The sequence below is a fragment of the Engystomops pustulosus genome, chromosome 6 (assembly GCF_040894005.1).
Source record: "Engystomops pustulosus chromosome 6, aEngPut4.maternal, whole genome shotgun sequence".
Classification (NCBI taxonomy): Eukaryota; Metazoa; Chordata; class Amphibia; order Anura; family Leptodactylidae; genus Engystomops; species Engystomops pustulosus.
Window position 1 is genome coordinate 123371495 of NC_092416.1, and position 121896 is coordinate 123493390.

Sequence of the window (121896 nt, forward strand, 5' to 3'; positions counted from 1 at the left end):
GCTTACATCACAAAAGGATCTGGACAGCAAACAGTCGAACAATTGTAATTTATATGATTTAAAAATAAAATATGCAAAGGGAATAATTTTTGGAAGAATCTGCAGACGTGCGAAACGTATGTCATAACCTTATGAACTTCATTACTCCAGGGCGACTGGCTCATGACAATGACAGATCAAGAGATATGGCAGGGGGCAGGGGGAAGGGGGGGAGTCAGAAGAGGATTGTGAGATGAAGTGACAAATGAAACGTACATAAAATAGATTTGTTTGCTGTTTTTTTTGTTGTATTTTTCAGGAGCTGGCATGGAAGTCTACAGCATCGGTGGCTTCTATCCAGACATCTCCTCCCGCTGCTCCTTGTTCCTACGGACCTCTGCTGCATGAAGCTCCTGAAAGTGAACAAGAGGTGATTATTATACAATGGGACAAGATTCCTTGGACTTGGGGTGTTATTTATTAGATGTTTATTCATATTGAGCAGTTGTTTTGTAGTGGTTGGGGTAGAACAAAGGTACACTAGTAATATGGACCTGTATCAATATGCCCCTGTATTATAGGGGGCTGAAGGAACAGGAGCGATTAATTTTTACATGCTGAATGATGAGTGGGCTTGTGCGTTCAAGGGAAATGAGGATTATCTATAGGAGTTTAAAGGGGCTCATGGAGTTATGCATTTTAAGTGGGAAAGTTTGGAGTCTAAAGATAGATGAGAATTCCCTGTTACATATGATGTTAATTGGTTTAAGGGAGGGTAGTATCTATTTTTACTGTATTTTCAATTGACTGTATGTCAGTATTAGATTTTTTGTTAGTTATTTTTTCACAAAGGTCTTGAAGGAGGCCCACATGCTTTACCATACTCTCGAAATTTACATGGACACACATAAATGTACACAATCTTACCACATACACACATGCACCCAAACATACACATTCTCAATCGTTAAAGGGAACCTGTCATCAGAAATTAGCCTAATAAACTATTACCAGCATGTCATTTAGCACCTTTACATCAAATCATGTTTTTTTCATGGCTCAGCATGGTTTCATTATCCAGAAAATCAACTTTGAAGTGAGATATAAATTAGTTGTATAAAGTCAAGGAGGCGGAAAGTCAAGCTTTCCTCACTTCTGAATGCCTCCTCCTGTGATTGACGTTGTGCACTGGATTCTGGAGATAGCCTTAGGGATATATCTGGATGCAGGATTAACAATTACAGTGAAGGGGGCATTCTGAGACAAAGAGAGCTTGAATTCAGTGTAATACTCTCTGCCTCCATGGCTTTATGCAGCCAATTCTCATCTCACTTCAAAAATGATTTTCTGGATTATGCCAATGCATGTTTTTGCAAGCCTAAAAATATAAGGCCTCCCCTGAAAATAAGACCTAGCAGCAGTCATTGCTACAGCTCCCCAAATGTCACAATTCTTCAAGAGGTTGTGACATGGGTGAAGAATGCATGGGATAAAATCACTAACTGTTCAGTTGCAAATGCATTACGGATAGCTACCCGGGTATTGCTAAACATGAGAGATTGGGGCAAATGATACTAATAGAAATGGAGTCAAAAGAAATTCAGTGTATAGAGAGTTATAGGGATGTTAGAGAAGTTGTTGACACGATGGTCTTTAAAGGACGTCTACCACCACATTACTGTTGGTAGACTGTCCTAATTAGACTGCTTGTTTAGTGTCTAGGGGACGGGGGGACCGTTTAGCAGGTTTACAGGCACCTTTATTAATGAATTATGAACTTTGTAAAGCAACCGGAGGCGCTCAGGCTGACAGCGCCCAAGAGGCTTTCGGCTTTTAATTTATTCACGCCCCGTGGTGAAAGCCGCCTCCATCTGCCATTTGGGGAATTACAATCGGATGTAAAGCGGATGACGTCAGAGGGCTGGGGCGAGGAGAGAGCGGGGCATGTGTGCTTTCCTAGTTCCCGGCTGGCAGACTGAACTAACAGTCTAATTAGTAATCTGGTTGTGCTATGACTAAGAGCCATGTGAAGGTTTGAAACACGTTAGTACAATGCACTTATTTGTATGAAAAAGATTTTAACATTTGAAGAATAAAGTTTGGAAACTTTTAACGCAGTGCTGAATGATTAGAAATCAATGTACTTTGATGTGTAAAGCAAAATGAATTGTTTTTGCATAGCAAAATAAACCAATACCTTTTCATGGAGACGCTCCCTGAGAGCTGCCAAGTGGGCATCACGTATCTCCTTGCTCAATTCCATCTTGTAATTGAGTTTTTCCTCAGCCATTCGGCTAAAGTTGTTGTTGTCTTCTATTGCCCTATGAAGAACATCCCTCTCGTGTTCCCTCTTCTCAGCAAGCTGTCTAAGCACCTGGGCTTCCTGAGTCTATGCAGAAAAAAAGACAAGTCAAAGGGTATAAATTGTTCTTCTGCTAAACTTACAGTCTAAAGATGTCTAGATTTAATTGGCATGATCTCTATCACGATACACAAAAGAAAGCAAAAGTTGTATCACCTCAGCTGTACATTTACAATGAAATACATAAGATTCTAAGGTTATGCAACACAGTACATACTGTCACATAAAAGAAGATGTATCACTTATACCAGCTGTACATAGATACAATTTTCCAGCAGATTCCCTTGGTTATAACAGCATAGTTGGTATAGCCCATATCATTACAAATAAGGCCCATGTTGCTATAAAGAAGAAGATGTATAATCTTTACATACAAGCTGTACATACAGGAATTGGTAGTCACAGGGACTTCAGCTGAGGCCACTGATTGTCTAAAGTGGGTCCCGTGGCCACAAACACGTATGGCCCAGATGGGGGTGTCGCTAACCAATGCTTGCTATGACACTATATCTAGAGTTAATCAAGCCCCTTGAGATTCTTGGAAAACCATTTTAAGTGTGGCATTACTGTTTCCATAGGAGTTGTTCAGCAGGTTTGATGGAAGTCCTGCAGACATAATGTAATCACAGCACTGTGTATGAGTTAGTAGCATAAGGACTCCAAATTCACTAAGCTATATCTAGGCAAACAAGAACAGTGGGGCACATTTACTAAGAACAGTGCAGTCAGTTTGCCTGTGTAGTGTGCAGGGGGCGCCAGATTCATGATTTATGTCTCACATTCTTTATGAATCTGATGCCCCCTGCAATGCTACATTTTTTTCTGGTGCACCTTTAACCTATGTGTGCGACACATTTCTGTCGAACTTTGTATGTTAAATGTGGTGCAAGGTCCGACTGAGCACTGGAATGCCCCCTGCAGTGCAGATATTTGTGTTGCATGAAGAGTAGTGCAGCGTTAAATACCTGTAGAAACAGTTTGCACTGAAAAGAATATGCAAAGTCTGAAAGAAAACTGGTGCACAGCCTCTAGTAAATGTGGGCCAATGTCTTTTTAAGATGGAGGTTTTTGGCCATACTTGACAGTGTCATCAGCACAGCATATAAGCATAAAACACCTCATTCCTACAGTCTAACACAATGCTAGAGTGTTAATGATTTGAGCCTCTTTTTGACATATATTGATAAAAAATAATAAAAATGGTAGAATCTGTTGTTAATCTGAGAGGGAGGGAAGGCTTTCTTTTTGTCATGACTGTATATGATTGTATACCAAAGACATTTAGCTTATACTGGCATGGTCCAATTCAATGTATACAAGATAACGTATAATGCATACTAGTTGTATGTGTATACCAGATGATGACAATACTGCAGTACGGCTTGGATCCCTACATCGAATCCCAGAAACAAATTAAGTGTATCCCATCCACAAATTACCTTCCTCCTCTCCTCAGCAGCCTCCAGCCTCTTTTGCAGATCTTCCAAGGAAACCTCCCTCTTCCTGGGAGAGAGGGCCAGTGGAGGACCATCTGGGGACAAGTCTGAAGGAGATTTCAAGATGACCTCAAAGCTTTGTCCTGATGCCCTCTTATTGAGCTGCTTTACCTCCATGTCTGCAGACAGATAAGACCATTATGATTATTATGTTACTGACTCAAAGTTTCTAAAAAAAGAAACAAAATAATTTTTCTGACCTTCATACTCATAGATTGTCTTGGGATGAGGCTGCGTATAAAAGCAGGAGCAGATCAAGGACAACATAGACAGCTCCTTCATCTTCTCTTTGTAGGCTGCAAGAGATAATGGTAATGGAAAAATCCCTTTTAAAATAAGTCATTGCTGAGTGATAATAATGCACATTTAAAGAGAGTAATAATTCTCTATCAATGCCATATATTATCGTAAGCAAATAAGAATGGCAGATCTAGTCCAAGGAGTGGTGTGTCCACTATATGCAGTTTGCCTATGGAGTGTGCAGAGGGCGCCAGATTCAAGATTTGTGGTGCTCCCTGCACTGCTCTGACAAAGTGCACCCACATGTTTTGATCCACCTTTAACAGGGGGCATGTAACATAATTTTGTTGAACTTTGCATGATAAATGTGTCACACGGTCCGACCAAGCATCAAAATGCCCATTTCAGTGCAGAAAATTGTGTCGTATGAAAATAGGTAGTGTGAAATGGGTAGTGTGCAACACATGTGGTGCGGGCACTTCTTAAATACGCGTGTAAAGTCTGTGGGCCGCAGTGTTATTCATTAATAAATAATGACATACCAAAAATTATAAAGAATGACATATTATAATTTGCTACTGAACATAGTCTCTGGGCTACATAAAAGATAAGTTCTTTAGGTTTGTTCTTAAGTTGGATCTGTTTGCAAGTTGAAACAGATATATTCTGTTCCGGACAAAGTATTCTTTGTTTCCTGTGACAATTTGATTTAGAAATTTTTGGGTTGACATTGGGAACAAGGATTAACAATAAAGCTTCAGTTCATTAGTTGCAGCCTGGGGAAAAAATTTCAGTAAATTAACAGCCTCCAGAGAGCATCACCAGAGGTCACAGTGGACAGCCCATTCTAACTACGGGTCGTCTGTTAGTCGGGTGTCCTTAAAGGGGTATTCCCACGAAGACAAGTTTCTTATATGTACTCAGGATAACAAAATAACACATTCTCTGATTCACTGTTATTAACAAAAATGCAGCATTTCAGAGATACAGGCGGTCCCCTACTTAAGGACACCCGACTTACAGACAACCCATAGTTACAGACGGACCCCTCTGCCCACTGTGACCACTGATGAAGCTCTCTGGATGCTTTACTATAGTCCCAGACTGCAATGATCAGCTGTAATCTGTCTGTAATGAAGCTTTATTGATAATCCTTGGGCCAACTACAGCAAAAATTTTGAAACTCCAATTGTCACTGGGACAAAAGAAAAAAAAATTGTCTAGAACTTCAATTATAAAATATACAGTTTCGACTTCCATACAAATTCAACTTAAGAACAAACCTCCAGACCCTATCTTGTATGTAACCCGGGGACTGCCTGTATAAGTCCAACCTGTCTCTATCAGTCCTGGTGTACACAATTTCAGTTGCCCCTAGACACAACCCTGTAACTTCTGACTTCGGGTCGGGTTACCGCCATCTTTGATTTCTGTGTGAGATCGTGCAGATGAGATTTCAGTCTCTCTCTGCTGTGTGCCTTTATGGTTTGTGGCTTAAAGGACACCTGTCATCAGGTCTGTGTCACTTGTCCTGTCACTACTACCTGTTGGAGCAGCTCACAAGGATCCCATCCCAGCCTTTATCTAGTTATTTCCAACATTAATCATTATAAAATCATCTTTTCTTTATTATGTAAATGAGGTAGGTCACATGGTCATAGGCAGTGATATCACTCCTGTTCCCCCTCCCCTTTCCTCCCCTGCTCATGTCTGTGTGTAATGTATAGTAAAGCATTGCTAGTGTGGGTGCTTCATCTGCTGACATGCTGCATCCTCCTAATACACAGAGACACAGACATCAGCTACACATGTACCTGACATGTTCTGCTATAACGTGATATACACAGACATCAGCTACACAAGTACCTGACATGTTCTGCTATAACATGGCTGCCTGGAGCTGTTGTATCTTTCACATACACACACACAAGCACATGGATCAGCCATTACATGGAGCAGCTGTCAGTCAAGCACTGGGGGTGTGGCTGTGCCTCCCACTCATGAATAAGCCGGACAGCTTGAATATGCTAATGACTCATTGGACATTTCACAGGTCATTTGCATACAGCTCTAGAACCTCATTGCTTACGTTTACAGGCATGTAGAGGGACAATGAAGGGATGGAGGCAATGCTCTCTCATGGTAGTTTATGAAAATATATTTAGTTTAGGGGCGTTATTTTGCCTCTCTTTAATAACCAATTGCTTGTTTTCCATAGAAATGCTATTTCAATGTGCTCCTGGAATGAGTAATAATACAACTTGAGATACCACTGTTGAATGAAGCTAGGAGAAAAGCAGGTGCAAGCAAGATGACAGCACTAAGCCCCAGACAACGTTGTGAGACTCAGACATGTCACTAAGGACACTCAAAGCCTTTGCCCATAAACCCATCCCTAATCAGCTGGTAAGTGTTCAGGCTTCGATCCTCTAGGGAGAACAGAGCCTGGCGCCAGCTATCAGCCTTAATTACCAAATGCCAGACATGACATGTAGCTGGCAAGAGACCGTGCAAGTGTCCAGGGTATAAAACAGGAAGAAATGACTGGCGAAAACAGTAAAACTGGGAGCCTTCTGCTGCGTTACACTGGATGTTAGTTGTTGTTGTGCTAAAGTTATGTACAAAATCAACTCCAATAACTGCACTAGGTGCACTATGTTACACAATTTGTCTTGTTCCGAGTTACATCTGTATGCCTGTCCTCTACACACCCCACCTCTACACACCCCAAAGTTCTGGGACCTGTTGTCTTGCTGAAGCAATGACCAGGCCTGAACAGGTCATATTCACACCTGCATCCTATGCAGGTGGCTCCAATGCAATTCTAGTCACCATTAACATGGATCTGCACGCCTATATTCACATTGGAATTCTATACAGGCGGTTTGTGGTCAATGATTCTGCAACATATAAAACAGATTTTTTTTTCTTTTAAAGGAAATCTACCATCAAAATCAATCCCGTTAAACTATGGAAACTTACTCTTAAATCCAGCACTCGACTGGATCTTCTTATATGTGTCTCATGGCCTCCTTCCTTCTAAAATCAACTTTTAAAATTAAACTAATGAGCCAGAAGGGCTCTGGTAACACACCCCAAAGCCCTGTTAGATCATTAGCTGTTACACTGTGCAGGTGCAAATCGACGTCATCAGGCGAAGGCTCTGGCCTCTCTTGATATATCTGTTGGCCGACCACGCCACAAACGGTTTGAAACCAGGTTCTGTCTGTACATGACTGGGCCTGTACATGGCAGGGCCTACTACACAACCCTCCATGCCCACTTGGTGTGAAAGTGACTTAAGTGCATGAAGTCATAATTCCTGGTCTTGTGCCAGGAGTTGCGCTTTGTCAAGGCTTCTACATCCCCTTTGAAAAACTCAGGTCTGTGTTTCTGAGCCTACATGCTAATTACTTTTTTAATGATTTCATAAAAATTTCTACAGCTGCTGCCAAGGCAAACAAAACTATGTATAAAGAGAGGCATAGATGCCTAGTATAAAGATAACGTATCATAGCACACATGAAGTACTGCATATTATTTTGGGCAACAGGATATAATAAAGGGCAAGATCTTATCATCTTTCTACCTTCAAAACCACAAGGGGCATTCTCTTTGCCTACGTGATGAATTCACCATTGTTATAGATGGGGTTAAAGGGGTTTTCCCATTAAATAAAATTCTCAAATTGAAATCCCCTTGTGATGTTAACACAATAAAGATAATGTTTAACCCTTTACTTAACTATTTACTCAGTGTTCTTGCTGGTTTAGCTCTTATCACTCCCTAGGCTGGTCAGTGCAAAATTCCAGGGTGCGGGCAGGGACTCTCTAAGCAGACATTAAGATCCATCTAGTTCTGTGGGGTTTCTATACACTTTCATTTAGCTTCTGAACATTGTACTAGTATCTGACATCAGATGAGACAGATCAGAGATGATGAGATCCATAAGATGCCTATTGCATATAATGAGAGGACTGCTACATCTCTGCTATTCACACTAGATCTGCTGCTTTATCTCCCCAGATAAACAACTTTTCTGTGTGTAGTTTGTATCTTTTCCTTAGTGATGTGTGGTGCGAATGAATCGGCTGTAAGAGCCGGCTCACTTAACCACGCCCCTAATCGGCTCACCACACCCACTTTAACCTGACCGGGTTAACTGGTTTAAAAGGAGTGATTAACTGGCTTGGGGCTCCCTAATATATATTTAATAGGGAGGCGTTCAGGAGCCAGAAGAGCCGTCGCTTCTTTGTGAGTAGAGCCGTAATTCCCATCACTACTGCTCCTCTGGCTGCTGCTGCCTCACATTCTGTGTGTCAGTGTGCAGCAGTGAGTGAGCTCCATGCAGTCTGCAGGGGGCGGGGCTACAGCGCAGAGAGAGAAAAACTCAGCTCTGTGGCCCTCACACACAAATCCAAGATGGTCAGAATTTACAGGGTCGTGTCTAGGAGCAAATGAAATTGTGTACACCGGGACTGAGACAAGTTGGAATTATATCTGTGAAATGCTGTATTTTTTGTTAATAACAGTGAATTAGAGAATGTGTTATATGTTATCCTAAGTACATATTAGAAATTTGTCTTTGTGGGAATACCTCTTTAATTACAGTGAAAGCAGCGAGACTATGGAATTTTCTTCAACAGGATCGTGTGATGATTAAGCCACAAAGACCATGGCCTGGAACATCACATGCTATTTGAATTAGATTGGCAAGATGGGACATTGACCCTGGGGTTTACTCTGACTGCCATTTTTTTTTCCCACACTATAGCCTATTTGACTTGTTTTTTTGTTTGTTTGTTTTTTTTTTCTTAGAAGATGGACTTGATGGACCAGTTTTTGTATTTTACCAAATCTACTACAATACTATGAACTGCCGAGTAACATTATTTCATCTATCTTATTCACATCTGTATGTCGCTTTCAATGTTTAACTCCACTCTTTGACGACAGTTCAGGTATATCTTTAATTGTAATTTTTACATCTTCCATAAGTAATTTCTATATAATTGAAATACACAGTTTATTATTTTCTACGTAACTATAGACGTTAACCATACACTACTTAACCATAATTGGTTAGCTGCCAGCAGTGTTGTCTACATCTAATCCAGTGTATTGAACAGATAGGAATATCTTCACTATTGCAGGTTTACCCTGTGGAAATACAGAAAACTTGCTTTTGCACAGTTCCATCATAGGAACACAGAGGGGATGTTGTTTTGCGTTCTCCTAAAGCCTATTTTCTGTGTATTTTGAGTGTGGTTTAATCTTCTACTACTGGGGAAGATTTAGTGTCCCTTTAAGCAGTGGTCCCCAAATTTGTTTGTAGCCAGTGACCGGCCGGTTAAAATCTTTTTTTTTTCCTGGACTGAATCAGATAATCCCCTCAACATGTTCCCTGGAAAAAAAATTGTGGGGCACATTCACTAAGGGATGTGCGCCACTTTTCTGTCTGTCTTTGCAAGTTATTTTAGATGTAAACTGCTTGCACAAGTATTTTAAGAAGTGCCTGTGCCAGATTTGTATCAGAATTTCTGCACCGAAGGGGGCGTTTTGGCACTGTGCACCAGATTTATCCTGCAAAGTCTGAAAGAAATGTTTTGCACGCTCTATGTTAAAGATGCACCGAAAAAAAAAGTGGTGCACTCAGGGCAGTGCAGCTAGTGCCAGATTTATGAAGAATGTGCTCCAAAAAAAAAAATCATGATTCTGGCACCCTCTGCACACTACACATTACACATAGTTTTGTGCCCCTGTGTTTCCTGCAATTACCCCATTCCTAACCCCATCACATATATCACCCTCTTTCCCGGCGCCCCCCATCAAAAATGCCCTCTTTACTACAGCTGCCCTCTTTATACTGCCCCCTTTCCTGCAGCTCCCTCATTATAGTGCCACCTTTCTGCATTTCCCTTTATAGTGCCCCTTTTTTTGTATCACCCCTTGATAGTGCTCCCTTTTCTGAAGCGCCCTCCTAATAGTGTCCCAATTTCTTCAGCCACCCTCCTTATAATGCCCTTTTTCTATAGCCCTTTCCTGATAGTGTCCCCTTTTCTTTGGCCTGTCTTTATAAGAAGGGGCTACAGAAAAAGGGACATATAATACCCTTTTTATATAACTCCTCCCCCCCCCCCCAACACACAGACACACCTAGAATATCCTCCTGTCTCTGGCCCTTCCCCATTTACGCTAAGAAAGAAATTCCATCATTATTTTTAAGCCAAAACCAGGAATGGTCCAAAACATATCACAATGCAGATCGTTTCACTGTTGGTTTTGGCTTAAAAATACAGATGCAAATTCCTGATCAAATCCTGACTGTATACAGCTACCTAAAGGGGTCGTCTGTGACCCTAACCCTGGGACCAGGCCAAGATTAAGATATTTTATTGAAACATGTAGGCTTTGCCAGCAGACTTTTGTATCTTTATTGGATGTTCTATGGACAGTATTTTAATGAATTGGAAACTAAAATACACAAGTTTTCATTGTCTATATGGAACTTGAAGCTGGATTATTTTTTTCTTTGTCGTATAAGCCTGGGACCGGTTACAGACTTCAGTGGTCTCATTCCTACACCATAGTTTACTGGTTGCAGCAGTCACTGTATGTTTAGAATGTCCATCACTACATGATATAAAGGGGACTGCTAGATTTTTTTAGGGGATTTAAAAGGTAATCCTTATTCATATTTTTCTTACATTCTTAAATGCTTGGATGAGACCATAAAGCAATGCATTGTGCAGTACAAATGCTTTGTGCAATGCACAGATACAATTTTACCACCTCTCAAGATCAGGATACATATAGAGCTAGTCCCAAGACCCACAACCACTGCTGGTGCTGAACAATAAGTCAGGTGACGCTGGTTGCAATGGATTTACATTTACCATCAGCAATAGTCAGAATTCTACCCATTTCATAAACTGGAAACTAGATGTCAAATGTATTATAAAGAATTGCCTTGTGACCCTTTCCTTTACTATTGTATTCTCAACGCTCTCCACCCTTGTTAAGGCTGAGCATGCATTGCAGCTGGCATGGAGACAATAGGAAGGATGATGACTGTAGATTTTCAGATACCCAAAGGATATGGCACAATTTCCAGGCACTAGTCTGCATCAAAAATTGCTTGACACCCAGAGTAAGAGGAGGTGTATTTGTAGAAGGGAGTGGAGTCTGGTACAATACATACTAAGGATGAATGCATAGTAAGATATGGAGCTGTTCTATTCAGCAGCCACTCCCTAGCGTAATGTAGAAGACATTGATCAAACCTATAAATGCAGGTGTCTGCATGACCTTTAATAAAACAAATAATGGATGTCCTGTCCTAAGGAATCCCACCCATGCAGGTATTAGTCCCAGTATCAATGTGTAGGTGCAGGTCCAGGTAATGACAGTACTCCATGTTGTTGGTGCATTGTATGATGCTGATACCGGGGAACATGGAGAAGAGGAAGGACAGACAAGGGTGGGATATGCAGCTACATGGATGTGCATAGATGTATGTATAGATATAGATCTTTAGGATTGGCTCATCTGTATAATGTACCCAACACAGACCGGAATAGAGGTTCAGGCATCATTACCCCCACCACATACAATACCCTCAATGCTGTGAGGAGGGACAAAATGGATTCTGCTTATAAGAGACCCTGAACCCAATATGGGGGATGTAGCTATATGCAGGATGGAGAAATCTGCAGTAAGGGACACCACACCCCGGGCGGGCACATTGTATCTCACATGCCATGGATGGGCTCTCATGCTGGAGGGGAGCTGATGCTGCGCCTACCTGACATGGTGCTGGCCATGGTGCTGAGGGATGCGGCGTGGAGATGGTGCTGGGTGGCGGACTACTGCAATGCTGTGGAAGGGAGAGGTAACGCCTGACTCAGCTCCAGGGGGATCCGGGCGGAGAGGGAGGAGGAGACAGAGGTGGAGGTGGGGTGGACGGTGCAGGAGACAACAGGGTGGGGGGCTCCGGGTCACCCTCACTGGAGGTAGCAGGGAGACAGATGTGGGGAAAGGCTGCTGTAGATTTCTATAGAGGTGGCTAGAAGCACAGGCACACCCAGTACTGCGGCCTCCCCCTGCACTATTGTCAGAGCCAGCACCAACCCCCCACTCTGTCAGCACACACCCAACGCCCCTTCTCTTCTGTCAGTGCTCCCACATTATACATGTGTATCACAGCTGTAGCTCCATGCTGTGTATGGGGGAAATATACAGAATGACATATCCTATTACTGTACCATGAGTCTACCACATTTACATCCAGCTTTATAGCGCAGCAGCGTAGGGCACATTCACATGAAATGGGGGTTTTTGTATACTGTCTGATAGAATGTGGATTTTAAGTAGGCAATTTGACTACTGACACAGCTCAGGTAAAAAGGATGCAGCTGGTGCTATGTCCTTTCATCAATTCTATCTGCACCCTCAGGTAGAGTTGAACCCTGCCCCAATGTTCACATTGTGCCACTACTGTCACTATTTTTAGGGCCAGATGGTCTTGCTGTGACTATAAGGCTACCTGGGCATGAATGTGTGCAATTTGAGGTCCCAAATAATGTGTCTGCGGTCCATTTTTGCGGTCACCAGCCCCCTCACAGGTTGATGACGGGAGAAAACGCTGTGCAAGCTACAAATACGTTCTGTAATAGGTTATAGGATTTTATTTTGCAGCTATGGCAGTAGCAGTACATGAAAATGCACACTACCAAAAACTATTTGGGGAAGAACACCCCTGTGCAGCATATTATGAAGCAATTATGCTAAAAAGGAGAAAAAATGAAAAAAAAAAGTTTCTATGGAAACGCCTGTGATCAAAACAAGCCGAAGGTGATAGAAACGCTGATGCGAACGGGCAGCGGCCCACCCCGGTGGGTGAGGTTTGGTCTGCGTTTGCAAACACAAATGCAGCCAAAAGTCCCATGTGACAGCGCCCTTAGTTTTTTTCGCCTCGTTTTTTAAGCAGTCTGTCAAAAAACGCATCCATTTTTGACCAGTTTGAATTTAGATAATTGGTCAAACCTGTCACAAAACACATGTGTTTTCAAAAAACGCATACATTTTTCAAAAACGCGTTCAAACCCCACGTGTGACATCACCCTTATCCAGATTTGCCACCTCTGGCTGCTTAGCTCTAATGGAGATGTGAGGGTGAGCGCTGCAATGGGCTGCAAACTTACCCCTGTTTAACCCCTTAAGGACGCAGCCGTTTTGTAGCTTAAGGCTCAGCCCCATTTTTTGTAATGGGCTGCAAACTAACCCCTGTTTAACCCCTTAAGGACGCAGCCATTTTGTAGCTTAAAGAGAACCCGTCATGCAAAATAACCCCCCTAAACTAAATATATTTTCATAAACTGCCATTAGAGAGCATTGCCTCTATCCCTTCATTGTCCCTCTACATGCCTGTAAACCTAAGCAATGAGGTCCTAAAGCTGTATGCAAATGACCTGTGAAATGTCCAATGAAGCATTAGCATATTCAAGCTGTCCACTCTATTCATGAGTGGGAGGCACAGCCACACCCCCAGTGCTTGACTGACAGCCTGTATAATGATGTGAGGCTGTATAATGATGTGCTTCCTGGTGCTGGTGGCCACACCCCCTGCAGCCTGTGTGTGCATGTGTGTGTGTGTTTAGGAGAGATACAGCATCTCCAGGCAGCCATGTTACAGCAGAACATGTCAGATTCATGTGTAGCTGATGTCACATGTGTATTAGTAGGATGCAGCATGTCAGCAGATGACATACACACACTAGCCATGCTTTACTATACAATACACACAGACATGAGCAGGGGGAGGAGAGGGGAGGGGTAACAGGGGTGACATCACTGCCTCTGACCATGTGACCAGCCTCATTTACATAATAAAGAATAGATGATTTTACAATGATTAATGTATGAAATAACTAGATAAAGGCTGGGATGGGAACCTTGTGAGCTGCTCCAACAGGTAGTAGTGACAGGACAAGTGACACAGACCTGATGACAGGTGTCCTTTAAGGCTCAGCCCCATTTTTTGTATTCTGACCTGCGTCTCTTTATATGGTTATAACTTTTGAACACTGTTACTTATCAAAGCGATTCTGAGATAGTTTTTTCCCCACATGTTGTACTTCATTTTAGTGGTAAATTTTGGCTGATAAGTTTTGCGTTTATTTACAAAAAAAAGAAAAGAGTGATGAATTTTTAGAAAAATTTACCATTTTCATAATTCGAAATCACCGCGTTTTCAGGCAGATCGATTTTCCACCTAAATAACTTGCCGAATAACATTTCCCATATGTCTACTTTACTTTTTCATAATTTTTGAAATGTCTGGATAATTTATTTTGACGTTACGTGGCTTACAAATCGAATAGCGATTTTCCGTATTTTCAGAATTGACTATTTTGGGGATAAATACTGTTTGAAATTAAATTTTACATATTTAGCATTAAAACCAGCATATATAACCAACCCATTTTCAAATCTGCACCCCTCAAGCTATCAGAAACAGCATTTACGAAGATTGTTAACCCCTTGAGATCTTCATAGTAATTGAATCAAAATGGCGGTGAAATTTAGAATGGTCAAATTTTGTTGGTTATACGTTCATTTAGCCCTAAAATTTACACATTTCCAAAAGATAAAAAGAGAAAACCCACCATAAAATTTGTTCTACAATTTCTCCTGAGTACAGAGACCCCCCACATGTGACCGTTACTTGTTTTATGGGGGCACAGCGAGGCGCAGAAGGGAAGGAGCCCTGCAGCTGCCAGGATTTTAGTTTTCTCGTTGCCCCATTTGAAGGCTATAAAATTTTCGCTTTTCCGTTATTTGGGCCATGTGATGGCATTTTTTTTGCGGGATGAGATGTTTTTTCCAGTGTTACCATTTTGGGGTTGGTATCACCTATTGTTGAAAATTTAGGAACAATTCTGTACTGGATTTTTTACTTTTTTTTTTTGTGTTCATAATAATCATGTTATCTTTATTCTATGGGTCGATACGATTACGGAGATACCAGACATGAATATTTTTTCTTATGATTTACTAAATTTGCCAAATAAAACCCTAATGTGGGGAAAAATCTATCATTTTTGCTTCGCCGTCTTCCAAGTGGCATAACATTGTTACGTTTTTGGCTACAGAGCTGGTTGATGGCTTTTTTTTTGCGGGGCATGTTGTACTTTGCAACAGTATCATTCTGGAGTACATATGTTTTGTTGATCACTTTTTATTGCATTTTTAGTGGGATATAATAGGTAAAAATCATAATTTTTGACGGGTTTTTAAAGTTTTTTTTTTTACGGTGTTCATCATATGGGTTCAATAGTTATTTAGTTTTATTCTATGGATTGTTACGGACGCGGTGATACTATATATGTGGGGTTTGTGTTATGATTTAGACTTTTTTGAGTGTTATATGTCTCTTTATGTGTTTTGGGGCTTATGGGCATTTTTCATCTGATTGCTTGTTCATGATAATACTCTGCAATACTCATGTATTGCAGGGTATTAGCAGTGTTAGCCTATGCAGATGCATAGGCTGACACTTTGCCTTTAAGATGATGTCACTGCCTTCAGGCTTCTCTGGGGTCCCGATCGGACCCCAGAGGTGCCATAGCAGCGATCGGCGCCCCCAAAAAACGTTGCGGGGGCGCCGATCGTGCGGTGAAGACCCCCGGAAGGCATGTTAAATGCTGCGGTCACGTTGACCACGGCATTTAACGGGTTAAACACCAGCGATCGGAGCCCACTCCGACCGTGGGTGTTAGCCGGGGATGTCAGCGGTAGATTACCGCTGAAATCCCGCGACCCCCGATGCCGGTTCGGCTGCTGTGCGGGACTCAGCGCAGTACAGCTACCGCGCAGAGCGCTAAGGGGTTAAGGCCTGTTTTAATCCCTTAACAACCTGGCCCTTTTTTGTTCTTTCATGTCCATTTCTCACTCCCCACCTTCAAAGAGCTAGAACTTTTTTTATTTTTACATGTAAAGAGCTCTGTGACAGCTTGTTTTCTGCGTGACAAATTGCACTTCATAGTGATTGTATTGAATATTCTATGCCGTGTACTGGGAAGCAGGAAAAAATTTCCAAATGCAGTGAAAATGGTGAAAAAAACATTTGCGTCGTTTTCTTGTGGGCTTGGATTTTACGGATTTCACTGAGCGCCACAAATGACATGTCTACTTTATTGTTTGGGTCGGTGTGATCATGGGAATACCAAATTTGTATAGGTTTTATAATGTTTTCATACATTTACAAAAATTAAAACCTCCTGTACAAAATTTTTTTTTTAATTTTGCCATCTTCTGGCACTAATAACTTTTTCATATTTTGGTGTAGGAGCTGTGGTTGGTGTCATTTTGTGTGATTTTTTTAAAATGCTACCATTTTAGGACTGTGCGACCTTTCAATCACTTTTTATTGAATTTTTCATATTTTTCAAAATGGCAAAAAAGTTCCATTTTCGACTTTAGGCGCTATTTTCCATTACGGGGTTAAACGCAGTGAAAAACTGTTTTTATATTTTGACAGATAGGACATTTCCTAATGTGTTTATGTTTTTTACTGTTTAAATCAGTTTTATGGAAAGGGGGTAATTTGAATTTTTATTTATTATTGTCTTTTATTAGAATTTTTTTCTACTTATTTTTATTTTTACTATTTTTCAGACTTCCTAGGTTACTTTAACCCTAGGTTGTCTGATCGATCCTAGCATATACTGTCATACTACAGTATTACAGTATATGGGGATTTTTCACTTCATTCATTAAAATGTGCAAATCGCACATTGTAATGAATGGTTTAAAACGAGACAGCCTCAGGTCTTCGGAAGACCTGAGGCTGTCATGGTGACCGATCGCCGCTCCCCGATGACGTCAAGGGGACCGACGATTGTGGGTATTACCGGTAAGTCTTTGCAGCAAAAAAATGCACTTTTTAAAAAAAATTTACGTTTTTGCTGTAACGTGCTGATGAAAACCCTGTCCCTCTGCAGCCACTATGTTTAACAGGCCTCATCCACACAAGGAGATGCAACAAGAGTTGGAGGTTGCAATCTAAATAAGGGATCCCCCTGAGCCACTTTCGGTGTGTAGCATCAGATTCCCCGGCACATGGTGAAGGGCATGCCCATGAGGTTAGCGACAGGCTGAGGATCACACTGGAGACAATGGAACTTTTGAAATAAACTTAAAGTTTCTATATTGGCATAATGCCAGGCTCCAGTGGCAGTGGATTCATTGGACCACCACGGACGATGACGTAAGCCGTCCCCTGGGACCGGAATCTAGGTGGCACCTGGTTTTCGCCAGAGCCCGCCGCAAAGCGTGTTGGACTTGCTGCGGCGTGGTATCACCAGGTCGTTCCACAGGTGGGACTTTGTTCGCAGTGGCAGCCAAGGCGAGGTACACAGACGTAAAGCAGGGGACAGGCAGGAGGTCAGGACGGGCAGCTCAGGATTGGAGTCGGAGACAAAGCAACAGGTCAGGGCAGGCGGAACAGGATCGAAGTGTAATAAACCGGGGTCACAACACAGACACAAGGCAGGGCCACAAGCTTTCTCAACGGCATAAGCACAAAGATCCGACAGGGAATGCTGGGAGAGGCCGGCTTTCAACAATCAAGTACCAATCAACAACGTGCTGGCCCTTTAAATCTTTGTGAGCAAGAGCGCGCATGCCCTAGGGGTAGGGAAGGCGCGCACACAGTTGCGGGAGCAGAACGGGGACAGGTGAGTTGCAGTAGCGCTGCCGAGGCATGGCTGAGCCCATGACCCGCAATATAGGTCGCGGGAGCACCTGTGACACATACCAATACCATAACATCAGCAGGCAACAGTCTGTAAATGGTCCGTCCTGCAGGCACACCAAGGGTGGTAAATTTTGTGACTGTGGCGAGGATTCTGTTGTTTAGTAGAAATTCAGTAATACCTTAGCCTTGACATAGGTGTCAGAGAGCCAGATTGGCTCTACTGCTTGAGCAGCAAGATAGCAGTCTCTGTGCAGTCAGAGAGGCCTGCTAAGGCTGGCTTCACATCACATTTTGTGGCATACATTGTAATGACACATCAGGCGTATTCCGATGTGTCCTTAGAGCGCATGGCATGGACGTATCCCACTGTATGCTTATAAAGTGGGATACGCTGCTGCCGATGTACAGGGTGTTTCTCCAGTGATGTAAATGTCCTAATATGGAGAGTGACATCACTGCGTGCGTCCCCCCTCCTGCAAACCAAAGTATCGACATAGCAAGCTTGGAGGAGGGATTGCCTCTGCTGTAGCTTGCAATTTCTTTTCATCCTGCCTTTTTTGCCAGACAACAATGCTCAGTGTATGCGTCGTGAGCTTTCCCAAAGAATGCACTGAGCATATACAGAAAACGCAGGGCCGCTTCTAGAAAAAGTGGGGCCCTGGGCAAAACTAAAAGTGGGGCCCCAAAATAAAATTATTTTATGACCAGTCACAGTCATCAAGACTCCCTCCCCCCCTTAGTAGAGATAGAGAAAAAAAAAACTACATATATAAATGGTCAGATTATAGGAACTATAGAAATTATAGAGAACTAGACAGATAGATGATAGATACCCGTGTTTCCCCGAAAGTAAGACAGTGTCTTACATTCTTTTTATCCTCAAAAGTCCCACTATGTCTTACTTTCGGGGTATGTCTTATATTGGAAAAAAAAAATTTGTCGATTTTTATTTTAACCATAAAATTAACATTTATTAACAACCTGAACAGTATGGTATTCACCACAAAACAGTTTTATAAAAGCAAGTGCCAAGAATGTTATACTGGAACAGATTTATTCCATGACAACCATGTCATCAACTTCAGGAACATCATCATAAACATCCACACTCTGAGGTTCCTGTGGATTTTCTTGGGACTCCCGGGACTCCATTTCCTTTTGAATCATTGGCCCATATCTCTCATGGGTAGCAACAGCACTGTCCTGAAATGGGCAGGTCTTGTCCAGGTAGCCAGCTCGCAGTGCACTTGCAATGCAGGTGTCAGTGATCTTCTCCCATGAATTCTTCACCCAGTTCACAATCTCTGGCAGTCTGGGCTTCACAAAGTTCCCACGTACATTTCTCTCCATGCGGTTTTCAATGTAGTCATTGATTTACGCACGCAGATGGTCCTTGAAAGGCTTGTTAATGGCGATATCCAGAGTCTGGAGATAAGCCGTCATCCCTGCAGGAATCATGATTTGGTCGATTCTCCGCTCACGAAGGAAGTTTTTCATGTCTTTAGCACGGTGTGTGCTGGCTGCATCCCAGATCAGCATCCCTCTTTTGTTCCCTCGCAAAACAAGCGGCATCATTAAATCAAGCCACTTCCTTATAACAGCTTGTGTGGCCCAGGCTTTTTCAGTTTCCAGCACATAAATGCCAGAAACCCGCTCAATCTTGTCCTTCTTGCCCTTTGCAATGAGGAGTGGTGTTACTTTAGTGCCATCCAGACGAATCGCCAAAATGCAGGTGACACGTGCACTTTCATAAGCGGTGGAGGGAACGTACACTGAGGAGGCACCTCGTTCATTAATGGTGGTTTGAGCTGCTTGGCCCATGAACACGGCAGTTTCATCCATGGCGATCATGTTGCATAGACTGTAATTAGAGAAGTCAATGTCATCCACAAACTTCTTGTAGGCTAATGCACGTTTCACAATCTCTGCATCTTCCAGCCTAAAGAGGGTTGTGGATCTTCTCAAAGACAGGTCGTTGCGGTCAAGAAAGTTATCCACCCAGTGCTGTGATGCCTTGAATTGGTCAGGGGAAATGTCGAACTGTGGTGCCACTGCAAGGGCATATTCACGAATCTGAGCCCTGGTCACCACCAATGTCTTTGCTCTCCTGTCTGCAACCCACTCGGAGACCAGGCTTTCCAGCTCTGTATACATTGGTTGCCGACCACATCCAATCTTGCGCTTTTTGGCCATTCCGCTGTCCACTTTTTCACTCAGTTTAGTGTATTCTGCACGCCATTTTTGGACCAGTCGGTGATCCAACATTTTCTCCTTGCAGAACTCCACTACATTTTTGCCCCAAGATTCTTCGACAATCGCCTTTTTATACTCCACGGTGTAGCTCTTCCTTTTACCACCGGAACCGGAAGTGCTCATGTCTAGGGGCAAAAATATACTGCTTATGGTTCCGTATCACAGCACCATACAGTATCCCACACATCTCCCATAGGGTTACAGCACCATACAGTATCCCACACATTTCCCATAGGGTTACAGCACCATACAGTATCCCACACATTTCCCACAGGGTTACAGCACCAAACAGTATCCCACACATTTCCCACAGGGTTACAGCAGCATACAGTATCCCACACATTTCCCACAGGGTTACAGCAGCATACAGTATCCCACACATTTCCCACAGGGTTACAGCACCATACAGTATCCCACACATTTCCCACAGGGTTACAGCACCATACAGTATCCCACACATCTCCCATAGGGTTACAGCCCCATACAGTATCCTACACATTTCCCACAGGGTTACAGCACCATACAGTATCCCACACATTTCCCACAGGGTCACAGCACCATACAGTATCCCACACATTTCCCACAGGGTTACAGCACCATACAGTATCCCACACATTTCCCACAGGGTTACAGCACCATACAGTATCCCACACATTTCCCACAGGGTTACAGCACCATACAGTATCCCACACATTTCCCATAGGGTTACAGCACCATACAGTATCCCACACATTTCCCACAGGGTTACAGCACCATACAGTATCCCACACATTTCCCACAGGATTACAGCACCATACAGTATCCTACACATCTCCCATAGGGTTACTGTACCTGCAACTGTAATGGCGTTGGGATCAATTCCTCTGCGGTGCTGGGTAGAGGTGTGGCTTCCTCTTCCTCATGGAGCCACTGGTCCAATCAGAGGCTGCACATGCCGGCATCAAGTTCCCGCCGACCCTTTGGCCGGCTCCAACCCGCCCCCTCATACTGTACCTCCTACCGTACCTCGGATTCCCACCCCTCCGCTCCCATAACCTGTATTGTAGTCCCGCCCCCGCCGGCCGACATCATGATTGCCATCAGCAGCCGGCAATCCCCCTTCCGTTCACGGAGCATGTATAGGGATCCTGCCCCAGCCGGCCGACAGGTTACTGCAGCCGGCAATCTCCCCTCTGCTCCCGGGACCTTCATATGGCTGCTGCTCCCGCCGGCCGACAGGTTATTGCAGCCGGCAATCTCCCCTCCCGGTACCTTGATATGGCTGCTGCTCCGCTGGCCGACAGCTTGCTGCAGCCGGCAGTCTCCACTCCGCTCCCGGGACCTTCGTATGGCTCCTGCCCCCGCCGGCTGACATCGTACTGCAGACGGCAATCTTCCCTGCAGGTACGTCTAACATTCAGGGTACGTCTTACATTAGACGACCCCCGTGACACCCCCGCTACGTCCTACTTTCGGGGGTGTCTTATAATCGGGGAAACACGGTATATAGACAGGACATAGTCTTCAACCACGGGGTAAACAACTTTGATGTTTAAAAATAAAATTGAAATTACAGCAAAAAGAATTAAAGAAAACCCAACAAACCAAATATTTTCTGAAATCAGACACTTGCTCCTTTTTCAAAATTGCATTAAAGAGTTTATAGACATGGGCGCCTTCAAGCAATTTTGATTCAAACTGAAACATTTTATAAAATATACTTAAAATTTCACTGATGGCAAAAAATGTGATGAACAGAAAATATTTACCTTCACATCTCCTTAATGTAATAGATGGACATGTGTAGAGTTCACATGAATAAATCAACATAATATCACTAAAACTGAAATAACTAAATATCTGCCTTTCAGCTAGAAATTTTAAGACAGTCACAACCTTCAAAAATAATCAATATAAAATATCAATAAAACAGATTAAAAAGTAAAGGCATCATAAAACCTATAGAATTTTGAAAGCAGACAACCAGGCGATGCATTTGGCAATTAACATTCAAAATTTCCTCTAAAATACAGGTGGTCCCCTACTTAAGAACACTCTACTTACATACGACCCCTAGTTACAAACGGACGACTGGATGTTGGTAATTTATTCTACTTTAGCCTTAGGCTACAATAAACAGCTGTAACAGTTATCACATGTGTCTGTAATGAAGCTTCATTGTTAATCTTGATTCTTATGACAACCCAACATTTTTAAAAATCCAATTGTCACAGAGACCAAAAAAAGTTCTGGCTGGGATTACAATGATAAAATATACAGTTCTGACTTACATACAAATTCAACTTAAGAACAAACCTACAGACCCTATCTTGTATGTAACCCGGGGACTGCCTGTATGTACAAATCCAGATACTTATATAAAGAAAATATACTTTACTAAAACAGCAAGATGTGAAGAGATTATACATACCCCACATGTGTATATTCACTAAAATATGCAGCAAAGGGAACGTGAGATCCACAGCGGACACCAAACTATTTTTGCAAAAATTTACACTGAGCGTCACACAGATCTTTCATTCTATGTTCCCTTACACAATGGTAACCCAAATAAATAACTATATATCCATAAACCAAGCTAATGAGATAATAAAAGGCACGTTTAGATGTGCGCCATTGTAATAGCCGCACAATAACAGAACCCTCCGCGCTTCATAAGAATGAGAGTGAGAACGTCATAACATGGGTGTAAATAATGGAGGATGGTGGGAAATAAAAACTTTATTCCAGAACGTGTGTGTTTTTGGTGTTACATATAACTTCATGGACATGTTCTGGGTCACGGTGTTAATATATCGCCACATTAGGGTAAGAGATTCTCTCCTTTAAGGGAGCCCTGGGCAATTGGCCACTTTGCCTACCCATAGCGCAGGCCCAGTTTCACGTAATGTGAAACTGGGCTAAGGAAAGACTGACTATGACAGCTTAGCAAAAAAGATCCCAGACCCTTGGAATGAGCTCCTGTTTAAAGGCTTTTGCAGAGCTAATTCCAAAGCATGCTGAGTCACCAACCAATCACAAGCCTTATAGTAGGCATGTTGTACTGCAGGTGTCAATGCTCAAAATGAGCAGTAGGTGGCAGCCAAAGATAGCTATTAGATAGACATCAAACCAGGGGAACTCCATTGTAGTCCAGTAAATCAAATGTTCTCTTTCTATGTCAGAAAATTTGCAACATTTCAACAATCGGTCTTTGTCAAGCATGACAAACACAAAAAAGTTGCAAATTTTTCTGATAAATAAAGAGAACATTTGTTTTACTGGAGTACAATGGAATGCTGCTGCTTTTTCCTTTACTGCCGCTGTAAAAATATCAGAAGAAGTAACCTGGATGGCCGCCATCAATTCAACGGTCATTAAGGGTGCAGTCGCATGTACTACTTCGATTCCGTTTAGAAGCGAGATCAAAGCGCACAGTGTTGTGGCACATTTTGTGGAAACACATGTGATTCGTAACCAGCATCCATTATCTTGTATTGTTAAAATGGAAGATACCGGGTGCTGGTTAATGATGCGTTTCCACTGAAAAGCATATTCAATTGATCTTGGCATGCCCCTCTGCGCTTTGATTCTACTTCTAAACTGAATCAAAGCGGTACATGTGGTCACACCCTAAGTGGATAGGGGAGTTGCCTACAAATTTGTATTGATGGTTTATCTCTCCTTTTCTAGCTGCTTTGGGTCCATGTACTGCATATTGCTGCACCACTTAAAGGAAACCTAGCACTTGGGATAGGGCTTATAAGCTGGACATGCTGTGCACCAGCTCAGGGTGAGCTGGTGCCGGCGCTTATCTCTGTTATGTTTTTAAACAGTGTTTAACAGTTTATTAATGTTTATATCCTTACTAACTTTCCCGCACCGGGGTCCGCACTCGGCGCACCATGCGCGCTACCACTTCCTATTTAGATGCACGCACGGTCGCGCGCATGGTGCGCCGAGCGCGGACCCCGGTGCGGGAAAACCAGTAAGGATATAAACATTAATAAACTGTTAAAACACTTTAAAACTGTTTAAAAACATAACGGAGATAAGCGCCGGCACCAGCTCACCCTGAGCTGGTGCACGGCATGTCCAGCTTATAAGCCCTATCCCAAGTGGTAGGTTTCCTTTAATACATTCTAATAAACACATCTGAGGTCAGTAATGGTTACTAACATCTTTGTTAATTGCTTGAGGGCTTTAAACTGATACCCCTGCAAATTCATGCTGATGCCTGAAAATTATTCCAGCTAAATTTTTCCTGTAAAAAGTAAAATGCGCTTGTTTGTATTCTATTCCTACAGCAGTTTGGTTTAAGAAAAAAATATTATATGTAATTTTATGGGCCAAAGCTAATAAATACCATAAAACATTTATCCCTCATGTACACCAACCGAGCATCTAGCCGGGTGGAGGAGAGAGGAGTAAGAGCTTCTCATCCCTCCCCTCTCCATAGAAATACTAGCTTCCAGCACTCTAATGCGACAAAATAAAGGACATTTCCTATATTTTTCCATGTATGGTCCAAAAAGGCTTTTGGAAGGTGGAAATGGAAACATAAAGACTGAAGAAGGCTTCGTCCTTTATTAAACATCAAAAAAGTTTTGTACGGTTTAAAAAATATATAAATTAATTAGGTTGGGCTGTACATGTGCCTTTGATTACTATATGATTCCAATTTGGAAGATATTAGGATAACGAGTACTTGGAGAGCAGTAGAGCTCTTAAACAGTGAGGAGAGCAGTAGAGCTCTTAAACAGTGACTGCCGGAGTAAGCGCCACCTTCTAGCAGTTAGCATGTACTGCACTGGTGCCTGAGTGACCTATTCAGTGCACCACATTTCCTATTGGGACCAGCCTATTTCTTGCCTCGATACAGCTGCTGTTCCAGATAGAGGTTAAAGTTGTTAGAGCATCCAACCCGCTGTCCCACTTGCAGGCAGGGACTCATTGCATCATAAATTACTATGAGGACTCCCACCCACTGCACTTCTCGGTCCATGGGATCTGAGCAGTCCATTTCGATGGACATCTGCAACCGGCCCAAAACTGTATGGAGAGGGTTCACGTCTGCTGTATTATACAAATTTAACAAATTTAATGTTTTGCGTTAATTTAATGCAAAACACCGGCGGCTTGTTCCCGATCGCAGACCGCGGGCCGCCCCTGTAGGTGAGGCTTTGTCTGTGTTTGCGTTTTCAAACGCAGACAAAGCGGTGCGTGTGGCACCAGTCTTAGGGTAAATTTATATGTATACATGTTACATATTCATATTCTGGGATGTATAACTTTTTAATTCCTCAATCGGCAGAGTATTATTTGGGTTTGCTTATTGCAGGATAAGATAATGGTTAAATAGGGACTATTTTGGGGTACATCTGACCTTTTGATCACTTTTTATTACAATGTTTGGGATGTAGGAAGCACCAAAATTACAATTTTGGAATAGTTTTTTTATGCCCTTCACAGTACAGTATACAGTAGCAACATAGAGACGAATCTTTAAGAGGCGGCATTTTTCTGCTAGTAGTACAGACTTGCAAAACGCCCAAAGTCCCTACTACTTGAAAAATCTATTACGCATGCCGGCCTGTGTCACTGTACACGATGCGGCTGCCGGCGGGAGATAAGCTGCACGGACTGTGTCAGCTGTATATACTGGGGGCTGTATAAACTGGGGAGCTGTATATACTGGGGGCTGTATATACTGGGGGCTGTATATATTGGAGGAGGGAGAGGCTTGTATATAAAGGGGGGGGCAGGCTTTGTATACTGGGGGGGTGTACTGAGGGAGGCAGGCTGTGTATAAGGGGGGCTGTGTGGTACTGGGGTTGGCGTAGCTCTATGCTGTCTATGGGGGAATCTGTATATAGGGGCTGGATTTTAATTAAGCTGGGTGGCCTTAAATGGAGTACTGTATATCATTTAATTTCGGAGTATGTATATGTGGAGTATTATAAATAAATTAGAGAAACTATAAATCAAGTGTGTATATAAATTATCAAGGTGCTGTAGTTCAGGGGGTGTGGTACATATAACAAATTGTGGGAGCTGTAAATACTATAAATTATTCGGGGGAATATAAAGTATGCTTTATGTGGGAAGTAGTGTGTTCATTCGTGTTGTGAGGATAATATATATATTAGGAACACTTGTGACTGTGGGTTTTTTAGGGGCGCCGTGTGGAGCTGAAGTCATTTGACTGTGATTTCACCAGAGATAAACCATGGCCGGGAGAAATCGTAAAGAAGTCTTCTTCCTGATGGAGCAGATCATCACCTGTAAGGTACTAGATGTCACAAATGTCTGTGTCTAATGACTGACTACTAGTGTGTAAGGTATCATCATTTGGCGTCGGGGGCAGTAAAAATGCTAGCCCTGGTAACATAACAAGTGTGCTAAGCCCAGGGTTGCTACGGATGCAGCAATTCCAATTTTGCACTGTACTGCTCCGTCCACGGGGAAAAAAATAGGACATGCCCTATCTTTGCCCCTTTTTGCAGCGCCGTGCATTGCTATGGAAAGGGAAGGGGTCAACCCTCCTACTCACCATCGCAGCAAACTTATTCCCACCCGGCGGGAATAGGTTTGTGTAATTGCAGCCTTATACTGACAGTTTACCTATTAGACCTAACCATGGACTGGGCCTAATAGGTCTCTGTACATGACAGTCACTTGTTCAGACCTCTGGCTGCCATGACAACTCCTCAGCACCCAGTGATAATGTTGCGGGGGCCAGGGCATATTTACTAAAACCAGTTTGCCTGTGAAGTGTGCAGAGGGCGCCAGATTCATTATTTGTGGTGCCTGTTGGTCATGAATCTGGTGCTCCCAGCACTGCTCCGACAGACTGCAACAACTTTTTTTTGGTGCACCTTTAACACGAGGCATGTAACACAATTGCACGGGCTGACTGTGCTCCAGAACGCCCCCTTTAGTGACAAAATTTGTCTCGCGTGTAGAATAGTGCAGCTGAGACAATATTTGGCGCAGACCATTTTTAATACTTGTGGGAGCAGTTTGCACATAAAAGAAATCGCAAAGTCTGACAGAAAACTGACGCAAGGAACTAAGTAAATGTGTCAGAGTGTCTCTCTTTTTGGCCATTAAGCTGTATCGTGTTTAAGAACGAGTCAAACGGTCCAGCACAAAGAGACAAAGCAAGGTCAGAAGCCACATATATGACTTCATTCAGCCCAGTAGCTGCTGTCCACATGGGGGTAACAGATGGCAGGGGCTTACAAGCTGTACAATGTGCACCTTTCTTTCATGTGGCAGGGTGGGTGGCCATGCACCCAGACGGAGCGTTTACGCAATGCTGAAGTTTTAGCAAATGCAATGGAAACGCAATGTTACCTCAGCATGTGATCTAGGCTGAAGACTTTGGAATGTGTCAAAAACGTATCAAAAAACTTGACGAAACGCATTGTGTGAACGCGCCCTGACACTGCGGGCTCCTTAGCTGCTGCTATCCCTGTAATTATGCCCCTAATGCAGCAACTGCCCGCTAATTTGGATGAGACCTTCTATTATGCATTTGTTATTAATAGTGAAAAACAACACAGTTGCTGTGTTAATAGCTGATAACTTATTAGTAACTGAGTGTAACAGAACCTGTGGGACACATGTTAGCTTAAAGGAAACCTACCACTTGAAGTGGCAGGTTTCCGATGGCAATACCGGGCACCAGCTCAGGGTGAGCTGGTGCCGGAGCTTATTTTAGTTAGTGTTTTAAACCGCGGTATCGCGGTTTAAAACACTTTTTAAACTTTATAGCCGGCGCAGGCAGGTACGCGCTCAGCGCTTACCGTGCGCGCGGCTATATAGGAAGTGAATGAGAGCCGCGTGCACGGTAAGCGCCGAGCGCGTACCTGCCTGCGCCGGCTATAAAGTTTAAAAAGTGTTTTAAACCGCGATACCGCGGTTTAAAACACTAACTAAAATAAGCTCCGGCACCAGCTCACCCTGAGCTGGTGCCCGGTATTTCCATCAGAAACCTGCCACTACAAGTGGTAGGTTTCCTTTAAACTGGAAAATAAAAAGGAATGGCTTTCATGGCTGGGACGGATTAGAAAAAATGGAAAAGCAAAACCAGAAAAGGGCTATAGAGTTGCAAACCTAAAGGCTGTTTGGGCCACTAAGCTCCCAGATACCTATATACAAATGGTTTTTAGGGTTACACATATATGTAGCTGCTTCCTATTTGATGCAACCACAGAAAACCATGGAAAGGCGCCCCTAGGGTCTGCTGGCCCCAAACAACCTGACAGGCTCTATTCAGAAATGACAACTCCCAACAACAGTTCGCGCTGCATGCTGGTGCTATTTTTGTGAACTTGAAGCTACAGGGGTTCTCAGGGAATACTGCCGGGCGGCTTCCGGAGTACTAGGCCACCGCAACCCGAATGGTGTGAGGTACAGTAACAGGGAAAGAAAGTGACGTCAGCCGGGTACCGTGAACGTCCTGTCTGACGTCATGACGTAGAGGCGGGAGTTGTGAAGCTCGGAGCCGGTGTTGGAGGCTGCTGTGAATATGCCTCAGCTGGAGCTGTGTGGGGTAACCGTGGACTTCCCGTTCACTCCCTACAAATGTCAGGAGGATTATATGTCTAAGGTGCTCGAGTGCCTTAAGAAGGTGAGAAGAGTAAATGGCGCCAGGAGAGTGACACCTCACACGTGGGAGCGGGGCTTGTGATAGGTCGATAGGTAGGAAATAAGATTAGGCGACATGTCATTACAAGCTGCAGGGGGCACCTGTACGACATGTACTATATGTGGATCCACAGACACACTTTAGGGTAAAAAGTATAATCTGCAGCAAGTTATTTATATGCAGGACATCCAGGGGGACGTGTGCTGACTGACTGCTGCTTCATACACACTGGATCCATACCCCAGTACATCAGCATCAAGTGGTAGAGCAGGACCCAGAGGTGTCATAGGAGCCTGCACAGCCATTTTTACTCTTCAAATAAGTATTTTCATATTTTCTCTGTCAGGGCCTTGAGCTGCAGCCTCTTCATGCCCCTTCAGTACTGCAGCTCATTCAGTATTGGATGCTCATGCTCCGGCAGAGCTGCCTGTCCTCATGGCATTGTGCGATCCTGCAGGATAAGGCTGTCACACTGACAGCCAGATCTGGTACTCTGACAGGGACCTGTACCTGGGGGGGGATCCCTTGATGTCACATAAATTCTTTGAGCAGAGTTGGTGAGATGTATGCAGGGAAGATGCGATGTGCATCATCCCTGTATGGCCTCATTATGATGGCTGTAATGGGGGGTCTTGATCTGGTCGCACGATTTGCGATCAGGTCATGATCACTGATAACAGTGATGCTATTAGATGTTACCATAGCATCACTGTTCTATGTAATCTTTATAAAAGAACACCAGGAAACACATATTTAAAAGAAACCTACCACAGGGAATCTACCATCAGAATCTAATTTGTTAAAAACCTTATTTTAGCAATATGTAAATTAACTGCAGGGGCTGCTGGGGCGTGGAGCAGCCTCAGTGCTCGGCAAGTACACGCCCCAGTAGCCCCTGCAGTTAAATTACTAAAAAAAAAAGTTTTTAGGTTGGGTTCCAGGATCATTGAATTACATATGGACAGAGGCAGGCAGGAGGAATCTACCATCAGTTCTACTTCTGATGGTAGATTCCTCATGGTAGGTTTTCTTTAACCCCTATGCATGCCAAGACATAAGAATACTAATACAGCTGACACCCGCCTGTTACTGCCACAATCGGTGCTGGCACCAATAGTGGCATTTACCCTGATAAGTGCAGCGGTCGAACCCGACCATGGCACCTAACTTTCCTTCTGCTGGGTGCCGCCATCTTGGATGGCTGATCGCCGCTTCTGTGATGTCATCTGAAGGTGGTGATCGGTTACCATGGCACCCTACAGTCTCAAAGAGACTTGTAGGCTTGCCATGTGTAATGATACCCAATAGCCTCTCATGGGCAGGCTATTAGATATCATCATCAAAATTGCTGTATACTGCGATACAGTGTATTACAGTACATAGTATGAGCAATCAGACCCTGTAGGGTTAAAAGACATCTACCACCAGTATGAAGGATTGTAAACCAAGCACACTGACATACTGGTGTGTGCCCCCTCTGGCAGGATCGCTCTTTTTAAAGCTTTCTATGCCCTTTATTTTAAGAAAAAAAAGGATTTACAAATCATACAAACGAGTCTGAGGGGCTCCAGGCTACATTAAAACCTATGGAGCCGGGGCCCCTCAGGCTCATTTTCATTTTAAACGCTTTTTTTTGTAAAAACCAGGGCATAAGGAGCTAAAAAAAAAAAAAAAAAAAAAGCTGTCAGAGGGGGCACACACCAGTATGTCAATGTGTTTGGTTTACAATCCTTCATACTGGTGGTAGATGTCCTTTAAAGTACCCTAGAGGGTCTGAAATAATAGTAAAAATGTTTTAAATCACCCCCTTTGCCTAGATCACAAATAAAAATGATTAGTAAAATCATAAATGTTAGGGATCAATTGGTAATTATGGTATTGATCTATTAACACTATATATGGCCAGCAGTCATTTATTTGATTACTGAAAATTTCATACAACTCCTCAAAAATAAGAGGAGTATTATTACTCTTCTTGAAAAATGCAAGTGCTCTCTGGCAGGACCTATTCCTGTCTGTGACCCAGAAATGTTACATATACATGAGGCTACATTGTATCATTAAATTGCAGCAGCAAGCAAATTGGTAGAACTTGTACAAGGACAATCACAGTTGTTGTGGGCATGCAGTAGGCTAAAGCAGCTGATGGACTTTTGGTAAATATTCACAGGACCTGCCTCTTTTTCCAATCTGCTGTTCTGTTTTCAGGGAGTCAATGGCGTTCTGGAGAGCCCAACAGGAACTGGAAAAACACTATGCTTGCTGTGTGCCACACTGGCCTGGCGCCAACATTTTAAAGATAGCATTACTGCACGTAAAATCCAGGAGCGCATGCATGGAGCAGAGATGTTCCCGGACCGGCCCACTGCAGACTGGGGGAGTGGAGAGCCAGGTGCACAGGGCTCAGGTACGAGATGTTTTTTTCTACTACCAGTGTATGAAAGCCTCAATGTTCTGTGATTGTCTAATCTTATTTAGACCTTGCTTTACTTAAAGGGGTTGTTTAGGATTAAATGTTTTTTCGTTTAAAGGGCATCTTCTATCAGGTTTACTGATGGTAAATTGCCCTCACCTAACTGCTTATTACCTGTTCCAGGGGAAGGCACTGGTTTTCAATATCATCAGAATGGCCATATTGCTGAGGAAATAACTTAATAAAAATATGCGAATGAGCCAGAGCAGCAGCAGCGCCCATAAATTATGCACTCCCCCATATTAAATTTTTTCCCCTGGTCCGGCCACCTGCACTACAGAAAGCCGATGATATCACCCAGTAGTATACAAGTCTCTCCCATGCGCAATAACCCTTGCCTTGTGCAAGCAGATCGATGTGGCTGTGAAAGGAAAGTGTTATGCGCGAGACTTGAATACAGCTGGGTGATGTCTGCAGCGCAAGTGGGCCGCTTTTTTTTTAAATTTCTTAAAAACTTCAATTTTTTAAAACTTCAATTTTTTTTAGCATTATTTCCACCACATACCCATGACGACCCCCACCTGGAGGTTGCTCCTATATCCTGTAGGGGTATAAATGTTAAGAGGTTAAAAGGCTCCTCCCTAGCACCCAACACTAGTGTATTCCTGTCAATACGGGAGATGGGTTGCAAGAGGTTCTCCGATACGGAGAATAGACTTTTTTTTTTTTTTTTTACTATCCTTAAAAGAAATTGCCTGCCCCCACACTATAAAGTGCTGGGAAAAGGCGACCCCCTTCCCTCCCCCCCTGGTCGGTCCCATCCAGCGGTCCCGTGAAACTAATGCTAGGACCGATTCTGAATGAGGGGGGAGAAATCCTTTTTTCCATTTAATAGGACTTGCCTGTAAGTTTGCAGGTGCGCCTGGCGTCATCCCTCGGGCCGCCCGGCGTGTCTCTGAGGCCACCAGTGCGTGTTCAGGGAGGGCCCCACGGGACATACCATTACGGACGCTGCCTGGTGTGTCATCCTGCGGCGCTGCCGGACACGTCATCAGGGCGTCTCCTGGCGCGTCATCAGATGGCACCGCTGGACGCGTCGTCACAAGTGCCGCCGGGCGCGTCATTGGGGAGCGCCTCTGAGCGGGTCTCAGAAGAGTGCCACGTGGTGTGGATACCACATGGTCGGGGAATCGCACACAGCTGCGTTCCCCGGGAAACCTGGCGTGTGCGCCAGAATACAAATTTCCGCGCTCAGTACACCTGTCGCACCCAGTTGTACTTCCGGTTTATCCGGAGGGGGAAGGGGGCGGAGGCCCACCATGTGAGTGCCGGCTAGAATTCAAAAGGCATCCATGGGTAACGGATCACGGCTCCAGTGTTCCCTCAGCAGCAAAATGGCAGACGAGGCAGCAAACTTGTTCCAGGTCCTGGTACCAGTAAGTACAAGCCCTGGGCTAACCTCTCTCACACATATGTATCTGACTTTTTAATTATCTGTTATCATATGTATTCCTTAGGGAAAGGAACAGAAAGAGCCTAAGGAGAGAGAACAAAAAGAGAGAGAGAAACCCACTAAAAGACTTTCTAAGAGATGTGGGTTTTGCAATGCTAAAGTAGCAGAGGATTATAAAAAAATGTTATGTCCTGACTGCTTAACTAAAGTCCTTAAAGAGGAAAGATCTTCCCTAATAGACTATCTAAGGTTGGCAATTAACCGGTTCGCGACCGCCCGCCGTGTATTCACGGCGGCGGTCGCGCTGCATGGAGAGGGCTCACGGGCTGAGCCCTCTCCATAGCCGGTAAGTCTTTGCTGCATATTGCAGCAAAGGCTTACCGGTAACATCCGCGATCGGTGCTAGCACCGATCGCAGGTGTTTTCACAGCGTGGGCTGCCGGCAAAGCTGCCGGCAGCCTCAAACAGATAGCGCATGGGCGCCGCCATCTTACCTGGGATCGCCGCTCCCCGTGACGTCATCGTCACCATGGTAGCCTCGGGTCTTCCGAAGACCCGAGGCTATTTCGTTTTAACCCCTTCATTACAATGTGCTGTTAGTAGATGTGTACTTATTTATCTAGAAGCTACACAAAGTTGGAGGAAAGACCCAAACTTATCTTTAGTAACTTTAGCTAGGTGGATCAAGTCTACTATCACTCTCTGCTATAAGTCGGCAAATACTCCACTTCCGGAAAACATTAAAGCCCACTCTACTAGAGCTTTGGCAGCCTCATGGGCAGAAGAGGTGCATCTCTAGAACAGATTTGCCGTGCTGCAATGTGGTCAAGTTTCTCAACATTCGCAAAACACTACCGCTTGGACATTGCCTCCCAGGGTGATCTGGCGTTCGGCAGAAAAATTCTCCAGGCAGTAGTCCCTCCCTAATAATGGTATGATCTGGTAAGTCTCCAGGTGGGGGCCGTCATGGGAACGTGGTGGAAAAAGTAGAATTAGTCTTTCGTAATTCGGTTTCCACTAAGTGACCATGACGGCCCCCCATTATTTCCCTCCCTACCTTCCTTCCTTCTTGGTAACGGGTCCGAAAAAATTCTATACACTTGCATCCTTCCAGGTGGTACTTTGTTAGACACTGGTGTTGGGTGCTAGGGAGGAGCCTTTTAACCTCTTGTAACTTCCTGTCCCTACAGGATATAGGAGCAACCTCCAGGTGGGGGCCGTCACGGTCACTTACTGGAAACTGAATTACCGGTAAGACTAATTCTACTTTTTCAGGCCCCCTAGAGTCCAAGGACCACAAGACCTTGGTATGCTCTCTTAACCAATATATTGCAATGCAACTCTATTGCAGTATATTGTCAATAGACCGCTTTTATATTACAGTATACTGAAACTGTAATGTGGAGTGTCGAATGACAGTTATGGGAGCCTTTAACAGGCTCCAAGTTGTCATACAACCAATTGTCGTCCTTTGATGACCTCACATGAGGTTCCAATCGGCATTTAGGGACGGTGTCATTATCTGGCACCACTGCACTGTTAGGTGCCACGGTCAGGTTTGACCGGCCTAACAGGTTAACTGGCATGCTTGGTGCTAGCACCGACCATAGGTGACACCTGCAAGTAACTGCTGTATAATAAAGCCGTGTATGGAGAGATCTTATCCTGTGAGCCTTCTCCATTTTTCCTTACTAAGGGGTAAAAAGACAGGTGATGGTATTGCAGAAGCGGGGGGAAAAAAAGAAGGCACACTTAACTTGCTCTGGCTCCTTGTTCCTGCATCACTCTAGTACTTAGAGCCAGGTTCAGTGCCAAAAAAAATGGTTACGGTTTCAGTAACTTACTTTGACAGTGCGACCGTCACTTCCTTTGTCATGAGAATTGAGAGATGCCCTTAAGAGATTTTCCCATCTGAACATTTTCCGTATTTTTCGGCCTATAAGGCGCACCAAAAATCCTTTAATTTTCTCAGAACTCAAAGGTGCGCCTTATAGGCCGGTGCGCCTTATATATGAACTTAAACAGAAATGTACTACAGACAAGATGTACTATACATTTACCAGTGTTTAATAGCTCCATCCCCAGAAATTTCCTGCACCTTCCCACACAGTATACAGGGTCCCTAGCTCCTGAAGTGCCCTGGCACCACAACTAACATTGTGCCCATCCTGCCCTCCCCTAGCACGGAGAGTCCAGAGCTGCCATAGTGCCGGCCACGAGGCAATCATCATCATCAGTAAACAATCCCCCATACCTGCCAGCCCTGTAACAGAGGAAAGAGAAGGAGCCACAGGGAACCCCACAGGAATAAAACCCTGCCTGAGGAGGGAAGGAGAAGGGGCAGAGGGAGACCGCTTAACCCCTGCTGCATCACCCTGCATTAACCACCAGCAGCCCATACCTCTGAGATCGGAGCTCTCTGACACGCTGAAGACAAGTTTCCCGGAAAGTGTAGCTGGCTTGAACTGTGCACAGGTCTGCCACCTGCTGGTCATTTTTAGGTGCTGCTTTTGATCCTGTGCCTTATACTCCAGTGCGCCTTATATATGAACCTAGATGTCTTAGCAGGAATTTATTAGAGGTGCGCCTTATACTCTGGTGCGCCTTATAGGCCGAAAAATACGGTAAGTTTAATTAATTTACCATATACAGAATATACATCTCTTCATGAAAAAAATATTTACCCAATTTACCTGTGTGGTGATAATTTCCCTTATATGTAGCCATATGGCTGTCTTTGAATATGACCTCCTCAGAACTCAAGCTGCAGCTGACACATATGCGCTATTGAGTCCTACTTGGTCACCTGGATCAGTTTTCATTGCCATGTGAGAAATGCAGTAACTCCTGTCCATTTCGTATATAAAAATGATTTGTTTCTTTTGTACAATTATTTCAGCAGAGGGGGTTGTATCCAAGGACAGTTGTCATTTATTTCTAAGGAACCATATGGCTACATTTATGGCCGATTATCTTCACATTTTATTTTTTTTTTAATAGCATCCAATTAAAGAAATGTATTGATATGGCAAATAAATTAAATGTCAATGCCATAATGAGAATATCCCTTGCAATTGTGAACTGAGCCTTATAGTGGTTGTTTTAAAAAAGAAAAGGGGAAAAAAAATTCTGAAATGCTTTTATTAAAATCAACAATAAACCTTTATTAAAGGGCATTTGAAGATGCAATTAATACAGGACATAAATGGTATTGTCGCAGGACCACACTTAATGGAGGAGAGGAGAAAGAAACTGGAAGCAGTGTACAATATGCATACTTGGTCTGCTGTCATTGACGAATTATCTCCATGCTTAAAAAAAACCATGTGAATCATACATGTGCATAGTGTGCTGTACAACAAAGGGTTCACATAAAGTGTTCACATGCCCTTATTGCCCAAATTTGAAACACAAATGGCACAAAGCACCCGACCACGCACCTGTGTGTGTGTCCAGATTAAGGCAAGAGACTCCTATATGTCAGAGAGAGTGTGTCTAGGATGGAATTTGGGGAACCGCAGTGAAGGGAGAATCAAGCCATTTGTCCAAGATGGCATGGAGCCTCCTATCCTTCCTATGCGTAAATAACCAATTTACTCAGTGTTTATTGTTACTGCCTTGACCCAGTCACAGAGAGGGGGGGGTGTGCAGCCATCCAAAAGAGTTTGAGTAATGAAAGCACCTATGGATTGGAACAATTCAGGCTCTACCAGAAGGAGACTGAGCTTGGGGTCATCAGGGAAAGCCTCTACGATTTTGTGGAATATAAATTTATGAACCTGTTCCCAGAACAAGGCCTCTTTTAAGATTGTGTGTGTCTTGCGACATAGTTCTCCGAACAAACGTATCCCAGTAGTCTAGAACATGAACTTCTGAGCAGTGGGAGTAGAAGAATGAAGACCACTGCTCAGAGAAGTATGCAGGAGGGAACAGGGTAGTAAGCCAAAATTGGTTGAGCCTCCAGAGGGGACAGGGAGGATGTGTTCCCTAATACAGCATTAAACACAACGGGGCATGGTCTCATATGGAATGGGAGAGATGGGAGGATCTCATTAATCAAGGGAAGGGTCAGATAATCAGCAAGGCACACATCTATGCCAGACATGGAATTCTAAGAAGTGAAGAAAGCAGGGTGTAAACGGTGCTAGACATCTTCCAGCCCCAGGCTCTCAGGAAGGACGCAGAATGCGGTTGGAGAAGATAAGGCAGTCCTCTGATAACCCGCCGAGTTCTTGTCCAATGACCTATCCAACAGTATTGAAGTCCCCCACCCACATTACAGAGACTCCTGTATGCAGTAACAAAGTCAAGAATAAGGCTGAGGATGTCGCACCTTAAGGAGGGGGGGAATACACTGGGCGATATCAGGGATGCTCCAAAATATGCCATTATGATTCATTGAGTGAGCTACAGAGGGGTAGGGGATTTCTCCCTACATCGTAGTAAACAACAAAAGGATACAAGCTCCCATGCTGAGTCATTAGAGGGCATCTACACGGTGGAGGAGGCTTAGGGACAATGTGGTGCACCCGTTCAACCACAAAGGAGGAAAAGCTATCTTGCCCGTAGGTAGATATCAGCAGGTGTTCAAGGAAAGTAATGGGTCTTGACTCTCCAAGCACTCAGACAGGCCCACAAAACAGATGTTGCATCTGTGCAGGCGATTTTCATGCTTTTTGATGCGCTAATGCAGCCTTTCCAGTCCAGCAGTCTTCTCCTGCAAGGTACCGTATTCACCAGTGGGATTTGGAGGTCCCCCACTTGCCGGTCAACATCAGTAACTTGCTTCATGGTACATTGGGCATCTTGCCTAATCAGAGCAATGTCACCCTTAACCCCTTCCCGACATTTGACGTACTATTACTGCATGGCGGGAGGTGCGTTCCCGCAATATGCAGTAATAGTACGTCAAACTTCGGTTGTCAGCTGACCGCGGCGTGCTAGGGGCATTTAACTGGATTCGGACCCCCCTGCCGCGCTTACCGGGGGGGGGTCCCGCTGCTCCGATCGCAGCCCCGGGACTGCCCGTGCCTTCTGGCAGGACCCGGCTGTGACACACTGAGCATGCGCACATAATACAGTGTAATACATCTGTATTAGGTGAAGAATAGCTTGAACAAGTGATCAGTGAATCACTTGTTCAAGCTAACCTGTAAAAGTAAAGAAAAAAAAGTTAAAAACACTAAATAAACACAATTTTTAATAAAAATAATTAATGAAATAAAGTTAAAGTCCCCTAAACACAAACATTCCCTATACACATCTAATAAGTAAAAATGCCTGAAAATCACCAAAACCCCCCCCACATATTTGGTATCGCCGCGTCCGTAACAATCTGTACAATAAGTCAGAAATATTATTGGACCCGTACGATAAACGCCGTAAAAACAAAACCCGAAAAACTTGCCAAAAATATAAATTTTCATAAAATCCCTTCACAAAAATGTTCTAAAAAGTGATCAAAAAAAGTTATGTGCCCCAAAATGGTACCAATTGAAAGAACAACTCAATACGTAAAAAATAAGCCCTAAACTAGCTCTGTCAACCAAAAAATATTAAGGTTAAGTTCCCGGAAAAGATGGCGATGCAGAAACAAATGAGATTTCCTCTATATTAGTTTTTATCCAGTAAAATTGTAAAAATAAATGAAAAACTATATAAATGAGGTATCACCGTAATCGTAGTGACCTATAGAATGAAAATATACAAAAAAAAGAAACCCCAAATTGACAATTTTCTTTTCCTCCATACATTAAAGAGTTAATAAAATCTCATCGAAAAGCTACAGACCCACTTAAATGAAATATTTGTAAAGTGCATCTCATGTCGCAAAAAATAAGCCCTTATATGTCCAAATTGCCAAAAAAATTAAGATTGTATAGCCAATAAAAAATGACAATGCATAATCTGCTCTGAATGGCGCAGCTTCCCTTCGATGCCCTGGCGTGTGCCCATACAGCAGGTTACCACCACATATGGGGTATTGTTATACTCGGGAGAGATTGGGTATCAAATTTTGTGGAGCGTTTTGGTATTTTATCCACTGAGAATTTGTACATTTTATGAAAAACAATTAAATTTCGAAATTGCATCCGATTTTGTTTTAACCCCTGTAAACCAATTAAAGGGTTAACAAACTTCATAAAAGTTGTTTTGCGTACATTGAGGGGTGTCGTTTCTATAATGGAGTAATTTATGGGGTTTTACTTTATTTAGGCCTCTGAAAGTGACTTGAAACCTGAGCAGGTCCCTCAATAGCAGGGTTTTGCTTTTTTTATGAAAATGTGAAAAATTGCACCTGACGTTCAAAGCCCCATAACATCCTACAAAAATAAGAGTATGCATAAAAAACCACGGAGGTATAAAGTAGACATTCGGTGAATGTTAGTTATTACGTTTTTTGGTCTTATGACTCGTGTGGAAAAAGTAGAAAATTGTGAATTTCGAAAATTGCTAATTTTTCCAAATTTTCACCAAATATCTGATTTTCTCATAAATAAATGCAAAACATAGAAAAAAATTATTTCGCTATCTTCTGGCGCTTACTTTTTCATATTTCTTATTTATTGTCTCCTCCTTGGGGGTTTGAACCTTAGAGGGTCTCAATGCACATGCAATATCCTACAATACTACTGTATTGCAATGTATTGTGAATATACTGCTCTACTGGAGGCAGGTTGTGATAATTGGCCGCAATAGGAGTCTCCTATAGGCTTCCAGCTGTGTGACCAAATCAGCAACATGTGATGATGTCATGCGAGGTGCGATTTGCAGCATGTGAACCTTGTGAAGCAGCTGTTTAGGTGAGATACTTTGCTTTGACCACAGCACTTAACAGGGTAAAGGGAACCTGTCATCAGGAGACCCAATTTTAGCACTCCCCCAGTCCCCACAAAGCATAGTACATACACTGCCAAAGTGTTTTTGTATAAAAAATTGGTTTTACAGAAAAAATATATTTTATATAAAACCTTTCAGTACCATGTGCTGTGTGACTAGACACTCGTCCCCTGGGAGTGGCTGGAAAGGAGCAGTTTCCCCCACCCATGGGAAACCGCTCCTCCATGTGTCCTTTTCAAATATATGAAAACACCCATCACTTGGCTTAGCGAAGCCCCCTGCTCCTCTACAGCCAATCCCGAGTGAGGAGAGTTATTCATATATTTGAAAAGGTCACATGAAGGAGCAGTTTCCCAAGGGTGGGGGGGAACTGTTCCTTTCCAGCTCCTCCCAGTGGACGAGTGCCTAGTCACACAGCACATGCTAATGAAAGGTACAATCTTTTTTTCTGTAAAACCTTTTTTTTTTTTTTTTTTATGCAAAAACACTTTGGCAGTGTATGTATTATGCTCTGTGGGGACTGGAGGAGTGCTAAAAATGGCTCTCCTGGTGACAGGTTCCCTTTAAGTGTTGCGATTGTTGAAAGCACAGATTTGTGGAGGATGTCAGCTGTATAATACAGCAGATGCCTGGCCTGTATGGAGAGGGCAAAGCTCATGAGCCTTACCCATACAGACTTAACCTTTGGAAGATATATTTGTTATATGGGCTTTCCCTAAGAGGTTAATATCAACACTAGGGTTTAGGCATCCATGTGAGCAACAAAGTCTGGCATTATAGAAGAATTACAGAAGTAGACTTGCATTTTACTATTTATATTGTTTCCACGTTTCTCTTCCCCTGTAAAAATGATTTTTTTTTTTTTTCTACAGCGTACTATAGCGATATACCCAAGATTATTTATGCTTCCAGGACTCACTCTCAGCTGACACAAGTCATAAGTGAACTCAAGCAGACCATGTACAGGTGGGCATGTGATGCTGTATTCTGCTGATATGTAGGAAGTGATGCCATGCTGGTGCACTGTAATTGTAAAGGTGTATTCTGGTTACTAAAAGCTAGTTTTCTGTGCCAGGTTGTACATGCATGCTACTGCACCAAAAAATAAAACCCAGTACAGTGTTTTGCTTCCTTGGTCAGTCTAATGGAACCAGATGAAATGGCGAATTGGTTTCTCGATCTGCCCTTTAACCCCATCATAACCAGGCCCCTTTCTATTGTGCATATACACTCACCGGCCACTTTATTAGGTACACCATGCTAGTAACGGGTTAGACCCCTTTTGCCTTCAGAACTGCCTCAATTCTTCGTGGCATAGATTCAACAAGGTGCTGGAAGCATTCCTCAGAGATTTTGGTCCATATTGACATGATGGCATCACACAGTTGCCGCAGATTTGTCGGCTCCACATCCATGATGCGAATCTCCCGTTCCACCACATCCCAAAGATGCTCTATTGGATTGAGATCTGGTGACTGTGGAGGCCATTTGAGTACAGTGAACTCATTGTCATGTTCAAGAAACCAGTCTGAGATGATTCCAGCTTTATGACATGGCGCATTATCCTGCTGAAAGTAGCCATCAGATGTTGGGTACATTGTGGTCATAAAGGGATGGACATGGTCAGCAACAATACTCAGGTAGGCTGTGGCGTTGCAACGATGCTCAATTGGTACCAAGGAGTCCAAAGAGTGCCAAGAAAATATTCCCCACACCATAACACCACCACCACCAGCCTGAACCGTTGATACAAGGCAGGATGGATCCATGCTTTCATGTTGTTGACGCCAAATTCTGACCCTACCATCCGAATGTCGCAGCAGAAATCGATACTCATCAGACCAGGTAACGTTTTTCCAATCTTCTACTGTCCAATTTTGATGAGCTTGTTCAAATTGTAACCTCAGTTTCCTGTTCTTAGCTGAAAGGAGTGGTACCCGGTGTGGTCTTCTGCTGCTGTAGCCCATCTGCCTCAAAGTTCGACGTACTGTGCGTTCAGAGATGCTCTTCTGCCTACCTTGGTTGTAACGGGTGGCGATTTGAGTCACTGTTGCCTTTCTATCAGCTCAAACCAGTCTGCCCATTCTCCTCTGACCTCTGGCATCAACAAGGCATTTCCGCCCACAGAACTGCCGCTCACTGGATGTTTTTTCTTTTTCGGACCATTCTCTGTAAACCCTAGAGATGGTTGTGCGTGAAAATCCCAGTAGATCAGCAGTTTCTGAAATACTCAGACCAGCCCTTCTGGCACCAACAACCATGCCACGTTCAAAGGCACTCAAATCACCTTTCTTCCCCAAACTGATGCTCGGTTTGAACTGCAGGAGATTGTCTTGACCATGTCTACATGCCTAACTGCACTGAGTTGCCGCCATGTGATTGGCTGATTAGAAATTAAGTGTTAACGAGCAGTTGGACAGGTGTACCTAATAAAGTGGCTGGTGAGTGTACATTTCTCCCTCTCCCCATTTCAAAAATCTTAACGTGTTCATTTTCTGTTTTTTTGAGGTAGAATAGACTAAAGGGACTTCATATTTACACCTTTCGTTGTGTTGTCCAAATGACACATCCACTTTCATGGTCCAAGTTTTTTTTTTTTTTTTTTTTTTGTTTCGTTATAGCATTCACTATATGGAATCATTTATTTTTATAATGTACTATATCAGACATTTTAAGGGACACCAGAACTTCGTACCCAGTTTTTATTGAAACCTGTCACAAGTAAATGCGATCTTATGCCGCTATACAGGCCTATATATTTTAGAGACTATAAAATGAGCCTCAGATTTAGACAAAATAATTAGCCTCCAGTTCAGTATATAGCCTGCCAGCCCCTGCCCCCCCAGTATATAGCCTGCCAGCCCCTGCCCCCCCAGTATATAGCCTGCCAGCCCCTGCCCCCCCAGTATATAGCCTGCCAGCCCCTGCCCCCCCAGTATATAGCCCCTGCCACCCCAGTATTTTTCATTCCTCTCTTTCTGTAAGCTATATCTTTTTTCTATTCCTGTGTACAAAGCTTTACAGGGACTTGTTATCTGCGGGACAAATTGTAATTTCTAGTGGCACCATTTAAAGGAAGTCTACCATCAAAATTAAGCATGATAAACCATGGACACTTACTCACCGTGACACTGGTAATCTTATATTTGTTATCATGTTTCTACATGTTTAAGTGATAAAAAAGCCTCATTACTGTAAGTTTATCACCATTATGATACAAAAGCCAGGTTATTTAGATAGAACATAACAAATATTTATTGGAATCTGATCTTATTGGAAACTATAACTTTAATAAATTGTAATTAAGCAAACCTCTATGTGGAAAAAAGTTTTCAACATAGATGTACTCAATAATATTTGTTTTGTGAGTCAAGTCTCGCCTAATTAGTTTAGTGCTAGAGAACAGCCCCTCTACATTTAGTTGGGTGGGTGGCAATGCAGTAACCACACAGACTACATCTCCAGATTTCTTGAGGAATTGCCTCATGAACAGTGAGTCTTGATGAACGGTTGAACTGTCAATATAAAGCTTTTGTCTGGGAACAGCTCACTAAGGCTACATTCACACGAACGTATGGGGGACGTATATACGGCCGACGTATATACGGCCGATATACGTCCCCCATACACTTCTATGGGCGCACGGCACCCTACGGACCTGTCCTATCTTTTCCCGTAATACGGGGCCGTGCGCAATGTATCGCTATGGAGAGGGGCGGGGGTGAGCTGCGCTCACCTCCTCCTCCTCTCCCCGTACACTGCCGTTGCACGCTACGGTACGGTACGGGCGGGCAACGGCAGTGTGAATGTAGCCTAAGTGTTTCACATAATAAAGCTTGACTTCTATACCTATAGTACGTTTTTATTGCGTGTTTCTGTATTTCTTTGTGATGTTAGAAAAGAGTTAGTTTTCTCCTCATATTCTATGTTTAGTGCATATAATCCATCGGAACAGCTAACGGCTCTACAAACATGAACTCAGAGCAAAAGCAAACTAAAACATAAAGAAGTATAAAGAGCGAACACTGGAAAATCCTGCCTTAAAGGAAACCTACCATTTCAAATGGTAGGTTTAAGCTGTAAACACCGAGCACCAGCTCAGGGTGAGCTGGTGCCGGTGCTTAGTTTCGTTAGTGTTAAAACCGCGGTATCGCGGTTTTAACACTTTTTAAACTTTATAGCATAAACTGCTTCGGCATAAGCGGCTTATAGCATAAGCGGCTTCTGCTATAAAGTTTAAAAAGTGTTAAAACCGCGATACCGCGGTTTTAACACTAACGAAACTAAGCATCGGCACCAGCTCACCCTGAGCTGGTGCTCGGTGTTTACAGCTTAAACCTACCATTTGAAATGGTAGGTTTCCTTTAATCCAGTTTTCCTGATTCCTCTAGGTCAGTGATGGCGAATTTGGTGGATTTGTTCCTGTCTGGTGAACTCTGTCCTGGGGTGATAACCTGAGTGACAACCTCTGCCACCCGTGCCATAGGTTCGCCACCACTGCTCTAGATAGATGCAGACATTACCCTTTTGATCTGTATGCACATAATGGGGGTCATTTACTAAGGGCCCGAATCGCGTTTTTCTGTCGGGTTACCCATATTTTTCCGATTTGCGTCGTGTTCCCCCCCACCCCCCCTGAATTGCCCCAGGATTTTTGTGCATGCAATCGGATCCTACATACGCATCCATCTTTGTCTTTGTTGTGGTTATATATAGTCTATTGGGATGCGTGAATGTTATCACATATAACAAATTATCTTGGTAGTGCCTGCTCGTTTCTTGCTTTATTACGCGATCGGATTGTGGCGCAACAGTGCCAGCATGCACGCAACGGAAATTGGGGGTGTGGCCGTAAGAAAACCTGACGGATTCGGAAAAAACACCGTATTTAAAAATACATTTTTTTTAAAAAAGTGTTGCTTGACATGCGCTTACCTGCACCCAGGCGAGCTTGGTGAACTTCAGTTAACTCCGACGGAATTCAGCGCAGCAGCGACACCTAGTGGACACCGGGCGCACTACCTTATTGAATCGCCGGAAGACCCGAATCCTCCACAGAGAACGCTCCGCTGGTTCACGAATGGACCGGGTACCAAATCTGCCCCAATGTGCAGACACATTCACCTCTTCTAAAAGCATAATAAAAGATAATAAACACTGGACAATTGATTTATGCACAGTTTATTGAAACGTTAGAAATACTTTGTATTTACCTTAATCCTGATTTTCTGTTCACTCTAGCATAGGCGAAATGAGTGCAAGCATTCTCAATGCCTGTTTACTGTGATCTGTAGGGGAGAAGCTTCACTACTGAGAATGAGCAAAAAGTGCATCCACAATCATCTCAAAAACCCACATCCTCAGATCAGGAATAGAATGTGCATTTATAGGATATTACATAATTTCCCCAAATATTTAAAAAAAAAAAAAAAAAAAAAAAAATAGATATATATCTATCTATCCATCACATATGGCAGTAAACTAATTGTAACACTTTTTTGTATGTTTTTGGAGTCAATCCATTTTAATCCGGCTCCACAGCCCTGGAGGCAGTTACCGGTAGTTGTCAGCTGTTAAAAAAAGCTTACGCATTTCCATACTTAAAGTTTACTATTATCACCTACTCTATTCAATTCTGCAATAAAAAAAATAGCATTAACGGCTCATTTAGACCTTAAAGGGGTATTGCAGGAATAAACATAATTCATATACAAATGGGTACTCAAATATAAGCTTATATGTAATTAGATGTTATTTAAAATGTTGCTTCCCTTAGCAGAAAATACTGGTGACATAGACTATAATGAGGAATTAAAATGTTACTGGCCCTTTAATCAGTCCGTTAATTTCCTCCGCGCGGTCCGTTGCAGAGCAGACACAGGATAGAAGATGGCGGCTGGTCACATGTCCACATCACATGTCCTGCACCTGCCTGAGCAGGTCATGTGATTACCACTACGTTTGGCTGTAGTCGGTTGGTTGCAGTGCATCCAGTATGGCCAGTGTTGTGGTGATGGCAGTTACACATCATTACTATGGTAACAGAGCAAGAAAGTCTGTTATATCACTGGGAGCAGAGCATAAGAGGGAGGAGGAGTTACTGAGAACTAAAGGATCATGGAACTTGTAGTTTCCAGTGGCAGCCATCTTAGTGATAACTCCACCTACTTTAGAGAGGCCATAACATTTGTTAATCATAAAATCAAACTATTTAAGCTCCGTTTTCTGACTAATGACATTGAGTATTGTTGTAATCATTTATTTATATCATCATGGGTTTTTGTGTCAGACTTTCATATTCCCGGAATACCCCTTTAAGGTTTTCTGTAATGTACTGGGAAGCTGAAAAAAAAAAATGTGTAATGTATAATTCACAAAAAATTGCAGTTGCAGCGTTTTCGTAGAGGGTTAATTTATATACTGTGTGTCATGACCACAACCCTGAGCATTCTCCGAGAAATGTAAATTATTTTTTTTTTAAAGTTTTTAGCATTTGGAAAGAATGTGAATTTTTCCAAAAAAATGTGCACCTTTAGATGCCAGGAAGGCCCGTTCCACACTCGTATCACACTCGCAACGCATGCTGCCGGGATCGCATGGCCCGAACGCTGCACAACGGGAGTGAACTGACAAGCTGAGTTCACTCCCGCGGTGCAGCGTTCGGGCCGTGCGATCCCGGCAGCTTGCATTGCGAGTATGATGCAAGTTCATCGCATCACACTCGCAAGTGTGGAACGGGCCTAACAGTTTTATACCCTTGTGCAGAGGTCGCACTAACATTTTTTCAGAAGGGTAAAAATACTCCTCTCACAATTTTTGAGGAGTATTTTTACCCGAGGAGGAGTATGAAAATTTCTACACACTACACTCACAGAACACACACTACACTCACACAGAACACAGCGTGCACACAATCACACAGCACACAATCACACTGCACTCACACAGAACACAGCGTGCACACAATTACACAGCACACAATCACACAGCACTCACACAGAACACAGCGTGCACACAATCACACAGCACACACACAGAACACAGCGTGCACACAATCACACACTACACTCACACAGAACACAGCGTGCACACAATCACACACTACACTCACACAGAACACAGCGTGCACACAATCACACACTACACTCACACAGAACACAGCGTGCACACAATCACACACTACACTCACACAGAACACAGCGTGCACACAATCACACACTACACTCACACAGAACACAGCGTGCACACAATCACACACTACACTCACACAGAACACAGCGTGCACACAATCACACACTACACTCACACAGAACACAGCGTGCACACAATCACACAGCACACACACAGAACACAGTGTGCACACAATCACACACTACACTCACACAGAACACAGCGTGCACACAATCACACACTACACTCACACAGAACACAGCGTGCACACAATCACACGCACACACAGAACACAGCGTGCACACAATCACACACTACACTCACACAGAACACAGCGTGCACACAATCACACAGCACACACACAGAACACAGTGTGCACACAATCACAGCACACACACTACACTCACAGAACACAGCGTGCACACACACAGAACACAGCGTGCACACAATCACACAGCACACACACAGAACACAGCGTGCACACAATCACACGCACACACAGAACACAGCGTGCACACAATCACACACTACACTCACACAGAACACAGCGTGCACACAATCACACACTACACTCACACAGAACACAGCGTGCACACAATCACACAGCACACACACAGAACACAGCGTGCACACAATCACACAGCACACACACAGAACACAGCGTGCACACAATCACACAGCACACACACAGAACACAGCGTGCACACAATCACACACTACACTCACACAAAACACAGCGTGCACACAATCACACAGCACACACACAGAACACAGCGTGCACACAATCACACAGCACACACACAGAACACAGCGTGCACACAATCACACAGCACACACACACTATACTCACACAGAACACAGCGTGCACACACTACACTCACCCGGTCGGGATCACAAACGCAGGCAGCTGCGGGCAGCCCCGCTGTCCACAGGTCTCCCAGGGCCTGCACTCTCACTCCGAGTCTCTCCCCCTGACACTGATCACATGTCGCGCTGAGCGGCCCGGCGCGCGCTGTGATCGCGCTAGTGACATTTCCCTCTTTTGCAGCGCGCGCCGGGCCACTCAGCCTGCGCGCTACAGGGAATAATTGCCAAGCGTAACTTTACGCATGGCAATTATTTTAGGGGGTAATGGCGCCTCATCACGCGTCTATGACGCGTGGTGAGGCGTTAATGCGACCTCTGCCCTTGTGTATGGAGCTGTTTATCATTTTCTCTTGGGCGAACAATATATTGTCATTGCTGCCATTTTGGAACTCTAAAACCTTTACATTTTATGTGTGTTAATTCTATTTGCACTTTTTTCCCTGCATGGAATTAATTGAGTGTTCAGACTTTGGGGCACAAGGATAAACCTGTTTATTTCTGCATGCAATAAAAGGAGCAAATTCTGTGGATTTATATGGTACTGAAAGAGGTTGTCAGAATCTTGTAAGATGCGGAGACCGCAGTGGTCACATGAGTATCGAGCAGCATGTCGGCAGTGGTGCCCCTGCAGTTCTTTGTGATCACTAAGCTTCCCCTACTAGTGATTGCAGGTGTGCAGAATGTTATTTTACTACTTTCTGTGTGATGAAAAGTAGATGATTTTTACATAGAAATACAGACTAGAATATAATGACATGGATTGTTACGTTTTAAATGTCTTGTAAAGAACTGATATTTCACCCGTGTTTTTTCTGTTTGTCACTATTTTTAACATTCCATATGCTCCCACAAATAACGTTTCACTTAAATGGATAGTCAAACTTTGTCAATAAGGCTAAACGTATTGGGGATATTTTTGCATGGTGGCTTATTAAAAATTTTTTATTTTTGTTTAGGCCAAAAGTAAGTGTCCTGGGCTCTCGGGAGCAGTTGTGTATACACCCAGATGTGAAGAAGCAGGAAAATAACCATGTTAAGGTACAAATACACTGTCTGTATTGCTATTATGCTACTGTGACTAAATATTTCATTGTTTGGTGCCATTTTTTTCCCCAGGTCCATATGTGCCGCTCCAAGGTGTCTACCCGCTCCTGCCACTACTATAATAATGTTGAGGGTAAGTTTTGGAGAATATGCCCAATCAGGTTGTGTTAGCAGAAGGAGCCATGTGTTTCCTGTAATCCTATTTTCTACTTTACATAATTCTTCATCCCATATCATAGTTTCCTCGTATTGTAACGCTTTTCCTAAGTCTGGTTGTACTTGACCACCCGTTTCACAATGCAGATGTTATTACCTTATTTTCCTCTGATCTGCTTTTCAAGAACCAATAACTGTTGCTGGAATAAATAAATAAATGAACATACCTTATATCACATTAACCAGTACTACCAGGGCCGGATTAAGGGTGGTGGGGGCCCCTGGGCACAAACTGGTGGGGGCCCTTCCCACAATGTTTTTGGAAGTATAAAGCCTGCCAGACTCTTTAGTATATAGCCTGCCAGACCCTGTAGTTTATAGCCTGCAGCCCCCTGTAGAATACAGCCACCAGTCCCCTGTAGTATACTCCCACAAGCCCCCTGTAGAATTTAGCTGCCAGTCCCCTGTAGAAAATGGCCACAAAATAATAAACGTAATACTTACCCTCACCTTCCCTTCCAGGGATCCCATGATGCTCTTCCTCACTCTTCAGGCAGCCGCCGGCCACTGAAGGCACAGCTGCCATCGCTGGGGGAGATTGCTGATGCACTGTTTTGGCAGCAGCATGTAGTGATCGACTGACTGGTGGGGGCCCCTTTAAAAAGTGAAAGTGGTGGGGGCCCCGGGGCTAGAGCCCCAGGAGCCCCTCCTTTAATCCGGCCCTGAGTACTACATCTGTTTCTGACTCTATTACCGTATTTTTTGGATTACTAGGAGCACAAAAAATCCTTTGATTTTCTCAGAAATAAAGGTTCATGCTATAGCTCAGAGTGCCCTATATCCCATATAAGTGCGCCTTATATCTGAACCGTACTTGCAGATAACACGTACTGTATAACGTTTAAGAATTATGCGCCCGCAATATCCTGCACAAGCCCACACTGTACATCGGGTACAATACCCCACACTTGCAGGGCCAGCAGTTCAGTGCCATAGTGCCGACCACGCAGCAATCCTCACCTGCCGCCTGAGTAAACAATTTTGCCCCTATACCTGCCAGCCCTTCAATAGGGGAAAGAGAAGAAGCCACAGGGAACCCCACAGGACTAACACCCTGCCTGGGGAGGGGAAGAGAAGGGGCAGAGGGAGACAGCTTAACCCCTGAAGCATCACCCTTCTAACATTAAACCCTAACAGCCCATAAATCTGAGATCCGAGTTCTGTGCACTGGAGACACATATGCCTGGAACTGCAGCTGCCTTTAACTGTGCACAGGTCTGCCATCTGCTGGTCATTCATCCTTATAATCAGGTGTGCCTTATATATGAACCTAGATGTTTTAGCAGGCCTTATATATGAACCTAGATGTTTTAGCAGGCATTTATTGATGGTGCATTTTTATAGTCCAAAAAATATGGTATGTATTTGTGGTGGGATGCATGAGTGCCTAGCATTCAGGTTTGTAGAATTGAGTATTGCCAATATTTACTTGAATGAGATCACCTCCTCTTGGTGAACTCCTCTGATGTTAATTTTAGTTTTGGGATTCTGAATAGGTAGCTATTACTTTATTTGTTCACATGTATTTCACTCGCAGTTAATATTTTATTCGATGACCTCTTGAAGAGGTTTGTGGGGCTTTGCACAGTCCACACTGTTGCCAGTAGACCCCCTTGTCTGGTCCAAAGACGGCTCCTGCAGGGTAATGCAGTGTTGGTTCCATTCCAGTTTCCAAAAATTGGTCAAGAAGCGTCTGAGAAGTTCAATTCCACTGGTATGCTGTTGCCACATGTTTTTGGGTTGAGACTGTTTCTGTCCCTATTGGAGTTCCTACTGATTCTTGTTCCCTTACATTGCCTTGCCTAATGAATATTGTGCTGTGCAGATGGCAACGCATGAGAACTTGGCTCACATCCAAGTTCTGGGGCTTGCGTCGGCTCGCGGTAAAATTTAATAGCCAGAGTGAGGCGTTCGATTTCAGTTTTATCATAATTGAATTTTGATAACAGTTGCTGGATGAATTTACTCTGCCCAGGTTTTTATTTTATACAAATACTCATATCGGTGCCAGTTGCTGTTTGCCTAGTTCCAGTGATCCTTTCACACACATAAAGATTCCAGTTGTTATAAACATCCTGCAACGGGTGGGGTTCACTAGGGGACCCATCTTATGTCTACATGGACATGTCCTGGATACCTGTTGATATCTTCTTTAGAAAGGGTACAGGAAAAGTGGTAACAAAATAAAGGCGCTTGGTATGAAGTAACGTTGGCTATTAACTTTGGTTGAATGTAACACGTTAGATTTTTATTTGAGTACTTTTACCCCTGGGCACCAAAACAATTTGGAGAGCTGATCAATATCTCTTAACTTCTGATGGTAGGCACTGTCCTGATAACTGAGAAATTTGGAATCGTGGAAAACCTATTAAATGACCTAGGCTCTAAAAATGGGAATCGTTTTATTGTGATGGTAATGAAAGCTCTTCTAGGTTAAAATGTATTTTTTTCTTCCCCTAGAAAAGAGCACAGAGAAAGATCTTACTACTCATATTCTGGACATTGAGGATCTTGTGAAGAATGGCACCAAGCACAGGTACTTCAGAAGTCTTAGATCCACCATTTATCTTAACTACTGTTGGCCATGTATCTTTATGGAATAAGGACATTATGGTGAGGGTTTAGTCCCATGGCCATGTGCTCGCCCGGACCTGACCCTGGGGCTCTTGTGCGCCTGTGCTTGCCGCACTATAAGCGAGAGCTATAAGACGTCTATGGTGGCTATAATCTAGTAGCAAATAATGCCACCAGATCACGGCCCCCATAACGGCTGTGTGAACGTACCCTTATAGTAGATCTTACCCAGGCACATTGTAACTGCTGATGGTTTACAAAATTGCATTGATAAACCTTGCAGTTATGGTGGTTGTAACAAGTATCATAGCATCCCCTATGCCCAAGTAGCATTTTTATACTACAGGATCTTTCTTCCACATAGACAAGTTTCTTATATGTACTTAGGATAGGAAAATAACCCATTCTCTAATTCACTGTTATTAACAAAATACAGCATTTCACAGATACAAGTCCAACCTGTCTCTATCAGTCCTGGTGTACACAATTTCAGTTGCCCCTAGACACGACCCTGTAACTTCTGGCTTTGGGTCGGGTGGCTACCATCTTGGATTCCTGTGTGACTCGTGCTGCTGATATTGTCTCACTCTGCTCTAACCTGTAGCCCGGCCCCTGCAGTACTGCACAGAGCTCACAAGACACTCACTGACATCCTGCCAGCAAACACATTGTGAGGAAAGAGAAGTTACAAATTCCAAGCAGATACGTTATCCAGGGGAAGGGGGAGACAGGCACATATCTGTGAGAACATAGATGTAGTGGAGCTGACAGTGTAAAAGTCTGTCAGCCTCTGTCATGCTTCTGTGTAATAGGCATCTCATCATTTCTGATCAGTCTCCTCTCCTTCTACGTGTCAGTATGTTAGTACAATGTCAGAAGCTAGATGAAAGTGTATATAAACCTGTACCCTGATAATTTAACCACACTGTCGGCTCACAGAACTAGATGGATAATAATGTGTCTACTTAGAGAGTCCCTGCCTACAGCCTGGAATTTTGCACTAAGCAGCCTAGGGAGAGATGGGAGCTAAAACAGCAATTACACTGTGTAAAATTGTAAAGGAAAGGGTTAAAATCATCTTTATTGTGTAAACATCACTAGGGATTTGAGATTTGAGAATTTTTTTTTTTCATGGTAAACCCCCTTTAATGTGAATCGGATCCCTGTACTCTGGATTCCTATGTCACCGATATCATGATAGGTGGGGGGGGTGTCCCACCAGTTGGATAACCAACTATCCAATTGTAATTGTAAAGTGCTACGGAACGTGATGGCGCTATATAGATACAGATTATCATGGGGGATAACAATAATACTTGGTAGGACCCCTTTAACTTTTTAAAGTTTATCCTACCCCGGAAAATGCACTACAAACATTCCATTCTAAGTTTCCAATGTTTCTTTGTGCAGAGCCTGCCCATACTACTTATCCAGGAGTCTGAAACAGCAAGCGGACATCATATTCATGCCCTATAATTATCTGCTGGACCAAAAGGTATTATTTTAACTTTTGTAACTCCTACAGTCAGGCACATTTTGTGATGCTCTCAAGCTGCTTATTAATCTTATTGTTTTCGTTTAAATATGTCATGTTCAGCAACCAACAAATATGGATGAGCTCTCCACAGAACTCCTCTATTTCATGGCACGGAAAGGATTTTTCTTGCATAAACTCATAATAGAGATTTGATGAAGATAAAAAATGAATTCTTTTTAGTTCATCTCTTTAGAATAGATTGTGCTATTTGCTTTTGGCCTCTAGTTTCGACATTCCAACCAACCAAAAGTATATGTAAAACACAATTCTTGTTTTCTAGAGTCGTAAGGCGCATAACATTGACCTGAAGGGCACAGTTGTCATATTTGATGAAGCACACAACGTGGTACGTCTTCGGCACCCATCTAGTCTCATTCTGGACTAATAGTTTGATTTTCCGAGTGACTCTGGTGTTTTTCCTGCAAGGAGAGAATGTGTGAGGAGTCGGCGTCTTTTGATCTGACACCATACGATTTGGCTTCTGGAATTGAGGCTTTGGATCTAGTGATTAATGAGCTCACAGACAACCTAGAGCAGAAGCATATAAGTGCACAGTTCAACATGGAAGCTCCAAGTTCAAGTAAGTTTCTATGTGGCATGTGAAAAACGCTCTTTCATTTTTGTTGTCGTGACTATGTTTCTGATTATGTATTTATGGTGATTTAGTAGTATATTTTCTGGCCTCTATTAGATGTGATATAAAATAACTCTTAAATGCCACACAGTTTTTTTTTTCCCTTCACAATATTTTATGTGTTTTTACTGTGGAGGGGCTACTTTCTGGCCACTCTGCTTCTTATATTGGACACAGAGCTGATGCCGGATCAGCTTGAGATAATTAACAGAGACTAATAGCTGACACCCCAGTGTAAATGGTGTTTAACCGGTTCAATGCTGCGGTCAATGTGACCGTGGAATTTAAACAAGCTGCTGGAGGTCTCTACCTTGCCCCCCCTCAATCATTTCCATGACAACCCTGTTATCCAATTAGGACCCTGGGGTTGTCCGTAAGTAGTCCTTCATAAAAATGCCCATAATCTCCATTAAAACATAAAATTATATATAATGTGAAATAAAGTCAAAATCATTACACAATCCCCACACATATAGTATCACCGTGTCCGTGACAACCTGTAGAATAAAAATAATTATTGAACCCGCATGTTAAATGCCGTAAACTGTTAAAACCTGCCAAAAATTATGAATTTTACCTTTTTCATCCCACAAAAATTGCAATACAAAGTACTACATGTCCTGCAAAAAACAAGCCATCAGCCAGCTCCGTAGTCAAAAAAGACGGCAATACAAAATTTCCCCAAATTAATTTTTATTTTGAGAAGTTTAGATATTTTTTTCTCTTATTTTAACGAAGTATAGTATCCTTGTAATTGTTTTCATCTTATAAAAATAAGATGTTTATTAGGCTTTATGCTGAACGCCCCCAAAAAATAACGTCAAAAATCTATTACATAATTGATGCTAAAATATGTGAGAGGTAAAAATGACCACAAATTCTGACAGCTGACCCCTATGTATTATTCTGCTTAGCTCCCCTCGCTCCATATCACACTGATTGCCAATTGCTCAGCATTTTCTATGTATATGCTACCCTCTGTATCAGTGCCTACATCCAGCTGCCACCTCCTGATCTGCTATTTTGCTGTGATGTGTGGCTTTTTGTCATGGAGGCACAAATGTTTTCCCTTTCAAAAATTGCCCAAGTTGTGCCTCGCAATCATAAAATATTATGGACCTCTACAGAGTTGTCAATCTTTTCTCTCTACTGGAATGAGACAGTGATGTGTTTTTCTTTCTTGTGAGAAGATAACTTCTGATAGTTATGAGCTACTTTCCCCCTTTCTCATTTTGTTTTCAGGTTTGAATGTAGAACTGGAAGACTTGGCTAAGGTTAAGGGTAAGTACTATGTAATAAGTGTGTTGTTGTTTGCTTCTGACATAGCTGACACCATTGAGGTCAGTTACTATTCTCTTGAAGTGTTTTTGTTGTAGAGAACTTTTTTTTTTTCTCCAGTCCATAAAAACCTATATACAGTGGTGGCCAAATGTATTGGCACCCCTGCAATTCTGTAAGATAATACTTGTTTTCTTCCAGAAAATGATAGCACTCACAAATTCTTTGGTATTAAGATCTTCATTTGTTTTGCTGGCAATGAAAAAAACACGAAAGAGAATGGAAAAAAAAAAGTCAAATCATTGATCATTTTACACAAAACTCCAAAAATGGGCTGGACAAAAGTATTGGCACCCTCAGCCTGAGGCCGGCGGCACATGAGGCGTTTTGAACCCGTTTTTGTCCATTTTTAAGCAGTCCATTAAACCGCATGTGTTTTTTTTATGGACTGCTTACAAATGGCCCAAAAACAGGTTCAAAACACCACATGTGCAGCTGGCCTTATACTTGGTAGCACAACCTTTAGACAAAATAACTGTGAACAATCGCTTCCGGTAAGCATCAATGAGTTTCTTACAAGGCTCTGCTGGAATTTTAGACCATTCTTCTTTGGCAAATTGCTCCACGTCCTGAGATTTGAAGGCGCCTTCTCCAAACTGCCATTGTGAGATCTCGCCAGAAATTTTCTATGGGATTCAGGTCTGGGCTCATTGCTGGACACCTTTAGATGTCTCCAGCGCTTTCTTTCAGACCATTTTCTAGTGCTTTTTTTTTTTTAAGTATTTATTTTTGCAGTTTTTTGAAATTTTATACAATTACAATAAACAGAACCGGAGAACAAGATTGTCCGTCACACATTTTCTTCCCCACAATACTGGATTATTATGTAACATCCATGGTAACATTCAGGGTCTTACTGCGTTCCAAAATTAACTCAGGAATATTGCACAATAAATGACAGCAAATAATGTAGCCAGACGTCTTGTTACGACATAAAGAACTATTGACACATAGACGATCAATTTTGTCATAGTGGCCATTGACAACTTCATTTATGATGCCGAGGAGACACACAGAGGGAGACATTAAGCGTGGGAAATCAAAGTGTAGATTTAGGAATTCCAGAACTTTGGACCAGAAGACTTGAACCCTAGGGCAGGACCAGACACAGTGCAGGAAGGATCCGCCTTCAGCCTGATAGCAAAAGCAAAGATAATTGGGCATTGTTCCCATGCGGAATAGTCTAGCAGGGGTGAAATATACTCGATGGAGGGATTTAGATTCAGGGATCAGGAAGTCCCTCGAACTCACTACAGATGTGAAGTAGGACAGTTCGACCTCCCTCCAGTCATCATCCGACAGGTCAGGGATATCCTGTCTCCAACATTCACGGGCTCTATCAAACGGTCTGGACTTTTGCTCTTGTAGTAGAGCATAGCATTGATTGAGTGGCTTAGGGAGGTCCGGGGTACTCATCAGAGTCTCCAGTTTGGAAAACTTCACTGTCAGGCTAAAGGAGCCGAATTGGGCTTTAAATGCATGCCGCAGTTGCGTGTAGTAGATGCTGGCCGTATCGGGTACATTATGTCTCTCCCTTATCCCGTTAAAACTAAGTAATTCTGCATCCAGGGATAAGAGCTGGCCTACAAATTTCACCCCAGCCGCCTCCCACATTGTCCAACCTGGGTGGGAGAGGAAGTGGGAGAGCCATGGATTTAGCCACAATGGAATCCCAGGCGAGAGAGGGGGAGAGCTGCTCGCTTCTACCAGGGTTTGTGCCTTACGCCAGCACACCACTACCGTATGTAGGGGAAGTGGGGTATCAGATGGGGACTTATATCTGCACAGCAGGTTTGTAAGGGCCTCGTAGGAACCTACCAGGGCTCCAGCCAGTGCAGTAGCTGCATTACCCATGTCTTTATCTATCCACCACTGGGCATATACTAGCTGGGAAGCCAGGTAGTAAAGATACAGATCAGGGGCTGCCAGCCCACCCCTAGACTAGGGAGCCTGAAGCAGCGCTAAACTGAAGCTCGGGGCGCCACCCTGCCAGTACAAGGACCTGAGAATGCCGCCTCTGCGTTTAAACAGGCTCTTGGGAAGCAGTATAGGACAAGCCTGAAAAAGGTATAGAAATTTTGGGAGAAAGATCATTTTGAATATGTTAATACGCCCATACAGAGACTAGGGGAGAGTGGACAAGGCTTTTAAGCGCAATTCAGTTGCAGTTATCAGGGGTGTATTTTTTAACTCCCTATATGCCTGAACCTTGCATGATACCTGAACTCCAAGATATTTAAAAGTGGACACCACCTGGACTGGGACGGGGAGAGAGTGTACCCCTGCATCTGATAAGGGAAAGAGGGCCGATTTGTCCCTGTTAACGCGGGGCCCCCAGAACCCCCCCCCCCATAGCATTCTATCAGGGACAGAAGGGATTCCAGAGAGGGGCCCACATCCCCAAGGTATACAAGTGTATCATCAGCACATAGAGATACCTTTTCCATAATAGTACCTCTGGTAATGCCTTTAATGCCATAAATGCCTTTAATGTGACGGATCGCCACAGCGAGGGTTTCAATGGCAAGTGCGAAGAGGAGGGGAGATAGTGGGCAACCCTGTCTAGTGCCCCTGGCCATAGGGAGAGTGGGTGAGATATTAAGGTTTGTCCTTACCCTAGCCTTAGGGTTGTTATTAAGGATTATATTAAGGATAATATAAACCCAGGGTCTGATGAGCTCTCTGCCTCTGCAATGTTCAGGTGTAGTCTTTGTATGTTTATGTCAGTTCCCCTCCCAGGCATAAAGCCTGTTTGGTCCGGGTGAAGAAAGGATAGAATTACTTTGTTGAGCCTTGTTGCCAGAATTTTTGCTAGTATTTTAACATCTGAGTTTAGGAAGGAAATTGGAAGGTATGAGTCGGGAAGCAGCGGGTCCTTACCAGGCTTAGGAAGAACTACAATAAGGGCCTCTCGCATGGAGTCAGGGAGGGAACCGCTGTCGAGCGCAGCGGAATACAGGCTAAGGAGATGGGGGACCAGAGTTTTACAGTTATCCCTATACCACTCCCTTCCCAACCCGTCAAGTCCAGGTGTCTTACTGGGAGGTAACGATTGGATGGAAAGTTCCACCTCCTCTGCCGAGAGCGGGGCATCAAGCTCCGATGACTGCGCCGGTGTGAGCCTCCAAAGTGGAAGACTGTAAAGGAATCTGGAAATCTCGACGGAAGAGGTGGACAATCTGGAGCTGTAAAGAGAAGAGTAGAATTTGTGAAAAACCATGTTTATGGCCCGGGGTTCTGTGATCAGATCTCCGTTACCGTCAATGATAGAGGGAACTGAAGCACAGGGGCGTTCAGCCCACGAGAGATACGCAAGCAGCTTCCCAATTTTAACTCCAAATTCAAAGATGGACGCTTCCCTGGCTAGCAGGCGCTTGCTGGTGCGCTCCTTCACTACAGCTAGGTGATTTCTCTGCGCTTGTGCCCAAGTCTTTTTACTCCCCAGAGTAGGCTTCTCTAGATATTCCTTTTCTGCTGTCAGCCTTTCCTCTTGCGCATTAAATGACTTTCTATGGCCAGCTACCCCTGACATAAATGCTCCACGCACCGACGACTTGTACGAGTCCCAGACTAGGAGAGGATCAGGATGGGCTGAGTGTACGTCCCAGAACTCACTATGCGCTCTCCTAACAGAACTTTGGACCGCCGGGGATAGGAGCAAAGCCCGGTGCAGGCGCCAAAGGCGGGAGTCGCTGGGGGGGCCTACAAGGAAGCTAATGAGCAAGGCAGAGTGGTCTGATGCACTGCGTGGGCAATAGGATACTTGATCGACGTGCGGTAACATATCTGGGGAGACAAAGGCCAAATCAATCCGAGAGAAGCTCTTGTGCACAGAGGAATAGAAAGAGTATTCTCTCTTGAGGGTGCTTACTATGCCAAACATTGGCGAGGTCTAGGGAAGTGAGCCACTCATTCAGATGGACCGAGTCTGTGTCTAAGCCGCTTGTGCAATCCAAGGAGGGATTAGGGACTGCATTGAAGCCTCCAATACAGAGTATCGGACTGGGAGGCATAGCAGCCAGTTTACTGGATATTAGGTGCAACACCGCTGGATCAAAGGGAGGTGGGGCATAGATCGACGCTACTGTGAAAGTAAAGCCCCATAGAGCACAGTGTATGACCACATACCGGCCGAAGTGATCCGGCACTACTTGTATGACTTCTATGGGAAGCGCTTTGGATAGGAGTATAGATACTCCCCTAGCGTAGACAGAGTAGGAGGAATGATATCCTCTAGCCACCCATGCCTGCTTCAGAGACAGGACTTTCTGACCCGGAAGGTGTGTCTCTTGGATATATACAATGTGAGGGGCGAGTCGCTTAATGACATATAACATCAGGGCCCTCTTGAATTTGGAGTTGAATCCCCTCACATTCCAACTCATTACCTTAAAGGGCACCTACCACCACAAATCTACCTATAAAGGTAGATTGGGTGGTAGGTGGATCAATGGGACGTGAGGATAGCCCTTTTAAGGGCTAATCCTCATGTCCCTGCACTTTTTTGATAACTTTTATTAGATATATATTCAAATTTACTTATGCGGCTACTGGGGCATGGAGTAGCCGCATCTGAGGTTACACGAGGCGGCTACTCCACGCCCCGGTAGCCACTTTACCCCTCCTACTTTACCCATCTGCGCGCCCTCGTCAGGCGATCCTTCCGTCTGCACATGCGCAGAAGAGCAGGCCCGCGCCTGTTTCGGAGCAGTGACCGCGCAGGCGCGGGCCTGCTCTTCTGCGCATGCGCAGAGTAGAACAGTGGTCCCTAACACCTGAGTGAAGTTGGCCCCCCCACCTTGTTCAAATCAAACAAAATTGGTGTCAAACGTTTGTGCTGGTTTGTGCAGCAGAAATTTTCGTTTGTGCCGCTATCGTTTTTAAGATTTTAATGAAAGTTTCCAGAGGTCATCAGAGGTCAACCAGCCCCCCCACATTGCCCAAATCAAACAAAACTGGTGCTGAACAATTCTGCTACGTTTGTGCTGGTTTGTGCTGCGCAAATTTTTGTTTGTGCTGCTTTTGTTTTGAATATATGAACAAAAAATTAAAGTTCAAAAGTTCAAGCAGCCCCCCCACATTAACCGAATCAAACATTAGTGCTACGTTTGTGCTGGTTTGTGCAGCAAAAATTTCCGTTTGTGCCGCTATCATTTTTAATATATTCAGACTTTTTTGCAGAGGTCATCAGAGTTCATTTCTTCCAAAGTATATTGTGTTTGCCAGCTCCCCCTGGTGATCAAACCAGGGAAGTGTCACTAGGTTTGTTTTTCACCAGTTCATCCTAAGCACCTGAAACACCTGACCATACCTTAAAAATTATAGCGGCACAAACAAAAATTTTTGCTGCACAAACGTAGCACTAACATTTGACACCAGTTTTGTTTGATTCGGTTAATGTGGGGGGGCTGCTTGACCTTTTGAACTTTAAATTTTTATTCATATATTCAAAACAAAAGCAGCACAAACAAAAATTTGCGCAGCACAAACCAGCACAAACGTAGCAGAATTGTTCGGCACCAGTTTTGTTTGATTTGGGCAATGTGGGGGGGCTGGTTGACCTCTGATGACCTCTGGAAACTTTCATTAAAATCTTAAAAACGATAGCGGCACAAACGAAAATTTCTGCTGCACAAACCAGCACAAACGTAGCACAAATGTTTGACACCAATTTTGTTTGATTTGAACAAGGTGGGGGGGCCAACTTCACTCAGGTGTCCCTAACTCAAGACAAACCTACACCATTTGTCCCGGGACCCCCAACCCTTAATGTATAGATGAACAGGAGATTGTTAGGGAGCCATATTTTGAGAGAACTAAAGAGGATATAGGGGAGGGGGGGGAGAAAGGAGGGAGAGACGTAGAGAGGTAGTGGTAACAGGAAGGGGGAGGGGGAAGTGCTATAAGTGGCGAACTGGCCAAGATGACCAAAAAGAGAACGCAAATCGTTCACGGGGTACAACTTGTGAGGCGCGAGCCCCAATGTAAACAAATATTAGAAAACTAGAACAGTGATTTGGAACCCCTTGACGTCTAATCAGGAGAAAGTCCACTGTGAAGAATGGGGAGAAGGTATCTGCAGGTAGCATATTTTGGAGCCAATTTTCAAAAAAGGATACAGGGTCAGACCCCTCCACTTTTTCGGGGAGGCCGACCCCTCGGACGTTGTTCCGTTGCAGACGGCTTTCGAGGTCATTAGCTCTGTTGATAGATGTAGACATTTGGTGCTGAAGCTCTCTGATCTGTGTCGGCATAGGCCTCTGGACATCCTCCACCTCAGATATTCTGTGTTTAGTTGCAGTGATTTGTTCTGTGGCTTTGTGGACATCATGCCTTAGTAGAACAAAGTCCTGTCGCAGCTCATCCACCTTGGTGACCAATTTGGATTGGCACCCGTTTATGGCCGCCAGCACCTTTGCAAATTTGCGGTCCAGCTCCGTGGCCGCGTCAGGTTTATCAACGCCCTCCTCATAGCTGACAAGCTGTGGCGGGCTCTGCGAGCCTTCAAAGAGGGCGGGAGAGGAGTTTGGGGACCCCTGAGGAGAGCAGGGTTGTGTGCGGGAGAATTTCCCTAACTTTTTAGCAGCATTCGACTGTATCTGTGCAGGAACGGCTTGGGATGTGGAGCATTCCTGCGCGTCCAGGGGTTTCAGGGACTGAAATGGAGTATCTTCATGGACGGATTCATCATCCGATGGCGGCGCAGATGCCCTGGACGCTGCTTTGAGCAATTTAGCCGTCTTCCTCCGGTTACCCATGTGGAATATTGCAGCGGCACTGCAAGGGTTAATATAAAACTGGACCCAGGAGCAGGGGATCACTGGGAGTGTGGAGGGCTCAGTGCCTGCTGAGCTGCACAGCTTGGGGTCCCCAGGTGAAAGGTGGGCAGCAGCAGGGAAATTACTACCCTACCTCGGTCCTGGCTGCAGTCCGGCAGTGACAGCGTTAACCCTGCGCGCCTAGACCTCGGGCAGCGCAGGGGAGTCCCAGGAGATGGCGCCTCCGGCAAAGTGCAGGGCCGGCTGGAGCTCTGCCGCGGTACCTCCGATGGTTGGAGCGGCGTCTCAGGCTACAGGAAGGGGGGTTTCCCTGGTGGTTGGTGCTGCGCCAAGTAACTCCCGCGGCGCCGGGCGGGACACGTGACCGGCTGCAGGAGAGTGCGGTGCCGGTGGGCAGTGGCAGGTGCCTAGGGCACAGCAGAGCAGAAAGGAGCGGGCACAGGTGACGGATGGCTGCCTGGGAAGGGATATAGGGTGTCGGGAGCTCCGCAGCGCAAGTCCTCCTAGCTCTGCATCTGGCCACGCCCCCCTTCTAGTGCTTTTTGTAAGAGTGTTTTGGGTCATAGCCCTGATGGAAGACCCATGACCTCTGAGGGAGACCAAGTTTTTTTCACCCTGGCCCCTACATTATGCTGCAAAATGTGTTGGTAGTCTTCAGACTTCATAATACCATGCACATGGTCAAGCAGTCCAGTGCCAGAGGCAGCAAAACAAAATATCAGGGAACCTCTACCATGTTTGACTGTAGGGACCGTGTTCTTGTCTCTGAAGGCCTTTTTTTTTTATCCCTGTAAACTCTATGTTGATGCTTTTTCTCAGAAAGGTCTACTTTTGTCTATCTGACCAGAGAACATTCTCCCAAAACGTTTTAGGCTTTCTCAGGTAAGTTTTGGCAAACTCTAGCCTGGCTTTTTAATGTTTCTGTGTCAGAAGTGGGGTATCCTACCATACAGTTCCTTTTCACGCTGACTGATAGTACAGGTTGACACTGTTGTACCCTCGGACTACAAGGCATCTTGAACTTGTTTGGATGTTAGTCGAGGTTCTTTATTCCCCATCCGCACAATCTTGCATTGAAATCTCTCATCAATTTTGGTTTTCCGTCCACATCTAGGGAGGTGCCACAGTGCCATGGGCTTCTTGATGACACTGTGCACGATAGACACAGGAACATTCAGATCTTTGGAGATGGAGTTGTAGCCTTGAGATTGCTCCGGCTTCCTCACAATTTTGTCTCAGACAGTTCTTTGGTCTTCTCTCTTTTCTCCATGCTCAATGTGGTACACACAAGGACACAGGACAGTGGTGGCTACCACTGTACTATCATAAGGTCTTGGCCCATCAAATTTAAATCCTCTAGTGATGTTTACACAGTAAAGATACATTTTAAACCATTCCTTTCCAATTTTACTCTTACCAATTTTATTGCTGTTTTAGCTTCTTTCAGTAATGTAAAATTCGAGTGTGGGCGAGGACTCTCTGAGCAGACACTTCATGATTCCTCTGTGCTATGAGATGCAGTGTGCTCACAATGTTTATCCACACTTTTTTTTACCCCCTTTAAATGACAAAATTCACAGAAGTATGCCATTTTGAGGTTTGACTGCTATAGGGGCACATAACTGAGATCCATTCACCTTTTAAGCATTCGTTTGCCATAGTATTTAGGTGCAATGTCGCATTTGGAGAGCCACTGAGCTACCAGAGCAGTGGTAACCCTTTAAAAGTGAACCCATCTACAACCAAAATTTTTTTATTAAATGACAAATAACCCACTCCCTCACTCCACCAAATGTGTATTATGACACATTTGGGGTGCCCAAATAGTAAAAACCACCAGAAAATTGACCCCATTTGGAAAGTATAACCTTCACAGAAATTATAATGTACTATGCGCTTGTTTTAATGTACAATGCAATGGTTAAAAGGAACCTGTCACCAGATGGCTATATTTCAGTGGGGACCGGTTTCCATAGACATTCTAACGTGGATAGCAGATATGGTCTTATCATACCTTAGGTTGTAAAATTCACAGGTGAAGTTTACTTTGCAGGCTGCCAGAAGGTCCTTCTAAAGTCCTGGGGGAGGTTGTCAAAAAATATAGCCTTCAGGTGACAGGTTCCCTGTAATAAAAAAAAGTTTCAAATTGGGCTGTTAAAGGGAACCTACCACCACAAATCTACCTATAAAGGTAGATCGGGTGGTAGGTGGATGTATGGGACGTGAGGATAGCCCTTTTTAGAGCTAATCCTCACGTCCCCGCTAGCCTAGCATAAACTTTATTGCCCTAATATGTTAATTTAATTAAGCGGCTACCGGGGCGTGGAGTAGCCGGACACGAGGCTACACGGCGCGGCTACTCCACGCCCCAGTAGCTGCTTTCCCCCGCCTACCCTGTGATCTTCGGCGCGCAGCTCCTGGCAGCTGCGCGCCCTCGTCCGAGAAGCCGGAGTTCTGCGCATGCGCAGTAACTCCGGCCTCGTTCCCGAGATCGCGCATCTTGGCCGGAGTTACTGCGCATGCGCAGAACTCCGGCTTCTCGGACGAGGGTGCGCAGCTGGCAGGAGCTGCGCGCCGAAGATCACAGGGTAGGCGGGGGAAAGCAGCTACTGGGGCGTGGAGTAGCCGCGCCGTGTAGCCTCGTGTCCGGCTACTCCACGCCCCGGTAGCCGCTTAATTAAATTAACATATTAGGGCAATAAAGTTTATGCTAGGCTAGCGGGGACGTGAGGATTAGCTCTAAAAAGGGCTATCCTCACGTCCCATACATCCACCTACCACCCGATCTACCGTTATAGGTAGATTCGTGGTGGTAGGTGCCCTTTAAGATAGTATTTGGCTCTTTGAAGCTGATTTTGGCCACGATAATTTCAGGCACTATGTTCCATTTGTTATCGCTTTTGGAAAGTCAAAATGCTCAAAATACTAACTCTGACTACTACTGTTATTAAACATCTGCTTACCTGGTCTAACCCCACAGGGCAATGCAATTATGCTGTAGAATGCAGCATTTTGTTTCCAATTAAAAATATTTTAATGGTTGAGTGGATAATATAATGTCTTATCGTTTTATGATTCATTGTGTATGACATCTTTATTTTTGTAGAGAAACATGAGGACCTATACACAGACCTTTTTATATTTTTCATAGGCAAATAAAGTACTGTGCGATGTATGTAAGCCTACTATGTATCTAGTAGATAATACTATATTATGCCCACTAGGGGGCAGCATCTTTCTTAATATACCTTTCTGCCATTTTCATTTTAAATAGTTGAAGGTGCATGTATCTCTTAGGTTATAAATGTTATCCTATTATCTATCTGTTGGCCTAATATTTTGATATGGGTTAACATTTTCCACTAGGTGCCCTACTTCAGCTTGAGAACTCAATTGATGCCATAACTCTCCCAGCCAATGGGAATGGTGTTACCAAAGATGGAAGGTATGTGACATTACTGACAGAGTTAGATTAAGGTCTGATTCTAGTAAAACTGCTATTAAAACTGCAACATGGTTATATTACAGCGCTGAGAATTGTAGACATTTGTCTGGTAATATAGAGTAATTGTTACTTTGGCAAGTCCTCTTCTATACAGTGATGTTCCTGCATCGGCTACATGTCCCAGTGCAGTCCGTTGCAGGCATCGAGATGTCAGCCCCTTGTTGACATTGTACTATATGCGCCGGCATCGGCACACACTATGATGTCAGCAAGCGGCTGACATCATGGTTCCTGCTACTAACCACGCGGGGACACTGATCCTGGAGGCATTATATTTGGGACAGGGGGCTGGCAGGCTATATACTGGGAAGGCTGTGACCAATGCATTTACTACCCTCGACTTTATACTCGAGTAAATAGGTATTTCCAGTTTTTGGTTACCTTAGGGGTCTCGGCTTATACTCGAGTATATATACGGTAACTTATTTTTTTATTCCTTTCAATATATGAGAAAGGAATGATCTGATGGAGCAGTTGATGCATGCTCACCATAAAGAAGAGTAAACTCCAGCTTCCCTAGAGTCCTGACTGGCATTTTGTTCTGACATCTAACCATTCCCTTGGAAGAGCATTTATTATTATATTACTAAGCAGGTTTTTCTATCGGGGTCTGAGAAAGCTGGATCATAGACCTGCTGCCACCTTGTTTTCCAGGAATATGCTATAGACAATAAACCACTATTTTATGGAAGAGGATGGTGGGTTGTTGGGGTTTTATTAACCACTTCAGCATTTATTCTTTTTCCATTGTTTTGTTTTCTGCATTTCAAAAGCCACTTGTTTTTTGTTTTTTTTTATATATATTTTCTAGTTTACAAAGACTGATTCAGAGTTATCTATAGGAGGATTTGTACTTCCTTTTGGCACAATCTAATATTCTGTGCAATGAACTGAAATGATGATACATTGTCTAGACTCTAGATTTGTTGTTGGTGAAATTATTTGGCTAATTAACCCAACTCCACAAGACTTGCAGACCTAGATCTTAATATCTTGGGACAAAAGATTCCTTCCACATTAAAAATTGGAAAGAGAAATGCCTGACAAAGGGTATTCCCTGGCCAGACCGGGAACAACCAAAAAGTTTGGGGAGCAATGTTACTTGTGAAGTATCTACAGACCCCTTTGTTCAGCAGCGATGAGCCTGCAGCCTTCAGAGGTGAGGGAATTTAGAGCTTTGTAGGAGATACTGCAAGATTTACAACATAAAATACCTTATCTGACAATATGACGACAGTGGCTTATCTTTTCTGCCAAGGGAGAACCTGGTGTATGTCCTCGACAGAAGAGGATGTTCTAACCCTGTAAACCATAAATCTAAAGTGGATTTGTGTATGAACGCATAAATCTTTAATCTGTTAAAAACAAGATTGTGATCTTCTGTAGGAGACTTACTTTGGAGAGTTTAAAGGAAGACCCTTTTCTTCTTAAGAAATCCAAAAGATTCTGCCGTTATGGCCATATGCTTAAGTCCAAAATGGAACAAAAAAATTGGGTTATACCTTTCCAAAGGTAATTTTGATTGTTTCATTCTTGCCCCATGTTCTCCATGACATATAAAATTGTACACGTATATTGGACAGATCTGCAATTTGCAAGGGGGTCATCCAGGGGCGTCGTTAGGTCAAAAGATCCGGGGCTCGTGTGTGAGGCACATTACTTAGTGGAGGGCTGTGTGTGAGGCACATTACTTAGTGGGGGGCTGTGTGATGCACATTACTTAGTGGGGGGCTGTGTGTGAGGCACATTACTTACTGGGGGGCTGTGTGTGAGGCACATTACTTACTGGGGGGCTGTGTGTGAGGCACATTACTTACTGGGGGGCTGTGTGTGAGGCACATTACTTACTGGGGGGCTGTGTGTGAGGCACATTACTTACTGGGGGGCTGTGTGTGAGGCACATTACTTAGTGGAGGGCGGTGTGTGAGGCACATTACTTAGTGGAGGGCGGTGTGTGAGGCACATTACTTAGTGGAGGGCGGTGTGTGAGGCACATTACTTAGTGGGGGGCTGTGTGAGGCACATTACTTAGTGGGGGCTGTGTGAGGCACATTACTTAGTGGGGGGCTGTGTGAGGCACATTACTTAGTGGGGGGCTGTGTGAGGCACATTACTTAGTGGGGGGCTGTGTGAGGCACATTACTTAGTGGGGGGCTGTGTGAGGCACATTACTCAGTGGGGGGCTGTGTGGGGCACTTTTCTTAGTGGGGGGCTGTGTGGGGCACTTTTCTTAGTGGGGGGCTGTGTGGGGCACTTTTCTTAGTGGGGGGCTGTGTGGGGCACTTTTCTTAGTGGGGGGCTGTGTGGGGCACTTTTCTTAGTGGGGGGCTGTGTGGGGCACTTTTCTTAGTGGGGGGCTGTGTGGGGCACTTTTCTTAGTGGGGGGCTGTGTGGGGCACTTTTCTTAGTGGGGGGCTGTGTGGGGCACTTTTCTTAGTGGGGGGCTGTGTGGGGCACTTTTCTTAGTGGGGGGCTGTGTGGGGCACTTTTCTTAGTGGGGGGCTGTGTGGGGCACTTTTCTTAGTGGGGGGCTGTGTGGGGCACTTTTCTTAGTGGGGGGCTGTGTGGGGCACTTTTCTTAGTGGGGGGGCTGTGTGGGGCACTTTTCTTAGTGGGGGGGCTGTGTGGGGCACTTTTCTTAGTGGGGGGGGCTGTGTGGGGCACTTTTCTTAGTGGGGGGGCTGTGTGGGGCACTTTTCTTAGTGGGGGGGCTGTGTGGGGCACTTTTCTTAGTGGGGGGGCTGTGTGGGGCACTTTTCTTAGTGGGGGGGCTGTGTGGGGCACTTTTCTTACTGGGGGGCTGTGTGGGGCACTTTTCTTACTGGGGGGCTGTGTGGGGCACTTTTCTTACTGGGGGGCTGTGTGGGGCACTTTTCTTAGTGGGGGGCTGTGTGGGGCACTTTACTTAGGGGGGGGGCTGTGTGTGGGCACATTACTTAGGGGGGGGCTGTGTGTGGGCACATTACTTAGTGGGGGGCTGTGTGTGGGCACATTACTTACTGGGGGGGCTGTGTGAGGCACTTTTCTTACTGGGGGGGCTGTGTGAGGCACATTACTGGGGGGCTGTTTGGGGACATTACTTACTGTTGGGGCGTGATGGGTAACACGCACCTGATTTTGTTTAAATGCAAGACAAAGTGTGAGCGCAGCCTTACAGTATTTGGGGAGATTGTTGGGGGCAGCAGCAGGATAACACTATCGGGGAACCAAGATGTAGGGACAATGGGGAACATAAAATGTGGTGATGCCTAATGGAGAAGATGGAGGAGACGTCACCTGCAGTCACTGGAGGGAAATTTCTGTAGCTGTATACACCGTCAGTAAAGTTATGTGAGGTCTGAACAGTAAAACTGATACAATGTACCTATATTAATATCAGTATGTATACTTGTAACCTTTTGTTGCGATTTATGTATCGTTGTTTCTGCTAGTTAACTATCTGTTTCTATGTTTACATAACAACATGTTTAGCTGCTCTAGTATGCGCATGCGGTAATTAGTAGTATCCGATACACCTGTTGTATGCTTTTTTAACATGGGTCTTTACCAGTAGTCTCCAGACCATGAGTAAGAACTAATACTAATGTTCGAAACGCGTAGGTCTAATGGACTATGCACTATGTCTACCTGCATTGATTTTATGGATTTTTGAATAAAGAAGAAAGTCTTTTAAACTAGCCTGGAGTGCCGATCTCTACCCTTTCCTGTTCCACTATTGTTGAAGGGCGTTCCGACAAGCCCATTCGGGATACGTGCACCGGACTCCACAGAAGTGTTTCCCACGGCTTTTCGAGGTCCACGTGAGTGAGCGGATGCTCAAGTGTTGTTGTTACTATTATAGTTTGTCGGGTGAAGCAGTTTCACGCACCTCACATCACACTTTTACTACGATGCTTTCATCTTTGATATATAAGAAGTTTACTGCACTTTAAGACCTACAGTGTGAACAGGACCATACGTGAGAGCCAAAAAAGTCGGATATTTGCCATAAAGGTGTTCGTTTTATATGGGAATCGTGCAATAATACACGTTTCGTTTCATGTGGAAGCACTTCATAAATAATTGTATGTGAGTCTTGGCTACCCAAAGAGTGGGATATATACAGATGTTTTTTCAGATATCATTTTTTGCATAGGTGTTTTTAATAAGATACAACAGGAACATGGATACTGTCAATACTGCTTTTGAAAATGTGGACAATAGTACCAGAAGGAATCGCGCAGCAGAGATTTTTTCTAAACAGGGAACAGAAAATTCTAGCGTGCGTTTTTTAATGCAGGAATTGGAAATACAGATGTCGGATCAAGTGAAAATTTGGTGGGATTATACAACCTTGCAGTCATATTTGGAAAGAGCGATGATACCGAGGGGTCTCAGAATCAAGAAACTTCCGACTGTAGTGTATAATGATATATTTTCTAAACAATGGAATCAAATATTATCAGAATGTTCCTTGAATCTAATGAGACTTATTATTTCTATGGAGAAAGAGAAATTGTCGGCCATAGAGGGGGACATTGCCAAAATACGCGAATCCCTAAAGCCGCATATAGACAAACAAGAATTTAAAGATTTGGATGTTAAACTCAAAGAAAATATCGCGGATATGGAAAATGCCATAACACAAATTAAACAGAATAAATTTAATAGAGATCTACGTGATTATGAAAAAGACTGTGTGTATACATGGCATGCATATAGAAGACACGGCCGCACCACATCATCTATTCTGAGGAATTCCAATAGACGCAAATATTCCCACAATACGAGCAAGGTGGGTTTCACCTCATCTGAACAGGAGTCAACAGACGTGATATCAGAAGACTCAGATAGTGAGGGTGCAACTGCAACCAATCATACCCGACAAACACATAAACCGGAACAGACAAAAAACTACAAAACACAACAACAACAAAAAAACCCCAAAAATCCACTGCAAAAAAACGTACAAGACGGGCAGGAAAAAGACACAACCGCTCAATACAACACCAGAGCTACGAATCCCAACAACAAGAAGCGGAAGAATTAACAGTTTTGAATTTATCGGCATGTATTCTCACTCCAGAACAAAAACAGGTGCTTGCGAAAGGTCTTAACTTCGTACCCTCTACGAATTTTGATTTATATCATACTTTATTGGACGTCAACAAATTTGTACGATCACTAACGCTAAGAAGACATTTTTTCAACCAAGACTCCACAGGGACTGAACAAGGTCATAATCTACTTGAAAATGGAGACACAATTATACATAATGAATTTAAAGATCATGTCTTTCGAGATCAATGTGTTATCTTAGACTTGCAACAACTATCAGACAGCAACAGAACCAAACAAGAAGATGTATTGCCTATATCCACTAAGAATCCCAAATTTTATCCCATAGGATCTAGAACAAATGAAATGGACATGTTTCAAATATTAGTAGAAAGGGACCTACAGGACCTCCACAAGAATCTCCAACATAGACAACGGAACATGTCCAGGACACAGGAGAAGGCATTGAAAGAACTACAAAATAATGAAAACATAATTGTCCGTATGGCGGACAAAGGTGGCTCAATTGTTGTCTTGGACAGTGGTCTGTATGAGAACTGTATAATGTCAATGTTGAATGACATTACGGTATATAAAAAATTAGATAGTGATCCCACAAATAACATCAAACAGAGAATAATACAAAACATACAATGGGGAGTTTCCCTGGGTTTGCATACTGAAAAGGAGGCTTCATTTTTAGTTCCAGATTTCCCATTATGTCCAATTTTTCACGCTTTTCCCAAAACACATAAAAACACCTTTCCCCCACCCTTGCGCCCAATTATATCAGGGGTTGATTCCATTCTAGAGCGACTTAGTGGGTGGTTAGATTCCTATTTACAGCCGATGGTGAAAGCATTACCTGGATACATACAAGATACAAAACAAATATTACAGATTATGGAAAAACTGGACTGGAAGGAAGGCTTCTTGTGGATTACATGTGACATAGTTTCCCTATATACAAATATTCCACACGATAAAGCGTTAATAGCATTAGAACAACATATGAAGCTATTCACTGATTATACTCACGAGTTACAACAGTATATTCTCTCAGTAACACATATATTACTCACCAACAACTTTTTTTCGTTTAACAAAATTTTTTATATGCAGACCCAGGGATGCCCTATGGGCTCATGTTTTTCGCCATCATTGGCGAATATTTACGTAGCCTGGTGGGAGAGAAATTACCTGTATAATTCTATCAATATTTTTGCCCACAATATCTATTGGTATGGTAGATATATAGACGACGCCCTGCTCATATGGGATGGATGTGAGCGGGACGTCGTCAATTTTATCAGTTTCATTAATAACAACAACTGTAATCTATCATTTACCTATGAAACTGATAGGCACAAAATACCCTACCTGGATGTCATGCTGATGGGTAATACGGAGACCAAGTCCATTCAGACGGAACTATATCGTAAAGATACTAGTGGCAACTCGGTGTTACAGGCATCTAGTTGCCACCCTTCACATGTGATCAAAAATTTACCAGTGGGGGAATTTATCCGTGCTCGCAGGAGTTGCAGTTCTGAAGAATCTTTTTCTAAAGAATGCAACAATATAACCACTAGACTAATGGAAAGAGGGTATCACAAACATGGCATAAATAGAGCTATAAATATAGCCAAATCTAAAACAAGACAATCTCTGTTGAGTGATAATGTAAAAAAATCCAACAGCTCTGCTACATTGGTTTTTTCCACCACCTACAGTAATGAATTTGAACAAGTAGTGGCCATAATTAAGAAATATCTACCGATGCTAACAGCAGACAATAAACTGAGACAAATCTTAGACAAAGGCTGTAAGTTTGTATCACGCAGAGCACGTACTATCGGCAATGCAGTTTCCCCCTCTATATATATATCACAACAGAATAGGAGCCGGGAAACTTGGCTTACTGCTAAAGGCTCCTACAAATGTGGGGGAAATAGATGTAACTGTTGTGCCTATATGCATAATACCACCATTTTTTCCAATAACACTACGGACAGGCAATGGAACATAAAAGCATTTATTAATTGCAATACTAAATTCGTAGTGTATTTGGCAGCATGCACAAAGTGTAAACTTCATTATGTGGGGAGTACAATACGCCCCCTAAAAAAACGCATTGCAGAACATATAGCGGACGGTTCTAAAACACGATTGCCAGATAAAAATATATCCAGTTTGTCCAAACACTTTTTGGACAAACATGATGGAGATCTTACCAATCTTAAGATCACCGGCATAGAAAGGGTTACTGCTCCAAACAGAGGCGGGGATCGCACACATAAACTCCGAAACCGGGAGATGCTATGGATCCTTCAATTAGACACTCGTATACCTAGAGGTCTGAACAGTAAAACTGATACAATGTACCTATATTAATATCAGTATGTATACTTGTAACCTTTTGTTGCGATTTATGTATCGTTGTTTCTGCTAGTTAACTATCTGTTTCTATGTTTACATAACAACATGTTTAGCTGCTCTAGTATGCGCATGCGGTAATTAGTAGTATCCGATACACCTGTTGTATGCTTTTTTAACATGGGTCTTTACCAGTAGTCTCCAGACCATGAGTAAGAACTAATACTAATGTTCGAAACGCGTAGGTCTAATGGACTATGCACTATGTCTACCTGCATTGATTTTATGGATTTTTGAATAAAGAAGAAAGTCTTTTAAACTAGCCTGGAGTGCCGATCTCTACCCTTTCCTGTTCCACTAAAGTTATGTGAGGGGTTATGTACAGGAGGGGGCATTACTAAAAGAGCGCTAGATATGTATTGGGGCCCGTGCCCCGGATCTTTTACAACCCTAGCAACGCCCCTGGGGTCATCACTTGATCACATGACCCAAGTGAAGAGAAGAGCTTTCAGTTAGAAACAAGTGTACCCATTAAGATAGTGTAAACTGTATATCTTGGAGGTATAGGGCCATAATGAACGTGATTCTTTAACCTTTAGAAAACATGGGAGGCGTTTATATTATTCATACCAATAACGTAAAAGAGGGGAAAGATGGCCAGTGGCAGCTTTTATTTTTCCCAGAATGTGATTGCACAAGTGAAATTTCCTGATGAAGTGTGGAGCATTCCATCTTCTTTGTGTGAATTGTTGATAAAATGTGTTTATTTCAACACACTTAGAGATGAATGTTCCAGTCAGTAACTTGCTGTGCTATGCTTTCTGTCTATGCATGAATCTACGTCATATGTGCCTACTAAACTATCTTCTGTAATCAATTACAAAACGCTGGAGTTTTCACTAGGGTTTCCCAACTTTTTAATGCTTGTGTATATCATTCTAGATATGTAATACAGCTTTCTAGGTGTCATAATTATCCTGCAACAAATCCCCCTTTTTAACAATTAATATCATTGTATTGGAAAAAGATACAAGTCCATGAAGTCCAACCTGTAAGAATTTAACAAATGTTTCCCCCCCCCATAACCTGTGATATTTTTTGCTCTCGAGCATCCAGGCATCTCTTGAACATGTACATAGGATCTGCCATAACAACCTCCTGCGGCAGAGAGCTCCATAGTCTCACTGCTCTTACAGTAAAGAACCTTTGTCTATGTTGATGGTAGAATCGCCTCTCCTCTAGGCGCAGAGGATGCCCCCTTGTCCTGGTCACAGGTCTAGGTATAAAAAGATCTTTGGAGAGATCCTTGTACTGTCCGTTCAGGTATTTGTACAATGTAATGAGGTCTGCCCTCAGTCGTCTTTTTTCTACACTGACTAACCCCAAATTTTGTAATCTATCATTGTAATCCAGTGCCCCCATTCCGCTAATAATCTTGGTTACTCTCCTTTGAACCCGTTCTAGTTCTATGTCCATTTTCCGCACTGGTGGTCTGATTAGTGATTTGTATAAGGGCAAAACTATGTCCTTATCATGGGAATCTATTCCTCTTTTGATACATCCCAAATTTTATTTGCCTTATTAGCAGATGCATGGCTCTCGTCACCAAAGTTAAAGGGGTTGTCCACTTTTAGCAAATATTTGATATGGTTTGTAAAAGGAAAAGTTATCCAATTTTCCAATATACTTTATCAATTCCTCACAGGTTTCTAGATCTCTGCTTGCTGTGCTGCTATAAAAGTTTATATTTTTACTTGGATAGAAATCTGTCAATGAAATTTGATGGAGGCACATGTTCACGAGCCATGACCATTACAAAATGGACCTTTCACAACCCTAATTATGTAAAGGTTAAACAAATGCCGACACACCATTTGCGAATACAAAAATAACCAAGAAGAAAGAGTGTGTGTCACAAGGCAAGTATGGTACAAAGTGAAAAAATCTTTATTAATTTAAACAGGGAAAACTGAATAATAAAATGAATTAAAAATGTACCAAGCACATGTAAGAAACACATTGTTGGCTATACAGGTAAGCATAGACCAACGACACCCCCTCTCACAAAGGACAATATCAAAGCCCCTCCTAATATCAAATATTCCTACCTGACCGAGTACCCGAAAAAATTCCAAGAAATCAGACAGATCACACTAGTTTATATAAACAGTTACCCCTCACATAAATATTCTTTAGTTATAAAGATACATTACACAACATGTGGGACTGCAGTACTCCAGTCGGTGTAGTAATAGTCAGTGTACAAAGTGGTGGAGTGGTTGTGGAGTAGGGCTCTCCACGCGTTCCGTCTCCTGCTGGAGACTTCCTCAGGGGTAGCTGTTATCATCACACCTCTCCTATTATTCTCTGTGATAATAACTGTTTGCGAACCTGCGTGTGCATCACATCACATGGACAAATTTCTATCCACTAGAAGTAAACGATGAAGCTTTCTATAGCAGAACAGCAAGCAGAGATCTAGAAAACTGTGACGAATTGAAAAAGTAAGTATACTGGAAAATTGTATGAATTTTCCTTACACAAACCATATCAAATATTTGCTGAAAGTGGACAACCCCTTTAAGTTTACCATCCACCAATACCCCAAGTCTTTTTCAGCTGCAATTTTACCAAGTAATTGTCTGCTTAGAACATAATTATAGTATTTCTTTAAATGGCCCAAGTACATAACCTTACATTTATCTGCTTTAAACCTCATCAGCCATTTCTCCTCCCAATACTCCAGCTTCCACAAATCCCTGTTAATCATTTAACGCCTCATCACTACATTTGTGTTTTGGCAACTTAAACGCTTTATACTTCTCGTTTATTGTTCACCTTACATTGTCCCAGTTAATTCCATTCACTCCCTCCATTAGCTGCTTTAATCATGTGCATGCTCATACATGGGGCTGTAGCATCTACAGCTATGTGTGGGTTTTCCCAGAAATACAACCATATAGGGCCAATAGGCCGTTATTAACCATTAGCTGCCTGTTAAAATTTAACTTTCAATTCCTTACCTATTAAAAAAATAATAACGAAAAATGTGACTCGGTACTATGTTGTTTTAAAATAGTCAGGGGTTCAAGATCAGCCTGTTTATAAATATCCCTTTCTCCTGTCAGGTACCTATTTAGGCTAACTTTTTAGTTTGTATTGTCCTCTGTGGCGTTCAGACACACAATCAGCACTCTGAGATGGGATGTTAGTAGGGTTGGGGAGAATTTAGGATTGGGGTAGGGTAGGGGGTGCTAGGTTTTAATTCGGGGCACGAGAACAGCCGAGCAGCGAGATAGCTCAGATAGAGTCGGTTTGCCGATCCTCTATAACTCAAGGGAAAAGCAAGGGGGGTATATGGTAGACTGGTGGAATGAATGCATGCATGGTGTGAACTACCCTACCCCAATCCTAAATTCTCCCCAACCCTACTAAAATCCCATGTCAGAGTGCTGATTGTATTGTCCTCTGTGGCGTTCAGACACACCAACTACAAAGTTAGCCTAAATAGGTACCTGACAGGAGAAGGGGATATTTGTAAACAGGCTGATCTCGAACCCCTGACTATTTTAAAACAACATAGTACCGAGTCACATTTTATTATTATTATTTTTTTAATAGATAAGGAATTAAAAGTTAAATTTTAACAGGCACGTAAGGGTTAAAAACGGCCTATTGGCCCTATATGGTTGTATTTTGAAAATATATTAACCCAGCCAACCCAGGTTCCACAAGAAAAGGCTTTCCCAGAAAGACACTGGGATGTGTGCGTGTAGACTGGTGGATTCCAATACTACAGGTAAGCTGTTCTAAACTGCTGATGAACAGACAATATAAAGCGCAGCTGACCGTTCCATTGTCTTTGTAGTGTCCTGTTCACGTTACTGCAGATGAACTTGTACATTGAGTAATTTCTTTTTCTGCAATGAGAACAGATTTGTCTGCTTCCTGTTACATTTGATATTTGTGAGATGCTGGTAAAAGGTCTTCTATGGTGGTGCGGGGTATTGGGTTGGACCCAATTCTTTGGATAGGTTGTCCTGGAAACCCCCTTTAAAATCTCTCAATATCTTACAGGGGCAGCACAGTGGCTTGGTGGTTAGCATTACAGTCTAAGGCTACATTCACACTGCTGTTGCCCGCCCGTACCGTACCGGGCAACGGCAGTGCACGGGGAGAGGAGGAGGAGGAGGTGAGCGCAGCTCACCCCCGCCCCGCTCCACAGGAAGTTATGGCGCACAGCGCCGTACTACGGACAAAGATAAGACATGTCCTATCTTTTTCCGGGGTACGGAGCGGTACTGTGCTGCACTGTACCGCGCCCATTTCCGTCTATGGGGGACGTATATCGGCCGTATGTACGTCGGCCGTATATACGTCCCCCATACGGTAGTGTGAATGTAGCCTTACAGTGCTGGGGACCTGGGTTCAAGTCAATATCTGCAAAGATTTTGTATGTCCTGTGTGCATGGGTCTCCTCCCACTCTCCAAAACATACTGGTAGGTTGATTAGATTGGGGACAGGGACCGATTTGACAAGGTCTGTGCAACACTGCGTAATCTGTGTGCGCTATATAAATAAAGGAATTATTATTACAGGTCATTTTTCTTTTCTTTCTACAGTTATATCTTTGAGCTTTTCGCTACAGCAGGAATTACATATGAAACGAAGACCGGGCTTCTGGAATTACTCGATCAGATAATACAGCATGTGGGTGGAAGTAAGTAGTCTATCATTTTGGGTTGTTACTCGTTTGACTTATACCTACAAACTTAAAGGGGTATTCACCTCTGGCCATTAAAAGGTAATTTAATTCACCTGCCATGTAGATTCATTTCTTCAATATGTTATTAAAAAAAAGTACTGTGTACATTTTTTCTGCTGAAAAACTCGGCTTATACTCGAGTATATATGGTAATTGGCTATTTTGACAATACACACAATAAATATAAATATTATACTATCCTAATTTATCAAATATACCTAAAATATCAATACATCAGAATATATATTTATGGTGCTGAAATAAATTATATACTATATATATTATAAGTCTTGAAATATAAACCACAATTTTATACAAATCTTAAAGTGATTACAAACACATACAGAAGTTAGAATAGCATTGTTATAGCCCACCCTGTGTTACACACTTATGGTTCAAGGGTAGATTGTGTATGAAACTTATTACTGACTGCCATCATATGGTTTTATGTGCATTTTTAGTGACCAATTTTATTTTAATAAAGATTGCATTTTTCTTGTGATTTAAGTATCATGAGATTTAATATTAATATTATCCTTACTAACTTGAATACCTGTCAGAGGTTTACATTTGTTTTGAAATATCTGTGGTTTTTAGGTTCTGGAGTCTTCACAAACACATTAGGACTACAGAAATTGTCTGACATCATCCAAGTAAGTAACATTTATTAACGGGGTTGTCTGAGAGAGTAAGATATAAAAAAAAACTTTAAATCGCTGACTTCTCTTAAAGCCTGAAACTCCTGCTGCAGTTACCTCATTACCTCTGTATAGTGTGTGAGTACAAGGCCAAGTGCATGAGACCAATCCTCACCAAAGGAATTGGGTGACGTGTCTCAAATATGGGCAGGAATAGGACCAACTCTATTATTTGCGTTGCGGCTGTGTGGATCGGTCCCGGTGCTGTGACACACGGTGTTCTAACCAGTGTGACTGCAGTTTGTGTGGTCAACTCTTAGCCAAGGAAAATGATCTTGTGCACGTAGCCTTAAAGTCTCAGAAGTAGATCTATGTACATGTTCTGCAGATAATATACAATATAGAGGTCCCTGAAGGCTCAGCTGCCCCAACCAAGAATCTGCAAGTCTCCAAATCCTACAAGGTAAGTGATAATTTTCGGCTAACCTTCCACCATTAAAGCACGTTTGCAATAGTTTTTTAGTTAGATATAATTTTCATAAAAATATGAATCGATTTAATACTTTAAATGACTTATCATAAGTCAAATCTTATTCTACTTCAGATCTGCACTCTCTATTCTGCTATATTACAGATATTACTGGTCCTCACTTACTGCTTGTATTTTCTATTCTGCTTTCACTAGGGGAGATTTACCTTGAATTACATTGCCTTGCACTACATTCATAGGAGAATATAGATTGTCCCTCTCTGTATTTTGAACATGTCTTTTAGGTTCATATCCATTTGGACAACAGCCAGAAAAAGAAGCCACGTGGAGATATCTGGAGTAATAGCAGAAAGCAAGGGGGTGAGAGCCTTGTTTCTACATACCGTATATAAAATAGCTTCACATATTTCCTATTATGTCATGCCCAAAGTGCAGTCGTACGTGGCATTTATGTTTAAAACGCAAAACAACAGCTGTGGAGAGGAGATTTACATTGCATCCTGTTAACATTATTTTAAAATTATGTTAACGTTGCGTTTACCAAACACAATTTTAAAGCCACGTTAACCTGATGCTAATACAATGCAAATAGGCAAATCTCTTCTCCACAACAGTTTTTAATTGCATTCCAAAACGCAATGCAAACGCCTGATTGTTTTAATTTATTTATTTGCTACTTGTTTTCATTCATTACCGTATTGATTGTTCCTCTGCTACCCACTTCTTCCCTTTACAGACTATAGTGTGTTGCTGCTGCCTTGTGCCAGTCACCACAAGGGTCACCCATTCACTTGAGAATTCAGCTTATTCTTGTGACTCCTAGACTGGCAGTTCATGAACAAGTTTGTACTAACACACTCCCTTCAGTAAGGGAGATTCATCAAACTATAATGAAAACCCTGCCACTCTGGTACCGTGGGATACATAATCAGGTTGGCTGCGCTGGTGTACAATATTATGGCAGGCGCAATTCTATGGCAGATTCTAACAACTCATCTCTATATACCCACCCCACACCCCATTCGTATGTGCTGAGCTGTGTCAATGATTTATGGTTAGTCTCCTTTATAATACAATCCTCGCATTTTTGCCTTCTAACTCTCTGTACTAAACAGTCAAATTTTTCTTGAACAAAACTGGGCTTCCCTTAAGAAATCTCAATCTATCAAGTATCTAGGCATTGCTAATACCCTCCAGCATTTAAGCTGTACTATCTTTTCCTGCTGTAGCACATCCTGAGCAGGAATGAATTACTTTAATGACTTTGCCTGACCTGGTTCATTCAGATAAACATCCAAAAAAAAGACTTGAACTAGTTCTAGTTCCTCCGTGTTTCAGGCACCCTTTTTTTTTATCCTTTCAGAAATTTTGAGCAGACCAGTCTTTAAAGAAAAATGTTATATAGTAACAAATTTAAAAGCGTTTGTGCAGCACTCTTCGCAAAGCAGGAGCTACAGAGAACGGCCACAGGACCGATCCAGAAAAAATAAAATAGTCCCAAAAAAACTTTTGCCAATGAGATAAAAAATAACTCTGACCGGAGCTCCAAAGTGTTCAATCGTGCATCCTTTTTTTGGGATGTATCCCTGCTTTTACTGTGACGGGACGGGAATCGTCTATCCACGATTTAAATAGCACTCGAACCTCCGACAAGACTAGACCACTGTTCAGAACTCCCTTTGTGCGGTTTTCTTTCTTCAATCTCGCCACTGTCTCCAGCGGGCCGCTGGAAGAAAATATATTCGCACGAATAGCGTAGTATGTTCTTTAAAACAGGGTATTCTTTATTTAAAATATACTCACAATAGTAGTTTAAAAAATGCACATATCAAATTTCCAGAGGACGCCAGCTACACATGACCGCCCTTGTCACCTGGGAGTGGCTATAGAGAGGAGCAGTCCAGCCCCCCCCCCCCCCAAACCGTTGGGAAACTACTCCACAATGCCCATCACTCAGGAGTGGCTATAGAGGAGCAGGGGGCGGCGCTAAGCAGATTGGTGGGCGTTTTCATATATTTGAAAAGGACACATGGAAGAGCGATTTTCCCAAGGATGGGGGGAAACTGTTCCTCTATAGGCACTCCCAGTGGACTAGTACCTAGTCACAGAACACATGGCATTGAAAGGTACTATATAACATCTTTTTCTTTTTTTTCCGGTAAAACCTATTTTTTTTTTATATCCAAAAAGTCTTTGGCAGTGCATGGACTTTGCTCTTCAGGGACTGGGGGAGTGCTAAAAATGGGTCTCCTGGTGACCTGTTCCCTTTAAGAGCCTCACTCATCTTTAGGACCCCAGCTTGGCTGGCATGATGGATCTTAGCTTGTATCATATCATTGTGGTCATGCTATATTTCTTCAAATGGCACTTAATTGTGCTCTTCCTCCAGATATGGTATAGGGTGGTTTATAAAGGCGACAGCCTGACAGCTTTTTCCCTGACAGGCTTTTTTTGTTGGGACATTCTTCTTGGGCTTCTATCTGCTGGAGAGCTTCTTGGGACATTTTGAGAGACCCACCTCTGTCCTCACTGGAGTATCACTTTTGCTTGTCTGTTCTTTTAAATTCTATTGAACTGAAGAGTAACATGCCATTTACTGCAGCTGCATATTTAGGAGAATTTGGAGAGAAGAAGAAGATGAGGTTGGGTAGCGCTACTGGAGATCTATAAAAGCATACCTTTATGTGGGTTGTTAGCAGCAGTATTGTAGATGGACTTCGAGCTCTCGGGTGCACTGGTTTGTGAGACTGAACAAAGCACAGCTAACTACTTTTGTGATCCAGCTGTAGTATTCAAACAGAAATGACTCGTAGCATGAGGGAGACGCTGTGCAGATCTAAATGATCCTCAACACATCTACAAACCTGGAATATAAATGTGTTTTCACAGTCCTGCTGCTACTAGCAACAACTGGTTCAACATCTCCCTATGGTCAGCTTCATAACTTTTTGTATGGTCAAAACTACTAGCAATTCCCTTTAAACAGCCTTGAGTATTTCTGCCTCATATTCTCTTTTTTTTTTCTTCTTCTTGCAGGGAAAGTGCTCAGCTACTGGTGCTTTAGCCCTGGCTATACAATGCATGATCTAGTTAAACAAGGAGTACGGAGCATTATTTTGACCAGTGGGACCTTGTGTCCCCTCACCTCATTTACCATGGAAATGCAAATGTGAGTAACACAACCCAGTCTGTAAGCTGCCTAGCTTGTCAATCTAAATGTGTTTCTTCTGACTGATATAGAATACAGGCTGCTGTTATTGCTTCTTATCTTTACCTGGTTTGCATTCATTCCTAGCCCTTTTCCAGTGACGCTGGAAAACCCACATGTCATTGAAAAACACCAGATTTGGGTTGGAGTTGTTCCCCAGGGCCCTGATGGAGCTCAGCTCAGCTCTGCATTTGATAGAAGGTAAAAGTCCATTGTTGCAAGTAAACTTTTAAAATCGTTTATTCAATGAACTTTGGTAACTATGTGAAAAATGGACTTCCTACAGACACAGGGACGAGAGCCACGGTATACTACAACTATTTGCTCTTGCACAAAGTTTCATTGTCTGGGGGATCCCTCCTCTGTGTCATTTGATGGGCATATTGATTTTGTTTGTTTTCAGGAGGTCTTGAGCTTACAAGTTCTTGACATGCTGGAGCATGGTTCCTTTGCATTCTTAACATACATTCTTCGTATGTTGTTTTCTCCTCAAATGTGGGTGAAAACTGGCAGCTCTTTGTTACCATTTTCATTATCCTTTCTTTGTCTTATTACACCATCTATTAGCAAAGAAAAGTTCCAGAATTGTTATTTATGCATATACATCATACACTAATTGTATTAAATTGATTTCTTTACCAAATAATTTCAGTAAGCAAGAAAAATTCTGTTTTATGCCCTATTTGATTTTAAACAAATGTGCATTATAGGGTATAACATCTGTGTGCCTTTGCTCTAATTATATTTCCATAATTCTATCTCTCCAGGTTTTCAACAGATTATCTATCATCTTTGGGGAAAACAATTGGTAGGTGTACTTTTTCTATACTATTTGTACTAGGGAAAACATATAATAACCATATGTGTGGGTTTCTTCATGAACACAATATACAGCGAGTGAAAAAAGAATTGAACACATTACCAAATTTCTAAGTAAATATATTTCTAGAGGTGCCATGGAGCCTATCTTGTACATAACCCGGGGACTGCCTGTATATTGCCATTCTGTAGTATGGCAGTATATGGTAGAATCAATCAGACAATCTAGTGTTAAAGTACCCTAGGGGGTCTGAAAAATAGTCAAAAAAAATTTTAAATTTAAAAAAACCCTACAAATTCAAATAACCCCCCTTTCCCTAGAACTGATATAAATATAAACTGTAAAAATCATAAACCTCTTAGGTATTGCCGTGTCCAAAAATTTCAGATCTATATATGTTCGCTCTATAATATATACCATATATACTCGAGTATAAGCAAGCAGTGTTTTTCAGCACAAAAATCGTATACTCGCGCAATCGTAATTGTATGACGCCCCCTCATGTCCTCTTCTTGCTTCTAATGCTCTGATGCCGCTTCGGGGCCGGCTACGCGCTGGGTGGAGCGGGCCGGCTACGTGGGGTGCTCGGTGAAAGCCTAAAATCCAAGCCCACAAGAAAACGGCGCAAATGCATTTTTTTCACCAATTTCCCTGCATTTGGGATTTTTTTACACGGCATGGAATGTTAAATACCATCACTATGAAGTGCAATTGGTCATACAGAAAACAAGCCCTGACACAAAAAAAGACCTGGTCGTTAAGGGGTTAATGAGAAATATTACAAGCAAAACTAGTGCATGAGGGAATATTGTTTACTGATGACATTAGTTACAGAAGAATTTCTACCTCCTCAATGTTCTAGCCAAAATACAGGGGTGAAAATAATATACATTTACCATAAACTGAACACGAACAGGTTCTCCTCACAAAGTTTCAGACACGAGTGTTAAGAAAATTTTCCACTAGAGTTGTCCAAGAGCCAAGGACCTCCTGAAGAGAGGCACTAAAATACCTGGAGTCTGCAGGTGCAATTATCACAACCTTCATGACCTGGAAGCACACTGAATGCAAACCATGTTTAGACAAACTTGTGAATTGCTGGGAGATATCATCCGGTCAGATGAGAACAAGTTCTAATTCTTTGATTGCCTTAATACACACCATGTATAGACGCAAATAGCTACTGCATATCCTCTCCAAATCAACCTGTATTAACACATTTTATATTTTGCCAGTGGGGATTGGATGGCTTACCAATAGAAATTTACTTTGGTAATTTGAATATTTATTTCATCCCATGATAGGATGAATGGATGATTGTGTGTGGTGATCTTTCTTTCTCACTATCCCCCATGGCCAATATACTCATCCAGTTTTTTCAACAGCTGTGTTGTGTTTACAGGTAACATTGCTCGTGTGGTTCCCCACGGCCTGCTAGTCTTTTTTCCTTCATACCCAGTCATGGATAAAAGTCTGGAGTTCTGGAAGGTGAGGTTATGGCGCAGTTTTGTTTTTACTTAATGTGCCGTCTTGTTGACTTTGTTCTTTGTTTTTCCTGCAGGAGAATGGCCTGTCCTCGCGTATTGATGATGTGAAACCCATGTTTGTAGAACCAAGAGGAAAAGGCATGTTTACAGAGGTGAGGAAAGAGGCAAACATAGCATGACTACATGCTAGAAGAACCTTGTCACAGGGAAATCTAATTATAGTTTATTCAGTAGATTGAACCATTGTATAACATCGCTTCATTTAAGGAAGTTGAAGCGGGAGTGCCATTAACTCTTTCAAGACAGTGTCAACTTCAGTTTTTATGTTTTTGGAACTCCTGAAAACCTTGTTGCACCATTTTCCAGTAGGCTGTTTTTCCGTGTATGCCATAATAAAGAGCGCTTACGTGCACCACCAACTATGGTTGGATCGCCGCTCCCCATGACATCATCAGGGAGTGACGATCCGTTCCTATGGCAGTCCAGCGTCTGTATGCAACTTTAGGACCTGTAATTGGGAAGGATATATTACACTGTGCAGAAGGCATGCTGTAAAATAATTTAAAAAAATATATTTTTAAAAACTCCACAAAATTCAAATCCCCCCTCTTTCCCTATAACTAATACAAAAATAAACCCTGAACACTATAAAATTAAACACTGAAGTTTAATACAATGTATTCCTAAACCATACCTCTCTAAACAGAACATTTTTTCCTGTAGATAATTGATGCTTTTTATGAGCGAATACAAGCTCCCAAAAACAGTGGTGCCAGTTTCTTCGCAGTGTGTAGGGGCAAGGTGAGTATTTTATGTTTTCAATGTCTTATTGGCCTAGTCTATACATTTACTTTGCATATTTTTACGGTGACTATTTTTGGTCCAGGCTAGTGAAGGGTTGGATTTTGCAGACTGCAATGGGCGTGGTGTGATAATTACTGGCCTCCCATTCCCTCCACGAATGGATCCCCGGGTGATCTTGAAAATGCAGTTCCTGGATGAGATGAGACGAACACAAGGTGCTGCTGAGAAGGTAATATCATTTATTACCACTTATGAAATATTAAGGCTCATGTACAGACCGCTTTTGACCTTAACCCCTTAACGCTCTGTGCCGTAGCTCTACGGCGCAGAGGTACATGGAATGTATGAAGAGGGCTCACGGGCTGAGTCCTCTTCATACAAGGGTGGGGGTTGTTGCATATTGCAGCAACCCCCCACCTCTAATAACCGCGGTCGGCGCTTGCACCGATCGCGGCTATTAACCCTTTCATTGCCGCCGGCAAAGTCGCTGCCATCTTTATTACGATCGTCGCTCCCCTGATCGGTTGCCCATGGTAGCCTCGGGTCTTCGTTTGACCCGAGGCTACATGGCTTCTGTAGATTCGTTACAATGAGCCAGTGGCAGTTTACAGTAGTATTTCAGTATCTGGTAGGAGCGATCTGACCATCTAGGGTTAATGTACCCTAGAGGGTCTAAGAAATAGTGAAAAAAAAAGAAAAAAAAATAATAAAATATTAAAAATTCAAATCACCTCCCTTTATCTAGAACTGATTTAAAACATAATAAACAGTAAAAATCAGACACATTAGGTATCGCGCGTACCAAAATGTCCGAACTATCAAAATATAAAACCGGTTACGGGCGGCGGTGACCTCCGAGACGGGAAATGGTGCCCAAATGTCTGAAATGCGACTTTTACACCTTTTTACATCACATAAAAAATCGAATAAAAAATTATCAAAATGTCTAACAGACCTCAAAATAGTAGCAATGAAAACGTTGGCTCATTTCGCAAAAAATGACACCTCCCCCAGCTCTGTACACCAAAGTATGAAAAAGTTATTAGCGTCAGAAGATGGCAAAAAAAATTTAATTTTTGAAAATGTATTAAAACACAATAAAACTTGTATAAATTTGGTATCACCGCAATCGTACCGAACCAAAGAATAAAGCTGAGGTGTTATTTGGAGCGCACAGTCAGTCGTAAAAACCGAACCCACAAGAACGTGACGCACATGCAGGGTTTTTTTTCCAATTTTTCCACATTTGGAATTTTTTTTCCAGCTTAGCAGTACACGGCATGTTAAAATAAATAACATTTCAGGAAAGTAAAATTTGTTACGCACAAAATAAGCCCTCACACAGGTCTGTACACATATAAATGAAAAAGTTATTGATTTTTGAAGCTGGAGATCGAGAAATGAGCAAAAAAACCCTGCGTCCTTAAGGGGTTAAAGACACTCAAGTTGAATGGAAAAAGCTTGATAATAAGGTGGAAATTTTAAAATGAATATCATTGTAACTCCTATCAACAGACCACTGGCATGAGCAATATATATAATATATGTGTTTGAATACACATAAACACAGAGTAAATCTTATTAGGTCTCTTTCTTCTAGTTTTGTAAATGTTAATTTGTGCCCACTTTTTTTCCAGTATTTGTCTGGACAGGAGTGGTATCGCCAACAGGCTTCTCGAGCCGTCAATCAAGCCATAGGCAGAGTCATTCGACATCGACAAGACTATGGAGCCATCTTTTTGTGTGATCACAGGTAATTTATTCACTTGTTTATCTTCCATTGCATCTTTCTAACAAAACAAATAGGGAGGTGGGATGGACCTAGATTAGGCCAGGTTCACATCACAATTTGTGCCACATGTTGTAAGGACACGTCAGGGGGATTCCAACATGTCCTTATGGTGTATAGCACAAACTTATCCCATTGTATGCTTATACAGTGGGTATATGTTGCCCAGGGGACCCCCCCCCCCATACCCCCTGAATGGGGAGCCATGCTAATATGGACATTGACATCACTTTTTTTTTTTTTTGATGCGGGTTCGAGATTCTGGAATAATAATATGTGTGTTTGTTTACAGAAGGCAAACACACACTGGGTGTAGCCTTATCCAGTCACCTGTTAAGGTAACCCCACATTGATGATATGGTGAATAATTGTTTGACTAATTTTACTTCCCCAATAATTGCCCAATGCTATTTGTTTTTTGGCTGGTGGCATAAAGATGACGGCACATCCCATGATTACAAAGCATGGTGTTCTGCCAAGTAGTGATGATAATATTAATGTATATGAAAAAAGAATTAAAATTATATGAGAAGAAGTAGGAGCAATCAGTTTAGTAATGCAAATAACAAGATCCCATTACCATGGATATTGCACTTATCATTGCTAAATATATGTATTAACACCTCTAGAACCATGTAAGACACAGTAGTGATCATGTGAAAAATAAGACCCAGCTCAACTGAACTCTGCATCATAGAGCGGTGGTCGCTCCAGTATGGAAATCGGCAGTCACACGGACCATGTTTCATAGAAAATGTCCATCTGCATGGGCCTTTGCTCTTTTCCATCTGTCTACTCTTCTAATTTCTGTAGTTCATTGAAATTGGATACACACGGCTTTTTTTTTTTTTTCTTGGCACAGTATAGAGTTTCGGTGAAAAAGGCCTGGTCTGCAGTAGACTAACAAAACTCCGGGTTTAGCCGTAGAAGGCATATCTTCGGGTCATTAGGAACTGCTATATTCATCTTATAGAATAAGAAGTTTTGGAACGGATCTCAAAACCCCCTTGCCACCAGACAAAACCATAGCAAATAAAGAAAGGTGTCTAAAGTGTCTGAGCATTTAGAACTCGGGTCTGGGAAGTGTGTGCAGAACTTACTAACCTAAGTGGTTGAATAGCCTTAGTGGTTGAAAAAATTTGTGACATCCTATCACCAAGGCAGGGGGAAACCAGTTTGGGTGCAGAGTGGGCTGTATCCCACTCCTCGTCCATCAGTGAGCCACTTGCCCATTTGGCTCTCGCAGGTATAGGTGCACGTGCTGTTCGGGCAGACAACAGCTCACAGTATAGGTGGAAAATAAGGACCTTTAAAAGGATGGAGGGCATAGGGAACAAGTTTTCCACGAACTGTTCTCCTGGCAACTGTGCATTCACAGCATGATGGAGTTGAAGGACAATAAGGACTTTACCAGGGGCCTCTAAAAGGATGGAGGACATAGAGAACGAGTTTTCCACCAACTGTTCTCCTGGGAACTGTGCACTAACAGCATGACGGAGTTGAAGGTATCGTTTCTTTCAACTGCTTGAATGAATCACACACACCATCCTCACAGATAATTCCCTTATACCGCTCTAAAGTTCAGGAAGGGGCTGGGTTATTCCAAAAGCTAGTTAACTTATCAAAGCCCAAAGTATAGTATCTTTATAGAGCCTGTGAAAGAACATAGTTGGGAGAGCACTGCGCTGCTTATAGAATTCGGCCGGTAGAACATCCGTTCCAGGAGATTTGTAAATGGGCAGGGATGCAATGGCATCTGCAACATGATAGGGCCTGCCACTGTTGCCCTATCCTGTTGAGGGAGGGAGGCCATGTGGTCAGCATTCTTGTGTGGTGTCCGAGAGCAAGTAGAGGAATATAAAGAAGTATAGAACTCCGAAAAGGCCTCTGCAACCTCCCTGGGATACTGCAATAGCACACTAGGGTTCCCTGGCTTCCGAACATTTTGTTTAGAGAAAACAAGCTTCGCCTGGTCAGGCAGGAGAGTGGAGTAGTCAGCAGAGTGCTGTTCCTAAGGGTCATGTACAAAGTCTAGTTGAATGTGGAGAGTGGCCACTTCCGCTGCAGTCGTGGAAGTTAAACCCTGTCATGGAAGGACTTTTTAAGTGTGGTGAATTCTTGAAGTATATGACAATTGGCATATTTTTAAGTGTCCAGGCACTTGTAGAGGTATCAGACAAGTGGGAGTGTCACAAGAATTGCCTGTGGATGTAATTTTCCCCAAATCATTTGCCATTAATACATCTGTGTATGTGCCTGATGTACAACAATCACATGAAAAAATGGGCAAAAGCCCAAGGGAACAGATCTAGGAGGAAGGACAGAATAACAAGAGCAAGGGTATGCCTGAACCAGAGGTGTCCCAGTATGAGGAAGCTAAGAGGGAGGGGGTGGTGAATGAGCCCCCAGAGATAACCCTGCAGTCAGCAGATATGGTGAAGGGTGTAAGAGGCTGCCAGGAAGGAGTTTCTCAAAGCTCTACAGTACTGAGTATGGATCTGGTGGATGCCTTTACTCAAGGAGAGGTCCTAGAGCAGACCAGGGGTGTCCAGATGAGTAAGGCTCAGAGCATGGGGAGATGACGTGTATCTATGAGCCGTGTATACACTAGAACCAGTGCTGAGAGAGAAGACTCGGGTCCACAGTGAAGCCAGGTTCCCAGTGGGGAGTGTTGCCAGTGCAGTTTTGGGAAGTGGAGTAGGGGCAAGAATTCTACACACTTAATATGTGACAATTGGCAGCTTTTTATGATCTCCTGGAGTTTTTACAGCCTGACAAACTCTGACCTGAAGACTGGTGCAGACCTGAACCAAACAGAGCTCTTTTAACACAATATGAGATACAGGAAATAGTGTTCACTCTATGGGGCTACTAACACAAGCTAAGACATATTCTCCCACCTCCAGGAAATCAGGATTTACTTTAATTTATAAGTTTCTGTTATTTTTCTCCCTTTTTATTTTATAACTGTTTTGCCGTGTTGTGTGTCATTTTTTTTTTTAACATCATTTTGGACACACTGATCAACCTTTTGTAATTAAAACTTTTACTTTAATTTTGGTCCCTGTATGCTCTGCGAAACGTAAAGTGTGGTTAGCTGTGTGACTCCTAGAGTTCTGAGTGTGCATGGTGTAATAAGGTGACAACTTGAGATGCAAGAGTAGATGTAGAGTGGGATACTTATTGGTCCCAGTGTAAATGCAATAAGTGGTGGCAGCGGATTAATTGGAGTGCTGTATTGTGTCCTTAGTGAAAGGTGAGCTCAAATTTGAGTAGGCTAAATTGACCTGTGCAGTTGCGCCCCAAATCACGTCACAAGGCGGTGGCGTCCTCACCGTGACAAACCCCTCTTGAGGTTGTGGATAGTATGGGATATAGTTCCCAGTGGGAAGGAAGAAAGGAGGACCGCTACTTGGAGAAGAATGCAGGAGGTGGAAGAATAGTGCGCCAGAAAGGATTGAGCCTCCAGGTGCAGAAGGGAGGGCGCATCCCCTAGTGCCACGCACACACAGGTTCAGAAACTGTGAAAGGTAGGATGCATCTCCAATTACTGTAAGGTGGAGAAGTCGGCCAGACGCATATCAATGCCAGACACAAAGCTATAAAAGGGTGAGAAACATCAAGTCATTTGTGGGAAAACCACCTTTAAAGTTTCCCAACCACAATACAGGAAAGAGCCAGCATGTAATCAATGATAGGATGATGGGGCGGAGGAGCATAGATATTAGCAAGAATCGTTGGGGCACCATACAGATGCACTTGAAGGATAATACAACAGCTGTCAGTCTTGGTGACAGCCAAAATCTGGGTGAAAGACATTTCTGTGTCTAAAAAATAGACACCCCTCTAGTACTAGAGGAGAACACAGTGATATGCCCAGCCCCACCACGAGCCAAAACATTAACTCCATTAATTATGCCCCCAAAGTTACCTGTCGCCATAGAATTGTGGTAAATAGATTTGTAACCAGTAACCCAAAGGTGAGGCACGGAAGCGTAGCAAGCAAATAGCGAGAAAAATATAGCAGGCGTCAATAACAAACACAGTAAAAAATTATAAAACTTATCTTCACTATACAAGCATAAATCGCATTTAATCACTTCATTACACGCATACATTGCAGCGAAAATACTTAATTGTGTACATCTGTGATTTAAATTTATAGTGCTCCTAACAACATTCTTATAAATCTCCCCCCATTGTTCTTCAGCAATTACACCAACCTGATTCACCCACTTAACTTGACTACTATGACTTAAATCCTGATCTGTATTCTTACGTAAAAACCGATACACTCTAGCTAAATTTTTTGGAATCCCCCCCCCACCCCCTAAATCCAATAATTTTGTAAATTTACCACTCCCCTCCGTCTTAAAACCAACCTGATTTTTTTTCACTTCTATAAGCGTGAGAAAATTGCCAGTACCTAAATAAATCCCCATATTTAAGAATACCAGTGTTCACCCAATATTGAAATAAAGGTAATTCCCCGTTCACACCCAGTTGCTCCAAATAGACAATACCTCTTTTTTCCCAGAATTCAACGTCCTCCATTTTATAAAGTTCTGGCATATTAAGGTTGCCCCATAAAGGAGTAAATTTAAATCCCCCTTCAATCCTTAATAACTTCTTCACCTCTCTCCAAGTATTTAACAATAGTATAACCAATGGGAATTTTCTCATATCCCAACTCCAATAGAACAAAGATTTAAAGAATTAAATCTCCTCCCAGCCAAATTGGATAGTATCACAAAAAGCATACTTTCTTTATTTTCAATTAAAAATTGGATCTGGGCTGCCAGAAAATAATGAAAAAATGACGGAAGAGAAAGACCACCTCTACTCTCATCTCTCATTAATATTTCCTGTTTAATGCATACCGTTTTCCTCCCCCATAGAGGTTTGTTAATAATGGCTCGAATAAGTCCAAACCATTTCTTATCAATCCAACGTGGGCAATTACACAGTACGTAAAGAATTTGGGGCAGTAATATACTTTTAACCAGACAACCCTCTCTGCTCGATTTAAGGGGAGGGAACTCCAAGTATTCACCTTACATTTCCGTTTCGTCAAGAGGGGGACCAAATTCAATACAATGTAATCTCCCACGTTGGAGCTAACCTTTTAGGCCCAAATACTCCAAAAATTGTGAGACCTTTTAAATCTAGATGTTCCAAATTGGTCAATGAATCCTCATCAAGGGTCACCACCAATAAAGATTTTTGAACGTTGAGCTCAAAGCCAGAATATCTTCCGAACTCATTGATCATGCTAAGGACCATCGGGACCGACGTTCCTGAGTCTTTCAGGCAAAGAAGAATATCATCAGCATAAAGCATGATCTTATCAGTGGGGCCCCCAAAAACTGCCTCTCCAATCTTCTCACTAGCCCTATCCTTTATTGCAAGGGGTTCGATGAACAAGGCAAATAGCAGGGGGGGACTGGTGGCAACCCTGTCTGGTGCCCCATGTTAAGGAGAAAAAGGAAGAAAAATCTCCATTCACCTTGATACATGCTTTAGGATCACAAACCTATTGCCCAATCCAAATCTATTTAACACTTCCCAGAGGAAGTCCCACTCCACCCTGTCGAAGGCCTTAGAGGCATCCAACGACAGGATGGAGTGGGACCCCTCCTTACCCAACTTCAAACTTGTGAAAAGCCGCCTAATATTTGTACTACTGTGACGACCTCCCACGAAGCCACATTGATCTTTATGTACTAAAGATGGTACCATTATTTTAGTCTATTAGTCAGCAATTTAGCCATCAACTTTGCATCAGCGTTCAAAGCAAGATTGGTCGATACGATTCCCTCTCTACTGGGTCTTTATTTATTTTAATCAAAACAATTCCTGCCTCATACCAAGAGTCAGGGAGTCTACCCACCACCTGTGCCTTATCCCATACCTCAACCATGAGAGGAAGGAGAAGGGAACCAAATCTATCATAGATCTGCAGTGGTAACCCGTCCAACCAGTCTCCTCCAACTCCTTAACCGAGATTGGAAGAGATAACTGATTTCTCTTATCTTCCATTAATTAAGGAATACAAATGTCATCCAAGTAGCATTTTATATTCTCTACAGTGGCACAAAGATCTGAAGAATAAATGCATTGAAAAAACTGGCCTACAGCCTTTATTTCGCTGACTGTACAATTTCACCAAAATTGTTCTTAATTGCCTGAATCTCGCAGTGTGCTGACTGGTCTAAAAAAATAGCTTTTGCGTTGCTTTATTAGAAATATATCATACAACACCTGATTATATCTATCCAGAGAACTTTGTGATCTATTCTCCTGAAAATCCTTCTCCCACTTTTTCACTTCTTCCTTTAACTGCCTTTCCTGTTTAACAAACTCTTTTCGTAAATATATCACTTCACAATTTAATAAACCTCTCAAAAACGATTTCAACGAATCCCATAGCACCCCATAATTATTGATAGATCGATTTACCACAATAAAATAAAAAAGATTTTTCTTTATTTTATTTTCATTTGTTATCAAGGAGAGCCAGTGTGGGTTAAGTTTCCAAAATCTAGATGAAGGTACAATCGAGCCGAATAGCTCCAAAACCTGCGGAGAATGGTCTGAAATCGAGCGATTATCATATCTAATTTTTTTAATCCATCCCACCGCTAAGGCATTTGCAAGAGCAAGATCTTCTTGATATTCTTGATAAGGAATTATGTGAGCAATTAAAGCATGAGTATGCCAACTTATCACCATAAATGCACTTCCATACATCTATCCATCCTATTTCATGGCAAAATCTGGCAAAGGGGGTATCGCTAGCACCTAGGTTCACAGACTGATTTTTCCCTATTCAATCAACGTTATCAGAAAATACAGAATTGAAATCGCCAAGAACTTTACCAGGGCATTCCCCCACTTTCTCAACAAACCGTAAGAGACTTAGCAGAACCTCATATCTAAAAGGAGGAGGTATATAAATCCCTGCCACTATGCATTTAGTACCTTTCAGTACACCGTACAGAAAAACAAATTTCCCATCAACGTTGCACGGAAAATCAAGCACTTTAAAGTCAATGGAGCTATGGATCAAAAAAACGCGCCCCCCCCCCCCCCCCCTAGAAAAGGAAGGAAAAAACTGAGCTATAAATCTGAGTTGCCCATCTTCATTCTATTAAATACAACGTCTCCCTATTCCAGCAGAATCACAATTGCGGGAAATTGTTTATAAATATAGTTGAAGATAATACACCGTTTCAGGCAATCCTTCATCCCTCTGACATTCCACAAGATGATCCTTATATAGAACATCATTCAAAACAAAAAAAATGAAGAAAAAAAATTGCCCCTTCCAACTCCAGCACTTTAGCACCCCCGGGATTCTATGTGCTCGTTCAATTTCAAAATTAGCTGAAAGATGTTCTTTGCCTGTTTTCTCAAGGAGCCACTCTTTAACAAAGTCGACTGTATTCTCCCCTTCTGCTTTTTCTGGGACCCCTATTTATCTCAGATTGGCCCTCCTGGATCTATCTTTCATATCTTCCAACCTGCTTTTAAGAGCAGAATTCTCCCTTTCCAAAGTGGAAGGTTTTTTTTTTAATTGCACCAGCATCCTTTTCAATTTAAAAAAAAAAAATTTCCTCAGCTAGTTTCTGTTCATCTCTAACCTTAAGGTCTTCTCTTAGAAGAGAAACCTCTCCTCTCAAATCCCCCACCTGCTCCGTTAATTCTCCGATTGCATTGCTACAGACCTTAATGGAAGCTAGAATTTCTTTAAGCTTCTCACTGTCACCTCTGGCTGCTAGTTCCTCTCCCTCTTGTTCTTCTCCCTCTAACACCGCGAACCTAGAGCCCTGAGATTTATTCTTGGGGTTCTGTTCGTCAGAACAGATTTTTCAGGACTGTACGTGTTTTAACAGAGGGGGACTTCCATAGTTTATCTATTTTCGATGAATTATCCCCCTTACCCACTCCCCCTTTTTCTTTCGGGGAGGATGAACTGAATATAAGTAGTAAAAATCAAAAACATGTTAGGTTTTGCCGCATCCCACAACTTCCAATCTATCAAAATATAATAGTTTTTCCCCAGCGTTTAACGCGGTAACGGAAAATGGCGCCCAAAGTCGAAAATGCCACTTTTTTGACATTTTGAAAAATTTAAAAATTTTTATAAGTTATCAAAAGGCCATACAGTCCTTAAAATGGTAGCATTGAAAACGTCAACAAAAGTCGCAAAAAATGACACCACACACAGCTCTGTATACTGAAGTATGAAAAAGTTATTAGCTCAGGAACATGGTAAAATGAAGAATTTTTTTTTCTTTCGTACAGGAGGTTTTAATTTCTGTAAATGTATGAAAACATTATAAAACCTAGATAAATTTGATATCCCCGTGATCGCTCCAACCCAAAGAATGAAGAAGACATGTCATTTCGGGCACACATTGAAAGCCGTAAATTCGATGCAAATGCATTTTTTTTCCAGTACATGGCATGGAACATTAAATGCCATTACTATGAAATGCAATTTTATGCAAAAAGCAAAAAAAATAAAAAAGTTATGGATTTTTGAAGGTGGGGAGTGAAAAGTGAAACACTGAAAACTTAAAGGGGCTGTTAAGGGGTTAAATAATTAAACCAGTTCACCACATATCCGTTTTTTTTGGGGGGGGGGGGGGGGTTTGTATTCCCATTTCGGCAAATTAATGTTATTGATTGTATTATGAAAAAATATCCAATTTTCAAATATACTTTCTGTATAAATTCCTTGTGGATTTCTAGATCTCTACTTGCTGTCATTCTATAGAAAGTTTCTATTTTTACTTCCAGTGGACAGAAATCTGACCATGGTCACACAGGTGCCCGGCTTGTTAGTGTCATAATCAGAGCTGTGTGTTATAACGAGCTGTGCACTTGTGTTACATCACTACACTGTGGTCAGATTTCTGTCCAGTGGAAATAAACAATCAAGTTGCTATAGAATGACAGCAAGCAGAGATCTAGAAAACTATGAGGAATTGATTCAGAAAGTATATAGGAAAATTGTATAACTTTACATAACTCAAACAATAAACTTAAAACTTAAATGTTAAAGAGATTAAAGGGTTGCTGTGGGAAGATTTGTTTATATAAGACTGCATAACCTTAATCCTTCCCCGACATGTGACGTAATGGGTGCTGGTGCATAGAGAGGGCTCAGGGTAAAATGCGCGATTGGTGCTAGCACCGATCATAGGTGCCAACCCGTCCATCGCTGCCAGCACATGGGCCGTGACTTCATTGGGGGCCGGCAATCAGTCGCCATGACAGCCTCAGCTCTTCTGAAGACCTCAGGCTGTCTCATTTTTGGCCTATTGATTACAATGTGCGATTAGGAGTGCAATGTGCGATGAGAAGGAAAATCCCCATATACTGCCATACTGTAGTGTGGCAGTATATGGTAGGATCAATCAGACAACTTACGGTTACCTAGGGGGTCTGAAAAAAAAACAAAAAATTCACCCCTTTTCCTAAATAAACAGTAAAAATCATAAACACGTTAGGAATCGCTGCGTCCGAAAATGCCCGCTCTATCAAAATATAACGGTTTTCCCTGCGTTTACCCTTTAGCTGAAAATAGCGCCCAAAGTGAAAAATGGCACTTTTTGGCATTTTGAAAAATATAAAAAATTTGATAAAAAGTGATCAAAAGGTCATACAGTCTTCAAAATTGTAGCATTAAAAACGTCATCAAAACAAATTATACCACCCACCGCCCCTTACACCAAAGTATGAAAAAGTTATTAGCGCCAGAAGATGGCAAAATAAAAACAATTTTTTATGCTTGTAAATGTATGAAAAAAAAATTGAAAACCTATACAAATTAGATATCCCCGTGACTGTACCAACCCAAAGAATAAAATAGACATGTCATTTGGGGCGCACAGTAAAATCCCACCCCACAGGAAAATGACGTAAATGCAGGGTTTTTTTTTACCAATTTCACTCCATTTGGAATTTTTTTCCCGCTTCCCAGTACACTGCATGGAATATTAAATACCATCATTGTGAAGTGCAATTTGTTATGCAGAAAACAAAACATCACTCAACTCTATACATGGAAAAATAAAAAAGTTTTAGATTTTTGAAGCTGGTGAGTGAAAAATGAAACCGCAAAAACGAAAAAGGGCCTTGGGCTGAAGGGGTTAAAGGACACCGGTCATAACGTCTGTTATTAATTTTGTCACCACTACCCGTTGGAGCGGCTCACAAGGATTCCATCCCAGCCTTTTATCAATTTTTTATATTCATATTTTTATGTCAATTCATTGTAAAATCATCTTTTCTTTATTATGTAAATTTGGCTGCGCCCATGGAGAGAGAAAGTGATGTCACTCCTGTTCCCCCTCCACCTGCTCATTTCTGTGTGTAATGTATAGTAAAGCATTGCTAATGTCTGTACTTTATCTTCTGACATGCTCTGTTCTGCTATACATGTGTGACACAGACACAGACTTCAGCTACACAAGTAACTGACATGTTCTGATTTACACATGGCTGCATCCTGGAGCAGTTGAATACACGCAGGCTGCAAGGGTTGTGGCTGCCAGCACCAGGAAGTGAAGAGAGGAGCCAGCAGCAGAAAGCACATAGATGCAACCAGCACCGACATCATTATACAGGCTGTCAGTCATGTGTATAGAAGTATCACATATACACAGGCTGCAGGGTACAGCCAGCACCAGGAAGCACATAGAGGCAACCAGCACCAACATTATTATACAGGCTGTCAATCAAACACTTTACATACATCTTTAAAATGTATTTTGTGGGTTAAATCTCCTAAGGGTGATGCCGCAAGTTGTGTTTTTGGTTTGTTTTTAAGCATGCGCTTTTTACCGTTTACAATGCTTTGAACCTGTTTATCTTAATAAAGCAGCACCTTTTCGATTATTTGTCTCAAACCATTATCCACACCTGCTGTTGGCTCCAAAACCTACATCTGAAAAACTGAATGTGTGGCTACACACACTCATGTTCTCTTTAAGGGACGCAGTTATAAAGAATTTTGGGTGGATCGCTACATGCACTTAACATTTATGACATTGAAACTAAAGCTTTTAACCCAGAATTTCTATTTCTGAAATGTAGACACAAGTTAATAACATTCTTTTAGCAATTCCATTACATCATAACCGATGTTGTATCCTTATGCTGTGGCAACTTGTCTGGATACAGTTGTCTTAGGCAAACATGTGGCAAGAATTGTGTAATGTATGACTGTAATAAAAATTTTATAATGTCATTGTGACACAATCCTTACAATGTCATATGGACATGTGGTGAGATAACACATGAGGAAGTGCAAATCCTGTGACCTATTTACTATATATAACTTATGCTCTTTACTTCAGCAGAATTGGTTTTCTTTTTATGTGCTTTGAGAGTATGTGATACAATAGAGACAATAAAACAGAGAATATCCATTTGAACAGCAGTCCCCAGCATTGTGCCATTTACTATAGGTTCCCAAATCCACAAAGCAGCACAATATACCCAAGTTCCCCTCTCATAGATCTAACAAAAGAATTGTGGCAAACAGTACACCTAATCTGAGAACAGTGATGCACATAAAGTGTGGGCAATCAAAGAATGTATGGGGGAGATTTATCATACCCCTGCGCCAGCGTATGCTAGCGGCCATGCTCTCCCTCATTGCCCCAGATACACCAAGAGGTTGAGGCTAGCGAAGCAATGCCAGAAAACTGGCGAAATAAGCAGTCATAAATTCCCCCTGTGTGTAACACAGGTACCTGGTACCTGAGTAATGCTATTATTGTGTGCTTCTGGTTTCTTTTTTACATAAATTAAACACACAAAGTTCAATAAGTACCCGTTTTTGGCATTAGAGGGCATTCCTGGGGGAAGTTGATAGATGGCAGCATACAATGATAACACCAAACTACAGCAAAACAAATCGCAGACTGATTGATTAGTTTGGATTTGGCAGCCATTTGAGTAAAACGTGCTTTGTGATTTTCGCTAAGATGGAAGAAGAGCAGTATTGTTCGGTAATTCTCTGTTTTTGGATGGGAAGAAATGTGAGAAGATAAAAGCAAAGTTGGATGCTGTTTATGGGAACACTTCGCCATCTATGACCACAGTTAGATATTGGTTCAATGAATGCAAACGTGGGCGAACATCTGTTTTTGATGAGAAGCAACCAGGATGCCCGACAGACGTGGTTACCGAGGAAATCATTCAAAAAGTCCACAACATAATACTCACTGATCGACAAACGAAAGTGCATGAAGTAGTAGAGGTTGTATTTGTGTGGACCTCAACGGCAATTAATATTTTACATAAGTTGGCGATGAAGAAGCACATTCATCTGGTCCCCTTCCACCATGAGGTTAGTGTATGGACATCTAGCTTGTTTTGCTATATATGATCAGTGGGGGTCTGAAACCGTGAAACCATCACCATCCTGGTATAGCAGCAGCTGGACTCTCAGCTCAGCATGGTTTTAGCAATTTCATTACACTGGTTTGGATTGTGCTGTGCTTAATATCTTGATGACGGGAAGGTTGTTGGGATCAATGATCAATCTCCATTCAAAAGGCAAGTTAAAAGCTTTGGGATCTGTAACAGCTTACTCCTACAATTTTCAAGCAGGTTGAAAGCTAAAAGAATGTGTATTAGTCATGGCGTCTAATGCATTTACTAAGGACACATTGTGCATTTGAAACGCATTGGCATTTACCATCTGTTGCAATACTTTTATGTGTTTGTAATACCATGATTTGGAAATAAAGCATGCAGCATCACTTTTAAAGAAACAATGTTTGTTCTTGTTGCTGGATCAAGTTTCTTTTCCTGTAAAACCTAAAGGAAACCCACCACATATTTTGGCCTCTCTCCACCATTAAAAAATCTTGTGGCAGCAGTGAGTATGATGCTCTCCTATTTCAACAATATTTGCAGAAAGGGGAAAGGGCAGAGGGGTTGTGCTTTTGCTAAGAGAGGGGGAGGGGGGGGGGTCAAGAGCCCCCGGAGTCTGGAGGGTTTCTGGTAAAGCACTTGTAAATTAAGTTAGAAGTTACTTTAGTGAACCTTGCTTATGAAGATCTCTGCTTGCTTTTAAGCTATGGAAGCTTTCTATCTGTTTGGATCTAATAGTTATCATAGCTGACGGTCTGTTGTAACTTTACCCATTGATAGAATTATAACCAGGCCTTGTCTGTGACAAGTATTCGCTCTGTGCATACTTCATGTCTGTGGTCACCCTCTGTTTTTTCCACGGCTTTTGACTTCCATTTCTGTAGATTTTTTATTAACTTATGTTGTGTGAGGAATTGTGCGGTTCAGGTTTCTTTTGCTCACATAAAGATGACTGTGGATTTCTAAAGAATCTTTAATCCTTTGTTTTTGGTCCAGTCTACCACAAACCTTTACTCATATGCGCACATAAGGCTTTAAGAGGTGATTAATGTTCCTCAGAAGTATTTCTGTAACCAAATTATGTTACATGTATGACATAAGAGGTATTTTGGCCACACTCTCTAATATCTGAAATAATTCTCAGGCACGTCAGTCTTTTTTGTTTTGTTTTTTTTACCCAGGCACTTTCAAAGTGGATGTCTTTCCACATACTTTCACGTTAAGCAGATCCCCAGCAAATACCGTATATACTCAAGTATAAGCTGAGTTTTTCAGCACAAAAACTGCTGAAAAAAAGTCAAAATTCCCCTTTCCAGCGCCACTCCCCCAAGTCCGTATGGAGCGGCCGCATAGCTTTAACATCAGACATCATAGTGTGCGCCGGCTGGGCTGTGCACACCGGCCCGGCACTGACCTGAAGCTGAATAAAGATGATGACATGGCCGGGCTATCAGAAAGGTGAAAGGTTTTTTGTGCTGGGCAAACTGGGGGCAGACTATATACTACAGGGGGCTGGCTGGCTACATACTACAGGGGGCGGGGGGGCTGGCTGGCTTTGTCCACACTATTGAACAGTTTAAGATGCAACTGCACAAATAACAAGGCTATAACACTATGCTTTGGATAAACAAGAACAGAGTGGGGAAGTTCAGATGTAATCCACAATCCCATATAAGGCTTTGTGAGGCCTGCTGTCCAGCAGCTAAAGCTTGTCCAAACTGGGTGTTGCAAGTGAACCCAGACACTCAAACATAGCATATCATCAAAAGCCCACAAACCACCCACAATGAACTGTTGTAACGTTGTAAAGAAAAAGCCTTTTAAGGACAAGATGTTTGATGTTTTTTTTATATGTAAAACCATAGAATTCATATAGGGTGCCTTTCTTTTTTCTCATGATAAGATTTAATTCACAGCCCTACATTACTAATATTTTTTTCTAGAGTTTAGCTGGCATCTACTGTGGTATCAGTTGTTTGTGCTTCACAGGAGATAGCTGCCTGACATTGATGGTTACATTGACTTTCATGGAGTTTCATGCTGTTTCTGGTATTGGGTCACTCTATCCCATTCCTTATACCGTGCCGATTGTTAAAATTTATTAAATAGAATACTGGAAAGTTGAGTTCAGTTATGGCATCAATGATAAAGTATCTAAAGACTGTTAAGTAGGATTAGGTTATTAGAGATTCGTAAATCCAGCAACTTGTGTGTAGATCTTGACATTTTATTGCAAAATTCTGAAGCATTTTATGATCTTTCCCAGGTTCAGTAAGAGTGATGCTCGGGCTCAACTTCCTTCCTGGGTCCGGCCATACACCCGCATCTATGATAATTTTGGACATATAATACGTGATGTTTCACAGTTCTTCCGTGTGGCACAGAAGATTGTAAGTATTTAATGGGTTGCGGAAATTCCATAAAAGTTCATTTATATGGGAATAAACTTGCGCATTTGCTGTATTCACCACCATACATGTATACCTGAAATGGATGGTTTTACTGTAAATTGGCACATGCCCCCATAGATTTCTGTTGTAGTAATTACATACATGTGTTTGTTGTATTTAGCTCTCTTGATGTCAGTTCTCTATTCTGTCATGGAATATAATAGCAGGCTCCTAGAACTGTCAGGAAATGGAAGACCTTTGGTTTATCATCCATAAGCCAGCATTACAAGCCGGCATTACAAATAATGTAATTTAGCGATGGACACCACAACATGTTGTGAGTCTTACGTCCCTATACTATCCCATCATAGCTGGGTGGAGGACATGATGTTATCTCCGTCTGGCTAATGCATCTATTTAGTTTGTTATCATTTTTTATATTGTGTACATGTAAAGATGTATAAAAATATATAAAATGACTTGGGAAAAAAATTAAAGGATAATTTTAAATGTTGTAATTGTTGATGAGTAGGTATTGTTTTCTCACTCCCAATGTAGGGAGCTTGTTTTTTTTACACATCAATTTTATACATTTTGCAGATGCCACCTCCTGTATCTAAAGCAACTCAGAAAGACAAAGGTCCTTGTGTATCCACCTCAGATTCCGAACTTGCTTCCAATTCATCTTTTGCTGCTTCTAGAATAAGAGAAAACCTAAAAAAAGCTAAAATGCTGGACTCGCATGTACCCAGCTTGAAAAGAAAAAGAGAGGAAGGTGAGCAACCCGCAAACATTCTGTCGCCTCCAAATCTTTATGGGACTTGCACCAGGTACTGCACATGTATTACAGAGAAGTCACAATGACTTTTCCTGTATGAAAAACTTTTTAACCCTTTCCCTGCCAAGGATGTGTCTCATACATCCTCACAGGGTGACACCACTATGACCAATGACTTTTGAGATGTGTCCTGAATTCTAGAACCTAGAACCTCATCTGTGTTTCTAGGTGCCATGGATCCGGAGATATTCACATTAAAGTGAGAATTTTGGTTGCAATTTTTATTTATGTAAACCACTCCTGTCCCTTTAACAGTTAATATCTCCAGATCCTGGTACCTAGAAACACGCTCCTAGATGACAGAACAGTTTCTCCTAGTTTCAAATGGGGGGGGGGGATCCCAAGATTCTAGCAGCCAGGGAGTTAAAGCCCTCTGAAATGTTTGTGTGTCCCAAGCTTCTTAGTCGGCAGGCAAAGTGGTGGAGGAGGTACCTAATTTTACTGGCAAAAACTGTGAAAACCTATTAACTCAAGTGTAATCCTATGGTGGGAAATGCATTGGTCACAACCTCCCCAGTATATAGCCAGCCAGCCCCCAGTAGTGTACGGGCCAGCCAGCCATCCCCCGGTAGTGTACGGGCCAGCCAGCCAGCCAGTCCCCAGTAGTGTACGGGCCGGCCAGCCAGCCCCCAGTAGTGTACGGGCCGGCCAGCCAGCCCCCAGTAGTGTACGGGCCGGCCAGCCAGCCCCCAGTAGTGTACGGGCCAGCCAGCCAGCCCCTAGTAGTGTACGGGCGGGCCAGCCAGCCAGCCCCCAGTAGTGTACGGGCCAGCCAGCCCCCAGTAGTGTACGGGCCAGCAAGCCATCCCCTAGTAGTGTACGGGCGGGCCAGCCAGCCAGCCAGCCCCCAGTAGTGTACGGGCGGGCCAGCCAGCCAGCCCCCAGTAGTGTACGGGCCAGCCAGCCCCCAGTAGTGTACGGGCCAGCCAGCCATCCCCGGGTAGTGTACGGGCCAGCCAGCCAGCCCCCAGTAGTGTACGGGCCGGCCAGCCAGCCCCCAGTAGTGTACGGACCGGCCAGCCAGCCCCTAGTAGTGTACGGGCGGGCCAGCCAGCCCCCAGTAGTGTACGGGCGGGCCAGCCCCCAGTAGTGTACGGGCGGGCCAGCCAGCCCCCGGTAGTGTACGGGCGGGCCAGCCAGCCCCCGGTAGTGTACGGGCGGGCCAGCCAGCCCCCGGTAGTGTACGGGCGGGCCAGCCAGCCCCCGGTAGTGTACGGGCGGGCCAGCCAGCCCCCGGTAGTGTACGGGCGGGCCAGCCAGCCCCCGGTAGTGTACGGGCCAGCCAGCCAGCCCCCGGTAGTGTACGGGCCGGCCAGCCAGCCAGCCCCCGGTAGTGTACGGGCCGGCCAGCCAGCCCCCGGTAGTGTACGGGCCGGCCAGCCAGCCCCCGGTAGCGTACGGGCCGGCCAGCCAGCCCCCGGTAGCGTACGGGCCGGCCAGCCAGCCAGCCCCCGGTAGCGTACGGGCCGGCCAGCCAGCCAGCCCCCGGTAGCGTACGGGCCGGCCAGCCAGCCAGCCCCCGGTAGCGTACGGGCCGGCCAGCCAGCCTCCAGTAGTGTACGGGCCGGCCAGCCAGCCCCCAGTAGTGTACGGGCCGGCCAGCCAGCCCCCAGTAGTGTACGGGCCGGCCGGCCAGCCAGCCAGCCCCCAGTAGTGTACGGGCCGGCCGGCCAGCCAGCCAGCCCCCAGTAGTGTACGGGCCGGCCAGCCAGCCCCCAATAGTGTAGCCAGCGACCAGTACATTAATAAAAAAAAACTGAGTACTCACCATTCCCAGGGCAGCTCCTCTTCTTTCTTCATGTGCAGGCTCCAGGTCAGCGACAGGTCCGTGCTTAGGCCCAGCCAGTGCACAACCACATCAGCAGCAATAGCATTTAAAAATCAGCGGCGTGTGGGCGCCGCCATCTTTGTTATAATTGCCACTCCTTGGGACGCCATCTGGTAGTGGCGATCGGTTGCCATGACAGCCTCAGGTCTTCGTCAAATCCTAGGTTGCATGGCTTGTGAAGATTCTTAACAATAAGCTATGCAATAATGCCAATAGAGTAGTATTGCGGTATATGGCAGGAAGATCAGGCCATCGAGGGTTAAAGTACCCTAGAGCAGTGATGGTGAACCTTTTAGTGGCCAAGTGCCCAAACTGAAACCCAAAACCCCCTTATTTACCGCGAGGTGCCAACCAAAAATTAAAGCAGTAGCTTATTTCTCCCTGTTCTTCAACAATGTTCGATCATATTGGCCTCCTGACGACAAGATGGAAAATTTACATCATTTTAGCTTCTTTCTAGTGTCCCTCTGTGCAGAGAATTTTGGGGCCAGCAGAAGGGCCAGCAGGGATAATTCGTCCCTGTCTACTCATTCTCCCTCTTCCTACAGTCCCAAGTAGCGAAGTAAGTATCAAAATATGACTGAAAGCAGCATCTTTTAGCTTTAGCTGTAGATTCTTTGAGTCCTGTCTGGTGTGCTTGGGTGATGGCCCGGGTGCCCACAGAAAGGGCTCTGAGTGCCGCCTCTGGCACCCGTGCCATAGGTTCGCCACTACTGCCCTAGAGGGTCTAAAAAAAATTATAAAAAATAAAATATATACATATATATCAAAATATAAAAACTGTTATTGCCGGCGGTGAACCCCATAACGGAAAATAGCTCCCAAGTTTCTAAAACAAAACTTTTACCGTGATCATACTGAACCAAAGAATAAAGTAGACGTATCATTTGGAACGCACAGTGAAAATCATAAAAGAAGGTAACGCATATGGTTTTTTTGACTATTTTGCCACATTTGGAAATTTTTTTTCAGCTTCCCAGTATATGGCATGGAATAATAAATAACGTCTAATTAGTTACGCAGAAAATATGCCCTCAACCAGCTCATGATTTTTTGAAGGTGGAGAGCGAAAAATTTTAAGGCGTTAAAGGGGAGAATCTCTTAAATGCAATAATAGGTTCATGTTTCTAAGTGAAACAGAACTAGAGATATCCACTGTTACAAAAAAAACATATTTTAATTACAGAACTTGATTCCTGACTGTAATTTTAAAAGTGGATATTTCCCATGGAAACACATTATTATGATAAAGTTACCGTATATCATAGGAGATTCTCCTGTTTAATAGGACACCAGAATTGTGTTTCTAGGTGTCGGTGATCAGGACATATGTGACCGTTTCAAGTGAGGCCCCCTTCAACCTGTCAGCTGAAGGCAGAATGCAGCTGTAGCTGCAGAAGACACTTTGCAAAAGTACATGCACCCTCTGCCTCTATCTCTGAACATAAAAATATTTATACATAAACATATACATATTTAATATATATTTAGTAAAGATTTAGCAATTTTACTGCTTGTTAAACAGATTTTAATGGGAAAAATTACAAAAACAAGCATATATTTTCACATTTTTTAATTTTTACCTGATAGAATAATAACATTAGTTGGATATGTTTAATATAATCAGTAAAAGCAGAATAGAACTGAAAAATTGACCTGGACATTCAGTCACCGATGACCCTCAGTCACAAAGAGGTTAACAGGCTGTCAACTGTTTAATCAAGACAAATGCAATCTCCAGATTTTCTGCTTTCAAAAAATACATAGGTTTATGGGGTTATTGTTTTGATCTGTATATTTAATCACTATTTTTTGCAGGTTGTGACTAGCTAAAAAGCAGATGTTCAGTTTTAGTGGTTTTGTGATGATTTATTCATGTGAACATATAACTATGAGGTAACTGTGAACTCTATGCATGAACTCTACTGTCCATCTATTACATTTGGGAGATGTGAAGCAAATAGTCTTTCTGAATATAAGTGACCACTGCTGTGCAGCCAATATTGTTCATGCACTAGACGGCTTTGGATAAGCAGAACACCCACCAACACAATAAATGCCATCCATTCCTCTAATCATTTGTAAAATCCTATATATGTATGACCTTAGGAGGCAGAATGGAGACCCAATCTGACTTTTGTGAGGGCTATGAAGAGAATACTGATGTCGTTGCTCGGCGTCCAGCTGGATTACTGGACGCATTGGATCACAGCGAGAAGAGACTGCAAGGAGAGCAAAGCTCTGATGAGAAGGTGATAATTGTAGTATTGGCTTCAAGAAATCTATCTGGTGTCTTTCCCATCTCTGATATGTCTTCTGCTACAGATAACCCGTCTTTCAACGCTGTCTTTGCAATATGATAAGCGCCTGAGTGAGGAGAATAGAGGGAGCAAGAAGAAGATAAAGATTGTCCAGAACAAAGTATGTATCTTTTATATCATCATATATCATCAAAGTTCATTTTTGTCACTTACGTCCTTTCAGAATGGTCCTCAAAAACTCTTCCAGCAGTTTATTCTGCATTATCTCACTGTCACTACTAGCTCGGTTCAGTAGAGGTGGGTAAACTTCCAACTAGTGACCTGAGTTGAGTAGGACACATGTTCAGTCATTGTCTTCAGTGCCAAATCCTCCTTGTTTTTGTCATAGTGATCTTCTCTTTGCTGAACAACTGCCGGTACCATTCCAGCTACCAGAAGCTATGAGCTGTAATCTCTGTCATTCATTACAATGTAGTTATTTCGTAGGATAAGGGGCACTTGGTGGTAATCTTAGTAACCAGGGTTCTTCCAGTGTTGTCTTTTGAGAGATTTTTATAGTTTGTTTGTGTATCTCTTCACTGAACTCTAAGTCTTACTTATCTGTGCTTAACCAGGCTCTGGAAGGCGGTTCCCCGAACAAGAAGATGAGCAGCGCTTCTATGTTCATGCTATCTGTCAAGCAGTGTCTTAGTCAGGAGAGCTACAACCTCTTCACCATGGCGCTGACAGAGTACAAGAAGAGTGATGACTTGAAGAGCCTCATTACAAAGTTATGCACCTTCTTCTGCCATGAGCCTGGGAAGCATGTCCTGATGAGAGGTGAGGTTGTATTCTATGGCATTGGCCATATTTATTTGTAATTTTTTTAGATATACCTAAGAAATTGCATGTTCCTGTGTTACAATTTCAGCCCATTTTATTGTCTGTAAAATTATTTACAGACAATTAATTATTTTGCTTTTTAATGTTTTTTGCTAATTAGTTTTAAACTTTCATTCAGAATTGCATGGAGGCCACAAAGCAAATCCCATCTATTGTCCCCATGTGTTCCACTGTTTGGTTGTGTTTTTGCCATATGTGATTAGAACATTGATTATTACTTATATCCCAATAAAATAACTATTTTTTATAATGGACAACATATTAATGATCGCCATGTGTAAATGCATACCAGCTGCCCCACTGTTTATAAGACAAAGTGTTGACACTGTTTTGGTTGCTCATAGTTTCTACAGACAATTTATCATTTATCAGTTATGTAAACCATTAAGTAGAGACTGTGCAGAAAAAACCTTTTAAGAGAGATTCAGTGAAGGTGGTGCCAAAAAACATGTAATGTTTCCAACAGCTGAAGAAGTGTACTGCAGCGTCTAGCCCCGAAGCTGGGAAGGACCCAGTAAGCTAATAGGACAATACTAGGAAAAAATAGGGTAGGCTGCTCTACTGGTATGAGAATAAGAAGCAGAGAAAAGAGATAGAGATGAGGATTTGTTTATACGGCAATAATGAAAATGGTGACGTGTTTTGAGGCCGCAATTCTGTTTTCATCAGGCCAGAGAGCTAAATCCACAACTGTACAAAAATAAAACAAATAATACAGAACACATACATTAGCAAAGTAAAAATAGGGGTTTATAAATAATTATGTACACAGCATATTAAGAATAACATTGTAGAAAGTTGTATAGAGCGTGCAAGTCGAGTAGAGTTCAGTGTAAAGCTAGTACAATAAAAATAATGCAATAACCTCCTTATTTAGCGCTGAATCTAAACATATCGCTCCACACGCATGCGCCTACCTCCCTAGCTACAACACGCAGGCGTCGAGACTATCCGCGCTCCCTTCCAGTTCTCCACCTAAATAGAACACAGCTCTTACTATTAGCCACAAGTAGATTTTATACTCTATATTTTTCCTTCTATTGCACATTAGTACCCGTTTTTGTTTGAACGCACTTCAATAATATGTGTTCTGTAATATTTGTTTCCATACAGTTGTGGATTTGCTTTTTATCGCTTTGGCATGATGAAGACGCCATTCCTGTGTTGAAACGCGCCGCCCTTTTAATTATTAATGAATAAACAAATCCTCAACCCTAACCTTTTTTTTGCTTCTTATTCTCGTACCAGTACAGCGAGTCAATTTTGGCCTTCCCTATTTTTTTCTAGTATTGATGTAAACCATTGTAGAACTAGTTGTTTCGTTATTAAATAGGGGGATTGTTAAAGCTTTATATCCTAGTTGCTATGACTACTTCCCTTTCAATAATATACAACCTTACTATTTATCCAAATCGCCTGCCTTTTGTGAATGAATTATGATGCACAAACAACTGATTTTTTTTTCTTTATATATTGATTCTTGGAAGAATGATAGTGTCTACTGATCACAAAAAATGGCTGCAGTGTGGGGTTAGCTCATATGAGCAAACTTGTAAGGTTATCTTTGAAAGAAGTATAGTGGGTTTCTTGCCGGGTTGTGCTGATTTCATTTTAGAAAAGGCAGTAGTAGAGGCAGTAAGCAGTGACCATTCCACGCTATGTCCTTGCATCATACAGAAATATGATGCAAGGAGACCTAGCCGAACTTCAGCACCAACTCTGGAAAAACTGTCACGGTGCTTGTGCTGCAATACAGACTGCAGACAGGGATTCCTTGCATCCTATTTCTCTTTGATAAAAATACATTGTAGTTTGCTCCATTCATGAGATCTGACCAGTACACTGGTCAGCTTGTATGGTCTACACACAGTCATGGACGGGGGCCTCACCGCCCCAACTGGCATCTTCCCTATTCTTGTTCACCTGGCATGAATTATGCCTTGTGTGTCCCGTCAATATTGTTGTTTTAATTTTTCTTTTATGTAACACCTCTAAAAAAAAATGTATATCGCTTATATTTTAGGTTTTTACCAGTTTATTAGACCCCACCACAAGAAAGAATTTGATTCAGCGTGCAAAAAATTTACCGGAATGGGGTGTGGATATAAACCAGAACACAGTATACCAAGGGTTGAGCGTGAGAGGGGTAATATTACTTTGATTTTATTTTTTTTAACCTGTTTATTCTGAAAATCCCTCAAGATACATTATTTCCTTTCTCATTGCCTTTACAGCACAAGCTTCATCTGACTCCAAAGTGACCTTCTCTGAGAGCTCATCTGAGCACCTGAACCACGGAGAGGGGCACTTAAGTTCTGAATCACTGAAAGGTGAGAGTGTGAGGTCATAATAGTTTTTAACACCCAAAAGATACACAATGATATTACGGAAACCTTCCAATAGAAGTACTAAAATAACAGAAGAGCACATCATATGTTATATATTTAGAACAATAAATCCTTTGTCTTTGATTACTTCTTTTAAACAACAGAAAATACATACAAACGATGTACACCATCTTATGTAGTATGGGTCATCAAGTATAAAAAATCCAGAATAAATGGTCTCAACTTTATAGGATGTGTTGAGAACCTCACTTGCCGGTGTCGAAAATGACTCTACCTAAAACAATACGGTCCTTTAAGTTCACAGATACCGTAGTTTAGAACTCTGGTGTATAACTATCTATAAGAGAATCAATGTTAATAACAGAAACATGTAATGTCTTCTTGACAGTATCCTTATATTTGTTTATTTTAATTTAATTAAGTATAGAAGATTATAGACTTTTGAGGTGGAGTTCATATACGGAAGGTATATAGGGAAATTATACAACTTTTCATTATGCTACCAATAACCTGTTCTTGCGAAAACTTGACATCTCTTTTAGTAGTAATGTAATGACTCTCCTGATTTCCTCACTAAGAAAGTAAAAGTAAGCCTTCAAGTGCTGTGATCTGACCAGAACTCTCTGCTTTGAAGAATTAATGGTCCGCAATTTGACTTTCTGATCTTCGCATGATGCCTGGTTCTTGCTGTGTGAAATGGTGCTTACTCGTCTCAGTTGAAACCCATTGTCAAGGAGTTAAATAGTTGTTAGATGTTTATGACACTTCGAATGTTGGGATTTTGATGAAAGTTAAGTGGCATCTTTGTTTGCATTGTGTTATGAACGCCAGGGGAGGCAGAAAACACTCTGCTCACTTATACCTACACCATACACATTGTCAGGACCAACTGGATGCCTACTCCAGGACCAGTATTTTCATTTTTTGGGTTTAGTGAATTTGGTTTTTTGCTTGCCTTTGAAGACCATATCCTGTCAGAAGTAGTATAAACATTTGTCTTGAGGGTGCATCATAACTCACAACAGCCTGCTTCACCAAGAGTGATAGCAGTCAGGAGATAGGACTAGAACCTGCTCCTATGAAACATTTTTAATTGTGGATAAAACATTGTTGAAATGCAGTGGGATGAAAACAAAAAAATGTTCTCTCCGGAGCTATGTTTAGCTTTGCTGTCTCATTCTGCATATATTTTGACGTGTCAGATGTGTCGAGTTGGCTGAGACATTCATTCAGGAAACCTTTCACAATAACCAACAAGTGTGTTGTGAAATGGCAGCGTCATGATCAACTAAAAGGGGTTTTCCAGGAATATGAACATCTGAGTTTTGTTATATTCATCTTTTTATAGCATTATGGGTTTTTGTATCAATGTCATTCACCACAAAATGGACCATTAAATAGTTTGATTTTATGATTAACAAAATGTTATGGGCTTTCTAAAGTATGCCGAGTTATCACCAAGATGGACGCCACTGGAAACTACAAGTCCCCATGATCCTTTAGTTATCAGTAACTCCTCTTCCCTCTCATGCTCTGCTCCCAGTGATGATGTAACAGACTGTCCTGTTCTGTTACCATAGTAATGTGTGTAACTGCCATCCCTGCACATCACCTCAATGAGATGACGCCTCACCATAACACTGGCCATATACTGGATGCCCTGCAACCAACCTACTACAATCAAACTTAGTGGTGATCACATGACCTGCCCAGGAAGGTGCAGGACATGTGATGTGGACATGTGACCAGCAGCCATCTTCTGTCCCGTGTCTGCTCCGCAACGGACCGCGCGGAGGAAATTAACGGACTGATTAAAGGGCCCGGAGCATTTTAATTCTTCATTACAGTCTATGTCATCAGCATTTTTCTGCTGAGAGGAGCTTAATCTTATATTTTAAGGATCCATTTGTATTTGAATTATGCTTATTCCTGGAATACCCCTTTAAGGCTGTTTACACATAACCGGTATTGTGGCAGTGATCTGGCCACACCAGGTCACGGAGAAGAGTCTCACAACACATCAACATGACCGGTCGGCCACGCTTTAGGAGGTTAGGATGTGTCCTATCTTTTGCCGGATTGCGCCTGCTTGGCTTTCTATGTTGAGGGGAGGAGCAAAGAGTGCTACCCCCTCACCTTATCAGCACCTGGCCCAATGCTCACCCGGGAACCACATGGTCATGTAGCCTAAAAGTGGTCCTGTTTATATGGGGTCTCCCAGCCAGCAATTTAGATACATTTCAGAATTACTACCACACAAATGATGTGTCCCCATACTATTTACATTGTTGACAGCACAAAATACTGTTTACAGAGGGTAATGTGCTGACAACTACCAGACATCTTTTATATTTACATTTACTCAGACACCTTTTTGGCGTTTCCAGTCATAGTTATCACTATTGCAGTGATTCAAGGCCTTTTCTTGAATCGCTGAGATGAAACAGAAATATGAACGTTATAAATAAAGGTCAACAACATACAATATTCACTCTAATGATTTTTTGTTTATGGTCCCAGTTGCCAAATTTGGATACATATTAGACAGTAGTTGGAGATCCTCTTTAAAGACTAGTGAAAAGAAGAAGTGATCCTATTTTAGAAATGCTTTTAGAAGATGTATTTGCATCCCTTGTATGTTGAGTTTCCACATGAAAGGTCACATGACGTTATGACTAGTAACATTGTGATCCAGGCGATACTTTGTTTATCACTCCTTTGAGATTCTGAACTACCTCCACAACTCATGAGGTCTATGACTGTGTTCTCTGCAGCAGAAAGCAGCATGTGTCACTTGTATACTGGGAAGTTGTAAAACCTTTACAGATTTATTACTTTCTGGCAAGGTTCAGGAGATATGATTAAGTGGAACACTGTCTTGACATGTATAAATGTGCTATCTGCACAAGGGCTTGTGCAAGTAGGATGTTTCTAGGGTTATACACACACATACACCCTGCTTGTTGCAGTGCTACGTTTCATTCTTGTTGCATATCCTGCAGTTGTATTAGTCACACAATTAATGTAAATATGTTACATTCATTGTGTGACTAATACAGCTGCAGGATATGCAACAAGAATGAAACATAGCACTGCAACAAGCAGGTTGATTTTTTTTTTTTATTAAAGGGAACCTGTCACCAGGAGAGCCATTTTTAGCACTCCCCCAGTTCCCACAGAGCCTAGTACATACACTGCCAAAGTGTTTTTGTATTAAAAATAGGTTTTACAGAAAAAAAGATATGTTATATTGTACCTTTCATTAGCATCTGCTGTGTGACTAGGCAGTTGCCAATTAGGAGGGGCTGGAAAGGAGCAGTTCCCCCCACCCTTGGGAAACGTGACCTTTTCAAATATATGAATAACTCCCCACACTCGGGATTGGCTGTAGAGTAGCAGGGGGCGTTGCTAAGCCCAGTGATGGGTGTTTTCATATATTTGAAAAGGTCACATGGAGAAGCTGTTCCCCTAGTCACACAGCAGATGCTAATGAAAGGTACAATATAACATATCTTTTTTTTCTGTAAAACCAATTTTTAATACAAAAACACTTTGGCAGTGTATGTACTAGGCTCTGTGGGAACTGGGGGAGTGCTAAAAATGGCTCTCCTGGTGACAGGTTCCCTTTAAACACTACTTGCTTTGGACAGTTTTTTTCAGCTTCTTAATGTTACAACAACCAGTTTTAATCACTTTCATAGGAAATGGAGATGTTTATTAAAACCACCATTTAGAAAACAAAAAACAAACCAGACAAACGCACCTGCCATCCTCTTCATTCCCATCCCGTGTCTGGTCTTCTTTAATGTTGACATGTTCACATTTCTTGCTGTGTTGTTTTTGTTTGATTATTAACCATGTATATCTTGTGTAACTTTTCTGCTCATAAGTACCCAACATCCATTCTATATGGATATATATTATGGTGGATATGTTAGGCTCTCTTGTTGATGTAAAGTGCCTTGGGAATGTTATGCACAATTGCTTTGTTTGTACTCTTAAAATGGATAAAAACTGAATTGATAAAAAAAATATATTAGTGAGGAGCACCATAAGAAAGGGCATTAGTTGATGCTGCACACTCCTCAAGCCTGTATAGGGTGCAAAAAACATCTGTTTTGTTTGAGGACAGAGTAAGTGATATTTATTAATAAGCCCTCTAAATTTGGAGGTAAGGAAAACGATAGACTTGATCTCCTAGAATTTCAGGCATCCTGAATGTTTGTCTTTTTGTTTTAGCAAACAATTACATTGCTCCACCTCCTAATAAAGAGCAGCAGATGCAGGTATCTGTGTATCTGACGCAAGTGAAGGAAGCCTTGGGTCCCCCTAACTTCCAGCGATTCTCTGCGTCTCTCACTTCTTATAAAAAGACAGATAATTATGAAGCAATGGTGAGCGAGATTGCAGCGCTGCTTACAGAGAAGCAAGAACACTACAAGTTATTAAGAGGTGAGGAACACTTACAGGAGTCTGCATATTAAGTGCTACACTTAAATCTATTAATTTTTTTATTATTTAAAGGAAACCTACCACCACAAATCTACCTATAAAGGTAGATCGGGTGGTAGGTGGATCAATGGGACGTGAGGATAGCCCTTTTAAGGGCATCTGAGGTTACACGAGGCGGCTACTCCACGCCCCGGTAGCCTGTTTTCTCCTACTACTCACCATCTTCAGCGCCCCTCGTTAAAGGGGTTTCCCCTCAAAAAAAAAAAAAGCTAAAAAAGTTGGACCATATCCACAAGATAAGGCCCAACTTCCTGATCTCTTCACTGACACCCCGACAGACCACAAGAACAGGGGTCCGATGTTCTTGTGATCTGTGAGCACCCTCTCCCCCACCCTCCCTCCCACCAATGACTTTTGCTGGAAAACCCCTGAAATGAAATAATTGTACTGTTTTTTATACTATTTTATCTTGATTCTGATATCAGCTGACACAGAAGCATAAAAGGTGACAATGTATGTCATGAACACATAAAAGGTGCGGGGCTACTGATCTCTATTGAAGAGTTACTCACTGGGCTAATAATACAGTGTGCAAATGGCACATGGATATCCAGTACACAGCCAAATCCTTGGAAAAATGTTATAGATTAAAAGCATATTTATTTCATTCCAATTAAACAAAATATTCATGATGCCATAACCAATCGTAAAACTGACGCGTTTCGAAAATTTGAACAATTCTTAGACGTGGACTACTTATGTAAATGTAGACTGCTTTTATATTAGTTTTGTTTTTTAGAATTTTGTAGGTTTATCAGAGTTCCTCATAAGAAGAAATTTAACCAGCTATGTTTGGAGTTAACCGGAGAAAGCTGCAGCTATAGAAAACCAGAGAGCCATAAGCAGCCAGCACCATCAGTAGTATCCAGTAACAACAGTGGACAGGACAGACCAGGAGGGTCAATGGACGTTTGTGCAGATGGACCAACTAACTATACACAAGGTATGTGTGTGGTAGCTGAATGCATATTTGTGGGTATCTATATATATTCATTTCTGTGTGTAGGTATGGATCTGACAGTGAAGGAAGGTGTTATACCTTGTCACTTATTCCTATGCAGTTGGTGTAATAGCAGCAATAGAAGATGGAGGATATGATTAGGTGCAGGAATAGATGATTATCATGTGTTTCCTATAAATTGTTCTAATGGAAGGCTAAAGGAATGAGCCAGAAGGGGAAAGCAGCGGGGCTGAGTGACAACATCATAGAAAGGTGGTGAGGAAAGGAAACTGTCAGCAAAGTGGAGCTGAGGGATTTGTAAGGCAAGAACAGGGAATTGAACTCACAACTCCTAGAGATACAGTGCCTCTATCCAGTAGACTGTGGGCTTACTGGGTAAACCAGGGATAGAACCAGGGACCTATAGATCTTCAGTCTAACACTCTCCCAACTGAGCTATTTCCGCCATTCTTGAGGTAAAAATTAGACAAAACGTAATTAAAGAACTAATTATCAATGAGGAGTAAGACACAAAGGTTTTGGTCAACATACTTCTACGAGATTTCACAAAGAGATTTCTGCTAAGAGAGGTACAGGCATGCGATCGTTTTGACAAAATATTTCCTTCATAGAAATATTTATTATTTTCTAGGTAGTTCATTGGTCCATTGACACAAGTTGTTGGCATCATTTACTGTGACCTGGGCAGTGAAATAAAGAAAAATAATGAAAACATCCTGTGACTTATTATTTGTAAACTGAGTCCTACACGTGTGTGTTTTCCCCTGGTTAAATATTATCTGTGTGTCAGAGAAGCACTGATAGATATAGACTGTCAATTCAGCTTCTACAGCCACCACCTTCTATTCTTTTCTCCTCACCATTTATTCCATGTATCTGCAGGGAATACAAAAACTGACAGTCAAACCATTGTCAATGGGATGCAGATGAGGGTTAGATCCGCTTCACCATTGCCTCCTTTTACACCCGAATCAGGTAAGTGGTAGCCTTTTCACAGTGCATAAAACAGAATCGCACCCCATAGGGGTATAGCCCAATCACCCCTGAGATAGAAGTTAAAATAAATGAATAAAATGACCCCCTTTCCATATAAAAAAACAATACATAAAATCATAACCATGTTTGGTGTCGCCGCAGGAGGTATGAAACCCGTAAAAACAAAGCGCACAAGAACATGGTGCAATTGCATTTTTACACCAATTTCACCACATTTACAATTTTTACCAGCTTTCCAATAAATTGCATGGGAATGACGGCACTAAAAATTACAGATACCCATACAGATACAATACCCATTCATTTCATTGTGTGTTTGTATAATTTATGGACATGCTGGATCCTCTGTAGTGGTAGATGTTCTTTGACCCAATTACAGACATTCCCCTACTTAAGAACACCCGACGTACAGATGACCCCTAGTTACAAACGGACCTCTGGATTTTGACATCTTACTGTACTTTAGTCCTAGGCTACATTAACCAGCTATAACAGTTATCAGAGGTTTCTGTAATTAAGCTTTACTGTTAATGCCTGGTTCTTATGACAATCCAACATTTTTTAAAATTCAATTGTCACAGAGACCAAAAAACATTTTGTTTCAGGTTACAATTATAAAATATACAGTTCCGAGTTACATAAAATTCTACTTAACAAACTTACAGAACCGATCTTGTATGTAACCCGGGGACTGCCTGTACTTATTTTCTACTCCTAAATATACGAGATTCCCTCTTCTGGGGATTGGCCCCACTAACACAAATAATGACTACTATCACCAATCCTGGAAATATTCTTTCAGTGGTGACATCCGCAACCTTTAAATGAAGCCATCGTTTGTGGAATTTAGTACAAATGTCTGATACTCTTGAATATGAAAAATTAAAACCCGTTGTGTTTCACAGATGTAGCTTGAGGGTTTTACATAAATTGAAAAATAAATACTATGAGTCAGTTCTCAAGCATCGTGCATATAATTTTTTCGATACACACCGTTTAACAAAACAAAGCAAGACGTAGTCTCGTGACTCATTGGATGAATATGCTAAATAGTCCTAAGTACACTAAAAAAGGAAATGTCAACTCTTGTGAGTCACAGAAATGCTACAGGCTACAATACCTGGCTACATTCCCAAAGATACATCTAGTCACCTCCGTTCTACATTAGGAAAGGGCAATAAAAAAAAGTGCTTTATTTAAGTATGGTCTAATACTCTCTCAGGCTCCAAAATTGCAAATCTTCGCACTTATGCAGTGATTAATCCCCTGCTCACATGGCTACATGACTGGGCAGAAGTTTCATTGAAATACAAAGGATATGTGGGTGTTAGCTCCTGTGATTTGGAATTCTTTATTTTATATAATATATTATATTGGATTAAAAAGTAAAACAATTTAAATTGTTCACTATAAATATATTGAACTAATATTTACATCTCCAGTGTCTATCTAAACTATAGTAAACTTTGTGATGGCTGTTGATGAAACACACATGGGGCATGATCTATAAAATTACCAGAAGTTCCTGAGAATCTCATGTAACATGTCCTTGCTCCACTGATAAATACTGCTATGTGTAATCAATAGTTAATGATTGTGTACCGCACAAGAAGTTTATTGAAAAGGTCACATTTATTTATTCAGCCTTTTTTGCGGGTTTCATTTACCTGCTTCCTTGGGAATTATTCTTAAAATTTCATATAAATTGATGGCAATGTTGCAAATTAAATAATGATTTATATATTATATTTATTATAAGATTTCCTTTTTATATAATGGAGGGGGATGCAGCAGGAATAAGTTGTATTAGACTGAGCTGTGTGCTGTGAGTTGGGAGGTGTGGGACTGAGAGGGGAATATTTTGTCGGAGGAGCAGTAATGCTGCATCACATCCACGTAAATTGCCTGGCACAAGGGGTAGGAGACTGTTAATAAATTCCTGTTGCTAAAATAATTTGAGTCACTTTATAAATTCAGTAGGCATTTTAAGTGCCAGTTGATGAGAAATAAATCGGCGAACAAACCAAAACATTATTAAAATAAATCTGCAATCAAAATCGAGCATGATAAGCACTTAATCATAGGGGAAGCTTTATCAGGACTTCAACGACAGTTTTCTGTTGTACAAGCCCTGTAATAATTGCAATTACTGGTAATGGGGGGCATTACAATAAAAGATAGCTTATGTCCACATCTGCACAGAGTAAAAATCTAGCACCAATAAAATAAAAATGGATTACAAAAAAAATTAGCAATTTTGACAACTAGTTTTAATGAGTTGAAATGAAAAATATGCAGTTTTTAAAGCCAAAACCAGAAGTGGGTTTAATAAAATGGTGGAGCAGTTGACCTTTATTTGCTTCTACCGTTAAATAACTCACTAGTGCTGCCATGGCATTTGTACATTAGTAATAAAGTTGTAGAAAAGGTTCTATTGGTAGAAGCCCTATTTCCCTATCCAGAATTGGGTTAGGAAAACATTGCCTCTTTTGCTACCTTGTGAGGCAGCCCCTTTAACAACCAGCATGACTTTCAGGAAGCCTAAATACATGATGCGGCATTAAAGGGAATGAAATCTACAGTAAGGGAGAAAGAAGTTGGGCCTAAAATGCATTAAATTGCAGAGGTCTGCCTTACCGTGCCCCCTACCTATATCAGAGGAAGGTGTGGTGGAACAAAAGGCTCTTATTCCCCTGTCCCTATTATGGGGGCTTTGGATATTATTATCAGGGTTTAGATAACCGCATTTCGTTAGACTGGTAAGAATTTGTTTTGCAAATTACCTCTAGAAGCCAATAATATGTTTATATAGGACAGTGTCTTAGCATTGTTACTCAATATAGTTTCTGTAAAACTCTCTGGGGATATTTTCAGTCGAGGTTACCATAAAGAAACGGATGAAAAATATTTGTAAATTTTTTTTTTTTTTGGTATTTTTCCAAAGTAAGCAAAAATTCTAACAAGGCAGATTCTTGTAAACCTTTTAGAATGATTCTTGTAAGTAGCGACAAGTTTTTCAGGAACCACATTCAAGCAAAGGGAAAGCAGAAGTGACCTCATCAGTTCTTTCCTTCTTTTAATTGTAAATGGTTCAGCCAATGGTTCAGTGACTCAGCCTTATTAACGGGAGATGCTATGTCCAAAAAAAATCCTTGAGTTTCCCTCTAATGCAAAATCTTATTTTGGAATAGCTGTGTGACAACTGCATTAGCCACCATAACAACCCTTAATTGGTTGTTACTTGGCTTTCCCAGAATCCAAAGGGTTGCACTTGCATTAATGGACCCCGATCCAGTAAAATGACTGCCCTTTTTATTCACATCACTGCTGCAGAACAAGCCAAAATATTAGTTTCCACCTTTCATTCCCAGAAGCTGATAAAAAAGTCTTGGACTTGAAGATGGACTCCTAGCCTCAGTATTTTGAGTGATTGCAGGGGAAGCAGTGTATCCCAAAGATAGGTGCCCTAAATAAACTGTGATCTGGCAATGCTGGTCATGACATCGGGGATCGATTTCCTTTTTCTTTCAGAGGGTCCGACTTGCCCACACTGCAAAATGAGAGGGTCTGTGCCTTTTAAATGTACTTCATGTGACTTCTACTGTTGCAAAGCATGCTGGGATCAGCTCCTAAAGGTTTGACATCTTTGGCTGCTGGGAGGGAAGAGGGTGTATGTTCAACTTTTAAAAGTATCACATTCAAGTTTAATGTTGTGTTAGTTTACATATTCTCCAGCACATTTTATAATGTTTTATTTATTTTTAATTATTTACAGACGAACAAGTCTTGTCCTACCTGCAGAATTGATATCAAGAAGCGTCAGCTGGGGCAGATGTTTTTCCTAGCGCCCTCTTGAGGTCATAGACTGTTACCGCAGAATATGGACAAACCATTTTTCTGGTCCTGCAGTCCATTGCCAAAGGACTCTACCTCACTTCAAGTTGTATGGAGGAGATGTGTCATATGAATTTGATGCAGTTAATCTAAGAAATGGGCAGAAAATCTCAACAATATAGCTCCCTTTTTGGTGTTTCCTTCTCATTCATCAGTACAGTAAATACAGTGATAAATCTGCTGAGTTGAGCCAAGTTGACACTTGAGTTTTGGTTCCATCAACATCTTAAATAAATTAGTGCAATAACCAGCGTTAATTTTAAATAACAGGTGCATAACTTTCAAAATCCTTCCCAATGTTGATTTCTATGGAGTACAAAAGGTGAATGGGAAACTAATGAAAACTATGGTATTGCAGTTAAGAGTCTTAAAATACCACCACCCTTTTACTGCATGTGCTATAGTTTGAAAGCACTTTATGTTAAAGACACAATATGTGGTTCCAAATGATCAAACATTCTAGAAAAACAAATAGTTTTAGAAAAGTGGATAAAGTCAGGTGTTCACATGTGCAGTGAGGTACAGGAGCAGAACAAACTTCAAAGGGTCGTCCAGTAGTTGTGACTTCTTTCTTCTATGAACAGTGCCACGCGTGACTATGGTTTGGGCCAGTATTGCAGCACAGCTGTTTAGAGAAGAATAGAGCTTGGTCACAATAACACGCAGTGCTCGTGATCAGGAGCCGTCTCTGGAAGAAATCTCTGGACGGCTCTTTAATGGAAGCCCCAAATGTTCTAAATGATGCAGCCCAAAACAACCCATCTCTACCAATGGAGTCTATTTGATTAAAGTTTACTAGTAGATGTGTCCTAATAACTTCTTTTATTATAACATTATGTGCTGCAATCGCAGAAATATAGAATTATAAAAGTTACTACCCTGCAGCGCTCAGGCTAATTTCATTGTTTTTTATAGTGTTGAACTGGTTACGTACAAAGGTCTTTCCTCATGTTTCCTATCACCAGTTCTGAAAGGTTTGCGATTGATTTTTCACTGACCCCTGGCTGCAGGCGGCTCCAGGATCGGGACATTAAACAGCGAATGATGACAGGGCGAGTCATTACCTACACACAGATCAGTGATGCATGTGGATATGGCCTCTTGTTTGTGGATTAAATTTTGTACATTTTGTAATAAATTCTATAAGAAAATGTGTGCAATTTATTTGGATAAATTGTCACAATGTTATGCTTAATTTGGACTATTTCTCAACAGGGAGTTGCTTTTCAGGTGTTTGTTTTTGTTAGTCTTATCCAAAACTACATTCACAGTTCTCCTGGCCTCCTATTATCAGTTTGACTATAACATGAACAGCTCCCAACTCTCATTGTCATATTCAACTGAAATACACCTTAATGTGAAGGTGTTACCAGCTTTTACAGAACTACACAAACAGGTAGTGGATGAAATATACATTTCCACTTATATTTTAAAACTTGTCTCTTCAGCAGGGACGCAACATAGGAAATTTTTTGCATGGGCCCCCCTTTAATTAAAAAATATACATATTTGTAGACTCGCACATTTTTTAGAATTACACATTTAAACACAGATTTATATGCAGTATTTATATACACTTCTCTATGCACAGATTTATATACATACATATACACACAGATACAGTTCTACACTCATATACACACGTCGGCACTCTTAACCGCTTAATGAACGCCCTGTTTGGCACCGGGATCGTAAAAACCATGACTGCAGCGTATAAGTATATCCCCCGCATATCGGACCCCCCTGGTGAGCTTAGCGGGGAATCCAATCCTTCCTGCTGCAACCCCGGGGTCTGGTGCGTGCCATCATCATGCTGGGCTCTGCCTCCTGGCGGGACCCAGCTGGAACGGAGTATGTGTAAGCATGCTCAGTTACTCACATAGTACACTTGTATTGCAGTGTAAGGGTTTGAACAAGCAATCGGATGTTCAAGCCCCAGTGTGGAAACATTTTAAAATGTAAAAGACAGTAAAAATAATTTTATTAAAATAAGACCCCTAATCAGCCCAATTACCGTATATTCCGGCGTATAAGACGAGTTTTGAAGACAGAAAAATCTTCTATCTTCTCTGGGGTCATCT

General features: G+C 42.3%; 2 protein-coding genes across 7 annotated transcripts; one reads left to right on the plus strand and one right to left on the minus strand.

Moving 5' to 3' along the window:
• Nucleotides 1-33: 33 nt before the first annotated feature.
• Nucleotides 34-12187, minus strand: STMN3 (stathmin 3). The gene is given in 6 exon segments (XM_072110839.1): nucleotides 34-353; nucleotides 356-392; nucleotides 2177-2368; nucleotides 3781-3956; nucleotides 4038-4133; nucleotides 11882-12187. Coding segments are annotated over 6 exon segments (579 nt in total). The 5' UTR covers nucleotides 11901-12187; the 3' UTR covers nucleotides 34-294.
• Nucleotides 12188-26240: 14053 nt separating this feature from the next.
• On the plus strand, nucleotides 26241-120966 carry RTEL1 (regulator of telomere elongation helicase 1). Of its 6 annotated transcripts, none has more exons than XM_072110841.1 (35): nucleotides 26241-26357; nucleotides 30933-31131; nucleotides 40303-40396; nucleotides 48424-48505; nucleotides 48584-48644; nucleotides 51188-51263; nucleotides 52712-52796; nucleotides 53119-53184; nucleotides 53265-53418; nucleotides 54715-54753; nucleotides 64956-65034; nucleotides 77131-77228; nucleotides 77871-77926; nucleotides 78300-78374; nucleotides 78686-78761; nucleotides 81438-81570; nucleotides 81697-81810; nucleotides 82377-82417; nucleotides 83832-83917; nucleotides 83991-84068; nucleotides 84640-84717; nucleotides 84803-84949; nucleotides 86358-86473; nucleotides 101172-101295; nucleotides 101896-102070; nucleotides 106071-106213; nucleotides 106287-106382; nucleotides 106837-107041; nucleotides 109128-109250; nucleotides 109339-109434; nucleotides 113692-113904; nucleotides 114704-114907; nucleotides 115808-115900; nucleotides 119453-119556; nucleotides 119697-120966. In XM_072110841.1, the coding sequence occupies exons 1-35, from the start codon at nucleotides 26298-26300 to the stop codon at nucleotides 119775-119777; spliced, it is 3750 nt and encodes a 1249-aa protein (XP_071966942.1). In that variant the 5' UTR covers nucleotides 26241-26297; the 3' UTR covers nucleotides 119778-120966. The 6 variants fall into 6 exon arrangements, with proteins under 6 accessions (XP_071966942.1, XP_071966944.1, XP_071966941.1 ...); XM_072110843.1 differs by lacking the exon at nucleotides 26241-26357 and adding an exon at nucleotides 28396-28486; XM_072110840.1 differs by lacking the exon at nucleotides 26241-26357 and adding an exon at nucleotides 28499-28706.
• The last annotated feature ends 930 nt before the right edge of the window (nucleotides 120967-121896 follow it).

Bases quoted from the DNA above. Each gene is read 5' to 3' on its own strand.
- RTEL1 (XM_072110840.1), top strand. From the start codon at position 28,605: ATGCCTCAGCTGGAGCTGTGTGGGGTAACCGTGGACTTCCCGTTCACT. The intron at 84,950-86,357 runs GTAATATCATTT...CTTTTTTTCCAG, and splicing joins CACAAGGTGCTGCTGAGAAG to TATTTGTCTGGACAGGAGTG. The intron at 109,435-113,691 runs GTGAGAGTGTGA...TTTTTGTTTTAG, and splicing joins AAGTTCTGAATCACTGAAAG to CAAACAATTACATTGCTCCA.